The sequence below is a fragment of the Eulemur rufifrons genome, chromosome 5 (genome assembly GCF_041146395.1).
Source record: "Eulemur rufifrons isolate Redbay chromosome 5, OSU_ERuf_1, whole genome shotgun sequence".
NCBI classification, from domain to species: Eukaryota; Metazoa; Chordata; class Mammalia; order Primates; family Lemuridae; genus Eulemur; species Eulemur rufifrons.
In genome coordinates this window covers 34427697-34571875 of record NC_090987.1, presented here as the reverse complement: position 1 = coordinate 34571875, position 144179 = coordinate 34427697, and the positions used below count along the sequence as shown (strand labels likewise).

Genomic DNA, 144179 nt, shown 5'->3' with positions numbered 1-144179 from the left:
AATATTTAAATATACTTACATTTAACTCTGAGGCCAATTTTTTAAGCTGTACTGAAACATAATAGACATATAATAATTTCCTCATGGTTAAAAGGTAAAATTTCATAAATTTTGACATTTAGATGCACCCATGAAAAAACCATCACCATAATCAAAATAATGCACATATCAATCACTCAAACATTTCCTCATACCCCTTTATAATCTTTTCAACCTCTTGTCCCCAGACAATTTCTGATGACTTTGTTACTTAATATTAATTTGAATTTATGAGAACTTTATATATAATAAAAGGAATAATACAGTATGCAATTTCTTTCTGGCATTTTTTACTTTGCATAATTATTTTAAGGTATATCCATATAGTTGTGTATATCAAGTGTTCTCTGCTTTACATTGCTAAACAGTATTCTCTCATATGGATATATGGCAGATGTTTATCCAGAATTTATTGCTGAACATTTATGTTGTTTTCAGTTTGGGCCATTACAAATAAAGCTGGTATGAACATTTCAAGGTAAGTCTTTCAATGGATATTGCTTTCAATTCTTTTGGGTGAATACATAGGAGTGGAATATCTGGGCCATAGATTAGGTGTGTTTTCAATTTTTAAAGGGACTGCCAAACTGTTTTACAAGGTTCTTATACTGCTTTCCTTTGCATCCACACCAACACTTGGGAAGGTCAGGCTTGCCAATTTCAGATATTCAAGTGGGTAAATAGTTGAATCACACAGGTTTTAATTTGAAAACCCTTAGTGGCTAACAACGTGGAGTGAGCAGCCTTTCATGTGCTTATACGCCATTCATATATCTTCTTTGGTGAAGTAAAATGTTTGTTTGAATCTCGCTTATTTTTATTCTTTTTTTTTTGTATTATTGAGTTTTAAGGATTCTCTATATATTCTACCTAGAAATATTTTATCAGACATGTGATTCTCAAATATTTTCTCAAAGTCTGCAGTTTGTCTTTCATTTTCTTACAAGAACTTTTGGAGGGTAGAATTTTCTAGTTTTGATGAAGCCCAGTTTATTCTTTTCTTGTCTTTTATGCCTTGTTCATGCTTATGGTACTGTATCTAAGAAATCTTTACCTAAACAAAGGTCAGAAAGATTTTCTCCTATGTTTTTATTCAGAATTTTTATAGTTTTAGGCTTTACATTTAGATCTGTGATGTATTTTGGGTTACAATTTTGTTTATGGTGTGAGACACGGATCAACATTCTATTTTTCTTCCACAGGGATTTCTACTTGTTCCAGCATCATTTGCTGAAAATACTATCTATCCTTTATCCACTGAATGTCCTTTGTTGAAGGTCAATTGACCGTGTGTTTGGCTGGGGGCAGGGGTGTTTGTGTGTGAGTGAATTTCTCGATGCTGTTCTAATGCATTGATCTATTTGCCTATCTTCATGTGATTAACACACTTTTAATTACTGTAGTTTTATTTGTCCTTTTTCAAAATTATTTTGCTATTCTATGTTCTTCACATTTCCGTATGAATTTTAGAATCAGCTCCTCAATTTCTACAACAAAAGAAAAGCTGACAAATTTTGATTAGGATTGTGTGAAACTTATGAACCAATTTTAGGAGACTGGCAACCAGTAATATTTTGGCTTCTAACCTATGAACATGTAATATTTTATCATTTATATCTGATTGTTAGGACATAGATATTATTGATTTGTATATTGATTTTTATTTCTACATCCTTGCTAAATTAGTAGCTTTTTGCTACACTCTATAGGATTTTCTATATAGATGATCATTCCATTTGCAAATAAAACTGTTTTGTTTCTTCCTTTCCAGTTTGAATGTTTTTATTTATTTATTTATTTTGCCTTAATATGTGGTCTAGAACCTTGAATACAATGTTGAATAGAAGTAGTGAAAATGGATATATTTGTCTTGTTTTTGATCTTGGAGAGAAAAAAGGGAACATTCAGTATTCTACCACTAAGCATGATGTTACCAATAGGCTTTTCACATATTTCCTTTATCAGGTTAAAGAACTTTTAAAGGTTTTGAGAATTTTTTTCCTTATAGCAAATTGATGCTGCAATTTTTCCCATGTTTTTCCTTCATCTACTTATATAAACATATGATTTTTTTTTAGTCTGTGTGTTGAAATACATTGATTGTTTTTTTAAAATTAACCCAATTCTACATTCTTGGGATAAACACCACTAGTTCATGGTGTTATATCTTTTTTATATTGTTGAATTTATTTTGCTAACATTTTTTTTACAATGGTTGCATCTATTTTCATGGAGAATACTGGTCTGTAGTTTTCTTTTAATATTTTTTTCTGGTTTTGATATCAGAAAAATGATTGCTGTATTTCCCTAGCAGTAAGATGGGGCAATGATAGGGCTCACTTCATTAGTTTCCCATATTAGTGATCACTATCTTTCATTGTATGATGTTGAATATCTGGAGAGCCATTGTTTCCTATATATTTGCGCCAATTTTTAGTTGTTTTATGCAAAGGGGGCAAATGTGGTCTCTGTTACTCCATCTTGGGTAGAAGTGGAAGTCTTTCTGAGATGATTTTAAATATTTATATTAAAGCAATTTGAGCAATCCATTTGAGAAGGTGTAGCATTGCCATATGACAAGCAAATAATTTGAGGCAAAGCATATATATTTATTATGTGAATATAGTGGTTTTTGTTTTAACTTTAATAAAAGATCTTGGAATTTCTTTCTATATTAAAAAAAGTTTTCTGTTTCCGAACTTGTCATTCTTAAGGAAAGAAAAAACAAAATAAATCTTTCCCCTTATTATACTGACCATATATCATATATTTGTGGTAACTCTGTACCTTCAAAAATGATTAATTATTTTATTATACCTTACCAAATTTTTATCAATGGTATTACCACAAAAATATCTTAATGAAAGTAAAATATAGTCACCATGTTTATTAAAATATTTTAGAAAATTTAGATTTGTGTTCATTTTAATATTAGCAGTTATAATTTATGACTTACTTTCAGAGTCTGAGACTTTAGTTTCCACAGTAAACAGATACTTAATAAATGATTAATTATAATAAAATCTCCTGTGCTTTTTCAATAAGTAGGGAGAAAAATTGAAACAAGTGTTTGCATAATTCAAGTTAAAAATAAATAAGCAAAGACAATAAGACTATTATTTTAAATCCTTCTAAATAGAATAGAGCTTAAATTGTTGAGTCAATTCCCTATACAAATCAATTCACAAATAAATTATGGTTTCAAATATTTGGTATAATGTCCATGGTCTACTTTGCTTGCATCTCCACATGTTCGGGGGGAATCAGGGGATTAAGACAAGTATCTGGGTAATTCAGGAAAGAATTATAAGCCATGTTAACAATTGTTAGTCAAGCTTTACACACAGCATTTATCAAGCAAGGGGCCCACTACAGAGTAAGGTGGGAGTACAGAGCAATTATCTGATTTTTCATAATTAAGGAATGTTTTTATTATAAGCTTCTCCTTATAGAAAAACTGATGCATTTAAAGCCAACAAAGGGAAATTTCTTTATTAAGCTGGTAATGGACATATGCTACCTTATTGACTTAAGTATAGTATATACTTAAAATATTATGTTAAGTGCTTTTGATTATAATATTTCCACTTGTTTTTCTTGAATATCTATGTTAATCACCAGTATCATATGATTTTGATTGACATAAAGGATGTTACCCAGAACAGACATCTGGATCTTGTGGACCCATTTGCAGAGAGTGTGTTCAGCAAACAGTTTATAGCTATCACCCTCTTCAGGGATTGGTTCAACTATAGGAAAGTTGACTGTCCCAGGGTCACACCTTTCCAGGAAAACCCACATCCAATGACTGATCATTGCATAGGTATTGAGATCTAGACATTTGGGCCTGATATAAAACAATTCTGATGGGTGATTTCAGCCCAATAGCTTTCTGTGTGGTTAGCTGAGGCTGATCTCTATCCTGCATGATAGCTCTACTTATTCCTCTGCCCAATCTTTCTTCCTTCCTATTCCTTCCATAGGTGTTCACTCCTTAATAAGCACTGCCCACCAACCTCTGTGTTGGAGTATAGTAGCCAGAAAAAGTACTCTTGTATGTGGCCCAAGCAAATCAGTCTTAAGATAGAATTTCACAGCTGGATCAATCCCCAACCAGCTTTCAATGAGAGCACCATTGCTAGTGGGAATTGCAATCAAATTGTTAAAACTTTCACTGATGGTGAGTTGGTATCATATACTGCCGGAAGATTGCAATAGTAGGTTTGATATATCTGGTTTGAAAAGTATGAGGAAAATAGTAACTATAAAGATAATAGTATTATACAGCTATTGCTGAACTTCATTGACATTCTAGATAGAAAAAGATAACAAAAACCTAATAGCTTCTAGAAGACCACTGAAAACCTAGTATGAAATCCAGAAGCCCTCCATGCTAGCATAACTTTCACAAGGATAGCCAAGAAAACTGATTACCAGGACCAGAGCTTAAATGCAAGAATAACCAAATTCTAAGGAATTTTAAACTTCCAACCGAGGCAACTCAGATATGCCAAAGCCATGGCCCTGCTTGAGAAAGAATGAAAAGCTGACACTTGGGATGGAGTCGACTAGATTAATAACCCCCTGAAATTTGAATTCTAAGATTTCTCTGAACTCTCTGAGACTATGGAATTGACCCACCTGTCTCCTCCTTATTATGAGCTGGCTCAGCACATTTATTGAACGTTAATGTAGATCCACCCCACCCCCACTGCTATCCCCACTGCAACCACCACAGGAAAACATAATCACCCTTCAAAATCTGCCCACCACCCCTTCTGTTTACTAGGAATAGAGCTAATTAATTAAAATTAAGTTAGAGTATGAACCCAAGATGTGTTCAGCCTGGTAAGATAGGAAAAGGACTACCTCAAAGGAGCTTCAGGACCAAGCCAAGGTGTTCTAGCAGGCCATAATGGTATACAAGGGTGATTGGATTCAGACTGATTAATGAGGCAAAACAAAAGATTGGACAGGGAAGACTATTGGGAACATTCTCCTGATTTACGAGATGTAACTTCCTACAAGAATCCAAGTGTTTTATTTTTATTAGGATGGCTCCTAGAAGCAGGAGAAAAGAAAAGGCCCACGTGAAGTGTATTAGAACCACTATAGGGAGATTTATCACAGGAATTGGTTCACTTGATTATGGAGGCTGAGAAGTCCCATAATCTGCCATTTGCAAGCTGAAGAACCAGGGAAACTTGTGGAATAATTCAGTCCACGTCCACAGGTTCAAGAACCAGGAGCACTGATATCTGGAGGCAGGAGAAGATGAATGTTCCAGCTCAAAGAGAAGCAAATTTTTCCTTCCTCTACCATTTTGTTCTATTCACACCTTCAATGGATAGGATAATGTCTGCCCACATTGGTGAGAGTGGATCTTTACCTAACCTACTGATTCGAAGGATAATTTCTTCCTTCATAGACACACACTCACAGATATAGCCAGAAATAATATTTTACCAGCTACTGGGAAATTTCTTAGCCTAGTCAAATAAAATTAAATCACATAAAAATAACCATCATATGAAGTAAAGTAGAAATTTCAAAATTATCAAGGCAAACAGTGGATGAAGAGATCTAAACGCATACAGAAACTGTCTTTTCTATGTAGTCACTGAGGGTTCACAATGCAGGGTGTGAAAACCCAGTAAATAATTGTGCATCACAAGAAGGATGATAGGCTACACCATTTACCATAAAAAAGAAAGTCTTGTAAGGAGCACATTATGAAGAAGCTCAATATTGACTGTCTTTGATAGGCCAGGGCCAATGGTAAGAAGAGGCTGTTAGAAAACAGTTTTCCTGGATAGTAATGGGAATGATAGGATATTGAAATTGAGCAAGCCCAACAAAAAAATGTTTTATAAGATGAAAATGGTACACATACAAATGACCTTGAGTAGGACAGAGGGTACGAGCCAGTTACATATAGCTCAGGAACACATGTCTTCTATCCTTGCTGCAACTGTGCTCCTACCTCAGTTCAGCCTGTGGCCATCATATGGGTGATCCTTCACTACCCAGTAATGGAAGAGAAAAAAGCCCAAGTTTGGCTGACAAATACGTTGGCTTCTTATGTTAGTTCAAGTGAAAAGTGGACAGTAGTTATACTACAACTTCACACATGGGTGGACTTAAATTAAAGTAAAGAAGAAAATTCTCCCAAACAACAGAGCTTTACGAAATGTACCAGTTATCCATTTTGTATGGACAGAGAAGTGGCCTCTGAGGGCAGTGGGGAACTGGCTGGTCAGAAGTGTGAAGAAAGACAAATTAGAAGATTAAATACAAGAAGTCTGGGGTAGAAGTACATGAGGGGACATGTAGGAATGGGCACATGGTATGAAAGTCATTATACCACTGTTAATGCCCACCAGAAATCATTTGTCATGGAAGAAGCACTAAACAACTACATAGAAAAAAATGACTGTCATTTCCCAATAGCCAGCCTTTGCCATTGGCTACACTATTGCTGGAACAATGAACACATGAACAAAGTGGCCATGGTAGCAGAGATGGAGATTATGCATGGACCCATTGGCAAAGCTGATACAGCTACTGTGGCTGCCAAGATCCAACTTGCCACAACAGAGATGAATGCTGAGCCCTGATAAGGCAGATGAATTAATTGCTGGGAGGTAAGTTGCCTGTATTGGACTCCTTTTCATACTAGGTAGGCCAGTGATTCATTCTAAATGAGTAGACACATACTTCAGGCATAAATTTCCCTTTCCTGCTTGCAAAGCCTCAGAGAGCACCATTATTCAAGGGCCTGCAGAAATTTTAGTCCTTCTACATGGAATCGTCCATAACAGGATGGCAGACCATGGTCCCATTTTACAGTGAAAGAGAGTGGGAATGAGCTCATGACCATAGCATGCAATGTCATTCTACACACTATGCTACCTTGAATCTACTGGCCTGCCAGAACATTGCAACAGTGGCTAAACAAATAATAGAAACTCTAGTTCCAAGGTGATACTTATGATGACATCATTCAGAATATAGTATAGACCTTCAATTAAAGAGATTTGAACTCTTCTGTGTCTTCCACAGGAAGAATACATGGGTCACCAAGAGATGAAAGCAGGAACAGCAACACTTATCTTCATCCCTAGTGATATCCCTGGGGTTTGCTTGCCAACCTCATAACTCTGGATTAGAGACACTACTATCCCAAAGGGGAACAAATTCCAGAAGACCTGGTATGAGTCCTATAAGCTGTGGCTGCTGCCTGGGTACTTCAGGCTTCTTGTATTCATGGACCAAGGCAAGAGGAATAGTCACTATCTTAGGAGGGATAATGAACCCCAATAATCAGGCTGCTTTTACACAATGGGGGCAGGAAAGAATCTATATGGAAGCCTGTGATCCACTTGAGGTACCTCTTGGTACTTTCTTATTTAATTTTGATGGTTAAATAATGGACAACTACCTGAGAACAGCAAGGAGACCAGAGGCTCCGATTCCTCAGAAATGAGAGTCTAAGTCATGCCACTAAGTAAGGCATCAAGACAAGTAGAACAGCTGCTGTCCCCTACCTTTATGGCACAAGGGACTGGTTTCAAGGAAGACAATTTTCTCACGGATGGGGGTGGGAGTCTGGGTGGGGCCCGGGGGACAGAGTGGGAGGCAGAGCTCAGGCTGTAAGGCTGTGATGCAAGCGATGGGGAGCTGTGAAGTTTCACTGGCTTACCCGCTGCTCACTTCCTGCTGTGCGCCCCTCCCCTCACCCCACCTGTCCCTGGTTCCTAAGTTTCATGGAAGAGGTGGGGAGGAGAGGGCTGGCGGAGCTCTGTGGCCAGTCCCTGATAGGCCCTAGACCAGAAGGGGACCACAGAAGTAGAGTATCTACATTCTTACCATACATAAAGAAGTGGTGCTCCATAGCACAAGGGGTGGATTTTAGTGGACACAGATTTTTCATCCTGATTATCTTTCAAGGAAGTAGTTGTTTCCCCAGATGTGGCGAGTGCTGACAGAGTTACTCTTTAGCTGTCAACAAGTTCAGGGATCATCTCACTTGCAGAGACAACTTTCTCCATCTCCCCTCTCCCTGCCACTGCATGCACCAAATCCTTCTTCTGTCAGATCGCACTCTTTTCAAGTGACTCAGATCTAATGAACGTGGCTATAAAGGACCATCCATTTGTCCTAACTTGGGTTAACTCTGTCAGTTCATTTTAGCTCCAGACTTCCCTATGTGCTCAGTGAAAATTATTGTTGGGCTTGCAATACAGGGTGACTTCTCTATCTGTCCAATCCTGTTTCCATGTCATTCCTTCCACAAATGTTAATCCCAAAGACACTCCTTAACAAACATTTTGTTAACTAAACTTGATCTCAGAATCTGCTTTTGAGAAAACCCAACATGCTACCAGGGTGTCATGGAGACAGTATACAAGTTGTAGTCTTACCAATGGGTTTTTAATCTACTATCATAACCGTGGACAAGTTACTTAGCCTTTGCAGACTTTGGTTTCCACATACATCCTTCTCCTGCACATGGTTTTTCTTAACGCAAAGCAAAAGCTCTATTCTGTTCATTGTGGTTAGGAGGAACTGTCTGGATTATCTCAAATTTTGCATTAAATCTCAAGCACTCCACTAATATTCAAATATATAAAAGCACTATCTTGTTTAAATATGTTTGCACATATACAACTATGTAAGAGATTAATTTCTCACAATCTTTAGGAGATATTAATGTTACAACATTTTTAAAGCATTCATATGAAACGGCTATGCCTTGAGACTTCTTCTGTCATGGCTGTGTGGTGATATTCTAGTGCAGAGGAAACTCTTCTTTATCTTGACAGTAAATTGATATAAATAAGCTAAAATAGAAATTTTAAAAAATGAGTGAAAGTATTTAAAATTTAAATGCTGTCACCCAAATGCATATTAAAATAAATGACTTTTAGATAGTGCTAATATAAAAAAAGTAATTCAGTTAACACAACTTGGAAGACTGGAATATTTATACATCAATTATCGATGAGTTATACTTTTCAAACTAAGTTGTTTTTATTACCAGTTGCCAGGCAAAGGTTAGCATTATTTTTTAGCTAGAATAAATGTCCTTTCATTATTCTCAAAGTATCTAGACATGCAAACAACTTTTAGTTTCAGGGCATAGTCGTTCTTTAAAGAATTTTATTTTTAAGGCGTTCCTTCCTGTGAACTAATGCCAGTTTGTGTTTATATCACTCCCTTGTTGACTAATCAAATGACATTAACTGCTGTTGACTGGTATATTTTTAATCTATGTTGTTTAACTTTTCATGTATTTAGGTTTCATCTTCCCAAGAAAATTGTAAACTGAATGAAAACAAAAGCATTGTTTTATATTTCCTTGATTTTATCATAAACATTTAATGCTGTATACAATAACATATTTTTAAAACTTTTTTTTATCTTGCTTTTACTCGTAATTGATCATAATTGATTGAAAAATCAGTCTACAACTTTTGAAGTAAAACAGCCCTATAAGGTTCATCAGGTTTTATATCATAGAGGCAATAAATGAGCTCATAAATTCCCCATTAGGAATAATAAAATCAATTGGCCCTCTTCTGAGTAAGGATATATTTCAATTGTTCAAGCTAATTTAGGACAGTTCTTATTAGTGGGATTCTTCAATAATACAATTGAGACTCCATATACACTTGAGAAATTAATATGGAAATTGGGTGCTGAGGTAGGGCAATGAACCAAAAACAGCATATTGACACCCCCACAACAATGGAGGACACGTAAAACCCCACAAATACTGAAAAACAGTTATGATTTAAAAGCCCCAATTAAAGAGGTAATTTGCCTAATTTCAGATTTCCAAGCCACTGAGTAAAAACGAGGTGATCCTTAAAAGCAAAAATAAATAAAATGGATCCCCAAGTAAATTATAGTAATAAATTAATGCATCTGTTTTAAAAATACTAATTTAGCCTTTGAATTACCTTTAAAGTGAAAAATTCAATTCTGATTTTTCTTGAAAAAAGAATGTTTCCATGTGAAAAATATTATCTCTTTATTAAGCAAAACAAAAGATTGCAAAACAAACCTGATTCCTCAAAAATAAATGTGATTCTGAATACATCATTGATGAAATGATTATTTTACAGCATTAGTTTCAAAACTCGTATGTTAACCTTCCATTATAGCTCTTAGTATAGCATATTTATAGGTTAATGAGAACATACTTTCAGACACACTTCATTTACATTTTGATTATTAAAAACATAGGTTTCTGCTTATAGGTTTTCATTTCCATTTTCCCCCAAAATGGCTTATGTTGAATACATTTTAGTGTTAAAATGTCATAGCAATCACATCACTATATGGATCATAATTCAGTAGATTATAGAAAATAAATCAGTCAAATGAAGGCATTATGGCTACTACCTGGAAGGTAATTTTAGCATCAGGACATAAAGAATTTATTTCTACTTTTTTATGCTTTATTACTAATTATAGGCAGCAATGCCTCAAAGTGGAAAATTTTTGAAGGAAACTTCTATTGCCTTGGAAGCTATTATGTTATCTCAGGAACTATAAAAGATCTGATGGAAGAGAAAAAGAAGGTGCATTCTTGTGTAAAATATGCACTAGTGCAGTGATATGAGGCACGTGTACATTATACTCTACAGCAGATAAAGGCACAGTGAATTATTTTCAAAAGCTGGTTATATAACAAAGAACAGCCAGGTCATTAATGTGACTATTTTATATTCAGGTTTACACAGGTGGGATCTCATAAAGTATTCATCAAAAATTAAATGGGAATAGAGTTGGTTTATATAACCATGAAGAGGAGAGTTCTTCTCAGCCAATGATACATACATCCCTTTTGGGAAGTAGCTCTCCCATTAGCATTTAAAATGTGGGGAGTGGGTGGTCAGATTCAAAGTGATCTGAGGAAGGTAGAAATTTTGATTAACTTTATTTTTTAAAGCTTGCAACAAAAAAGAATAAGCATTAAGTATATAACTTCCAAAACGATAAGGCAAAAACATTGACCAGTTTTTTAAAAATGAAATAAAAGTAAGTTAAAAGAGGCAGAGAAAATATCAGGATAAACAGAAAGCAGAAAGTAAGCTATCATAATACCAAAGATATGGAATCAATCTAAGTGTCATCAGTGGATAAAGGGGTAAAGAAAATGTGCTATATGTACCCAACAGAATACTACTTGGCTATAAAAAAAGAATGAAATCCTGTCACTTGCAGCAATGCGGATGGAACTGGAGGTCATTGTGTTAAGTGACATAAGCCAAGCACAGAGAGACAAATACCATGTGTTCTCACTCATATGTGAGAGCTAAAAAAGTTGATCTCATGAATGTAGAAAGTAAAACAATGGATACCAGAGGCTGGGAAGGATGGGAAGAGTGTTGGAGAGTGTGAGGGGTAGGAGGAGAGGTTGAGTAACAGGTACGAATGTAAGTTAGAAGAAATAAATTATAATGTTCCATAGCAGAGTAGTTTGAACATAGTTAACAATGTACGGTACATTTCAAAGTAGCTAGAAGAGAGGACTTGAAATGTTCTCAACACACAGAAATGATAAATACTTGAGGCTGTCTAATTGCATTTTTGTATCTTTTTCCCCTATTTTTGTTGTGAGGTCAATAAAAGTGATATGAGATAATTTGCACAGCTTGATTTGTTTTTCTATACCCTAAAAAAAAAAATATTGACAGTGTTTGCCTTTAAAGATTAGTAAATCTGCAGAAACCAAATGATACAATTAAACTTTGTGTCTCTTGAGACTTGGTTTTGGAAGTGAAAGAGATAATAACTTATTTTTTGTTGTTTGAGGAAGGTCTCGCATGGGTCTAGAAGAAGTAACTTTTATGAATTTAATGGTTTGTGCTTAGTCTTGTGCTTTAGCCGGATTAATCAGATACTTTCTGATGGTCATTAGGTCAACCAGAATTTAAAACTCAGTTTTAGCCAGATCTTCCAAGTGACATATTAACATTATATCACCAATATAATTTTTAAAGCATATTTTTCAATCAAACAAAATCTAAGTCTCTTTTCTTCAAGTTATGACAATAAGGAGAATTTAAATACAGTTTTCCCATAGGAGCATAGTAAATGTCTGTTGGCGTTGGTTCTCCAGAAATAAAAATTTAAAAGAAAGCATTAGCCAAATCAATCACAGATTACTGATCTGTAACTTGCTGTACAACTTGAATTTTTAACACCCTATTGGGCATCAAGTGTTGGGCTATTACTTTATTAAGCCCTCTATAATCCCCAATCAATCTCCAGGATTCATTAGCTTTTCTCACAGGTCATACTAGATTGCTTAACAAATAATTTGTAGGTACTAACACATCTATGTCTAAAATATTCTTAATTAAACTTAAAATTTCTTGATGGCCCTTATGTATTTCACATTGCTTTAAATTCATTCTAATTAATCTTTAATTCTAATAGGATGAAGAGTGAGTTTGTATGAGTTTCTTTTGCTCAATATTTTGGATAAAGGTAGTCCCCTACTCTTGCATAATATCATCTCAGTAATGCACATTGGTAGCCTGAAGCAGCATCTATTGATCACTTTTCTTATTAAATTCTTATTGTGCAAAATACTTCACATGTAAGCCTTCTACAGTTGTGCAATCATAACTCCCTAATTTCGTTTTATTGCCCTTTAACTTTTCATCAGTACAATTAAGTTACTATAATATATTGTGCACAAGCATCCAGCAATCTTGATAAAGGTGTCTTCGCTACCCCAGGTCATTTTACCTATACCAGTGCAAACAGTCTTGATTTCCCCATTGGAGTGTGCATAAGAAACCACAGCCATTCTATTTCTCCAAATCATAATCCTTCCCTTTACTTCATATCTTTTTATCAGCACTGTCTCCATGGAGACTGCAAGTGTCTCTTTGGTTCAAGATCAGGTTTTTAATATTTATCAAACCCAAAATAATTTGAAAGACTCTGATATAGTCCTTATACAGCTTGAGGGGTTAATGGAGTAATCGGATCATCTATATACATTTATAATGATCCATTAAAATGTTAGTAGCTATTCCACCTATTGCCTCTTTTCTCAAACCAGTTTTAATTAAACACCTGAACATTTTAGCATTCTAATCATTTTCCCTTCTTTCAACTTCATGTGTAGGAGCTGAGTTAGTAGAGTCCCAACAGCCCCTCTCACATTATTGTGCTTGCAGTACCAACTACTGCAGTGACAGAGGGGGATAATAGAAACAACTTGCAAGACTCCACAGAGTATACTCTCGCAAGGCTTTTAATAAAAGTAACGGTACAACAGGAGGAAGAAAGCCCAGGTAAACACACAGAAGGCCAAGAACTTACAGGTGCAGCTCCAGGGTCTTTTCTCAGGTACACAGAATGCTTTATCTTCAGACTGTTAACCAACAAGACACATACAAAGATAATGTGGTCTCAAGGAAGCAAAGGCACAAATTTACTGTTGAGGTCTTCTGTACCCCGCTGGTCATAAAACCAGGCCAGGTAACCAGTTAAACCAAATGCAAACAATCAGTCTACGTATTTTCAGCAAATAATATAGACAAGCTGGTACAGAGTGAGAGTGATTCTAGGGAAGGTTTGGACTTTATACAACTCATTGAAAATCACTAGCTAGTACATTTTATTCTTGTCTTGGCCAAGGGTCATTGGCAGACTTCTAGTAATCCCTGGCTATAAGCCTTGTGGTGCCAGAGACCAGCCACAAGTTATTCTTATTCTTATGTACATTGTTTACAATTTCAGTTATCTTTCTGTTATTTCATTTAAGAAATAATTACAGCAGAATAACAGAATATGGGCCATATAATTGATTTTTTAATTTTTTTTTTTTAATTTTCAGAATCAATGTTTTGAAAAATTTTCTTCCATAACTATTACTTGGTCTTCTTTGCAAAAAAAAGAAAAAGGAAAAAGAAAGAATAAATGACAAACAAGAAAGAAAGAAATAAAGATTTTTCAGACTCACTTTAAGATATAGAGATTGTTTTACTTTCTCGTAAATGTTTCTTTTATGCTTGAGAAGGATATGAATTCTATAATTACTAGATATGGGTAATATATAGATATATCTTTTAAATCAGTTTTTCAATTAAGTTTAGCAAAACTTTCAAAGCCTTATTAATTATTTTGTTTACTTCACCAATTGATTAATATGATAGGCTTGTTAAAGGGATTTTATTTTGCTAGTTTTGACTACCTACACTTGTTATTCTGTCTTATATATTTAAGGATAAATTATTATGTTCATATAGATTTTAGATTTTTATGTCATCCTGGTAAATTTAAGTATTTGTCACTATACTGTTTTCATTTAAACCCTATTTTATATGATATTTCTCTCAGTACATTTTAAAGTTGTTTTTGTCCTTGTGCATTTCTCTAATTGTTTATCTACAATCTGTGTTTTTATATTTAAGTTTAAAGGAATACAAAATCATAGTTATTTGCAGACTTTGATTGTGTTTAAGAAAACCTAAGATAATCTGTAAATCATTAGAATTAATAAAAATGCTCAACAAATTTGTGGTATGCAAGACCAACAATTAGCAATAGCTTAAAAATATAGTAGGAAAAAAGACCTCATACACAATATCAACACCAACTAAAATATGTAGGAGCAAAACAACTGGCTTATCCATGCAAGTTCTTTATGAAATAAAAACATTACAAATTTGAAATACATAAAAGAATCCCCAAGCAAATGAAAGTATGTAGCAAGTTCTTAAATGGAAGAGTTGGTATCATAAAGAAGTCAATTTTTCCCAAATGTATTTATCAATGTAATCCAATTTCAATAAAAATTTCAAAAGAATTTCTCATGGATCTTGCACAAATTTAGTCTAAACTTCTTGAGTATAAGACAAAAATAGCCAAGAAAACTCTGGGAGAAAAATAAAAAATAATGATGAAATGTATGAAGAAAAAGATTATTTGCTTCATGATTCTTATGCTGGAAAGTTCAAGATTGTACATCTGCCTTTGATGGTCTCAGGCTGCTTCCACTCATGGCAGAAGGCTAAGTGGAGTCAGCATGTGCAGAGAACACATGGAAAGAGAGGAAGCAAGAGAGAGATGAGAGAGGTGCCAGACACTTTTTAATAGCCAGCTCTCTTGGGAACTAATAGGGTGAGGACCCATATATCCCAGAGGAAAGTTATTAATCCATTCATGAGGTATCAACCTTCATGGCCCAAACAACTCCCATTTAGCCCCACCTCCAACATTGGGGATCAAATTTCAACATGAAATTTGTGGGGGACAAACATTCAAACCATAGCACCTTCTTATATGCAACTTGTTTGCATTGACCAACAAAGTTTTACAGGTTAGAGCATATTGATTTCTGATATGCTGTGTGATTCCACTTCTTTTTCTTTCTACCATTGATCCAAACATATCAGTATTTATCATGACATAGCTGAGGAAATTCTGCCTTAGATATTTTTAAAATTTATGTTTGTGGAAAGAGAAATAGAATTTTTACCTTCTTTGCTCAGAGCGTTTGTTTAATGTAGTTTAAGTCTCACTGTTTTAATGATGAGTTGATATCTTTTGTGTTTGTTGAACACTTTGTTTCTAACCATCCATGTATTGACTAATTCAACCATGCGGTAGTGAATGAGATCTAATTGTAACCTGCTGACAGAAAATAAATTGTATGATTGATTATCTTCTTTTTTTGAGAAGAGAATAAACCATTTTAAGCTTTTGAATCTACAAATCCACAGTTATGAGAAAACAGCAGGCATTATATGGCTCCAAGCAGAGTTCGTGAACGATGAATCAGGAAAGTCTGTTCCATTTTCACACTCAGAAATGAGCCTTACTATTACACCCTATATAAAGGAAAAAAGATCAATTTGCTTTGATGGCACATAATAGTTTTAATTTGCCATATAAAAAACATAATTTTTCAAGGCTGAGTTAATGTGCATGCAATATCCCCTTTTCTTGTGCTTTTGGATATTTTTCTGGTATAAGTCATAAGGAAGAACTTGGTGAAGAAAATCCTTTCTATAATGGCCCTAATATTTTTTTTAAAAATTAGAGAATAATCTAAAAGTGAGTGCATTTCAGCTGCTTGAGATCATCTTGACAATTTTTTTTGTCATCTTTGTTGCTGTTTTCTGAAACACAACCATATTCTTGCTTCTTGGAAGTCATCTTAACAATTTTTCTACTTTGAGGAATTTTGATCTTTGAAGATCAAAGAATTTTCAGTGGGAATTTCTAATGGTCATAACTGGGCAATATTTACTTTTTCAGTTAGTTAATTTAAGATTAGAAGCCAGATTGCCAGATATTTCAATGTCTATGCAATAGTGATAAGTAAAAATATAGAGCAAAATATAAGCTTGAACATAGTAGCTGAAAATAAAACACTTTACCATTTTCATATCACTGCATTTAGGGTCTACATTAAAGACTTAGGAAAGGAAATCTGTAGAGAATAGTTTGTAGAGTTTATCATGCTAGCATTTACCTAAGAACTTATTAGAAGTGCAAATAATACAAAATAATTTATATGCAAAAATTACATAAATTGATCATTCACCAAATATTTGAAAATCTATAATATTGTCATATTTGTTGTGTTTTGCCATATTAAAAAATATAAAAGATATAATTTCTGGCCTTGAGGTCCAGGTGAGTTTTTGAAAACAAAGTTTTTCACTAAAAGAACAATGAGAGGGAATAAAATATTAATATAATTTTTAAAAGGTGCATGGTATAAGTAAATACAATAGAAATTTCATGAGGCTCAGGATTGTTGAAGAAACATCATGGAGAATTGCATTTTAAGCTTTTTTTTTTTGTAGTAAAGATAAGTTAGCCACAAGTAAAGGTAAGTTAGTCAAGAGGAGGTGTTTAGAAAGTTTAAAATGTGAAAATGCTACTGATAAACATTCACTGTCCACCCCCATCCCCAAAAGCCTTGAATTAGAAAAACATTGGAAAAATTGAAACACAGATTAAAGAGGTTGACAAAACAAAATAACAAAACACACACACACACACACACACACACACACATAGAAAAAACAGAAAAAAGTTATAGAGGTGTTAGTTATAGAAAAATTGTGTGTGTGCATGTGAGTGCGTGTGTGTGTGTGTGTGTGTGTGTGTGTGTTGGGTGATGATTATGAAGAATTCTAAAAAGCTTGTTACAGTGGTTTAACTTAGCTTATGTGTGGAGAGTGAGGAGTGATTGGCAGACAGAAAGGGAAAGAAGTAGAGACGGTAATGTTTAAATATCTGAAATGTGTTACTGTAAGGCAATAAAGAGAAGGTTGCCTCTGGGAACTGGCAAGACAAATGCTTTCAATTAAAGAAAGAAATTAATTCTGACCAATCCAGGGAAAATATAGGTGTGGGCTTAGGATTTTATCTGGTTATAACCTCTGATCTAGATAATTTAAGGAAGGTTGAATGCATTTAATTTCATTAATAAGGATGTATTCCTTGGCATGTTAGTCTGTAAGTGTCATAAAAGATGGATTTAAAAGAAAAGAAACATCATTTAAGGAAAATTTTATGCAGCAATCTAGATATGAGGCATCCTTACATATACCAAGACAATGGCAAAGTCCAAATAAACTCAGACTTTGTCATTTCTTATATAATCAAATTTATCAGCCCAAATTTCCTACAAGTATATTTAAGAACGATATCTGGAAATAGTCTGTCAGTACTATAAACTGGTGATCAGTTAAGACCATTAATAAATCCAGTTTTTCTCTATTTTGCATTTTTTTACCTTCCCCCTTTTTTCCTCATTGTGATTATTCAAAGTTTGTGTTGTTTTGAGGTCATTCAGTCCTGCAGGCAAACATTCAGTTCAATTATTTTGCTTTCTGTTGAAATTACCTTTTTCAGTAATGATGCTTTTCTAAGATGCTGCAATGATGAACATAATTTGAATACCTGAATAAACAAACTTGTCCGAGGGCTATCAATTTTTCTTTTTAAAGCTCCTTGAAACATTTCTTTATGTATCCCCCTTTGTTAGCAATTTCATCATGTTTCTAATTAATGTGTCCCCTTCTAGGCCAAGAAGTGTGCTAAGCATTTTCTTTTCTTTTCTTTTTTTTTTTTTTTTTTGTGGTTAAAGAAGGAAAAATAGAGAATTCTTCTGCATCTTTCTCTATTTTCTTGAGAACAGGAATAAAGAGCTGGAATACCCATCATGTCCCACCTGTTTCTTGTGTTTGGCACTGTGTTCTCCATCATTTGTGAAGGTTCCTTCTCGGCATTCAGCTCAATGCCTGGCATATAGCAGGTCTTCAATGACATTGTTTTTTATTAGTCTGTTTCTTTGATTTGTGAATCTTTTTGAACATTAATAGTCCTCTCTAGAAACTAGCCCCCCTCTCCTTCATGGCTAGATTCCTTGTTTTAACCAAGTTTCTAACTTCCTTAAACTTGACGTTTTAACATCTGCCATGTATGTATCTGCAGGACACCCCTTGTTCTGGATAACCTGAAAATATGCCTGAGTCACCTTACCTTGACCTCCTGCCCATTTGGCCATCTCCCTCCCTCTGGAGCAGTCCTCCTTCTGGGAGTGTGCTTTCAGCTTTTCCCTCTCCTTCTGCCTGGTGACCGACACAAGTGATTCCCTGTGTGCCCGCTCCCACATACACACAGCTGGACTATCCCCTCCTGTTGTTAGCTGTGAATAAGAAACCACCTTTTCAGTGGCAATAATCTCATGATCTGATGGCCTTATTATATCTCGAATTTTCTATTAATATACTACATTTTAAATTAGTCCTATATTTTACTCCTTTCCTTTTTTTTTTACTTTACTCCTTTATGTCTACTCAGTGTCATTTAAGCCTTCCCATAGTTGTGTATGCTTCTGTTGGCACCTTGGCTCTTGATCAAGTTTCCAAATTTATCCTGAGTTCATGCATTTGGCATATTGGTAAGTTGGCCCACCCAGTCCTGATGTCTTCACCATCAGACCTAATGTCTAACTGCCTATTGAATATATCCCTTGGATGGTCTATAGGAAACTCAATCGGTGTGTCCTTGAATGAATTTAAAATTTCACTTGAAGTCTTCTATCAGTAATTCCTATTTCAGGTAATGATACTTCCATAGCAGCCACAAGAGTGAAAGCCACTTGGATATGTGCATTCTACCAATATGCCATTACTCTAGTTCAAGTCCATCATATTTTATTTAGACTATGAAAATGAACTTTCAACATAGTTTTTTTTTTTTTTTGCCCTTATCATCAAATTATTTTTCACGTTGTCTGCTAATTGTTGGAACATAAATGCAGCCATGACCTTCAGGATAAAGTTCCCAGTCTATAACTTGACATTTCAGGCCCTTTATAACCTATCTGATCATTGCTTACTTCTCAGCTTTACCTGCCATTATTCCCTGTTTTTATTTTTTTTTCCACTAGCAACACTTAATTGTTTGTGACTTCCTATCAAAGATCCAGAATTTTGTGCTTCATGCCTTTGTGATTTTTTTTCCATCTATCTGCTACCTTCTAAAATCTAATTGTTGGATATATCCAATTCATTCTTTAAGACTCCATTCAGCTATCTTCTCTTCTTGGAAGACCCTCTCTGAATCCCCATGATCTTACGCTATTCTTTTGTGCTCTTATAATAGCTGTACCTTTAAAATCCTCTGCACAGTTTACACATTGTCTTGAAAATATAAATCTTCTCACCTTTATAGAACATATATTACTGAAGAATAGATCTTAACTTTGCATTTATAGTGCCTGTCAAAAGGCTTGGAATAGTGTATTTGTATAATACATATTGCTTCAATCTGCTAGATAAACACACCTGGTAGACAGCAGGTGGACTCTACCCCTCAATTCCCTGGTCCTTGGTACAAAATGATTAATCAGCATAGTAAGATTTAGTAGAAAATCTCCAATGAAGGACTCATTGTGAATGTCCTATCAGATTCACAAAAGCAGAAGCTAATCAAACCTATATTCATGATGAGGTAATACAATTGACAAAGGTAAAGTATTGATGAAAAATACTTGCAGCATGGAATAGCTTCCAGGTTTCCTTTTACATTTACACTCATCCTAACAATTTCACTCACTCAGCAACTTTTAAAAGTATGTTCTTGTTCTTGTCTCTTCACCCTTTGTCTTTAGAATTTGCTTGTCTTTATAACTGCCTTAGAAACTAATGACTGATGTCTGGCAAACAGCTATAACATTTGGAATGAATCTTAAATTCCAGGCTTATATCTTCTGATTTGTATGTTTTTTAGCTGTTGGAACTCCTCATTTTCCTCCCTAACCCAGCAAACATCAAGACCTGAGCCTTCCTCCAGATTCAGAGATAGGATTCAGATCCAGATTCAGAGTGATAAGATTTGGAAGACAGCCTTTTGACAGTGTAGCTGACAGCTCTTGTTAATGTATTAGAGTGGGATGTGAGAGAAAAAGAAGTATCAAAGGATGACTCCAAAATGTTCTGCAAAGCTTTAGTACTGAAGATCTGGGTGAATGGTATCACCTTTACAGAGGTGTGAGAGATTATGAGATCTGTAATTTGTGGAAGGAAATCCAGAGTTTTATATTGGACACATTGTTTGAGATGCACGCTATTGTCTCATGAGGAGATGTCAAGGAGCCAATTGGGTAAGTGAGTTTGGGGTCAGAGAAGACGCTCAGACAGATGAAATCCATCCAGGAGTCATCAGCATACTCTTAATTTCTTAAGAGATTAAACTTAAATTAATACATTTAGAAAATAAAATTAATCTTAATCCTGAACCCTAGTTTAATTCAATATTTAGAAATAGGAAAAAAAGAATAAGATCACGGAAAAGAGAATAAGCAATGGCCGGTGAGGTAGAAGAAAAACCAGAAGAACAAAGTACACAAGAAGCTGGGAAGAGAAGTTTCCATGACAAAGAGTGAGGCAATGTACTAAAATTGATACTAAATGTAGGAGAGACTTGGGAGTGACTAATGAACTTAAAACATGGGATCACTGGATCCCTTGATGAGAGAAATTATGGGTTGAATAAGAGTGAAGAGGATGAACTCTAATTAGTGAGTTCAGTAAAAATAGTTGAAGAATAGAGAACAATGCTTTCAGGTAGTTTTGCTACAAAGGAGTAGAGTAGCTGGAGGGCTTATGGTCATAGGAGTTGTAGTTAATTTGCTTCTTTCATGGTATAGATTACAGTACATTTATGTCCAGATGGGATTGATCTAATAGAGAGGAAAGTATCAATGACGCAAGAGAAAGAAGGTATAATTGTGGTAGCCAAGTCTAAGAATAGGAAAAAGAGAGATAGAATCCAGGGATAGAATTCAGTACAAAAGTGGAAAAAATAACCTTATCTAGAAACAAGAATACTTTGTCTATTGTGACAAAGGGAAAGCAGTCCATATAGGTATAAATAGAGCCATATTGGTACATTTTTAGTGAGAAAATACATAAATTCCCTTTTCATTGCTTCTATTTTTATTTATTCAATAAAATGAGAAGTAAATTAATTTCATCAGTTGATATTGGGCAGAGTCAGGGGTTATGGAGATTTGAGAAGTGCAATAACAAGGGAAATATAGTAGCATTGCCAGGCATGGCTGAAGGACCCACTAGAGGTTAGTGATCCAAAATCTAAAATGAGACCAATCCGAACCTTGTGTATCTTGCTCTACCATATATCAGAATATAACCACTCCATTCAAGAAGAGAATAGGAAGCACAGAAGATTCAAAGACAATAAAAATGTATTAGACTCAATAGGTTTAATTGTCAAACATTTTTATATTTCTTCAATTCCCATAGTCATATTTTCATCCTTTAATGCCAATTAACCAGACTGGTGAATGCTAAAGCAAAGAAGAAATAATGTCTTGTTTTGTTTTAGTACCTGTGATACCAGGTCTGGTGCTTCTAAGCAGAATATGCATCAAGATCTTTAATATTGGAGTAAAAGGTTAGTATTTTAAAGATAGGCACCCCTTTGAAAAAATGCAATGTTTTTGTTTAAAGAGATGAGAGACTACATCCCCTACACATTTTCCCAACTATATAGATGAAGTATTTAAAATGGCAATATATCACTTTGTTGTCAGCAGTAGTAAAGTAGAGCCATGAAAAAGATTGAAATTAAAACATGGTCAATATAGTTAATGTCTCTGTCTCTCTTTCTGCGTGTGTACATACATATACATATGTATATGTATATATAATCATGCATAAATATATATGCATACATATGCATACATACAAACATGCACACTTTTTCTAACATAAATTTTACATAATTAAATATAAAATTCATGGAGAGTATTGTCAAAGATGAGTGAGCTTTGGAACAGCTTTTTTAGTGAAAAAATTGACATTTTGAAAGTACGTGACTAGTATTTTTCACTATAGCAACATTTGTCTATTACTAAAGTAAACTCACCAACTGCAAGTCCCTGAGATTCTTCCTAAAAGAGTTAAATTTGCGAACAAGTAGTCTTCTCTCACTTTCTTTCTTTGAAATGATTGCTTGCACATGGCCAAATGTTTCTCAGTTTCACTGTACAGTTTCTTCAAACCCTTGGGTAGATACCATCTGGTCCTGGTGATTAATCTACATTTCCTTTGTCAATTTTGTGAAAACATCTGAGTATTGACCACTATTTGATCTTGTATATCCAACCTGCTCATTTCCTGAAACAATCTGGATTTGAGAATCTCCCTAATATCTTCCTAATTAACATGTAAGGCAAAGAATTAATTGAGTCTACCAGATCTCACATCTTTATCCTTGAGTATATCATTGACCCCAAAGTCACCAAAAGATCCCAGTGATGACACTCTAGCTGGATTTCTACATTAGCTAACACCTAAACACTTCTTATTGTTTTTTTTTTTTTATTATCTCATGAGGTATCTTTTGTCCAATTTACCTGTAGTTTACACTAGTGAACTCCTTTCTCCTCATTCTGTCCATTTTTGCATCTGTAACATATTTTCCAGGCAGTCTATTTTTTTGCAAGTACTTGGTATTCTTGATAATTGGCACATATTTTTGGACTTTACAATAAGCTGTGTATCAATAGTCTCCAAGAATTTTGGACATATGGATTCTGAGAAAGACTCCCTACATTATTTTTTTTTTTTGCATGTGGACATATTTTTACCCTTTCCCACTCAGGTGTTGACTTGAATTTTTATAACTATTACTTAAGAGGTTAGGAACTATTACAACTAATGAAGATTTTTTTTATTTCTTTATCTAAGTGCCTGAAATTCTGGACATTGTCATTTGTTTTGCTTAAATATACACTCTGTCTATAGAATATATTAGGGACAATTTGGGCTTCTTTGTATAATATTATAAGAATGACTAAAGAAACTTATATAGAAAGGAGACCTCATCTTTTTCCTGAAATTCCACTGATAAATGAAATATTATATTAAAGGTGACTATATATCTCTATTAATTTGCAAACTATAGGACTAATAACAATAAATTATACTTATCTTTCTCTGAAGAACTCAAAAGCACTTAACAACTTTATCATTTTAATTTCAAAGCAAAATCTGTGAGCTGGGGATGAGTAGAGAGAAAGAATGGTTGGAGCAGGACGACTGCCCCAGGATTGCTATTTTCTGTTGCTGTCTTTATTCTGCTTGAAAATAGATGTGCAAATACTTTCCACGTGATACCACAAAATACTTCAGTGCAGCCATAACCCACTAAAGCTCTTCACTTGTGCAAAATCCCAAAGTCATTTTAGTTGCAGTCATAGCCAAACATTTATAAGTATAGCAAACATAAAACTTTAGTAATTGAGCAATTTCAACTCAGTATTAATGTGTCTAGAAATTATTGCTTGCAGAGAGCCAACAACCAAATCTAATAAGTAATTGAAATTAGGAAACATTAATGAACACAAAGGGAAGTATTAGTTGTAGAGAAAATAGTGAAAAGTAAGATTTGCCATGGTATTCATTTCAGCTTTGTGAATAAGTGTTTATCATACTCTCCCTAAGGGATCAATTAAAAATGAGTCTCAGGTGATGAAATGTATTTTCAGCAATGAATACTGGCTCATTTTATCATTAATTCTATCTTGTTTGCACATATTCACCATTAATTAGCATAGTCATATTTTCAATATTATCTATATTAAGTACAATATAGAAAATCAAATGCATAAACACACACACATATAAATTATGCAAACGTGCACTTGTATACATTGTAACTTTGCAGAGTAGAACCACAGATGAATTTTCACCTTGGCTCTGTTGCTGACACAATGTGTAGCTTTAGGCAAATTGTTTTAATGCAAGAATTTTAGAATTTTTTGGAAGCAGTGAAGATAACTTACCTGAGATCATTGTTATTGAGCCAGTTACCAGATTGCACTTGCACATTGAGGCTTACAATGTGTAAAAATTGATTTGGGTTTCCAAAGTACATAGTTAATGACACTTGGCTATCTAGGAGGATAGACAGGACCATCTTTCTTTCTGCAGAATTGATAGCTGACTCCACCTCATTGCACCATTTCTATTCATCCTAGTCTCCTGATTTTATTTTGTTATTTTTTTTTATTTCAGCTTATTATGGGGGTACAAAAGTTCAGGTTATATATATTGCCCATGTCCCGCCCAAGCCTGTCCATTCCCCAGACAGTGCGCATTGCACTCATCATGTAGTTATACCCCCATCTCCTCCCCCCACCCCCCCATCTCCCCGAGTCAGCACATTCAAGCGTGACCTTTCCCCAGACGGTGCGCAACGCACTCATCATGTAGGTATACACCCATCCCCTCCCCCCACCCGCCACCTCAGTCTGATACCCAATTGGTGTCATTCCCAAATGTGCATTTAGGTGATGATCAGGGAAACCAATTTGCTGGTGAGTACATGTGGTGCTTGTTTTTCCATTCTTGGGATACTTCACTTAATAGAATGGGTTCCAACTCTCTCCAGGAGAACCAAAGAGATGCCATATCACCGTTATTTCTTATAGCTGAGTAATACTCCATGGTATACATATACCACAATTTACTAATCCATTCATGAATTGATAGGCATTTGGGCTGTTTCCACATCTTTGCAATTGTGAATTGTGCTGCTCTCTTGCTGATCAATTGCTACTTACTATGGCCCACTGACACCCCAAATCCTCCTCTATTTCCTAATTAAAACATTTGTTGTCACCTCCCTCCTTCCATTCTTCTCCATGACATCTGCATTTACACAGATAATTTTACACCCACAAAATAATTATAAGCATTTGACTTTGAGCCCAAAGGCATCCATTTTCCCAGGAATTATTTATTTTATTTATCATTTGCTCTACTGTTTCACAACTAATAAATAAGCTTTGCACTTCTTCTAGAGTTGCGGTACCCAAATCTCAGGCGGTGGACCAGTATTGGTCCGTGGCCTGTTAGGAACTGGGCGGCACAGCAGGTGAGCAGCTGGGGAAGCTTCATCAGTATTTACAGCTGCTCCTCATCGCTGGCATCACTCCCTGAGCTCCACCTCCTGTCAGATCAGCAGCTCTTAGTTGCAGGGAAACAAGCTCAGGGCTCCCACTGATTCTGCATTGTGGTGCATTTAAAAGGATTAGTAGATGACAACCCTGGAAAATGAGAAAGAGTTCTTTCAGCTTATTAGGAATTTGTGGGACTTTCTAGGGAGAAAAAAGTGGTTTTAAAAATGATGCTGGAAACACATCAGAGAAACCACAATTCAAAAACAAGTATAGGAGAGAACTGCTACATGTGTGAATGCTCTTCCTCCCTGCAGAAACTATAAACTCAGTGCCATCAGACACAAATAGTAGTAGTGGCCATGGAGACAATCAAAAAGTCAAAGAACAAAATATATATATGTACAAAATATTATTACATTTGCAATATATATGCAATTATGCTGTGTAAAAGAAAACATTTATGTGTTATACAAAATTAAGGAAAACATAAAGTTTAATTCTGGATTTGAATTGAAAGAGACAAAAATTTCAGTCTTAATGTATGCTATTTATTTGTCTTGCTTTTTTTTTCCCACAATGAGTATGTATTTGGCTAATACAGTTAGTTTTCGAATACCTTTTGGGATTTCTTTCCTGCTGATAAAATCCAGTGATCATCCATGTTGGTCTTAACCAATCAAATCTCTTCTGTTCTCCAATTTTCAACCCTCTCTGACAGCTAGAAGTCGGCCTATGGTTCCGTTCTAGCCAATGGAGAACACGCAGACCTTTACTATACAGGGACAGATGTGCTGGCTTAGCCCTGCTTGACCTTTGTCCTGCATTGAATGTGGACATATTGTCTGGAGATACAGCAACAATTCTCATACACAAAGAAACAAGCACGAGTACAAAAGATTACAACCATTAGTGAAGTGGAAATTTTGAGAGAACCAGGCTTCCTGATAACATCATTGTGCAGCACTATGGCTGGTTGTAAAATCCCTTATCTCGAGTCAGTCTTCTGGTTAGGTAAGAGAACTCAATCACCATTTGTTGAAATGAATGCTTTTTGGTTATCTGCTGGGTTTATTCCTAGTTAATAACTTAATTGTTTTTGAGAACTATAACACATTTGTAGTTCCTTAGTTTTTAAAGGCTAATTGGAAATATAAGACAATAATATGTGAAAGTGCCTATAGAAATACACAAATGTATATATTAGTATAAAAAAATATGACATCACATGGAGCTACCTTAAAAACCAAAGGGATCAAATAATTTTTCTGCTAATTTACTATGAATATTTTATTATTCAGAACTGCAAAATTAACATTACTTTAATGAAAAAATTTTGTCAACTATGACCTCATCCTGTCAAGGCCACTCAACTGAAGTCATGTTCACAGCCCTTCATTATCAAGTCACTAAAATCTCAAGTTTAAAAGAATGTGAAATTTTTATCCAGTCAGCCCCAGAAGAAGATTCTGTGATATTGAAATGTTGGCCCCTCCTAACCAACAGAAGTGCTTAAGTCAATTGGCACTGTTAGAACACAAAACACACCAGGTCCACGTGACTCAGGGTCTGCTCCTCTTTTTCTGACAAATGCTGGCACTATCAAAAAAAAGCTGTCAATTCTCTTAGATGTGTAATTTTATAAAGAGCTAATTTTTTCACACTGCCTAATGAGATTTTGCTAGCAAATAAGTGCCTAAAACATATGGATATAATGCTCATTAAATCCAAGGAAACTGTTATCTTTAGAACTGCCAGAGTTGAAATTTTAAGGGGATAAAACTGAGGGTTTTTTCCAAAATTAATTGCTTTTGTCTACTGTTAAACACATATGTTAAAGATAAAGACAGAATTTGTGCTAACATCTACAAGTGTTTGACAATTCATTAAACAGAATCATGTTTATGCTTTTACAGAAAACTAAAATTTTGCTTGCTTTATCCAAACCACCTGAATTTATGATTGGCAATGTTTTATATTAGGAAAATGCAATCAATCCTAAATTCCTATCATTCTTTGTGTCTGTGACACGTATTAGGCTCACAAATACTATTTGTAGAGTATTTACATATATATAGATATATATATATACACACTTTATCTCCCCAAATTGAGATTTTTGTCCCCCAAAACAGAGATCACAATAGCGTCAAAGAAAATTAAATATTTAGGAATATATTTAGCAAATTAATTTTATTTTTAAGTAAGAATATGTAATTGTTATACCATACTCAGAGAGAGAGTTCAATGTATATTTATGGTTGATGTTGATAATTATGGTCATGAAAATGATAGTTATAGTAAAAATAATAGGAACTTCGAATTAAAAGTATTCATGAATTGTACATATCATTCACATTTTGGTTGGGAGTTTGATTCAATCAATATATGCTATTCATAAATGTCATAACAGAATAGGAAATCTCAGGTAGGCATTGGTTCATGCCTAAACAAATAAATTATTATCATTTGCATACCCCGACAGAAACATGCCCACATAAAAAAGTAGCCTACGAGGGAAGAATGTTGGCATTGGTATTTTAGCAGTTGTCACAAGGGAAACTGATTGATTGGTTTATCATCAAGTAAAGGAAATAACTTCTTTGGATGAAAGTAAAGACTGCATACCTGACTTTTGTTTTCTTTCTCTTTCCTTCTTTCTTTCTTTCCTTTCTTTTTCTTTTTCTTTTTCTTTCTTTCTTTCTTTCTTTTTCCTTCTTTCTTTCTTTTCTTTTCTTTCTCCTTCCCTCCTTCCCTCCTTCCTTCCTTCCTCCTTTCTCTCTTTCCTTCTTTCTTTCTTTTTCTTTCTTTTGCCTTTGCAAGGACCAGATCTTGTCAGGTCCTTAGAGAAGCTCAACCTGGAGACCCTTCTCAAGAGTCTTTAATAGCCCGGTGGTCCCATCTAACCATTCCTAAAAGTATATGGCAATTCTGACATGTGCCAGTGGGCTAATCCAGAGCCAAAGGTGAGCTATATACAACACTAGACAGTATGATTACAGGCATAAGGGTTTCTAACCCCTGGAATATTCACTCCCATAATGCCTATCATCTATATAAATAAATCCTTCCAGTTTCAGCTGGTTTAATGTGATATAAATCTTAAGTGTCCCTGGGATGTAAGCTCAGCAGGTCTAGACTTCAGCCTCAGCCTTCAGGGCTGGATTTGTGCTTATATTTCCTGGTTCCTCTCCTTATTTACTATGTGATCTTGCACAGATCATTTCAAGTACATAATTGGGCCTTGCACCTATAAATAATGAGTGGGAAAATTCACCTGATCTGGTTACATATCAAATCTGTGATTACTTTCTAACAAACCCGGTAACCAAATTCAATATTGGCCAAGCTACAATTCATTTGTTTTCTTTAATGAAAGATGTGGAATTCATTTTTAACCCGAGTTTTTTATGTGTGTGAGACAAATATGAATCTAGTTTACAGCTTCACATTGTGTCTGATCTTTTAAAATCATCCAAACATATCTACATGGAAATAAAGCCAAAATTGATGGCATATTGATGAAAGTGATGTCAAGAAAACCTGACAAGAATATGAGAGAAATAGAGGACATAATAGAGAATAGTGAATTTTAAAAAAATTTCCTAAAAACATTAAGTAGTAAAAAAATTAAAAAAAAAAAAAGCACAGTAGCCAGAAGCAAGAGCATAGGAGGAAAAATATCACTTTAAACCCTTGCTAATTCTCACAGATCTGAGCTCTCTGTGGAAACTGAGATATGACGCTCCCTAGTCTTAGGCATATAAAAAACATCAGAAGTGAAAAAGGTCACACCAAGTTTCCAGAAAGCTTGATCTTTATGTTAAAAAAAAAAAAAAAAAAAAAAAGGAAAGCCTAATCTTTTGCTAGCTCAATATAAGATGAGAGATTTCCAGACAAATCACAGATGTCAAGAAATTACTTCTGAAAACAGGAATAATATTTTTGAAAGCATGAAACTAAATGTAACAAAATAAAATTTGGGGGGAACCAAGGATTACATAAAACCACACTACTAAAATAGTTACAATTTTTAACAATAGCATATTAATATTGACTGAAAAATAAAACAAATTTAAAGACAGTATTTGAAAATTTAGGTTTTAAAAATAGGTAAATGAATGAAATATAATTAGGTAAAAGTTTAATCATTTAGAATTTTACTTAGAAGTTTATTTAATATATAAATATGAATCACTTACAATAAAATATTTAAATATAAATTTAAACCAAGGCCATAAAACAAATTTATCATCAAAAAACATGATTTATGACAAAAATCAGAGTTTCCCCTTAATAGTAGCCAACTTATTATCACAGGCCTTAACCATAATTTACTACTTATTATATTCTTTTTATTTACAATATTACAATTCTAGGTTGAGATAGACATAGCTGGTAAGATATCAAATGACAGAATCCGTACTAAAATTGATTCATCATTGTTTTCCAATCACCTGGAAAACAGCAAAGTCATTTAGAAAATAGAAGCATCATGGAGATAGAACCACCATGAGTTTTGTTTTTTGATTATTATTTAAATTATTTTATTCCTACCATGTTAAAGAACAAATAGTAGCAGTCCTTGAAGAACTGAAGTTGATAGTCATCTATGACTTTAACAGGAAGTGCCACCTTAGATTTTATGGCAATATTTCTCAAATTGAATGCATTTAGAAATCACCTACTTTATGATAGAAGTTAAATCCTCAGATCATCTCTGAAGATACTGATTCAGTGGATCAGCTAGAGGCCTCGATCTATAATTATCACAAAGTTCTTCTTAGGAGGTTGGGTTACAGTGGGACAACAGCCTTCTATTTAAGAAAAAGTATTCTAGAGACTCAATTAAAAATTCAGTTCTCATATTTTCACTCCCTGGTGACAGAGAGAATCCTTGTACGTTTTTGAAATATGGAGAAAAGATTATTTCATTGGTAACTTCAGGAAAGTTATGTTAGGGAGGTTATTTGTCCACCAAAATCTATTCTTCTCTTTGCCTAGAGTAACTGTGGCTGCGACGGAATTGCCCAGTCAGCCTCATTTGCAGATGGGTGAGCCATGTGATTACACTCTCACCCATAGAACAAGACTGCATGTGATACACGCTATTTCTGCTCAGTGCATTGAGCAGAAAATAATGACAATCTCATGACGTGACACCTATTTTCCTCATTTTACCAGTAAGGCAACTGAAGCATAAAGAGATCACATAATTAGCTATAGGTTATTCATCTACCAAGTATTAATTAAAATTAGAATGTGCCAGAGACAGGATTCCAACCGAGGTGTATTTGATGATATTTTCGTTCTAAACCATTAAGAATTCAGGAAATTTTTAATATTTGCATTTTATTTCCATAGAAACTAAGTAATTTGTTGTATTCTTAATATTTGCCAGCATCGTATTTAAATTGATAAACCAAAGAAGAATGCCTCTTTCAGTGACAAGGAAACTAGTATTTCAGTGACAGGGAAAGAACTCTAACAGCAAAAAAGACCTGAAGTAGGATATCTTCAAGGAAACTGGTCAACAGTAAAGTTAAAATGGATAATACATTAGTAAAGCTTCCTAGAGCCATCCCAAATGGAAAACCTAATCCTTGCAAGAAGATCAAGTGATAACTGGAAATATCAGTGTTTTCTGGTCAGGGCAAGAAATAAAATGAAATCTGGTCTCTGGGAAAAATAATGTACTTGAAAAAAATATCTTTATTTCCTCTGGTTTCTTATTTTTTATGTGATTTTCATGATTCCATTTGTACTTGTCTATAATTTGTTCTTAGAAATAAATTGTGAAAATTATGACAAGGAAATAATTTTTCACTCTGTACCAGGCAATGTTGTAAAACACAAGAAATCCATTGGCCAATCTTATTGTTCCCAGCGGAATCCTATAGGGAAACCTGAAAAGCTTGCTGGAGCTAAGAGACCAAATAAGGTCAATACCACAAGAATTCAGAGTAGATTTCACCAATTAAAAAAAAAGAAGAAGAATTCAGAGTAGCAAAAGTTATGCTTTCTTTCTCACAAGGTCCTGGGCATGTACTGAGCCCTTCCCTTCACTTTTATTTTGGGCAATACAGAGGACAGACGCGACCCAAAACAGTTTCAGTTTTCTGATAGGACAATGAATTGGTGTCCCTTTAAACAGATATGTTTAAAATCATGATTCATGGATATTTTAAAAGAACAGCTGAGTGGTCTGGGATTGTATGGAGGAGGAAATGCTGTGGCAGTTTCTCAGTCCACACACTCTCTCTAATGCAGAAAAAGTTCTGTAGTTCACAGGACTCTTACCTCAGAGGGCAGTTTCCCGAGGCATTTTGGAAATAGGTGAGGATCTTTTTGGCTCATCAAAATGACTGAGGGGCATTGCTGGAACTGGTAAAGGAGCCAGCAATGGTTGGCATTTTGATGTAAGGGAGAGTTTTTCAATACAATGAGGAACTACCTCTTATCCTACTCACTTTTCTTTGGTATGTATTTAAGGTATACAACATGATATTTTGACATACTTATTCTGCTATACATACACACATACACACACACACACACACACAGTGAAGTGATTACTACAGTCAAGCAAATTAACATACCATCATCTCATGTAGTTACCTTTCTTTTTCTCTTCTTTTTTTTTTGAGACAGGTCTTGCTATACTGTCCAGGCTGGTCTCGCACTTCTGGGATCAAGTGATCCTCACTCGCTTTTTTAATTTTTTGTGGTAAGAATACCAATGATCTACTCTCTTGGCAAATTACCATTATTCAATACAATGTTATTAATTACAGTCTTCATAGTGTACATTAGAGCTTTAGACTTAGCATCCTGTATAACTCCAACTTTGTAACCTTTGACTGACATCTTTTCATTTCCCTCCTCCACTCCTCTATCTTTCCCCTGATAACCACCATTCTATTCTGCATTTATGTATTCAATTTTCTAAGATATTATTGGGATAACGCAGTACTTTACTTTCTACGTCTGGCTTATTTCACTGGGCATGATGTCTTTTAGGTTAAATGCATGTTGTAACAAATGGCAGGATCTCCTTCTTTATTAAGGCTGAATAATATTTCATAGCATGTATATACCACAAATCTTTTATCCATTCATTCAATGACACTTTGGTTATTTTCATATCTTAGCTATTGTGAATAATATTGCAATGAATGTGGAAGTATATTTTTGTAAGGTGGTGATTTCATTTTCTTTAGGTATATATACCCAGAAAAGGGATTGCTGGGTGATATGGTAGTTCTATTTTTAATTTCTTTAAGAATATCCATACTATGTTCCACAGTGGCTGCACCAATCTGCATGTACACCAAGAGTGTACAAGAGTCCCCTTTTCTCTGCTCCTGGTCAGAAATAACACTTGTTATATCTTGCCTTTTTGACAAATACCATCCTAACAAGTGTAAGATGATATCTCATTGTGGTTTGGATTTGCATTTCCCTGATCCTTAATGATATTGAGCATCTTTTCATATATTTGTTGGCCATTTTTATGTCTTCTTTAGAAAAATGTCTTTTCAGGCCCTTTGCCAATTTTTTATTGGGTTATTTATTTATTTTGCTATTGAGTTGTGGAATTTCCTTACATATTTTTAACACTAACCCTTTATCAGATATGTGGTTTACAAATATTTCCTCCCAGTCTGTAGGCTGTGTTTTCATTTTGTTGATTGTTCCCTTTGCTGTGCAGAAGCTTTTTAATTTAATGTAGTTCCATTTGTTTATATTTTCTTTTATTGCCTGTGTTTTTGGTGTGTTATTCAAAAAAATCATTGTCAAGACTAACAGAGAGGAGCTTTTATTCTATGTTTTCATCTAAAAGTTTTCTGGTCTCAGATTTTAAACCATTTTGAGTTGATTTTTGTGTATGGTTTAAGATAAGGGTTCAATTTCATTCTTTTGTGTGTGAATATCTAGTTTTCCCAACACCATTTATCAAAGACCCTGTCCTTTCCACATGGTGTCTTCTTAGTTCCCTTGTCAAAAATCGGTTGATCATGTATGCTCCACTGACTTTTATTTATTTATTTATTTATTTTGAGACAGAGTCTTGCTTTATTGTCTGGGCTAGAGTGAGTGCCATGGCTTCAGCCTACCTCATAGCAACCTCAAACTTCTGGGCTCAAGGGATCCTCCTGCCTCAACCTCCCAAGTAGTTGGGACTACATTTGTGAGCCACCATGCCTGGCTAATTTTTTGTTTCTATTTTTGGTTGACTGGCTAATTTTTTCTATTTTTAGTAGAGATGGGGTCTTGCTCTTGCTCAGGCTGGTCTCGAACTCCTGAGCTCAAGCAATCCTCCTGCCTCGGCCTTCCAGAGTGCTAGGATTATAGGCGTGAGCCACCACGCCCGGCCCATCCACTGACTTTTAAATGTCTTTTGGACCATTATGGGTCAAAAATGCATTTATAATTTTCTGAACATATTTTTGTGTGGTTTTAAAAAGCACTAAATTCTTTAGTTATCTGATGAGAAATTTAGGGAAGATTTAACACTTTTATTCAGAACATTACCAAAATTTGTTTAATATTTAGAAAAATTACATCACCAGAGGTGGTGCTTGAGTCACCATATAAACATATCTATGAATGTGAATTTGTGGCTGTTGTATTCATGATGATATATACATTTATATACACAAGACAATCATATACACACATATGTATGTGTGCATGTGTTTAATTAACTCTCAAATGTCAAATAAAGAAAAAGTGTTGACAATAACTCTTCCCACACTTTTTCATTTTCTAATTAAGCTATGGAATGGACAAGATTACATTTTACAAAGAAACACATCATTATATTTGACAAAATTGTACTTTACTTCCAGGATTTAAAGTAATGTTGAAAGCTATAATACTGTCCCTAGAATGCTTATAAATGTCCTAATCAGAATGATAAAACACTCACTTTTCAAAGAATGGAAAAATGATAACAAAATATAAAAGGCTACTAGATATTATAGAAAAAATAAATTATCAGTGCCACAAGTCATTAGTTCAAGGAAGGAAAATATTGAAACCAAGTAACTTTTTCAACTGAATTATACAGTAAACCTGATTGAAGAAGAATCCATGATATAGTGCAAGCTTAAAAAAAAACAGTTATTAATGAATAGCAGAGAAGCAGCTTTTCTTTAGAAGTGATTGAAATCACTCTGCATAAAGATAAAGTTCTGCTTGGAGATGTATGGTTTACCTTTAATTAAAAAGTCATAGAGGAAATCTGATTTTCAGAATTACTAATGTGGTAGTCATGGAAATGAGCTGCTCAAATCTCCTGCTGCAGGGGGCTTTGTTCACTGAAGTCCTCAGGTGTAACCACCTGCTATTTGATCTACCATTGTGTTCATAACAAGGTCATGCTTCATGCAGGCTGTTCTAGTCAGTAACTGAGCACAGTGGAGGTACTATTGTGGGTCCATTCCAACAGTTTGCAGGATTCTTCTAACGGATGACTTTAGCTTGAGGATCTCCTATTGGCCTGTTCAAATCTTTCTTAAAATGTCTCTATGGTCGAAGACTCTTCTTTCTCAGTGAACCTTCTTTCCCCCTCTCTTTGAACAGGTGTTAAATTTGATTGCATTTTGAAGACACTTCCTGTCTTCTGTTTCCTACCTTTTATTCTTTACAGATACTTCCTCCAATTAATATTTTGAATGTCTAATCCTGCTTTGGTTTCTGCTTCTCAAAGGATCCAAACTAATACACCAACAAGTAGGAAGGAAATGACAACTTTTATAAACTTTATATATTAGTTCATATGAAAAATGTCCTTTCTCTAATATCATTGTATATGTAACAGATGGAGCAATAGGTATAGTCAGTCAGTAACATGGGTTTAAAACTACATTTTAAAAATGGCATCAAATATTTTAGCATTTATTTCAATATTTATCAATCATGCTTAACCACCAAGAATTTTACTTCAAGACTTCACAAACCAAAAAATAATATCAGTGATATTTATATAATTAATCCAATCCACTGAATGATAAATTTTGTAAACTGAAAAGATAATAAAGAAGAAATGAAAAACTGATCCTAAAATGAACCTAATAGCATTTTTCTCACTAATTGATTCTATTGTAGAATTGTTTTAGTTGATCAAATAAAAATTGCATACCAAATTAAAATGCTATGAAATGATGTGACATATCTTTAATGTGTATTTGAAAAGATTAATGAGGTCCTTCTTGTGAGATAAAGAAAGTAAAGGGAGTGTCAGAAAATTTATCAACAATCTTATACTATTTAAAAATCCTTGCTTGCCAAGAATGTTCAGTTTCCATATTTGTAGCAGTTAAATAAGGATAAGCTCAGGCACACAGAAATGGAACTATATTGCTCTCATTTGTGAGCTATTTAAAAAGATATAATACTTAAATTTAAAAATCTGTATGAACATGCAATACTAGATTGGATGATTAATCCATTTGAAATGGATGTGAAACATGTAAGCCAATAATTCAGAAGAGTTAATTAAAAAATGATTTTGAAGCCAAAGTATGATTTAATATATCTAATTATAATAGGTTTTGGACCCAATTAAAACTTACATACCCTCTCCTTGGAAAGAAACTAAATTTATTATGACAGCATTTTCACCTACATATTTCAATTAAAACAGGTGTCTTTGTGCAGTAATACAGTTACTGAAAGGCAACAAAACCAACTGCAAATATATAGGAAAGAAATTTGAAGGGTTTTGTTTTTTAACAGTAGAAGAACCAAATTCTATTACATTAACAGAGACATGAAATGCAGGGATATCATTAAACTATTTTAGTAAAGGTGATTTAAACAGTGTATCATATCCACTTATTAATATTGGAATATTATACATCAAAATTATTTGTTAGAGGTATTCTGTTGTTTTTCAGTCCTATACTGACACTTTTTCAGGTCTACCCTATTCATTCTAAACCATTTTGTAGTATTGTTTTTTCTCCCAGCCTTCCTTTTAGTTTTATATGATCTTTAAGGTTTTTAAGCTACAGAAACTTCATTTTTGACTCAATGGGGAAGGTGAAATTTTGTATCAGAGATTGCTGCTTCTTCTTTTGAGTAATAGATCCCTAGATATTTTATCTGGTCACATAGTCACATTCCCACTCTCTTTTATATTTAGGTATGATTATGATCAAATTTGGATCAATGTCATAAGGGTAGGTAGGTAATGTCTGCAACTTCTGCATCAGCTCCTTAATGGTGGAATCCTTTACCCTGCACTTCCCTTCCCCACTTGCTGAGGGTGGGAAATGGTGACACAACTGCCACCTTGGAAGCCACATACTGGCATTGGCCAAGCCATCTGATTTTCCCTGGGCTGCTCATCTCTAGACTGTATCATGAGAATTAAAATCTGTTGTGCTTAAGCCACTAAATTTAAATCTCCTCGTTGTAGCAACTTAATCTGTTTCTTAACAAATACAGATTTTTCAGATGTGATTTGTTTTCTGTGATACTTTGTTACTACCCCATTCTATGTCACAACAAAGAAGTATTTTGACATTAACTTACATCTAAGGGCCAGTTTATTTGAGAGAATACCTTCTTCCTCATTTCCTCCACTTCAGCAATCTAATTTGTCTTGGCATAGTATTTCTATGCCAATTAAAGGCATTTCTCTTATCAAACACATAAACAAAGGAAAGCCAAAACTTGGCTTATTTTTATTTATTCTACCACTAAGTTTTATTCTGTATTTTTCTGTACTTTTTGTACAGATGGATTTTGATTTTTTTTTTCTTTTCTTACACCAACACTTGGTATTTATAAGTCAGTTCTACTATCAGGCTATTTCATTATGTCTTCTTGTTTATTCATGCCTGAGCAATCTACATTAAAATACAATATATTATTTTCAATTACTTTTTATTTGCCTTTGTATTACAGATAAGAATATATAAAATTGGGGGGAAATTTTGTCTTTAGTTAGGTTATGTTATCTTTGAATTTTATTTCAGGATAGTCAATGGGATGTGTCTTATAACTAACATTTTATAACAGTATGTGTTATTTAAAAAAAAAAAAAGAGTATTGGATCTGAAAGTTTTGGAACCCTAGCTCTGGCATCCCCAAGTGGCTTATGTAAGCGTATCTTACAAATGCATATATTACTTTTCCTGAGAGGAGATATGGTAAGTACAATACTCTGGGCCAACATATTGGTGCCTGATGGATTAGGACCCACCACTGGGGTGGCTAACCTACACCTTTAATTATTCAGCTTTGGCATCAGTGAAAAATGTTTTCAGGAATGTGCTTCCTGGACATAGTTAGATTTCAATCAAGTTAAAGTAGTGGAAAGAGTATTAGATGACATAGTGGATAATGTTTAAGAATCTGTTCTAAAAGAGAAGAGGTACTACAAGGGCAATGGGCATAGCCTTCAGTAGGTATAGGATGAGATTCTGGAGTCTCATACTTATAAGCATGAAAAAACTGGGAAAATGAAGAAAGGTAAAAATTTTCAGCTGGAGCATAGGAACATAGGAGAGATTTTTGCACACATAACTATTTAACACTTTTTGTGTTGGCTACATCTCTTCCACGGATTGGCATTAACATTAGAAAGAGAATGTGAAGCAAAAATGATTCATGATTCTTATATATCTTATAGACTACTGGTTGAAAATATGAACTGGATCGACATTGAGATAATAAGCAGCTAATATTAATAGAAAGAATATTATATGATTAGCAATAGGCTAGGCATCACCTATGTATGATCTCATTTAGACCTCATGAGTAAGGTATTAATAATCTCTTTTTACCTGAGAAAACTAAAGCCTAGTGATATGAAGTATCTTGTTCCAAATCACAGAGCTCATAAGTTAAACCTTGTTGCTCTGACTCTACAATCCATGCAACTCTCAAAACCCAGGATGCTACACAGTTGAGCTGATTTTAGTTACTAAAAAAAAAAAACTATGGGCCATCAAGAGCTGGGATCTTGTCAATTCTACTGGGAAAAAAGACAGGAAAAGAAATAAATCAAATTTTGAATTTGTGACTGATAACTCCGAACTCTCATGTTTGGTCTTCTGGAGCCTCACAAAAAGAACCTTATCACTTTTCTTTTCTCACAAGGAGGAGAAATCAAAATTTTTGAGTCCATACTATATGTTAGATGTTCAGAAATGTTGTAAAGGCTATGAAACATGCTTAAGATTGCAAAAATAGTAAGAGACTAGTTCAGTACCCATCTTCTTTTTTATTTTAAGATACTGTCTTTCAGCATCACTTCAAATGTGTGTGATAGTGACTTCACAGCCCGGAGATAAAGGGACTCTTTAGGAAGTCAGTTGCCAACTTGCAAAATAATTTAGGAAGCTGCAGGGCATTGGGTAGAAGAACACTAAAATTTCAAAATATATATTTAATATAATGGTAAAAGAGATGTTAGAGTCCGTGTGTTTGAAACCCCATGACCAAGTAACATAGAAGAGGGCACTGCAGGGGCAGGCTGTTGGCAGCCTTTCTAGAACATCAAGCAAGCCGCTTCACAATCCCTTCCAGGCTCTGCCTTGGATGTGACTTCTCCATGCTGGATGACAAATCTGAAGCACAGTCTGCTAAGTCCCAGTGGATTTTTATAGCATATATTATATTAGTCTCCTGTGACCACTTTGCAGGAAATATTTGCCTGTTCTAATCAATCTATTCTTTTGATGAATTTAAAGGTGTGGAGCAGCACAGGAAAACTGGTTTCCTCAGGAGCTCAAGAGCAGTGTGTTAAAAAGTTACTTACAAACAGTTAACTTAAAGTCCTTCAAAGTCTCAACTGATCCATGCAGCTTACTACTTTCTTCTTGGCTTATGTGCTCCCGCAAAAATGTTAGTAAAGGACGGGACATAGAAAGGCGTGTATTGATGCATTAATTCCCACAAAGAGCAATTAAAACTGCAGGGGGTGATTCAGCTTTGGCAGATAATGAGCAACAAACACTGAATTTACTTACTCTCCTGCTTCCTTTTCCATCCCATAGAAAAATAGACAAACTATATTAAAAGGCAGCTTTTAGACATTAAATGACAGGCAGCACAAATCCATGAACACGGAGAAGAAGGAAATAGCAAGGCAAGACTTAAAATTGAACCAACTTACTGCCTGGAGCCAGTTTCTAGCTTATGCCTCAGGAAGGGAAAACACAAACAGCCCAGAAGAGAGACAGAGATTGGAGTTCTTGGAGGAAGGGTGGGGCGTGGGGGGTAGTATATACTTGGCTAATACTGTGAGAGGGCCGATATACAAAGAGAGAACTCCAGAGAGCTGCAGAGTGCTCCCCTGGAGTCTTTGTCTCAATAATGATCTGGGCACATGTAAGAGAAAACTGCCTGAAGCTGAGAACAGAGCTCCCATAAAGGAATAAGTAGAATAGAATAATTCTATTTACACAAACCTGATATAACAAAGAGAGAAGCAAGCCTCAAATGGGTCAACTGATTCAAAAGAATCATAATTGCCTATCAGTATGAAATGCAACACCATTTCAAGGAATAAAACAAAATCCAACACTCAACAATGTCAATTCACAATATGAGTCTACCAATAAAACATGCATCAGACATGCAAAGGTGTAAGTAATTGTGATCCATGATCAGGAAGAAAACTAATACTAGAAACAGATGCAAAAAGAATAGGGATTTTAGAACTAGCACATACAAATATCAAAACAACAATTACAAATATAATGAATAGATTCAAGAAGGTAGAGAAAAGTATGAGCAAGATAATGTTTGGACTGGCAATTGGCCGTGGGTCCTGAATTTTCTGTCATGTTCTTTGCTGGATATGCCAAAGGAACCAATGTTACATATGCAGCAAGCAACACCGAGGGATGAGGTAACATCCCCCTTCAGACAACAAGCAGAGTTGTATATAGGCTTCTGTCAAGTGGTAAATTCTCCAAACTCAGTGCTTCTCTCCGACAAGGCACCCACTGCATATGGAGGTGGTTACCTAGGCCCAGGTTCATTGTCCTTGTTGTACTCAGAAGGTGTGGAAAGCCAGCATGAACATAAAGCCTATGCTGCCCACCATGCCATGAGTAATAAAGCCTTTTGTCTCTAACCCAAAAGTGTAGTGTCTCCTGCCAGCATCCAAGAAAACAGTAATTGTCTAGCTTGTTAGTTTACCATGGGATAAATGTGCAGACCCTACACTGTTTTTTAACGGTTATAGCAATTAAGATACTTTCACTTTCTGGAAACAGGCCAGGTTAGGGGATGGAAGCATATTCGTTGGCATCTGGTAGAAAAAATTCTCCCTCAAGCTGAGGGTAAGGCAAGAAGGATTAAGGATTCCCCCTGCCCTACCTGTTTGTGACTACCTAGAGACTCAACAGCATGAGATAAAATTGAACAAGCTGTCCAAATGGTGTTTAGATTTTTGTTCATTTTCCTCTGGGTACAAGTAGGAAGGGATGTTATCATGATATTTGTGCAGAAGTCTTGGGGCCCCAGGCCAAAGTCAGTATGGCTGTGGCCACTAAGTCAAGGGATCTTAGTGGCCACAGACACTTATATATGTATCTCATATATGTATCAAGGGACACATATATATTCATTTGATTTTCAATAAAAATGCCAAGGTATTCAATAGGAAAGGGATAGTCTTTGCAGCTATCAATGTCCTTAAACATCTATAATTGAACAACTTGGGTTTATTACTCACAGTCTTGAGAGAGAACATACACCTTGTGACATCTTAGTAAGTGAGTTTTAGAAAGATTTAATTGTAGGATTTGGGCCTGTGTTAGGTGATTTGGGGAAGGGTTTCAGGAAGTTGGGCTTTGCTCTGCTTTGGATGCTGTCAAGAATTAGGGGAGAATTCTATGAGTGGATATTGTAATAAATCATACTTAGAACACTATGACTAGACTGAGGATAAAGATGTAATTTGTCAAGAAGTAACAGTCATGAATATTAACCAGGATAGCAGGATATTTGGTCATTTTTTGCAGTTTGTATAATGTTTCTGCTTTGTGTTCAGACCACTCAGCATCATTGGTTGTTAGGTAATGCAAATTAAAACCAGAGTGAGATGTCACTACACAGCTACAGAATAGGTAAAATTAAACAGATTGACAATATGAAGTGGTGATAAGATTATGGAGCAACTCAATCTCTCATTCATGGCTGTTGGAAATGAATAATGGTGAACAATTTGGCAATTTCTCATAAAGTTAGACTTACATCTGCTTAAAGCCCCCCAAATCTTACTCTTATGTATTTATCCAAGAGAAATGAAACATATTTACACACAAAGACTTTAAATGTTTAAAGTTTAAGTTAATATTTAAGTTAAATGCTCAAATGTTCATAGCAGCTTTATTCATAATACCCCAAACCTTGAAGCAACCTGTTTATTGAGCAGTTAACAGATAAAAAAATTTTGGTATATCCATACAATGGAAGACTACTCAATAAAAAGGGAGAAACTACTCATACATACAACATGTATGTATCTCAAAAGCCTCATGCTAAAAGAATGAAGTCAGAAACCAAAATTATATACTGAATCATTTTAATTTATACAATTCTATTATTCCATGTACGCTATATCCACTATTCTAGAAAAGTGAAATCTATGGTGATAGAAAGCAGACCAATGGTTGTCAGGCACTGGGGACCATAGAAATAATTCTGACTGTAAAAGGGCATGAGGGAACTTTGTGAGGGTCATGGAAATGTTCTATATCATGACTGTTGTGGTGATTACACAACTTTATGCATTTGTCAACACTCATTCAACTGTATATTTCAGACTGTAAATTTTATTAATGTAAATTAGATCTCAATACAGTTGATTATGTATTTAAAAAATTCCCTGTGTACTAATTTAAGAGGACCTATCTTACCAGAATCAACTAGAACATATTCATTTTTCTGTTTCACTAATTCTTGTGCTGAGAAAGACACATGAGTTCATTCATTTGAAGGCAGAGTTGCAAAAGCCACGAGCCTTGATCTGGCTGCAAAGGATGGTGAAAGAAAAAAATTTATATGACACCTTTGGGTAGAAGAAAGGGTACCAAAAAGAGTAGGATATAGGTTAATTCCTTATACAATTTGCCTGAAGCTCTTCCTGAAAAGGCCATTCTGAATTATGAACATTAATTTTAATTCTATTGCCTGTAGACTGTATTTGCATATGTTTGTTATCTTACAGTGCATTTAAGTAAATCAGACTAATTACTATAAACAGACATACATGAGAAGCAATATTTGGACAGTGATGATCATCGTAAAATATGACTACATAAGGTGATTGGAATTTCATTAGAATTAAAAATAGAAGTCCCTGAGGAAGAAAACTTAAATATGAATAAAGTTGATTCTTCATCATATGAACAAACTGAGCATGTTATTATCATAGCACAGGAGGGATATGATTCTGCTACACAATCTTTCTGTCCATTAAATGTTCTTTCAGAGGAATAAAAAGACTAATACTAGATGCAATATGGTTTGAAAAGAATTTAGTAGTTGTACATTGTCTTGGCATTAAAAAATTATTCTTAAAATAGCATTATCACAATCCAGAAGACAGTATTACAAAAGTAAATAATTTTTCTCAACATATAATGTTAAAATTTCTTATTTTAAGCAAAGTGATATTAATAAATTTCAGGAATGCACATTATATGGAATGATGAAGTCATTAAATAAACATTTATTGAATTCCTTTTATGTTTTGAGTATTATATTACTGAATATTTCACATTTACCAATTAAAGGTAGTCATCTATGTATTAACCAAATATTACTGAGTACCTACTCTGTGCTATGCCTTGTTGCACCTTCTAGGAATTCAGCAGTAAACAAAACAGAAAAATGTCCTGGATTTAAAGAGCTTATATTCATGTGTGAGGTATTATAGAAGATAATAAAAATGGAAGCAAATAAATATTTATGCGTCAGGCAATGGTAAGTGCTATAAAGAAACAATACGACAGAACAAGAGCTAGATCCTGGCAGAATGAGGAATGTTGTATGAACGTGCTAATATATAGGGTGGTCAGAGAGGTGACCTGAGTGACTGGAGAGAATGACATCATGTGGCCGGTTGGGAAAATCACATTCTAGACAGAAGCAAAGGGAAGTACAAAGACGGGAGTGTGATTGGCATGTAAACAAAGGAGGACAGTGTGATGAACTGCAGAGGAAAGAGGGGATGGTAAGAAATGAGTTTTAAAAAATGGGACTTCAGTTATTTGTGCTATTATTCCATTCTCTTCTAGAATAATGAATAAATTCTTATAACTTTAATTCTTATAACACTGGAATAGTAAATCCATGTTAAGGTAGACTGTAAGATGAGAGAGTGTGTGTGTATGTGTGTGTGTGTGTGTGTGTGTGTAAAAAGCCATGGAGAAGATAGAAAAGTGGGTAAATTTGTAGATTCATGAAATGATGACTGATAAAAAGTAAAGACATAGTGAATCACATTGTTTTGAGGTGAAAGCCAAAGAAATTTACGGTCACATTACCCAGTGTCAGGAAAATGTTAAGCCCATCTCAGCTAGTGCTGGCTGGCTCTCACATTTCAAAAGGAGATATGGCATGAAAATGTTAAACTTGAAAGCGAGGCAAATTCTGAAGATCAGGAGGCCATGGAAGAATTTTTAAAATACCTGCTAAGTGTTATAAAGGCAAAAGATTATGTAGAAGAGCAGGTTTTCAACACTGATGAGACTGGCTTGCTTTACAAGGACATTGGCTAATGAACCTATATAATGCAAACGGCCTCTAATCTTCTGGTTTTAAATCATTCAAAACCATGTAATTAATCATTTGTAAAAAAGTAAATATTAAATATGAGGTCTTTAAACCAAAATACACATAAGACAAAACACTGTGACCTGAGGCTCTCAGGAATCTAACCTTGTATTTCTCCCAGGAGCAATGGTTGCATCCTTGCTATTACAGGGTTCCCAGTGAATTTATAAAACATAATGAGCACTAATAATGAGAAGAGTATATTACTATATCCTGTTTATGTTCCCCCAAAATTCGTATTTAAAAAATAAATCCCCAGTGTAATAATATTTGGAAGGGAGCATTTGGGAGATGATTAGGTCATGAGGGTAGAACCCTCATGTATGGTATCAGTGTCCTTACAAAAGAGACTCCACAGAGCTCTCTTACCAATTCTGTCTTGTATGTATTTTTACCTCAAGATATGTTTCAGAGGTTGGGAATGTTTTCTTCCATGATCCTACACTGTCGCCTGGGATTAGGAAACAGAGAAGGCCTAGATTGACAGAGTTAAGGAGGGGACAGGGAAATCCAGTCATGGGGAGCACCAGACAGCAGGTAGCAAAAAGGTCAAAGATTCCTATCAGGGGCTTAATTATTTGACAGTGTGCTTTTAGGTGCTGAGTGATTTATTTAGAGCTCTATTACTGACACCTTTGGATAATATATATATAATGTATGAATACTATAGTAATTACTATTTAGTGAGTGTCCACTTTCTACCAGGTATGCATATTACCTGATTTTGTCAATCTTTATGCTAATTCTCTAGGGTAATATTCTCAGTGACCAAGTGGCTCATCCAAAGATAGAAAGGTGGTACAGGGCAAAGGCAAAGCATGACGTAAGTCTGTGTAGCTCCTAGGCTCAAGCTTGAAGTCACTCCACAGCACAGCAAAGCAGAGAGACAGTGAGCAAGGTGTCTTCATTTCCTCCCATCGCCAGCTGTTGTAATCCAAAACCAAAGTCTCAGTTGTGACCCAAGTACAGCTAAACGCTGTACTTGATGAGGTTTTCAATGGATTTGAAATCCTTTTCTTTCCCTTTTTATTAGAATTTCACATTTTGATTTGTCTCAGGGAAAATGGGCTAGGTGAGTCCATTTTTGTGTATGATCAAAAGCCTTATATGATGGGGAGTGGGTGTAGGTGCAAACTGTATGTGAGATAAGTATGGCTGAAAAAGCCAGGTGCATTTTGGGGGCATAGATCGGACCTACAGAAAGCATGAAATGCTATATAAAATGTACCTGACAGTAGTTTAACACTCTCAAAAGTACCAAACGAAAGCACAGTTGCAGTTTGTTTTATAGTCTCTAAAAATAAACCTATTGTTCACCTTAAAAGAAAAATCTTCTTTGGTTTCTTTTCAGAGAGGGAATACTGAGATTCTTTCCCTCTATTGTATCAGTGTTCAGATGTTCATATCTTCCAAATCCCTTTTTAATGCTTCCTAATCAAAATTTCCCTTCTCCTGGAAGATTGGCCAGATATCTCTAGTTTTAAAGGTTCCTTTAGCTCAGGAGATTCTAAAGAACCAGGAATATTTGCAAATCTATCATTTATGGCATGACTGCCCAATGTGTTTTTATAGTTTGCTTTTTTGTGTTTTAAAAACTGCAGTCTAATCCTGTCTTTAGGTTCAAGTCCCTTGAACCTGCTTTTGCACATGCCACCATCTCTAAGTATCTGATGTATAGATAATCAGTGCAAAAAGACAATGGGAAAAGTTAGAATCACTTTTTCAGCTTTACATTAAACATTCTCTTGAGCTGTATCACCGCAAGTGATGAGTTCCATCTGTGTGTCACCATCTTTACCTGCAGAGAAATAGCATTCAAATGTTCTGAGTCTTGAACTCCCTTCAGAGAATTATAAAAATATGTAGCTAAAAAAATAAATAAATAAGGGGCTTATTTTTAAAGCCCAGCAGCATTCTCCATATTCTGTCAACTTACCTCATTCTCCACTAAACAAAGCCCTTCAGAGGGGCCAGTAGAGAAAGCCATTCAATGAAATACAGCGTCTCCCTTTAGCCAAGACTCCCAGTGCACTCCTGAAACCTTGGATAGTCTGGAACCCTATTTATACTAAGTTTCTTCCTATGCCTACATACCTATGATAAAGTTTAATTTATAAATTAGGTATGGTAAAATGTTAAAAATAATAACTAATAACAAAATAGAACAATTATAACGGTATACTGTAATAAATATTATGTGAATGTAACCTCTCTCTTTCTCTCAAAATATCTTACTGTACTGTACTCACCTTTCTTCTTCCTGAGACCTGTAGATCTGAAAATGGAGAGAACTACTAAGTGACTCATGGGCAGGTAGCATAGAAAGTGTGGCTATGACGCATGAAGGGATGATTCATGTCCCGGCTAGACGGAGTGGGAGGCTGTGAGATTTCATCATGCTACCCAGAATGGCATGCAACTTAAAACTTCTGAATTATTTCTGGAATTTTCTATTTAATATTTTCGTACCACAGTTGACCACGGATAACTAAAACTGTAGAAAGTGAAACCACGTATAATGGGTGAGTATTGCAGCTCATAATCAATACCCCAAATAAAGGTTCTTAATATGATTTTATTCAATTTACCTTTATTTAGTGTGCGACTGGATCAGAGAGCTTAATAATGAGGAAATTAAAGCCATTTAGAATTTTCACATGTACCCTTAGAATCATGGAATTTCAGAGCTGGAAGAGCAAAAGCTGATAAAATGGTTAAGATTAAGTCACTCTTTTAACGTGTAAATCCGGAGTAGTGGGCTTTGTTTGCCCTTCATAAATACCCCAGGTTCACTTAGTGGCTCACAACTTGAGGTAAAATTCAGGGAAAGTTACAGGATAAGATCACACAGACAAAAGATGGCTGTCATTAGAAAGCAAAACATTTGACCAAAACAGTGGGAAGGACCTTATGGCAGATAATCTGTGGCAAATAATTCTCCAGACCACAGTGCAGGAGGAAATTTGCTTAAATTACAAAAGATATTTGGATTAAATAGAAGAGCAACAAGAACTTGGCATTGTGATACGGTGTAAGAGGCTTCTACACTGTGAGTTTGAAGTTACTTTCGTATAGATTGCCTCATGTGTCCATTCAGTATTTTAATGAAGAAGCAGCAATTAATGTTGTTTTACAGATGGAGAAACTAAAGCACACGGAAGTGTTATGACTTCTCTGATATCAAAAAGAATTTCACAGAATCTCAGAACTAGCATCCGAGTATCCAGGTTTTTAGTTTAATACTTTTAGTCGTTAGATTACAATATTTCCTGACCTTAGCCCTTATGCAATACCTGAATATATTATTAAAGTGCTCTGAAAAATGTTCCCCAAGGAGCTTCAAGAACAATATACACTGCTGTTTTGCTTTTGGTACAATCCCCCTTAGAAAGTGGAGAAATAATTTTTTTCCTGTTTTTTTTTTTTTTTTTGGAGCTAAATCTTGCTATCTCAAAGTAGGTACACAAAGAGTATGCAATTCCCCAATATGGGAAGCATTTCAAATCCCTCACAAAGGATTTGAACTCTAAATTCTGGAATAACAGTTTTACATTGGCCAAGTTCAATTTTATTTTCTCAAAATGCTATAAGACCCATTGTCTAAAATTGGGTTTATATAGTGCCAAGATAAAAGGGTCTATAGCAAACAAAGCAATCTCTCTTTAATATGATTTTTTGGGCTCCAGGCAACTTTTAGAGCTGTGGTGATTTTGCATGTGTTGCATATTACTGGGAACGAAGCACAGTCAAGTTTTATAAGTGGAATTCAGAGATTCATGGAATCTCAATACCAAAAGAATGTTAGAGGTCATATATAGCAATGCTATCCCCAACTCTGGCTCTATAATAAAATCACCTAGGGAGTTTTTCAAAAACATAATTCCAGGGTCTCATCCTATACAAAGTGAATTTTGTCTGGGATAGAGGAGTCATATTAGTACTTTTAAAAAAAAATTCCCCAGGTGATTTGATATGCAGGCAGATTTGAAAGCCATATATCTTTAAGAATTCTACAAAGTTAAGAGAAAAAAAATGGAATGATCTAATTTCTAGAAGAAAACACCAGCATCCTATGGTCCAGGAAAGCACAAACTGGTTTTCTAACAACCCACCACTCCTAGAGGAAGAGACCTTGGAGGTCTCAGATCATTAGAGTCTAGAGATTATTTCCTCAATCCATGGATCCTACCTAGTATACACAAACTGAACAGTTTGCTTAAAATGAAAGTAGCTATAGTTCTGGTAGAAAACATTTTTATTGTTGTTTTTAACAACATTAGAGACCAGTGAAGCATTATATAAAATAGATTTATCAAAGAGTGCCAGAAAGGGCATAGAGAACATGCAGTTTTTGGACATCATCATATAGTCCTGGATGCCAGAAAAAAATTCTTATGTCAGTACAAACTGTTGTTTAACTTAATGCAAATGGTTACATATAGAAATATTTATAGGTAAATGCATATATACACACATATATCTTCTTGCTCTGTGAGCCAAGAGAGCCTAGAAGCAGTCACACCCCAGTTGTGATGAGCATACCTACCACCAAGATCTTGGTTCCTAATACCATTCTCCGATAAAAGGAACCATGACACCTTGGAGAAATGGCTGGTTCTAAGATTAAGGGGGCAAAATATACATGATGAGCCTAGATCATCTCGCAGTACCAGGAAATAAGTGCTAAAAACCAATAAACAAAAACCAAAATAAAACAATGCTGGAATATGTCAAAGCCAACTGAAAGGGCTCCCAATGGTCAAAGCTGGAATAATTTAAGGAACAAAATAAGTAAGATAGTGTTGGATTATAACCTAACGTACAAAATAGATGTCCATGAGTTCATCCATTACAAATAAATGATGGAGTAAATAAGTAGATAGAGGAGAAGACACTCTCCAATGCAGAAGAGTTTTAAATAATTGATGTAGACACGCCACCTTTAAGGAGATAGAGCATAAAAATCTCCATTCTTTAAGTGTGGGCTGCATATAGTGACTTTCTTTCAAAGAGTACAATATAGAATGGGAGGGAAAATAGTAACTTTATAGTGGAGAAAACTAACAAACACTACCTCAAGTAAAGTTATGGGCATGCATCAACAGTAATAAGTCATATTGACAGTATATACCCTTGCTACGATGTGAGGAGAAAGGCACTTTACCTCTGTAGTCTTCCCCCCAAAAAATATAACCTCGGTCTAATGAAGAGAAAAATACCAGAAAAATCCCAACTGAATGAGATTCTGCAAAATAACCGACCAGTGCTCCATAAAATTGTCAAGGTCATCAAAAATAAGGAAAGTCTGAGAAACTGTGACAACCAAGAGAAACCTAAGGAAACATGACAAACAAATGGCCTGTTGTACCCTGGATGGAATCCTGGGACAGAAAAAGAAAATTAGATAATAACTAAGCAAATATGAACAAATTATGAACACTAGCTAATAATAATGTATCAACTAATGGTTCTTTAATTGTGCCAAATATAATAATGTAAGATAGTCTTAATAGTAAAAACTGGGTGTGGGGTACATGGAAATTCTTTTTACTGTTTTCCCAATAATTCTGTAAATCTAAAACTGTTCTAAATTTAAAAGTTTGTTAAAAAAAAATAACAGTTCCTCCTCTTATAAGAAAGGATAGAGTAAATAACCTGTCCCTTGTTCTCACATACAGTATACACAATTCTTATCAATCGTAGAAAGGAAAGGACATCATCGTCTCTATTTGAAGTTACCTAGATATTCATAATTTCAAAACTCAATCATGGAGAAATTTTTCTACATGAAATCTGGAGCCAGCCATTATAAACATTATCAAGGCCATAATACTTTCCACATTACTGAGGACTAGTCTCATATTCCATGGAGCATAATTTAAGTTTTCGGGATAGAAGCTTCCATGTGTAAATCTCCTAATATTTTTCTCCCACTAGTAATGAAGCCTATATTTTGTCATGATCACTATGCCCTGCGAATCTATTTTTCTCTTGGATATTCTCATGGATTTTTTTTCCAACAGTGGCTGCTGTTCAAACTTACATAATAGAATTGTCACACTTTATAAACTGTGTTGAATATTCTGATGCCTTTCATTTGAAGAGGTCCTCTATTTCATGCCCAACTAGCTTTGAGGTCCTTCCGAGATAATCAAGTAGTCATTGGCACCTTTCATGTAATAGCCACTGCTGCGTGAAGAGTTCATAAATTCAATTCTTTGTGCAAAAGCCATGAAAAACAGAACCCTCCAGCTTAAATCACTTGCAAGCTACTCTATTAGATTGCTGAGGCTGACCCTGATAAACAAAATTTGGGAGGAAATCTTCTATTATTGATTATATAATATCAAGTGGCATAGATGTAAATTTCAACAACTGCATTCTCTACAGAGTAATATTATACACTAGTTTTTCAGGCTACTTTTTGTTATAGTGATGCTATTTTAGTGGTTCAGCTACCTCAATGATTTGTGATCCACAGTCCCTGCAGCCTTAGATAGACCATTGTCCTGATTCAGTGTGATAATATGATCTATCCTGAGAATTCAGTCCACACTGTTATTCTTGCTACACATCAGATGGTAAGTTGCTGTTGCACATCCTAAACTAGTTACAAGTTAAAACTCCATCCAACTAGTATAGATCACCGTTTATTTATGGCTGACCTGAGGCTGTTTCAGACACAGGTGATTCTCTTTAACTTGATCTAACTGAAGTCTTCCCATGTTCTCCTAGAAAGAAGTATTACAGACTCAAGTTTTCCATTACCATGAACATTTTATCTATAAATCTCACCCTGAAGCCTGTGGTGTTCCTCTAAAATGGTTCAGTTAGAAATATCTTTTTAAAATATATATTTCTACTTTATCAGAGCCACATATCTTCCTTTATCAGTATCAAAGCACAACAACAAGAAATAAAAGATGTAATCATTCTCATCTTCTCTATTTTAGAATGGAAAAAGATGTGGTATCACCAAACTAGCCTAAGTAGACAACAAACAAAAACAAAACAAGACAAAAACCTCAAAATGTCTGAGGAATAAATGAAAACAGAGTAGTTAATATCCATGTATGTGTGCATGTATATGTATACACACAACATATATACACACAGAGAAAGATATATATGTTTATAGCTAATACAGACACACACGTATATAAATCCCTGATCCACAGAGAACCCATATAATAAAGCAAGAACTTAATTTTTTACTTTCTATTTTCAACAGTCTCATTTAATCATAAAGATGAGGATGCATTTTAAATTAAAGGATGAATAGAAGAACGATTCCAAATGACAAAAAAAAAGTATTTATAAATCGATTCATTGCTTGTTATCAATGTTGGTTTTTCTCTAATAGCAGCAGAATTCCTAATCAATATTTTCTATTCTTTTATCAACCTCAAAGTTAGCCATTATTCCCCACATTCCCCATTATTACCACAAATAGAATAATGTAAATAAAAAGCAACTCTCCTTTAGACTTAATCAAGACCATTTTTATAGATTATTTCTGTTAGTTCAAATAACTTACAGTACATCTAATCTACATAAAGCATAGTAACTCATCTCAAATCACTCTAAACTTTCAATAAATTGTACTAATTATTTTCTTCCCATGGATAACCTCACTAAAACATCAATAAGAGCTACAACATTCAGATTTGTCAATGACCTAAATGGCAGTGATCAGTTTACAGTTCATCTGAATAAAGACCAATTATCTTTATGCCTCTCAAAATCTATTTTGCATTAAGTAAAAACCTCTAAGGTTTATTTTAAAACATCCTCCAGCTCCATTTTATATATATACATATATATATATGGATATAGTAAAAATAGCTCAGGTTTTGATATAAGGAAGGATAATTTCAGCATCAGGCTTTACCCATACTGACTACGGGGCTAAAACAAGTTATTGATCTTGCTGAACTCAGCTTTTTAAATTGGTGATATAAAGGCAAAAAGACTTATCCTTCAAATAAAGAGCTTACTTAAAGGATTAAATGAGAAGATAAATATAAAACACACCATGGTAGCTGCTCTCTAAGAAAAAAATGTATATTAAGTATTAAATATGTCTCTTCCTCATCACTTTGTAAAGAAAAAGCTTTGGACTTTTTAAACTTTCATTCAATCCTTGATTTGACAAAGACACATCAATCACCTTGACCATGTCAAGCACCGTGCTAGGCACTACTACAGTGGACAACAAAAAACAGACATAGACTTTACCTTCACGGAGCTTCCATTAGAATGAAGAACATTTCTCATCTGTGTGACCTTGAGCAAGTGTCTCGATGTTCTTTTGCTTCTATTTCTTCATCTGTTAATAAGGGATAATGACTTTAATATCATGAGGTTTACATTAAATGAGACACCAAATATAAAAATGACTTGGAAACTGTTAAATTATTTTTATTTATTATATGTTATTAATATTAAATATTATATGTGTTGGAAAGGAAGAAATATTTACAGATACTGTGCAATCATGATGAGAGGAAAAGGGAGAATATTTGGTATTTTCCAAAGAAGTTAAGGTTAGAAAAGAAATAAGTGACCAAAATTATACAATACTTTCCATCTAGTTAAATTATGTGCTGGAAACTTTATTTATGATGAGACTCAATAACCTGTTAGCATCCTAAATGTCAGGGTTGGTCTATTCTTTTCTTGACAGCTTCAGTTCCTGTCCCCATGCCTGGCACCTTGTGATCACTCTGTAAATCTTTCCTGCACGAAGGTCAGGAATTTAAGGTCATATATTTAAGGTCAAGGCACAAAGACACACAAAAACAGACAAACAAAAATACCATTTTAAGAACAAATTTTAAAACTCAGAAATGGCAAAATTTAAAAAAAAAAAAAAATCTACGTCCATCCCTTTAAAGTTTTGTAGGTTAAGAATAGAGATTTCCAGCCGTTATACTTTAGATCCACAGTTATCCAGTTAGCCTTGGTTGTTCATCTACTCAGAAAAAAATCCTGTAGATGATACTGTAGCACAAGAATCCTCAGATTGATCCAAGATTATAAAAAAGTGTCTACTTGTCAAGAGCATTTTAACCTCTTGTAGGTACATCGATATATAGGTTTAGGAAAATGGTAGTAATTAAACTCAAGGGTAAAGAGGCTTAAAAATACCAGAAAGAGTAAATATAGAATTAGGTAGTGAGAATTTTAAAATGCAGTCGTTTTTAATAAAATTAAGTAAACATTTGAAAAGTAATATTTAAATACAATTCTGGAAATGTGCCAGGGTGAAAAGCATCTATTATATTCTCTATAACTGTGGTCCCCAACCCCTGGGCCACGGACCAGTTAGGGACAGGGCTGCAGAGCTCCACCGCCACACCCCCTCCAGCTCCACCCCTCAACCCCTGCGTGAAAAAATTGTCTTCCATGAAACTTAGGAACCGGGAGGGGCAGACAAAGCAGAAAGAGAGTGGCGGGCAACCGAGCTAGCTAGCGAAGCGTCATCTATACAGCCACAGCCGCTCCCCATTGCTCGCATCACCATCACGCCTGAGCTCAGCCTTCCCGCCACACTCCCCAAGGAAAAATTGTTTTCCATGAAAACGGTCCCTGGTGCCAAAAAGGTTGGGGACCACTGCATCTATAACACATGATGCATGTCTGTTCCTTGTATTAGTAGTTTACTATGCATTATTATTAGCTTTTTTAGGTAGGCTACAAAATAAAAGAAAATTCTTTCTGTTCATAGACAACATGAAGAGTTATTTCTCATGTTCCATGAAGCTTGAGTAACTTACATTTTACAAGCTGTACATTTTTAATATCAGTTTATAATCTTAATAAATCCAATTTTTTTCAAGAGCTAGTTGCTAATTTATAAATTGCAGAAATTCCTCTTCAATCATAGTTAGAAAAAAAATTATGGAAGTAATTTCATCTCTATGAATACATGTTTCCAAAACAAATTATTTCTAGTATGTAAAGCTATCACCAAAGTGTTCTCTTTTATCCTTACTTCAAATAGTATTAAATTTTAAAGAGAATATCAATTAATTTCTAAGCTCTGTGCAACATCTCTTTAACCAAATCTGAATTTTCCAACCTGGTGGGACATCTTTACTAATGATAATAATATTAATAATAATCGTAGTGGTAGCAAAAGTGGTGGGGGTCGAGCAGGGGGTAGTTGCAATAGTACAAGTACATAGCACATATATGGATTTCACCATATGTCAGTCAAGTGCAAATGCTAATTCATTTATTTCTCCTAATAATCCTCTAAGTAAGTATTCTGATCCTAATTTCACAAAGAAATTGAGCTTATGGATATATCCACTATCACAAAGTTAGCAAGGGATGAATCAGCATTCAAACACGGTCTGACTACAAATCGGGTTTTTTAAACATTGCAGTAATGACTCTCTATGGGAAACAACAGTAGCCAAATAGTTGTTGTAAAGGATAGGCTGTGGATCCATCAACTTGAAGAATCAGTTGCTTCTGATTCCACGCTTCACAGAGCCCTGATTAGAATATACCTCCATTAGAGTTGAATAAAATAAAGCTGTGATTGGCTATTTCATTACAATAACATTATTAAGCCTATAGTGTTTATAGTATTTTATTACTTATTATAAATATAAGAATTATTAGACATTATGGACATTTTGCATGTGGTTAAAAACATCAACAATCCAATGCAGTTTACTTTCATTTTCCAAAGTAGAGCATAAAAAACATTTTTCTCAAGGACATACTGCCCAGATTAGATTATTGTCATACTTTTAAAACAAATTAAATTTATCTACATTCATTTACTATTAACGCAACAGAATGAGAATATGTCTCCTTATGTTACGGCAAGTGTTACAGTGAGTGGTCCCGAGGACAAACCGAGTGGCACACGGAGAGTCGGAGAATCAACGTTTATTCGCTGGTGGGCTCAGAGGGGTCTGGCCACCAAATTCTTAGCCCCCTATACCCAATTCTTCCCACTTTTACTAAGTTGGGGTGATCTAAGGGGAGGGGGGTCTCAGGTGACAATGCCCGCCAGGTAATGTTTAGTGTCTGCACTAGGCAATAGGATTATTGTTATGCTGATGTGCCAAATGTTAGGTCAGTGATATGTTAATGTACCATGTGTTAGGTTAGTGACATGCTAATGTGAGTCCTCTGTGAGGGGTGGGGGTCTCAGCGGCTGCTGTGCCAAGCAATAGATGGGAGTTTTCCTTATCACTTAAAACAATTCACATTTAATAAGGGCTGTCTGACCAAGTAGAACATCTTAATATCTAGAACTTGAGAGACCTCTGAGTTGTTTGGATGTAATTTAGGAAATCAAGGATGGAATTAACAGACCATAGGCACATTTAGTTTACACGATATCAAATATCCTGCTGATTGAAAGTTTTCATTTTTTTCATATTTCTTAGAAGTTCTTGATATCATCAAGACACTTAAAATAGAAAGATAGAATTTAAACAGACAAGGATTAACTGACAAGGAAGAAAAGCAATCAGTTCAATTATGTAAAAATTTTCTTCAGTCAACACTTAACTGCTTGGGTGCAAGCTTGATGCTGGATTTGGGGAGGTTGCAGTTGACAAGAGAGCAGATCAAACATGTAGCAGCGCTTCACCCTGTTGCTTTCACCCCTATCTCCAAATCAGCTAGGATAGCTCAGTCTGGAGTCTCTGCTTGTATTCTCTCCCCCAAAAGATAATTAATAGGTAATATGGACTTTACTGCAAGCAAATAAACAATTAATTTGTAAAGGAAAATCTTGAAACATCTGAGAACGAGCAGCTCTATAAAAGAAAAACAATAAACACAATCATCTATACCAGAGGAAAGAAGCAGAATCAATAGAGTGGCCAAAACAAGTCCTTAAAATATGGATATAAATATCTTTTAAAATATAAATTATATAGTAGAAACATGAACCGAGAACAAGCTACTATAAAAAAATAGAGAGAGAATAAAAATATAGTTAGTTAAGTTATAGTTAGAAAAGATTCAATAGCTGGTTAAATATTAGGAAAGTTATTGCTGAAGAAGCAATTAGTGATATAGAATAGTGATATAGTGATACAGAGGTTAAGAAAGTCTTCCACAAAGGAAGAAGATGGAATACGTATATGAAAAAATAAAATAGAAGTGAAGATATATGAAAGAAAGAGGCAAACAATAGAAAGGAGAAATGAAATATGAAATATTAGAAGATATAATGACTGAGTTTAATAAAAATTAAAAATACATAAGACTTGGATTGAAAAATATTATCAATAAAAATAAAATAAATACATTATGTTGAACTTTTCAGTCATTAAAGACAAGGAGAGAAGAAACAGATCACCTACCAAGAAATAATCAGATTATCACCAGAAATGTAAATCATAATATTGGATTTATGAGTACAGTGGAGTAATAAGACATTCACAATGACAAAGGAAAATGATCTTTATCCTAAAGGTTCATATTTATTTAAAATATTACTTGAGTTTGAAGGTGAAGTAAAAATATTCACAGACCATGGAAGAGCTCTTTAAAGAACACTTGGAGCATGCTATCAAGTAAGATGGAAAAGAAATACAGGAAAAAACAATGAGATGTAAATAATTTCATTATGTAAAAAATTTAGTAACATGTATTTTTATTTAAATAAATAACTTTTTAAAAGCATGCAATAGTCCCTGCTTATCTGTTGTTTTGCTTTCGTTGGTTTCAAATACCCATAGTCAACAGTAGCCCAAAATTATTAAATGGAAAATTCCAGAAATAAACAATTCTCAAGTTTTAAATTGCAAGCCATTCTGAGGAGCATGGTGAAATCTCACATCATCTTTCTCATCCCGCCTGTGGCATGAATCATCCCTTTGTCCAGCGAATACATGCTGGAATCCACTCTGTGGCACTAAGCAGCCATCTCGGTCACCATGTCAACAGCTGTCGTGGCACTGCAGTGCTTGTGTTCAAGCAAGGCATATTTTACTTACTAATGGCCCCAAAACAAGAAAGAGGAGTGTTGCAGGCAATTAGAGTATACCAAAGGGAAGCTGTAAAGTGCTTCCTTTAAGTGAAAATGTGAAAGTTTTTGACATAATAAGGAAAGAAAAAAATCATGTGCTGTGATTGCTAAAACTGATGGTAAGAATAAATCTTCTATTCAAAAATTGTGAAGAAGGAAAAAAGAAATTTCAAGCATAGAAAATACAGAGTTTGGTACTATTCAAGGTTTCAGCCATCCACCGGAGGCCTTAGAACGTATCCCCCATGGATAACGGGGTATTACTGTATTCATAAGAACTGGAAACGGCCGGGCGCGGTGGCTCACGCCTGTAATCCTAGCTCTCTGGGAGGCCGAGGCGGGTGGATCGCTCAAGCTCAGGAGTTCGAGACCAGCCTGAGCAAGAGCGAGACCCTGTCTCTACTAAAAATAGAAAGAAATTATATGGACAACTAAAAATCTATATAGAAAAAATTAGCCGGGCATAGTGGCGCATGCTTGTAGTCCCAGCTACTCGGGAGGCTGAGGCAGTAGGATCGCTTAAGCTGAGGAGTCTGAGGTTGCTGTGAGCTAAGCTGACACCACGGCACTCACTCTAGCCTGGGCAACAAAGTGAGACTCTGTCTCAACAACAACAAAAAAAAGAACTGGAAACGGATACTTCATTATATGCCAACAATGTGGAAGTAGAGTCAGGGAAGGATGAGGAACTGAAGAGACATGGTAGCATGTTAAATTTCTTACGTTGTTGGGGAAAGAGGCCAAAAAGTATGGAGAAGCCATATGTTTCATTTCTGGTTAGAATGGAGTAAATTGCACTGGACTAGTCCTGCCTATTACAAATTTTAACTCTGACAGGATATTAAAAAAACAAACTTTTTAAAGCATAGAAGAGTAATCAGAGCAGGCAGAAACTGAAGGGACTATGACTGTTGAGAGAAGAGAAGAACACTTGGTACGACCAGTTTTCAACCTCAGAGAACGCTCCAGTTGGCTGTCGGAAGACTGAATGGAAATTAACAGAGCAAACCCTGAAAAGAATGGAAACCCAAAACCTCCACTTCAATCCTTGATTGACTCCTAAATTGCACATGCCAGGGTAAGTCTCCCAGGCCCTAAGTGGAAAAGCTGCAAGAGTGTCTTTCCTAGTTCCAGAAAGCAAAAGTTATAATTCAATATTTAACTAGTTAGAGAAATCTCAGAGGGTCGCACCTTATCAGAAAGACAGTATCCCAGGAAAAGCAGCTCTGCTCCAAGGTAAAGGACATAACTAAAATGGACCTGCCCTGAAAAGCCTAAAACAAGTTTTTAAGGGAAGAGAAGATCTGAAGAAATGTAACAGCCTGAGCATCAGAGGAAAAGGAGAGAATTCAGAGTACTTAAAATGTATCCTCCACAACGACCAGTATATAATTTGAAAAATTGCTATTAATTTTTAAAATTACCACACACAAAACAAAGCAAGAAAATTTTACCATAAAAAGAGAAAAAAACAAAACAAAAAGTAGTGATTAGGAACACAGTAAATAAAATGGACTAAAATGGCTATGATAATTATTTTAAAGAATTTACCAAAAATGATATGGGTAGAAATGGTGCAGACAGCCAGTGCACACAACAGCTAGTACTATGGCACTGATTTTTGAGAAAAGAAAGGCTTTATTGCAAGATCAGCCAGCAAGGGAACAAGAGACAGGCTCAAATCTGTCTCCTTGGTTTGGGATCTAGGGCAAGTTTATAGGCTCAGAGGACAAGGAAAAGGATTTAGGAATGTTGATTTGGCAGTGTCTGATTAGAGGGCTTTAAATTTGACCATTTACAGTAAGATATGTTGAGACAGATTTTAGCCCCTGCTCTTCCAGGCCAATGGACCCTTTGCTTCTGAAAAAGTTCCCACATTCAGGTTTTGGTCATGTCCTGGTCTTCTTGGTTCTGAGGGGAGGAATCATTGGTTCTGGGTATTGTTAGAGGTCAAAGTTTTTTCTATTGTGCATGCCCAGGTTACCTGACTTGCAGCCTTTGGCTCTACGATATCTATTAGGTAACTCAACATTTTGTTATCAACAGAGTAGACCTAGTTTGGTCTGGTCCCATGGTTAAAGTAATTTGAAGGCACATACAGAAATTCAGAAAAACAGTGAGATAATATTCTGAAACTAACAAATAAATATCTGAAACAGAAGAGTCATTGAATAAAACTTCCACTTCTGACTATAAAGAAATAGCTGGTGCTACACTTACATTCCTACCAAACACACACACACACACACACACACACACACGTGCACATACACAAATTTTTTCAGACAGCACAGAAATGTGTCACAGAAAAGCATGGAAACAAATGAAGTGAGCCCTTAAATTTCCCCATCTTTTTGACCAGAGATAGTTTCTAGACCACACCTCAGCCACCGAATTCTCATGAGTTGAGTGAGGTATTTAAGAGTTGACTTTGGGACTTTTTGATAAAAGGAGATTTTCTTGCACCTGAATAGTTCTATTACAGGCTTCTCCATGCATGACATGACTCATTAGCATGTTAAATCTCCATCCCAGGGGTGATTTCTATGATTAAAATGAGATTTTAATGAGGGAAAAAGTCAGGGTAAGGTCAGTATGGGGGTCTTTTCTGGCTTGAGGTGGTTGGATCCAGATAGGTCGGGTTCTTTTGTAGCCAGGTGCCTTATCAACCTGTGTCAGAATCTTGCTCCAGTGTCTCTGAAAAACATTACTCATGAGGTTATGCCGTCCCACGTAGTCTCTCTTGATCAGAAGTGAGGCCTGAGTCCTGCCCCTATACTGTCTCATATGTACGACAGCTTAGGACTACGTTATACAACACAAAATAAAGTACAGAATCAAAGAAAAAATGCAACCGGTTTTAAAATGTTTTAGTAACCAAAGAAAGTAAAATGGTTACAATACTAATTATTACTTATTGAATTTCTACTATATGCCAGGTTACCAATCTATCTATCTATCTTCATTTAATTCCCACAATAGTCCTGTATTAGTTTCCTATGGCTGCTATTAAAAATTACCATAAAATTAGTGACTTAAACAACATAAGTTATTATCTATAGTTCTGTATAAGTATGATCTGAGTATCCTGGGACTACAATCAAGATGTTTTCAGGGCTACATTTCTTCTGGAAGCTCTAAGAAAAAATGTGTTTTCTAGCCCTTGCCCAGCTTCTAGAAGATACCCACAGTTCTTGGCCTGTGATTCCCTTCTTCCATCTTCAAAGCCTGCAACTTTATAGCTCTTAGACTATATTCATTGGATACTTTCAGTGTGCACAAATCTGAATCCTAAGAGCACTGAGAAACTAAATAGTTTGCCTATCATCCTGATGCAAAATACTAAAATATGGTCTCATTGCAAATTAGAATAATTGTATGCATCCTGTAATTCTCAAAGATGTACAAAGGTTCTTGGGCATATGTTAAAATAGCAAAAACAAAATATATATATATCATTTCACACTTTAGCTGCCAACAAAAGCCTATTTTACTGTCATATAAGAATAGTATTTGTTGTAATTCACCTGCCAAGTTTTGTAAAATTCAAAAAGATCAAACCATTAATTGCATTAGCCTTGACAGGCATCACATTCTTACTAGGTAAATCTGAAGTCCACTTTAATTGTCACACTAATTTTTCACAATGGAAAGAGCATGAAAGTTGGAGTTGACTAAACCTAGGCTTCATCTACCCCTTACCAGAAGAGCAACTTTGGGCATGTTATGCATAGTAACCTCATTAATGCAATGGAGGTAATAACTCCCTCCTGTAGCAATTTTGTGATGAATAAGATAGTATGTATATAAAGCATCCACAGCAATGATTGACACATAGTAATTACCTAGCCACACTCTGAACTTCACTCATTAGGTGCAACTTGACCAGTACCTTTAACTTGTGAATTTGCTGTTCATTAACCATGTATCCTGGAATAAGCCATTTTACCTCTTTGACTTTCATTTTCTTTATCTATAAAAAAAGGACTTTAAAAAATTTGATTCGTCCTGAGAATTAAATGAAATCCTGAATATGAAAGCATTTGTAAACTGTTAAAAACCTGAATTAATAAGTTATTCTTGGACCATTTACTGGTTTGAAGCTCAGGAATGCTTAAATCTTAACTTTTTATCAGCATTCCACATATCAGAATACCAAGGGTCAATAAGCTGTCTCATTTTCCATTCCAACATTGCAGAACTATTAAAGCAAAACCCAAGAAACATTTCTGAGCCAAAATTCAGAAGTTTTTCCCTAGGCTTCTAACACCAATTGTCCTCGTATGTAATACACTCTAACAAAAAAAATTCTAGGAACTGTTCTCCAAGAACATGTCTGCAATTTCAACCAGACTCACGCTGCCATCTGTTCCTTCTGATAAGAGACTCATCTGTCTGCTGAGGAGGTAGGGAAAAGGCTTGCTAAGAAAGAATAATGCAATTCTGCAACCCAAACAGCCTCTCTGGGTGGCTTATGGACATGCACCAACTAATTAGGGGTCAAACCAACATTTTTAGGATGTATTTGGATAGGATTTGAATTCATTGTGACTGCACTCTAAACCGCACTACATACAGCTACTGGTGTAATTTGGACAATGAGCCCAGCGTCTGCTACCTTTCAGCAGCAAGGCATAACGAGGGAAGTGTGATTAAGGGAATTCACCTATCTCAATGGTATTTATGATTTTAAAAAGCTGAAATAAGAATTGTTCCAACATAGACAAGGTAATATAAGTATGTGTGTTTGTGTGTATGATGTAAGAATAACAATGTAGCTTTCTCATAGTAAGGAAAATTCTAAAATTAGACTTAGTTGAAACAGTCCAAACAAAAAGTCTTTGCCAATTAAAAATATTTAGCAGGACTTTAATCATTAATAGGACTATTAAACTGCATACGTATGCAGTTCATATTATGTCAACACTGTGTTTATTGTTAGAAACTAAATTGAAGATATTAACACACATATATATGCCTACATATGCACAGAAAATTCCTGGAGGTATACATAAAAAAAATAATTGAAAACAGAACATAACTATGGGGGTTGGAACAAAATTTGGGTTGATAGGAAAAGTTGGACGGGAGAAATTTCAACTTTCACTTTTTACAAATTCCCTTCATGTACTCTGATTGTTTTAAAATCCTGAATCTATATTACTTTATATAATTAAAGAGCACTCACCTAATTAACAGAAGAGAATTGGAGATTAAATTCTAATTTAATTTAATCAATCTAATTTTAAAGTAATTTCAAACTTGTAATCAGGAAACCAAGTCAGTTCTCTCTCTTCTACTGATAGTACTACAATTGATATTGAGTCAGTTTATCTAAATGATCTTCCCTTCTCATCAATGAAATTGGAACAATATAATCATATCTAGTCCACCTTTCAGTGATGTGTTATGGGTAAAATTAAATTAACTATGTTATAAATTAACTGTATTATTACTGTCATTATGCTAATAAACCGGGGTCATAAATCTAGCTTCCAAGTGATGGAGGCAATTTTGTATATATTCAGATGAAAATTCCCATTTGCTTGGATAATTCAGACAATGCTACCAACAAAATCAGCTATTCATTCAAAATACAAAAATAATATTTTTAAATGAATGCTATATGCTGACAATGCCATATAATATTTATACTTTATAATAGCTATTTAATAAGTTTTTAGGACAAAAATTCCGTGATGTTTGATATTATTATTCACAATTCCATACTTGATATTTCTTCTACTTAGCACTTATTTTAAACTCATTAGAAAAGACTAACAAAGAGAGAGGACAAGAATATGCACTAGGTATTTGACTTTTACCTCTATTATTTTCTAGCTTTTTTTTCCCAAAATATTACATTCAAAATATTTTTGATTACATGTATTGATTTTGTTATGCTCGAGTCAGGGTTATAAGTGTGCTGATCACCCAGACAGTGTTCATTGTATCCATTAGGTAGGTTTTCCCCCATCCCCTTCTTCCCCTCCCCCCTACTTGATTTCCATTGAGTTTTACTTCCCTCTGTGCACATGTGTGCTCATTGGTTAGTTCCAGCTTAATAGCAAGTACAGGTGGTGTTTATTTTCCCATTCTTTAGGTACTTCACTTAGGATAATGGTCTCCAGTTTCATCAAAATTGTTGCAAAAGGTCTTAATTCATCCCTCTTAATGGCTGAGTAGTATTCCATAGTATAGATATACCACATTTTGTTAATCCACTCACAAATTGATGAGTACTTTGATTGATTACACATCTTTGCAATTATGATTTGTGCCACAATAAACATTTGAGTGCAGGTATCTTTTTGACAAAAGGACTTCCCTTCCTTTGGGTAAATATCCATGATAAAACCCTCAACAAATTAGGCATACAAGGAACATATCTGAAGATTACAAAAGCTATATATGACAAACCCACAGCCAACATCCTGCTGAATGGGGAAAGTTGAAAGCATTCCCACTAAGAACTTGAACAAGACAAGGGTGTCCACTGTCACCACTTCTATTCAACATGGTGCTGGAAGTCCTAGCCAGAGCAATCAGGCAAGAGAAAGAAATAAATGATATCCAAATTGAGAAAGAGGGGGTCAAACCATCACTTTTTGCTGATGATATGATCTTATATCTAGAAAACCTCAAAGGCTCCACCAAAAAATTCCTGGAATTAATTGCTAAATAAATTCAACAAAGTCTCAGTTTACAAAATCAATGTACAAATATCAGTAGCATTCCTATGCACCAATAACAGTCAAGCTGAGAGTCAAATCAAAGACTCAATACCATTCACAATAGCTACAAAGAAAATAAAATACCTACGAATATAGGAGGTGAAAGATGTCTACAAAGAGAATTACAAAATACTGAGGAAAGAAATTGCGGACAACACATACAAATGAAAAAACATATCATGCTCATGGATTGGTAGAATTAACATTGTTAAAATGTCCATACTACCTAAAGTGATTTACAGATTAAACATAACCAAAATACCAATGTCATCCTTCACATATCTAGAAAAAATAATTCTATGCTTCATTTGGAACCAGAAAAGAACCCAAATAGCCAAAGCAATCTTAAAGAAAAAGAAAAAATCTGGACTTCAAGACTTCAAAGTATACTACAAGGCTAAAGTAACCAAAACAGCATGATATTAGCATAATAATAGAGATATAGACCAATGGAACAGGACAGAGAATTCAGATGTAAAACCATCCACATACAGCCAACTGATCTTTGACAGAGCAGACAACAATATACACTTGGGAAAAGAAGCCCTATTCAACAAATGGTGTTGGGACAATTGGATAGCCACATGCAGCAGATTTATCCATTCAAGATGGATAAAAGACTTAAATGTAGGGCATGAAACCATAAGAATTCTAGAGGAAAATGTTGGAAAAACTCTTCTATTAATAGATATCAGTGTAGGCAAAGAATTTATGAAGAAGATCTCAATGGCAATCATAGAAACAACAAAAATAAATAAATGGGACTTGATTAAATTAGAAAGCTTCTGTACAGCTACGGAAATAGTCAACAGAGCAAATAAGCAACCTAAAGGGCTAGTAATCACAATCTACAAAGAACTCAAGCAAATTGACAAGGAAAAAACAAACAACCCCATTAAAAAGTAGGCAAAAGACATGAACAGAAGCTTTTCAAAAGAAGATAGACAAATGGCCAATAAACATATGAAAAAATGCTCAAGGTCATTAATTAACAGGGAAATACAAATTAAAACCACAATGAACTATTGCCTTACCCAGTCAGAATGGCTTTTTTATAAAGTCCAAAAACAATAGATGTGGCCTGGATACAGAGAGAAAGGAATGCTTATACACTGTTGGTGGGACTGCAAATTAGACTTTTACCTATATTTTAATCTGTTTTTCTTCTTAGTAGAAAAAAAATCCCAGTTCTTGATTTGTATTTATGAAAGTGCTCCAATATGCCCTCCCAGATTAAATGGGAAAGTAGTTGGTAAACCGCAGAGTTAAAGAAGGCTATACTTACCCATTTTGTCCTTTTCTTTCCCCTTAATTCTTTTCTCCAGCTAATTTTGAATTTATCATGAAAGTAAAAATCAGTACAAATGAATCAATAAAGAAATCAAAGACTCAACCAATCCTGACAGCCTTGGCTTCATAGCTTCAGTTACAGATAAAAAATGAAAGAGATATCTATTTGTTTCAAGGTAGAGAAAGACAAAGTAAATGTAGCCAACAGAGAAAATCCTCACAAAGTTTACAGATCTATGATCATCTGAGGTTCTATGAATGCTTAAATCATATTGATCCCACAATAACCGTGTTTTTGTTTCAGCAAGTGACATATATACATGTGTGTGTACCTATCCGCATACACACACTTTTTTTAGGTTCTTAAGTTCTACACTATAGTAGGTGTGTTGTGAACATAAAAGAGAGTCATCACATTTCTAGCTGATTGTATGTTTACTATAATTGGATTGTTGTATGCTTTGGTAAAAAATGTCAAAATGGAGTAATGGAAATAGTAATAGCAAAAATGCCTCATGCAGGGGCTCTTTTGCACAGGTTTCTAGAGACTTAAAGAGAACACTCAATACTTCCTTCCCAATAGTACGTTCTTTCCTTACAGCCAATGACAATCTAATAACAATATGATACCTAATATATTTCTAGTGTCTCTCTCTAAATGAGTTCATAGCATTTTGTAGCCATTTTCTCATAAATCTCCTGATTTCTGTGAGCTTTGGAGGAACTATGTATTATTACATTCATTTTCTTAGCAGAATAAAGGCACAAAGAGGGAGTGTACACTCCAAGAACAACAGCAAGATGGCTAGAGGGCTTAAACTTCACATCATGAAATCAGTGATTTTTGTTTGCTAGTTTGGGACTTTCACATAATGAGTAGATTGACTACTGTTTTGTGCTTGAGATCTGTGGCCCAACAACATCAGCATCACCTAGGAATGTACTAGAAATCAGATCCTGACCCAGACTTACTGAATCATAACGTGCATTTTAGCAAGATAGCTAAATGATTTGTATGCTCACTGAAGTCTGAGATATAAGAGACTATTATATTTAAAAGGCCTACCAACTTAAAAAAAAATTATTCTTACACATACGTGTGGCAGACACTGGGTAGCTATTTACCAAACTCACTTCTCTTTGTTTCTGAGCACATTGAGAGATTGCAGTTAGTTATGGCCATGTGATTGAGTTTGGTCAAGTACCCAGGGTACAAGTGATAAACGCTCCTTTTAATCTTAGCCCACATGACTCCGTGCTCTTTTCTCTCCCTTATTTTTAACTCAAGGTACAGAATAACTGGGAAAGGAAAACACTGAAGTTAGAGAGACTTCAAAGATTGGATCCGTAAATGACCATGTGGAGCGGAGGCCCTCACCATCCCAACATCCAGCAGCCTTAAGACTACGTATGAAGGAGAGTGAAAATTCTCTTGCATTAAGCCATCAAGTTTCACAGCTAATCTATTAGAGGAGCTAGTACTATTGTAACATTTTAGACATTTTGACAGACAATTATTAAATTTTAAATATAGTGGGTTGAGGTATTATATGGTTAAAGAATGCTAGATAAATATTACTAGGCTAGCTTTGGTCCAAAATTTTAGCTCAATGAGTGAGTATAGACTTCTTAATTCCTCTGGACTCATTTTCTGTCATGTTTCTCTTTCTTCATAGCTTCCTTACTCATCTCTCCTTAAAATCTATTATTCATATCCTCTTAGATTCTAAAATTCTTTATATTACTTAATTATTTTCATTTTAAAATCATGGAAAATTGAGAGGGGGAAAAAATCACTCATTATTGTTCTGGTTTTGTAGAGGCACAATGACCCCTGGTCTGTGTTATTACTTATGAATGGCGCTGGGAAAACTATGGCAATTTATAAGCCTATTAGTATCCCTTCCTCATTTTTCTTTCTCAAACTATGTTTAATAATTCATGTATCTATTCGGAATGTTTGTTTATTTAGTATTTATTATAAGTAAGCTTTTTCTCCTCGTGGAAAAAGGAGAAATCCCCACTGGTAGAAAAACTACCTCTTCTGATTGACAGCATTTTAATAAATTATTTATAATTAGCTCTCTGATTTCTTGTTATGACTGGTCTCTTCAAACACACCACACTTACAGACATAGATACAAAATATACAGTTTCTATGTCTGATAGAACTCTGCATTCACATGGAGAAAATGATCTAAAATGGAGGATCATGATTCACCTTTTTACAAATATTTCTCTGTAGAATAAAGCCATCAAGCCAGCAATGTCTGATTATGCACTAGACAGCTCAAGCCATTTATTTGCCAGCCATTGTCTAGCAGTGACATTGCATTTGCAGATTTAGGGACTTAATACAAAGAAAGGAAATTAGACATTAATAGAAAAAAAAATTAAGAGTTTTCAAAGAATTAGGGTTTTTTGAAGAAAAGAAGAAAATTGAATGCTAGATTCTTTCTCTTATCATTTTTGCTTATTAAATATTCACAAATTAAAACCTAAAACAACCAGTACAGTACCAGTTATAATTAGTGCAAAGTGATTAGCTTATTCTATTTAAGCTAAATTAATTTGGGACTAATAAGAAAATAAAAGCATGGTGAAAGTTTTGAGGTGATTTTTTTTAATGCTATGGAAGATGCCCATGTTTTCCCTCTTTGAATTATTAATGTAATTTTAATCCCTGTTCCAAGCTTTTAATCCCATGCTTACTTTGACTTTCCTCATTACACAATTACATAAAAATTTATAATAATAAATGAGATCTTTCTATCATCTCACACTGAGGTTACTAGAAATATTGCAAATGTTGGTCAGTCATTATGGAATATTTCTCAAAAAGCTTCATTTGTTGATGAATAAAGGGCTAGGTACTCCACAGCTCAGGTCTTTCCTGTAAAAAGTAAAATCCTAGTTGTGATCACTCATTTTAGACTTTTGCTGTAAAAATAAATTCACTGAATATATTGTGCCTTGGTGTTCCAGGGTATGAGTTATTTTGGATTAAGTTTGAAATTTTAGGGCTTTTTGTGTTTTTTGGTTACTTACAGGGTTAACTCCACCTGAAACTGTGGCAGAAAATATACTAGGATTTATCTTTTAAATAATTGTCCAAGAATAGTAAGGGCATTATTTTCATAATATTTAAGTTCTTCATTTGCATCTTTTAATTTATATTCATCTAATTTATTGCTTCCTCTTATATCTTAGGATATCTAAACAAATTATATAGCATTTAGCTTCTTTCTTTTTTTCCTTTCTGCATACCTTTCAAAGTTTTAAAAAACTCAGACATAATTCAAGCCATCACTTTCAGATACCAACCCCAGAATCATCTTCTTCAGAACCATTACTAGTTCTTCCTGGAAATCCACTGCTGTGGGTCAGCTCTTTGTGATTTCAAGACCCTCCTGCTCAGGGTCATTTTGGATGATGTGCTCTGCACCAGGATTTTTTTTGTAACATCTCACATTCCCCTTTTTCCCCATACCCTCCCCACTCCCCCTACCCAAACATATTACTCCTACCCCATTCAGAAGTCATTCTTAAAGTTTTGATTCATGAGAACTTTATGATCTCTATGAATGCTCCCACTAGGGAACTGAAAATTTTGTCCAAACATACAATTCTACTTATAATTTTATTAAGTCCACAGACTATGTAAGGTATTTTTATTGGGCTCTAGCTAAAAAAAACCCTCTATTTTAAATGATTTGACATGATTGCTTAGTTAAGTCTTGGTTTTTAGCTTCCTCCCTAGGTTGGAATGAACACTCACTGTTCTGCCTGCCCTTCTCCAACATCTCTACTCAGATGATCAGGCAGGGCCTGGAGCATGCCACCTGACAATGAAACAGGATTGAGAATTGCTTCTCCCTCTAAACCTCATGAGAAATAGCCACATTGTCTACTCAGAGCCTGTCACTACACAAATCTGATGAGACTTACCCAGTCTTCTACTGGAACATTTTTCCTTTCCTAACATTGAGCTAACCAAAACTATTGGAAGCTATTCAGGGTGCTTTCCTCCTTCCTATATGTTTTTATTCTCTGGTAAATTATAAGATAAAAGAAAACAGGGAAAAAGAAGTAAACACCTTTAAGAAGAGTAATGCAACTCTGCCTAGGTTGTGTTTATCCTTCAATGGTCCTGGAACAAAATAGTCTGCTTGAAAAGAAATGTAAGAAAATCTAATCAGGGTTTTGGAATTTAAACTCAATGCTGCCACAGTTATTGATGGTATGCCATTGAAGACTTGAATTTGTTGTTGTTTTTCTTCTTTAGCAACATATTACAAGTAAATCCCTTTGCTCATTCTTAAAATGTAGAGACATATCAGTGAAAAATTAAAGAGGAAAGTATCATTTCTCTCTTCTCAGGGAAACTAAATAGACATTTGTGGTTGTAGTGTCTGGGATTTGGCAACGCTATACCCTACAAAGAAAAATAAGTATTTGTGAGCTTGCAAGGGAGAACCATTTTATAGCGGGCAATCAAACTCATTTGTCTGAGATAAAGCTATTAATCAATGGAATACATTTTTTTTGTGTGTGAATGAGAGCCAAAAAAGAAGGGGATTGGGGTCCTGGAAAGAGAATTTTGGAATAAGATGGAATAAATCTGAATCTAGATACAGCCAGATTTCTGAGACCTATCCCAATATAGCTTACAGGTGTAGTTTGTAACCCAGAAGGGATCAGAGGCAGTAGACCACTTTGAGGAGCACCATTTGGTTGTCCACACTAGAGGACCCATCCAAGATGGCCCCACCATGTAAGGAAGCTTATCAATATTTCTTCATTTTATGGTTACCACTCAGTCATTTTATCACCATGTTAGAATAATTCCAGAAAATTGTTTTATTATGATTTGAAGACCTAGAGAACTCTCAGCCATATAATGGTTTAGAAGAGATGACTGATTAAGTATCATAAATTTGTGGGCATAATTTAATAAACTAATACATCTTAGTTTGGCAATCAAGAGGAATAGGTACACTTATTTTATATATATATACACACACACAGTATATTTTAAGCAATATCCTAGTGTAATTTCTACTAGTATTTCCAATTCAAACAATTGTATGGAATAAGTACTATGTGTTAGGCATGTTTTATGTGATGGACATGTCCTATTTCTAATTCTGACAACAACTCAGAGATGGATACTATTAGCCTCCTTCAATAATTGAGGAACTTGTGATTCCTAGGGTTAATGAATTTGTCTGAGGTCAAACAGCTATTAAGCTGAAGAACTGTGATTTAAATCAAGGTGCATGTTAAATGCATATTTTTACAGAGAGATGCTTATATGTTGTCTTAATTTTTCATCTCCAGGTGAAGTATCTACTCAAGTTGCTTAAGATAAGATTATCAATTTTGATGGCTTACACACTTTAAACCTCAGCAGGTATTCATCCTTAATACCAACTAATTTGAGTAACCTGCTCATTATCTGGCTATGCTTTTCTTGCTCACCCCAGCAGACTGGATACATAAATATAATCCAGCTTTATTTCATGTTTAGGAATCAGACTCTTTGCCTTCACTATTCCTTGTGAGGACTTTTAGAAAAGACCATCAGGGTATTCTCAGAAAGGTACCATCATATAACTGGAGTTGAGGCAGTCTCATTAAGCAGAATTATACAATAGGTGGCTTATGGCCATCTTCTATGAAGCAGCATCTTCCAAACATCATATGTCTAAATTCCAAAGTCTTGATCTTTTTAACTTAATGTTAAACTTCCAGTCCTTAGCCACCCACCCGTCCCCCCAGTACTCATGACCATGCCTTTTATCTTGTCAATGCCCAGAACTCATGCATTTCAGAAATCTTAAACTCTAATATCCTATTCTCTCACTATACCGCCAGCTGCACAACTATATCATTCTCAATAAACTAGCTCATCAAACTCATAAATTTCCAGCTTCTAAATTGCCAGGTTTTCATTCAAGTCTAATATACTCACTTAGCTCTTCTTTCTCTTTTCTCTATATTGGAATCTGTGACTTAGCATCTGAAGGAATCTGTCAACAATATTTTGCATTTTCTTGCAGCTTTATTTTTTATTAGCACCTCTTCTGCAAAACTCCAGCCATGGGTCCTTTGGATCAACAATACAATCCCATCTTTTTCACTAACTGTCCCCAAGTTGCTAAATGCTACTATATAGATTAGAACTAAACTAACATTTAGATTAGCACCAGTAAAATTACAATGTGTTTCAATTACAATCTTAGCTGGATCCATCAGTCATTTTACTTATTCTTATTTATCTCACTCTTTCATTCCTTTTAATTATTCCAGAATTTCACCTCTCCTCTCAAGACATTTTAATGTCCAGTCTTATTTTAAGCAGACAACCTTAAAATCATAATCTCTGTAATTTTCTTTCATGTTTAACAAAAAATAAATCTACAGTTGACCCTTGAACAATGCAGGGGTACCAACTCCCCCAGTCCCCCATGCAGCTGAAAATCCCCAAAAACTTAACTACTAATTAACTATTATTAACTTAACTACTATTAACTACTAATAGTCTACTGTTGACCAGAAACCTTAGATATGTTAAAATGTTACAAATAACATAAACAGTTGGTTAAGATGTTTATAATTAGTTGAAGGGGCTTCAAGATGGTTGACTAGATGCATCTGGTAATCATGTCTTTCACAGAGAGGACCCCGAAAAAGCAAGGATATAAACACACTTTGAGTAGATCATCTAATAGAGAACACTAGAATTTAATAGAGAAGTGATAGGAAGCACAGAAAGCAAGGAAGAAGAGGAGAGGGAAGCAAGGCAGCCTGCTTGTCTGGAATCTACTGGGAGACCGGAGAGGTTCCCTAATGTGGGAAAAAGCTAAGTGAGAGATCCCCTAATGGTCTACATCCTGCCAGAGACTCCTAGAATCCTGGCCATGGAAGAGCCCCTTGATACTTGCAGGCCCTGAAACGAACATAGGGAGCTGCCTGGAGCCCACGTGATGGCATTGGTCCGGAGAGGAGTCTTAAGCAGCTGCAGCACAGTGCCATTTTGAGATCCCAGCCCCCACCAGGCTGCATCCTGCCCTGGAGCCCAGCAGCCCCTGCATCTCTGCATCCCTGGACCCCCATTGACATTCTCCACCTGCAGCCACTACCACTGGGGCTGAGGCAGGAGCCACTAGTAGTAACCCCATCCCCCTCCAGCAGAGAGGCAGCCATGCATTTTCATGTACCCCAAGGACAAATTCCACCCAGCAACAGGGCCACAAAGCACAGCCACTCCTTTCCCCACCTGAGCAGTCTGCTGGTGGCCTAGGAATCATCCTGCCCCTGCCTATCATGGCCAGGACCTGCATGCACCACCAGGAACTCTGAGGCAGGTCTAACCAGCTTGGCTCCACCCCACCCCAGTAGCCAAGCATGCCATCTAGGGACTCTATTAAATTAAAAAGCTTCTTTACAGTGAAGGAAACAATCAACAAAGTAAAAAGACAACCTATTGAATGGAAAAAAATTGCAAACTATTCATCCAGCTTGGGAATAATATCCAGAATATACAAGGAACTTGACAACTCAACAGTAAACATAATAATAGTAATAATCCCCTTCCAAATCGGGCAAAGGACAAGAATGGATATTTTCCCAAAGAAGACATACAAATGGCCAAGTATATGAAAAAATGCTCAACCTTACTAATCATCAGGGAAATGCAATCAAACCACAATGAGATATCATCTTACCCCAGTTAAAGTGGCTATTCTTAAAATTTTTTAAATTAACAGTTGTTGGTGAGGATTCAGAGAAAAGGGAACTCTTATACACTGTTGATGGGAATGTAAATTAGTACAGCTAACACATAAAACAGTATGGAGATTTCTCTTCTCAACCCAATTTTTGTCTGTCTCCTTTTATTTATTTTACAAACTTATCCTTCTCTATATCTGGTTATCAATATCATTATATCTCAAAAATTTTCCTGGACCTTCTGTTCTCATTCTATACTCTCTTTTCAGTAAATTCCATCCCAAGGCACAACTTTAATCACTTAATGCAGACATTTTCCAAATTTCCCTTTTCAACCCATTCTATTCTTCTCAACACCAGATTTATATGTCCACCTTCCTCATTGACATAGTGATTTAGATATCTTGAATGTATCTTAGGCTTCTATATTAATATGGTTCTTCCTATAGTCTCCTTGTCACTGACTGGTACCAACATTTATCAATTTCCCCAAGATGGATACTTGTGCACCATTCTTGACCACTACAACTTCCCTAAAATCTAATCTATTATGAACTGTCATATTTTTTCCTATTAAATACTAAATATTTCTTGAATCTGTCTATTTCTCTCCATTTTCATCACTGTCATTATAGACCAAGGTGCCATCTTTCCTCAACCAGACCACTGGATAGCTTTCTAAAAGATTCCCTGTGTTCACTCTTTCTCTTTTCCAATCCATTCTTCATAGTGAGATGCCTAAAGTCAGGGTTACCTGAAGCTAGAAATATTTAAACCTAATGATGACTCTAAAAACCCAACTATTGTCAGTTTTTTTCTCTTATTTATAATTCTTCAATGGCTTGATATTAGTATTAGGATAAAGAACAAAATTTTCAATATGTTGTCTATTATCTTCGTCACTCTTAAGCCTCATTTTGCCTCTAGCCACATTTGATTCTGCTGACCACCTCACTTTCTGTATTATAGCCTTACTAATCCTTTTTGCCAGACCTTAGTTGTATCATGTTCTCTCGACCATAGATACTTCACATTGGACACGTCATGTCGGCACCATTTGTGCCCCACTTCACTCCTCATAGCATCCACTGCAGTGGCCAGGTCAATACACACCTTGATGAACTTCCCACAGGTGTGCCTGACAGAACCTAGCTCTTACTCCTTGTCTAGGGCCTTGTCTGATGCCAGTGTTTGAATACTCATAGGGAAAATGCTAAGATCATTTTAGAAGGTCATGGCAATGTCGCATACTTGTGCCTCCAATGGAATCAACAGGATAATGTAACTTTTTATTGAACTTTTCTCCTTCTTTGTCTCACGCCCCTAGTCCCTCACTTCTGCTTCTAGGAATCAATTCCTAAATAAAATACCTGCATGCAAGACACTTGCCTCGGGCTTTCCTTTGGGTGAAATTCTGGCTAAGACACATATTCCCTATGCTTGGAATCTTTTCTCTACCACCTTCACTAATTAACACTCAATAATGGTTTGAATCTTGCCAAGAAGATCTTCACCACTTCAATAATCCCCTTTCCCCTTCCCTTGCTGTCACAACTCAACTGTCATTGAGTATATAACACAAAATGATTTTTAAAAATGGATATGACTGTGTTCTATGAAGATTTATTTATAAAAACAAGTGTCTAGTAGTTTTCTAGACCTCCATAACAAAGTGTCAAAATTTGGCATTTTGAAGCAACAGAAATTTATTGTCTCACAGTTCTAGGGGCTAAAGGTTTGACATCAAGGTGTCAGCAGGACCATGCTCTCTCTGAGAGAGCTAGAGTAGAATCCTTCTTTGTGTCTTCTAGCTTCTGGTGTTTGCCAGAAATCCTCAGCATTCTTTGGCTTGTAGACACATTGCTCCAATCACATAGCAGCCTTTACCTTGTGTGTCTTCACTTGTCTTCCCTCTCTGCCTGTTTCTGTGTTCAAATTTTCCTTTTTTATGAGGATATTGGTCATTTTGCATAGGGCACACCCTAATGACCTCATTTTAACTTGATTACCTTTGTAAGGACCCTTTTTCTAAATAACGTCACATTCTGAGGTACTGGAGATTAGGACTTCAATATACCTTTTTTGGAGGACACAACTTAATCCATAACAAAACCACAGGCCAAATTTGGCCTGAGAAATGTAGTTTGCTAATTCCTAATGTAATCCTATATGATTACTTTGTTGAAATCTGTCTCCCTCACTGTATTTTAAGAATCATGAGAATAGGGAATGTGTCTGGTTTTGCATAACTTTTTATTCTCAGGAATTAGGCCATTGCCTGATAAAAAGAAAGTGCTCAAAAAATTTAACTTTAAAAATGCCACAATTCAATCTCCCCAAAACTCACACTAGATTATTGGTGAGATGCTCTGAGTGTGCTCCTTGCCTGCATTTCAATTTCTCTAAAATCTATCCTCCACGTAAGTGCCAGATAAACAAATCTTGAGTGCCAAATAAACAAATTCTCTCCTGTACTTAAAATTTCAACCGGTTCTTATTTGTATGGATAAATTCTAAAATTCTTAAGATGACATACAAAGTTCTCCATTGTATGACTCTCGGCTACCTGGCTAGCCTTATCATTCATCATTCTCTGGCTGACGTTTCATGATGCAATAACATCATAAGACTTGAAGTTACTGAAATACAGCAAGCTGTTTTAATTTCTGGTTCTGGATTTAGGTTGTCTTCTAGGTCTGGAATTCCTGGACTACTCTCTTTGTCTAATCACCAGTTAACACTAAAAAGTCGACTCTGATATTATATATCCTAAAAGATTTTTCCTAGTTTTCCAATGATGTATGAAGTGCTCATCTTTATTGTCCCCATAAATGCTTAATACATATTCGTACTTCCACAATATTTTTTAAATCATTTGTTTCTAATTTGTTTCTAGTCGTCTACTAGCAGACTACTAATGCCTTAAGAGGTATAGGTTTTATTTATGTATCTTCCCAGTGCTTTCTACAATTCTTGGCACAAGGTAGGTATGTTTGGTAAATGTTTGCTGAGTAAATAAATAACTTAATGAATGAAGACGGAGTGTTGGTTTTAAGTCTTTAAACACTTTCAGAATCTCCCACAATGTGCACCTGACAGCTCAAAATGAAGTGGGACAGAGAGCACTAAGGTAGAAAACATCTGTTTTGACTTTCTTCCTCTTTACATGTTCAAAACCACTTCTTCCAACAAATCCCTTTTTATATGGTTGCTCAATGGTGGCAATTAGATAAAGTAACTTATCAAACATAGAGAGACTAAATGTTTACATTTTGGTTTGTATAGAGGAATATTTCTGACAATTTCAAAGTTATAGGCAGACCACTTACCAAATATTATCCATATGTGAAGAAGCAATCATGAAAGGACATTCTCTTGTATAGAGCCAGCACAAACTAGGAAATCACAGATGACATTCAGTCTTACACAGAGCAGAAAGAAAGATGCTGAAAGGCCATATTTTGAAGTTTGTATATAGTCCTGAAAGGAAGAATATAAAAGCAGAGATCCTCCAAAAGAAGTAAATCTATCAGGGGGAAAAAAATGCATCGCCTATGATATAAATACAGTGTCATCCAACCAATAAAAATACTTTGGATAGACAGAGGGAAAACAAATCCCGGAGGCATTTTTTTCTTTTTAGAAATTCCATTTTTGTTCAATAATGAAGGAGTCAAAGATCAAGTTTAAATGTCCAATTCTGTATAAAGTATATAATTTTATAAGCCAAAAATAAGGCTTTTATAAAATACTTTCTTTGTACTTATTTGACTATTTCCACAAAGGAAATTCATCTTTGATTCTTTATTTTCTTTTATAATAACTTCTGGAAATGATAAAAGATAAAAGTATGAAAGCTACTAAAGCTTTAGAAACATTATTTTTAAATAGTTTTTGCATCAACTTCCACATAGCCATGCATATGGCCTTTGCCAAAATAATTTATTACCTATATGCATTGAATTACTATAGAAATCCTCATGATCATTCCTCGAAATTGAGAATTCATTTATAAATATGTATATATACTTGGATACATTAGATTTTTTAAAAATTGTCTACAGAGTTTGATTAGAATGTCATGTCATTTTGGTCACAATAGTAAAATTAAACAGAGTGCTGATTTTCAATTTTCCATGGTTATGTTTATTATTTATTTTGATATGGTTGCACTTCAACCAGTTCCTAAATTGCTATGTGTTGGATGAAGTCAAAAGATATTAACGAGGGCATGAGTATGTGTCTGAGCTTTTGTCTCTGCCTATATTCTCCGAAGCAAATATTAATCAACTTTTTAAATAATTTTTTAAAAATTATATGTAGCACTCATTAATTCCATAAGTTTACTTAAATGGTAATTAACTATTTAATATATATAAGTTGGAAATGTAGATATTATAAATATATATCCATACATATTTCTCAATCGTGATTTTCATCAGAGCATGAGATGAACAAGGACATATGGATGACACAATCCCTAATAGATGTGTGGCATGGTGGGCAAGAGACCTAACGTGACATTAGATTGGAAGGTAGAGCCAAGGCCAACACAAGAGAGATGATAGACCTTGACTGCTATATACAGAAGTTTTATATGTTCTATTCCAGATAACATCTATAAGAGAAAAATAGAGAAAATGGAGTACACTAAGAGGGGAATTATCAGAGTGAAAAGGAGAGTCACAATCCTGCCATTTCAGAAAGAATAAAAGTATTAATCTGGAAAATGAGATGTATGACTGTCCTCAAATGTTTGAAAAATTTTGATATGGAGTAAAAATTAGATATATTCGTTATAGTTCAATGAGGTGGAACCAGCACTCAAATATAAAAATGACAGGGTGACATAGTTTAGCTCATCCATTTTTGAATACCTTCTAATATAAATCAGAGGGGCTGCTGATAGGGATAATGGGGTAATTTAAGGATCAAATGAATTGCCATATTGGATTATCCTTCAGAGGAACTCTCTCATATAGTTAGAAGAATTAAATCAAATTATGCAGGCAAAGTTGTCGAACGTAGTACTTTACATATAGAAATGTGAAAATAAATATTTTCCAGCAGTACTATTAATACTAATAGTAGTAGCAGTAGCAGCAACAGCAGTAAAAATAAATTATTTTTAACCCAGAAATTCCATGATTTATGTATTGACAAAAGGGAGTGAATATATTTTAACATTGTGACACTATCTAAACATGGTAAACAGACTTGATTTTGTTATTTACTGCCCTGTCAAGTTTTTAAAAAATGTTTTTGTTTTTTTCTGCCCTAATACAACTGGTTAGAATTTATAATTTTTATGACTCAGGGATATATATATATATATATATATATGTAAAATGAACACCTGAGTATTTAGTTTATGAAGCTACATAATGTCATAAATCATGAAATTAGTGGAAAGGACTTTGTCATTTATCCAAACATACTTAAAAGTAAGTATGATTCCATAGTAACTCACATTCCTAATGTGATTTTCAAAAGTCTTGAAATTCTTTTTTCAAAGGCCTGAAACAGTGAATTTTTGACAGGAGATATTGATATGTCCACATCTCTTAGGCTAAGGAGTAGAGAATAAAGCTTGGAAATGCTCTGCAGTTGATTTTGACACATACCCATTCCCTCTACTAACTGGTGAGAACAATTGATTTAAATACTAATAAAGTCAGAAAATATTACCCACTCCCAGTAGAAAGCTGGAATCAAGGACCAAATTGCTTACATGCTGAGTTATGTGAATTTATGATTCAGGTCAATTAAACCTTTTGCTTGTAAAATTTATATTGTTAAGAACTTTTCTATCTTTTGTGTCTCTTTGACTATGGAAAGAAAACCAACACTGATTGATTACCTGCAGTATGTCAGGCCCTGGTGTTAGGTTGGGACAAGGAGGAAGGGGAACGGATGGTTTGTCTGGGAGGGGGGCATTCCATTGAGAAATAGATGATATTAGGAGATGCTTTGTCTATTAGAAGGAACAAATTGACCAGAAGGAGGGCTTCCAGGGAACAGATGATGTGTCAAGGCATCCCCAAGGACTGACCAAATATTTGGTCTACAATAGGGGTTCTCCAATGACTGACCAAACAGAAAGAGGTACAAAGTCCACATAGTAGAGATATGATCAAGGCCACAAATGAGGGTCTCTGGAGCATGTGTACAAGTAAGGTGGCAGTATCCTTAAATAAACTACCCTCATTTACATAGTAAAAATTACACCCACCAGCACCATGATAGTTTACAAATACGTGGCAATCACTGGAAATTGCCACACAAGTTTAAAAATGGGGAGGGTTCCCAGTTCCAGGAATTCTCCACCCCTTTCCAAGAAAAACTGTGAATATTCCACCCCCAACTTAACATAAAATTAGGGAATCAGCATAAAAGGGAAAATCTTGTTAAACTCAGGATCTCCTCTACTCCTGAGTGTTGACCCATTCCTTCTCTGGAATGTACTTTGGCACTTCGCTTGCTTGCATTTGCTTGGTCTGCTCATTTGCTTTATCGACTCAGTACCAGTAACCATTATTCGGTACTGGGAACCAAGAACCAGGGGACACAAACCTGACATCTGGTCCCCACATCCGACACTGGGCACTGCATTTCATATGCACAGCTAAGCCAATCTTATGTGCAGATTCCATTCTTTAGGAGGTAGGTGTCATTATCCCATTTTAGGGATGAATACAGAGTCCCAGAGTGATTGACTCTCCTAAGATCATATACCTAATACATGGTAGACTTGGTATTCAAGCCTCAGTCTGCCTGATGACTAATGTAGCTTCACAGCACCTACGTGCACAGTACACATGGAATTCAAAAGAGATAGGTTTTGCAGCATGAAATTTTAATAAGATCACAGAACTCATAAGAAACAACATTGGAACAAAATTCACTGGCACCAATGTTATACTGCACTGAATTCCTCCAAAAAAAGTAATGTGTTTCTTAAGATATTCCTTAATAGTAAATTTTTACTGAGAAGGTTATTCCTTTTATTGTTGAGTGTATAACATAAGCTCTTTCATTGTTTTGAAGACTGGAGTCCATGTCAGGTCACCCAAGAAATTCAGCAAACGACAAATAATCATAAAGTCAACATTGTGATAGATTTTTCACAGAAAGTGTAATAATCTTAATCCAGGGAAAGGTAGTAATTAACAGATAAGAGGATCACTAAATGAATATGGAGTGTCATGACATTGGAATTGGGCATTGATCACTGTTAGCTCTATAGGTTCTCTCCTTGCCTGGAAATTCTGACACCACATTTATCACTTGCTCTATTTTTAGAATTTTAATGAGTGGATCACCAAGCCTTACCTCATTAATTTAGGTTCTGAGAAAACATTATTTACAGAGATAATAGTAGGTTAAAATAGTCACCACTGCTAAATTTATTAGGAAAAAATACATGCAGATCACGCTAACATATTTACTTTGTAATGGGCAGGTTTGACATCATTTAGCAGGTAAGTTTTTTTACATTTGTTTTCCTAGAATTAATCCATCTTAATCCATTTTAAATATACATATTTTTTCAAGGACAAATGAAATATTTATCTAACTATTTAACACATCTCTATCATGTCTGTCATTTTAAAATTTACAAGATGCACAGTTTCAATAAATCTTACCAAAGATTTATTTAATATCATGTGTCCTTAATTTTACTGTTTAAATAATAATTTAATGTCTCTTCACTTAATATCTTTTTTCATTTATTCATTTGTTCTATATGTTCTGCCTGGTGAGATAGTAATTACATGTTTAATAGTAGGACTTTTGTCCTTGTTCCCTGACTGCCTGAATCAAAATTATTCCATTTATTTCTGGGACTGAAAAAGAGTTTCAAAAAGACTAGAACGTGATATTAGTACCTCAGGCAGGAAGGTAATTTAGAGCTCTTTCAAACTGATGCTCTTTTAAGTATTGGTTCAACAACTATATAGTAAAATATGGCCAGCCAGAAACATTATATTTGCTTTTTAAAGTTCTACTTAAGGGCATCATCTACTACAGGAAGAAAAGAACCTCTTTACATTTCAACAGCGATGTTAGGAGTTACATATGGATATAAGAACTGGTGTCTTTTCTGATTCATTTCAATGATATTTCATGCTTCTTGTAAATAGATGCCCCAAGCCACTTCCTGGCTGGCCCACCTTATATAGAGCTCTGGTCTCAAAGATCACTACACACCAACCTATCTACAGTTGGTGTGTGGTGGGCAGCAAATGTCAACATAGTTCCTTCTTTCTTGCCCTGACTTCGGTTTTCCATGATCACAGTTTAAAAAGCTTTTTGAATATTCCATTACTCTCCTTGCTTTTCCAAGAGTGATGATATATAACATGCTAACATGATCACAGACTGTGCTCTCCCCCAACTAGCCAAAGAGAAACCAGGCATTTCCAGCTTAATCAGCCACCCTGCTCACCTCTCACCATCACTTTCTCAAGACAGACATTTGATCTGAGTCTAAACATTAGGAACATTTTTTCCAAGCAGAATCAGTGAGGAGATGAAAAGGATGGTAAGGGCTGGAAGGAAGAGAGGAAAGGCTCAGCCCAGAGCAGATTAAATCAATCTACATAAAAAAGAGCAAGGGGTGGGTGTCTAGGGGTAAGCAGAGAGTTGGGGCACTGGAGAAGAGTGCTAGAAAGAGAGTTTTGTGAGGTGGTTTGCTGACCAAGGTGGTCTGCAGAATGTGGATATGTCAAAAAATGGGGAAGAAAAAAAAAGGACAGGCTTACGAATGGCATTTTCTTTAATTTAGGCATTCCTATTTAATTATGTTAACCTCTCTGAACTGTGTTTCTTTAAAAGCTTTTGGCTCCAGAATTGAGCACCACGATTACACTTAATAGAGTCATGATGGGAACATCCCTGTCCTTGCCAGGCTTTGTTTCCTGATGCCCCCAAAGTAACTACACTGAAAGAGAAAGAGTGGATGGGAAAAGGGCCGACTTCTTAGATTTTGTCACACTTTGTCACCAGGACACCAAGCTGCTTTGCTTGTACCCAAGGTCTCACAAGTTCTATCCTAAACTATTCTACTTTTGGTCTGTACTCCACAAAAAGGAATGTCAAGTGCACCAAGAATAACCAAGAACAGACAAAATATCCACTTTTGCCATCCTCCCCAAATCCTCTAACCCCTCCTCAGTTACCTAAAATAAAAAATAAAATCTCAAGCAAGAGGCAAAGAAAAAATATCTATGGCTGCTATGAGAACTGTCACCTTCTAGGAGCAGTTGGAAAAATGATCGCTGATATATCAGTATCCCTGAGGGCTATGATTAAAGAAGGTTGGGGTATCTTAAGTGGGCAACTTTTTCCTCAACAGATATCAGAGCTGAGATTAGATATCAGAAAGACAGGAATAAATCCATATAATGATTTAAAATAGGCTATAGGTTTAAGGAGAAGTCTGAATTTGAATTCTTTCATGGTCACTTATTAGCTGTTTGCTCTTAAGCAAATTATTGAACGGTTCTGAGTCTCATTTTCCCTATGTGTAATAGAAAGAGTTACATATGCAGAATTGTTTAAATTGCCAAGAAATAAAGCAATCAACAGGCAAAAAAAAAAAAACCAAAACCAGGAAAAACAAATGCACAGCTCTTCATGCATTTAACAAATATTTACATAGTAGGTATCCCATGCAAGGCTATTGATGTTAAAAGGATAAATTAAATATAGCCCTGATCCTAAAGCAACTAACACTCTAGTAGAAGAGATAAGGCAAATACTCACATGCTCAAATACATGGAGAAATGTCACTAGTGTCATAATAGAAAAATACAAGTTACTGTACCTTGCTAGAGAAGCTCAGTGAAAGAATAGATACTAGTAAGATGCAGGTAAAGAGATGGAAAGAAGGTTGCATTTCTGGAGGAAAAAAGAGAAGGAAACGGGATTTAAATCACCTTCCAGATGTTAACACTGGAAAGGCAAAATCTCTTCTTTTGAGACCAGTAAGATTAGAGAAAGATTCAGAAAATATTTTTCAAATGTTGAGATGGAAAGAAAACAAGTTGTAAATATTTGTCAATTGATGGAAAGAATTCAGAATCTTCTTAATAAAGTCAGCGGTAAGTCATTATTTAAGTGGAAGAAAAGATAAACAGAAAAGAATCAATAGAAGTCGGTGAAATAATGAATGTACTTGCTGGCCAGGATTGCTGTCTAGCCTGCCTCCTCTCTAACAAATTAAAGCCTAAATAGCCTTCAGTGATAAATCTGTCTTGCCTCCTTGAAGAAATCTGTTCCTGTCTTTTCTCTCCTTTCTGTGATTTCTATTCTTATATATTCTTACTTTGTATAGTCTATGCTGATAATATAAAATTTTATTATATACTTATGTGACATTTTCTTCTAAATATTTTATGGATATGTTTTGCCCTTAAAAGATTACAAGCTTCTCAATGCTAGAGCCACATGTTATCGTATCTTTCATTATACCTATTTCAGGGAATACTCAAAATTACTTCCTTGTGCAACTTACACAAAGACTCAAGAAAGGAAAGCTGTGAAGAGGTAGAGAAGAAAGACTAAGTTCCCTTTACTATTCCAGAAGCTGTTTTATTTTTGTGGGAGTACAATGAATAAAAATTATTAAATCAGTCATATATGTGTGTGGGTGCATGTGTGTGTGCATGTGTGTGTGTGTGTGTGTATATATATATATATATAAATATATGACCATAAGAGAATAGATGATTCGGTTTTATATAATGGCTCTGCATATAAATATAATCTCACTGAAATACTGAAAAGGATTTTGAAAATATTCTCAGTGAGGCAGAAAATAAGCCAAGTCTAATTAGGTTGTTAATGTAGGGGCCAAGGGAAAATTTCCCCTTCACCCTTTGAAAGTTCCCTGAAAAATCAACTCACAAAAGGCAGATTCATAAAAGATGTTGACCTAAAGGAAGAAGCTGAGGCACAAAAATATAATTTTAAAGAGTTTACTTGTGCTAAAGTGAGGACAGCGGTCCGGGACATACTTCCAAGTGGCCTGGTGAGGACTCAGTTCAGCCTTTGTTACAAGCATGTTTTTAAAGGCAAAAGGGACCGAGGAGTGGAGCTGATAAAAAGATGTTTGGCAAGAATTTTCATTGGTTTACAGAGATAACGATTAGTTATTGACTACACATCGTTGCACTACAGGGTATGAGTTATGATGTCCAGCGTGTGGCATTTTATGGCTACTTGGTATTAGTCTAGAGTACACATAGCTGGTGGCTTCAAGGGGTGATTATTTAGCTGTAGGGTGTGGGGGAAAAGTGGTGAAAAGTGAGGGCTATCACATTTTAAATACCTCTCTGGACCTGATCATTTAAAGAGGCTCACATTCCTCAGATAAAACATTTCTCTTCTTCCTCAGAGAGAAGCCCACACATTTATTAATATGCATCGAGGAGATCAACAGAGCAATTACCACCACCCCCAATGGGGTACACAAGCTTACCATCCTGAGGTAATAGAAAAAATGGGGGTTCGGAGCACAGCCAAAAACCAGTTATGATGACAAGAAACCTCGCAGGTAGTAGCCCTCAGAGAGTAGATGGGAAATGTTTCTTTCAGACCTTTAAATATGTCAGACTCTCAGTTTTTCCTAGATGGGATAAGCCCTCAGAGGGAGACTGGCTCCATCCGTGCAGATTTTCTCTACAGATGCAAATCTCTCCCACAAAAGACTGCTTTTCAGCTATTATTTTATTTCCAGCCCTTCTGAATAGCCATCTTAAAATATGTCAAAGAAGAATATTGTGAGGTGAAAATTTTTAGTTTTTTCATTAATGTCAAGAGAAGTCGAGTGGTCTGTTACATAACAATGCTAAATTCTGTATCCACCCTTAAATGAGCATAATCACTGAGACTACAGAAAAGGCAAGTAGAAAGTTAAATAAAGCAATGAATCTAATACTCATGAAAGGCAGAGACTGATTTGATAAAGTTCCTTTTGTAAACCAACTGGTACAGTCATGATGATCATTTATATATTTGTTTAAAAAATTACTATAACATACCTTTTATAATATCAAAATCAATACATAAGTGTATAAATTTGAAAAATGCAGAAAAGTACAAATAAACAATTATAACTATCCATAAATGTTCCATTCAGAATTACCCGGTATTAACAGTTTGGCATATAATATTCCAATGTTTCAATGCACATAAAAATTTCACCTGTTATCTTGCAGGAAATTTAAAAAATCTAAAGTAAAAGATGAATTAAAGGCTCCCTGGGAGATATAACATTTCCTGCCACACCATGATTTAATCTAATAGCATGGAAATAATACATGCTATAAAAAAACTCATTGGTAAATATTCTGTCCCTGTTCTTAGAGAATCATAATCTGCTTACAAAAATAATATAGAGAAACAGATGAAAACTTAAACATTAATAAAATATTTAAATAATAGTTCAAGACAACAACCAGTGAGCGAAAGATCAGATTACATATGCTTAATTACCAAATGAAGTCCACAGGCAATAACTATTTGACTTCACAAGCACTTGAATGTGATTTATGACAAGACACATTTAAACAAAAACTCTGTTATATCCCCTAAACCTGCTAAGAGAACTCCGTGTGTAAATAACAAGGTATATTTCCAAATGTGTACCAACAAATTGAAGTTATTCTATTCTAGCCGATTAGTCATTTTTTTCCATTTTTATGCATCTTAAAGGGTATCATGACTGAGAAATCATATATATAGTACATAAATAAAATATGCTATATATTATATATAACATAATGTGTGTGTGCGTGTGTATATATAGTGTTAATAAGAGATACTGTTTGGCCAAAGAAGCAGAGTCCTAAGCACTGAAATTCACACCCTTGTCTAACCACTTACAATGGTTTTAACCATCTTCTACAACAAAAATCTATGTGCAAAGGACCAATCCAGGTACAAACAGTCTTATTATTGTGTGGTTTTCCCCACATGCATCACCCGAGGTCATATGGAAGTCTCTTTTCCTAAGCTAGCAGAAATCCTAAGTGACCTCCTTTTCTTGTAAGAAAGACCACTGTTTCTTACCAATGTAGTATCGATCAAGGGAAAAAAAAAAAAATGAATGACGGGAAAACGTCCTGAAGATCAGAAATCCTAAAAGGAGACAGTGTTTCTTTCTAAGGGTTCCTGGAACCTTTGCCCAGTACATCTCTCCAAGCCTGACATGCAGAGGGCCACTCATAAGGAGAAGCACGCCACAGCCGTTTTTCCACAAGGTTTGAGGAAGAGATGAATGTAGAGTCCCAGACTGCCTTGAAGGGTTTCTCCCTCCATTTCACAGAACTCAAATCACATTCTTGAGCATGAGATGGTGCTGAAGATTCACACTCATGTAGCAAAGATGTCCTGAAGCTCTGGAACCCAGAGAGAGATGATACCCACTCTATGCCCAATTGCATTCTCGGACTCAATCTGTCTGCATAAACACTTCCTAATCCTGTGGATGGAGTAATAATGGGTAAAGGATTGGAAGTAGATAAAGATGAAGCTTTTAGTTTCCCTCAGAAACCAACAACGTGGGCTGGCAGAAAACAGTGTAAAAACGTTACCCCACGATTCTCAGAATTCTGTCATTGTTCTTTTTAGTAACTAGACCCCAGAGGAAATAGTTAAAGGCAGTTAATTAGTTGATTTCTATTGTTTCAAAAAAATGACAGTGAGCAGATATTGTATAATTGGCTCACCGAACACCTTCCATCTTCTAACTTGTGTTCAGATAATGTGAAGACTAGAAAGGTAAAATGACATTTTCCAGACTCTTCTCTGCCTGAGTTCATCTGTTTAATCTAGTGTTCTATTACCCAGGTTTAATCCTCAATGCACTACGTTGGATTTTTGGCCTCTGAACACTGGTGCTTCAGCCAGGGCAAATTTTTCATGTGTTTGGGCATTTTTCCTGGCTGAGTTATCCCTGACTTCATTATTCTTATATAAGTAGCATCCAGGGTGGACTGAAGAATGCTAACCAATTTGGGGAAAGTTTGTTATAAATTAATAGAAGTTTATCTGGTCATCCTGAAAAAAGATTTTTAACTAAAAGGCATAGATCAAAAAATATTATTCTACAATGGAAACGCATCCCACCATTCAGTGTCATTTAATGAGCACCTAGTATGTGTCCGGTGCTGTGCTAAATACTGAGAGTACAAAGATGAATAGGACATAGTCCTCATTTTAAGAAACTCATTGGTGAGGGAAACAAACACTACTCTGTAATGAGGGCAAATACCAGATACATTATACCATAGGAAAAGTAAATGATTCAGAGAAAGGCAAGGGTCTCAGGTAGACTGCCTTGAGGGAAAAAAGTATACCTGAAGCTTGGAGTAGGTTATATGGAGCCTTTTCAGCAGATCAGAGAATATGGAGGAAGCATGAAGAAAGCAAGAAGAAGTCATATGTTCAACTGCTAAATGAAGAGTTGGGTAGGAAGGCTACAAGATGAAAGAGAGAGAGAGAGGAAGACAGAAGTCAGATGCCAGAGATCATTGTAGGCCATACTAAGAAGCTCACATTATATTTATGGGCTCTGTATGGAAAATAATTACAAGGTTTCAAAATGGTGCTACAACATAGGTAAATTTTAAGTAGGTCACTTAATGGCACTGTGAAGAAGTAGGGATAGCTATGTGAAAGGCTCTTGGGGCAGCCTATATGTGAAAAAACAAAGCAAAACAGAGAAAATGCACGACATGTTTGAAAAATATTTCAGAGATAAATGATTCAGGACTTGGTTATAAAAACACAAGGAGATTCTTCCATGACTCCCACGTTTCTTTCTTGAGTGTGTGGGTAGAAGATTAGCGGCAGAGTACATCACACCCGGATGCTAGACACCCGATAGGAGGAACATGGTCCAGTTATCCTTCCCTAGAGTTCAAGGGTATGGCAGCCTTACTAGCAGATTCCAGAGACAGTTTAAAGTTCTAGAAACAGTACCTAATAGGATAATTGAATGCTGTAATGTACGGTTTATAGAAGCTGTTTTCCTCAATATTGTTTTTGTTTTTTTTAACATTCTTGAAACTTTGTTCATTAGTAACCTACTGACTGATAGATGCTGCTAATTATACAATTGGACATGCACAGAAAAATAAAAATACCACACCCCCTTTCATGGGAGACAAGAAAACATAGTAGAAAATGATTAATAAATATTCCATGTTACCTTCAGAGTAAATCTTTGCTTCAAAATAAATTACCCATATTACTGATATGAGTATGAGGTGAGTTTCACACCTCATTGGTAGATGGAAGTTGCTATTATATTGCATTGATAGAGAATTGTGAAATTATCACTCTAATAAATCAGTCTCATGCTTCCTACATACTGCTCAAATTTAAAAAGATTGCCTCTCACAAAATTCACGCTTAAGTAACTTTAATGTAATTTAGTGATTCTGTCAAGTGAATTCAACAATGAAAATATTAGAATAATCCCAATTACTATGACAGAATGGCAAGACAAGCAGCTAGTTGAACAGTATTTTCACCTCTGGATGTTGTCTTCAATTAAAGCTCCTATCAAATGAAAGAATTGATTAGTCTCTTCAAGCAAGAAATCTTGCTTCCTACAAGTAAACAGAATCATTTCCATTAAAGCTTTCAGTCCCTTTAAGAGGTTGTCATCTCAGGCTGGAGAAACAGTTTATGGCATCCCAGCAACTGTTTTCATTACATGCACTTATTTGGCAATCAGAGGCACGCTGCAGGTTCAGGAGTGTAATCTGGAAGGTCATAGTTGGACTGCTGAGAAAGATACTGCAAGGTCAGTTAGTAATTGCTGAATTTCATGATGTTTATTTTTATATTTTGATATGTAGTTGTATATACACAATCTAATTAGTGCTGATACTAGCTTTATAATGAAACAATCCATTTCCTTACTTGATACCTAATTTTTTCATTTGCGACATCTTTGATTAAAAAGAGCACACCACACCGTCTTGTTGATTGCAGCAAGGATAATGCTCATTATTGGATTATTAAGGCAATACACTGGGTGATAAAATACATTCGGCCAGGGGGAAAAAATCATGTTTAAAATAATTATGGTGAAGTGGTTTTAATGGAGATAATCACATATTAATTCAAAAAATACACATGAGCTTCTAAAGCCTTCAGTAAACTTAAGCTAAGAGATCTTGGATATTCAATTTGTAAAAAGGCATGAAATCTAGCAAAGATGAATTTGGTAGCTTCCATTCAACATTAGATCTAAATATGATTCAATTCATGCCTTGACTATCCATGCACCTTAGTCATCAATTATTTTTCAGCAGTTAAACAATTGTGCCACTGTAATCATTCAAGCTGCCTTTGATTACTTATGTTAACTTTCTGATGTTTAGTTAGGGTACAGTACTTCTCATATTTACACAGGCATCTAAATAGAAGGTACATACTTTTATAGTTTTCAATGAACATCTTTATAGCTTATAATGAAACTCTATAGTGAAGAACATTATGCTTCCAAGATTTCCTGAGTTGTTTATGTATCATTATAAGAAATGCAATTTTATATAGTCTACTGTCAGAGATATTGGGGCAATCAGATGACTTTATAAATATACTCGCTACTATTATTGAAGAGGAGTCTCATTTACAACTAGTATGCACATTTCTGCAGCTATGAAAGCAACAGAAGATATGGAATGTGAACACACATTTTAAAATAAACGATATTATATTCTTAAAATTTTACATAAATATAATGTTAAGACATAAAGAAAGATAGCATTTTTTGTTTTGGAAACTCATAGCAGGTACCATTCAATGTAGTGCCCAGGATGAGTACACACACACTTTTCACATAGGTGTAATTTAGGTTGAGAAGGATACTTACAAAGAGAATTCTTATGTAAGCCTGAAACTGTCTCAAAAACTGAAGGTTATTCTATGAGGTAACTATTAAATATAGGCATTAGCTGCAAATATAACTGTGCTTTGATTTTATTCTTACTTTGATTTTATTTTGATGACTTTGCCAGTGTTGAATGTTCCTTTAACCATGTTTTATCAAAGGAACACTGCCAGGTCTCTGCTCTGTACATCCCTGCATCTACAACAAATGCACCTCTTAGTTCTTTGATCTACAAAACATCTCCTTGCCTTTCTTTTCTTTTTGTTATAAAATCATTACACATCATTAAAGAAAATTGACAAACAGATAACTTTTGGGGAAAAAATCACCATAGTCACACCACCTAAACACAGCTCTTTTGTTGTGTTCCTTTTTTTCCCCCTAAAATGTGTTTTTGATTTTAGATTGTTATCATACTGGATATATAATTGTTATGTCCTGCGTGTTTTCCTATTATATTATCCTATTTTCATGGATACATTTTTTTTAATAACTCACTTTACATTTTAGAATAATTTAAGATTTTCAGAAAAGTTGTAAAGATAGTACCCAAAGTACAGTTTCCCCAATAATGAACATCTTACATTAGTATGTTACATTTGTCACAATTAATAAAATTATATTGATACATTATTATTAACTAAAGCCAATACTTTGTTCCGATTTCCTTAGTTTTCCCTATTGTCCTTTTTCTGTCTCAGGACCCCATCCAGAATACCACATTATATTTAGTTGTCATGTCTCCCTGGGCTTCTCTTGGAAGGGACGTTTTTCTCAGAATTTCCTTGTTTCTGATGACCTTGACAATTTTGAAGACTACAATCAGATGTTTTGGAGGATGCCCCTTTATTGGAATTTGCCTGATGTTTTTCTCATGATTAGACTAGAGTCATGGCAGAAAGACCGCAGAGGTTAAGTGTCGTTGTCATTACATCATATTAGGGATATCAACGTGACATATTACTGTCGACATTGACCTTGAGCACTTGGATGAGGTAGTGATTGTCAGTTTTTCCACTGTAAAGTTACTTCTTTGTCCCTTTTATGATACTGTATGCTTTGGAAGAAAGTCACTTGAGCAGGGCATGCTTAAGGACTGGAAAGCGCTACTCTTGAGAACTTCCTTGAGACTAGAATATCTAAATAAATTAATTGAAATAATTCTCATAGGAGGCTTGTCTGTGTTCTCTGTTTATTTATGTAGTCAATAGTTTATATCAGTATGGACTCATGGGTATCTATTTTATGTATTGGTTTATAATCCAATACTACTTTCCTTATTTTCTTGCTCAGATAGTTCTAGGTGTGACTTTCGGGAGCTCTTTCAGTTGACTCTTATGCCTCTATGAAATACTCCTATCAGTGTGGTGGGTTTTTTTTTTCTGAGACACAGTCTCACTCTGTTGCCCGGGCTAGAGTGACGTGGCGTCCTCCTAGCTCACAGCAACCTCAAACTCCTGGGCTCAAGCAATCCTTCTGCCTCAGCCTCCCAAGTAGCTGGGACTACAGGTATGCACCACCATGGCTAATTTTTTTCTATATATATTTTTATCTGTCCAGATCATTTCTTTCTATTTTTAGTAGAGACGGGGTCTCGTTCTTGCTCAGGCTGGTCTCGAACTCCTGAGCTCAAACGATCCACCCACCTCGGCCTCCCAGAATGCTAGGAGCCACTATGCCTGGCCAGTGTGGTGGGTTTTTTTTCAACACTTTCTTTCCAGCACAACAGTGAGTCACCATTTCATCTGTTTCTCTGTATCATCCATTATCTAATATAATACTTGTTTTCTCAGACTGCAACAGCAGGGGGTTCCAGAGAGTCATAATAACTGTTAGCAAAAATACAAGCTCTCACACACATCATCCTGAATCAGAATCACTGGTGTACTGATTGCAGTTCCTCTCTTATGGCTCCGGGATATGGCAGAGGGCTCCTCAAGTGACTGTGAACAGCCGCGACTGATGCATCTTCCATCTCATATTGCAATAATTTTTTTTTAGGATAGCACTTTATTCACTCTTAGTGAATAGTGCAGTTCATGTCATCATGCTTTATGCCATGAATGCTCACAAAAGATGAGCAAATTAATTCTTTTACTAAAGCTCTGTTTCCTCTTCTGCCGATGGAGAGAAAAAAGATCTTTAACTGGTAGAACTAACAGGAAAATTAAATATTGTGTGCATGACACAGATATATATCACATAATGTACATAAATCAAAAATATAAAATGTATTCTTTACACACACAGGTATACGTTAGATATTTATAGATATTTAATACATATTAGTCCCCCTAGGTTTTGCTCTCAGATTTAGTGCATCTCTATGATGATGTTGCAGCTTCACTGGATAGCTTCTTTACTTAGCTCTTCTCATCCAACAAGCTGGTGCATAGTTTTAAGGTCTGAGGCAGAGAAAAACTGAATATCACTTAGTGATTGGGCTTTTTCTAAGCCCATTCGTTGTCTCTGAACCAAGTTTATGTAGCTTTCTCACTTTCTGTCATGCTCTTTAATTTGAGTTCGTGACTGGGGCGACCAGGGAAAGATAATACTCTTGCTTTCCCCGCTACAGTTTCTGGTGCTCAGCATGGGGCAGCTGAGATGCCACACTCACACTAGTACCTGCGGATGAGATCCTGGGACAACGAACAAAAAGGGAAGAATTGTTTACTAAGATCACCTCTCTCAGATCTCCACCTGTAGTGCCCAGTTGAGAGTGAAAGGTAAAAATTTCTTCTCGTCCCTGACTCTCCAAATTCTGTTTAGCAGGAGAAAATCATCTGTTCTGATTGTGACTCCTGTGTTTTTGTTCTGAGTCATTTGGTAGGAATCTTTGTTTTATGTTTTTCTCTTGTTAATCTGTCTTCTGTTTTAGGGGTACCAACCATGAACCTTGCAATGGGTGAGGAAAAGATAGTGTTTTTCCTCTACAGTTTCATGGGACATCTCCCTGGATAGATGGGATAATTGTGATGTTTCCTTCTCAAAATCCACTTTAGTCTTTCTCATAAATACATCCCCGATGCACATGTGTTCTCTGTGCAGCCACACGGGTGTGTATCCACAGTGGCACACAGATCCCTCACTCTGGGTTCCTCACTCTATTTAGCCTTTGATCATTTTCCTTTTCCATATCTGTAACACCACCCCCATGCTATTCTTGAAATATTATTTAACCCTTTGCTCCTCTATAAATAAGTTCTTGTCAAAGTGGAGCAAGGTGAGAAAATGCCGGCAATTCCTAGACAAGCCACCAGTTCTCAGCTGCAGTTGCACGGCCTAGAGGACATAAGTGAGGAGGAAAATGACTGGGCAAGGTAGAACAGAGGAGAAGAAACACATTTGAATTTATTGGATTAATACCTTTGTCTTGATATCATAAAAAGTTATATAGAATGTTAAAATGTTTCATATTCTATATTTTGGGTTGAGGTACACCTCACAACATGATCGGTAAATCAGTGGAAGTATTTCATCAAAATTCCTCTGTGGGAGCAGCAGGGAAGAGAAAATACAGTGAGCTCCGAAAGGAATGCCCCAAGGAAGGTATCAGGGACTTATGATACCTTGCTTTGGAACTGTGATAACAGCTCAGCCAATGTGAGAGATTTACCTTTTCCATTCAGTCCCAGTGGTATAATGATGTTTGCTGCTCTACACCCTGGAAATAATACAGATTCAGCTAATGTGGAATATTCTCTGTGGCAGCATCTTTTGCCAACTACGTACTATAGGTATATATGAATTATTTGGGGCTACTTACACAAGACAGTTAAGGCATTTTGAAAAGCTAAATTCAATTTAACTTGTTTTTAAAACTCATGGATATGTTTTCATTGTTAACTAGTTGCTATCAAGTTTCCTTTTGTTTTCCCCAGGAATTTTCCATTGAGGATAAAGTTGTAGGGGGTGGTCCTGGTTTTAATCTAGGTTGTTCACTCTCAGTTCCTCTTGCTAGAAATCTCACTCTAGCAGCCTTCTTCACATTCCTGTTGTCTCATACCTGGTACCAGGCTTGCTTAGACATATACATGCAAGTACAGCCACGCATCATTTAACGATGGGGATATAGTTGGAAAAATGCATTGTTAACTGATATCTTCACTGTGTGAACATCATAGAGTCTACTGACATAAACCTAGATGGTACAGCCCACTACATACCTATGCTGTATGGTATAACTTATTGCTCCTAGGCCAGCGGTTCCCAACCTTTTGGCACCAGGGACCAGTTTCATGGAAGACAGTTTTTCCAGGGTGGGGATGGGGGTGGGGCCTCATGATTCTAATTAGAAATTTAAGGAAGCTGTATTATCTCTGTGAGGTCAATTTTCGTCTCCATTATTCTAAGGGAAAGGGGCAGTAGGGGGTGGGAGAAACTTTGGCAGCCTTAAATCATACCAACTGGCCTCCTCTTCCTGAATGAAAGCCTTAGTCCTACATAGGTCAGAAATCCTTCACAGTCATTAATCAGTGTCATTTATTATATATTTTATTCTTATTTTATTCTATGCTCTTTTGCTTTTCAACATGTAGTTACGTATGCTGTGTGAGATCATTTTATTCTTTGCAAATAAATTATATAACTTCTGAGTTTGTCAAGAAAGCCAAGGTAGAAAAATGTGAAATACGAATTGAGAAAAGTTCAGCTCACTGAGTTCCATTAATTCTCAGGAATGATGAGTAAAGGTCAGTCAAAGGGAAAAGAATGAAAAATATCACAAAGTGTTTGTTCTTTTTTTTTAAGTGGAGGAAAAATAAGCCTTCGGAGTGTGTTCACCTTAGTTCCTTTGAAAATATTTTATAGCCTATAAATAAGATATAGGAGTTTATAAAACAAAGCCCACAAAGTCAATACTTTGGAGAAATAAAAAATTTGACAATTTGATATATTTTGACTGTATTTAACATTGTTTAATATAAAATCATTATATTATCTTTCCATGACATCAAATCTTTCTAAAAAAAAAAAAAAAAAGGCTAAAAAAATCAGTCACTTATTTTATGTTAACTTCTAGATTTCAATAAATATTCACATGTTTGACATGATTTAAGAAATCATTGAGCTGATAACATATATGTATTTTTTTAATCCAAATGTCTTAGCAACACATAAATAAATCAGTGCCAGGAACAAGGCCAGAGTAATAAAAGCACAAAATTCCCCCAGCTAAATTTTATGAAGTATTGTCACCAAACTATTTAACCTTTTTTTTTCCTTATTCAGGGCCCCAGATATCTCAATAAATAAAGCAAAAGATTATACTTATTGGCCCCATACCAACAATATTTTTTTAGAATTTGACATTTCTGATTTCACTGAGACGAGATGGCTGACCAGAGACATCAGCTGCCAGATTGTCTCAGAAATAAGGAAAATTTTTAGATGTGAAAGAAAAAAAAAATAGATCAGGAATAATTCTAAGGGAAAAGTGCCATAACCTACCAGAGATTCCACTGGAAGAAGTTGCAGAGCAGAACAAGAAGGAGCAAGATATCAGCAGGGCTCAACCTCCGAAAGTATTGGAGCCTGGCAAAAGGGGAGGTGGTGGGGAGTTGTTTCTCCCTCCCTCACATGTCTGGCAGTCAGTCAGGCTCCTGAGCTACTGGAGAACCTTTCTACCTTCACAAGCCCAAAAGTTGCTGCTGCCAGTGAACTGGGAGCTTCCTGAGGACAAAGCACCAAGTTGCCAGCCCCCCTGGTGTTGCTTCCCATCACTGCAAACCCGAGCTCAGATAGCAGGCACCATATTGCTTCTCCACCCACCATGAACCTTTGTCCTCCCCAGGGAGCTTCAGACCCTCAGTGTCCATCTCACTCATTCCCCCACAAACATTTCCCAACTCCAGCCTACACTGTGGAAGCCACAGGAGCTGGTGGGTCCCAGGATATCTGTGTGACCCCAGAGACTGGATATTCCAGGTTGGGCTTCCTTCCAGAGAGAGGGACAGAGAGGACAAGAGTGCTAGGTTTCCTCCATTCAGATTCTATTCTTCCCCTGCCCCTCCTCTGCCCACTGCTGCCAAGAGAGATGATGAGCTGGAGCTCACAGAAGTGGCTGTTTCCCCTCTTTTGGTACATCCACCACGCTGAGGCTTCCACACAGAGTGGGGCTCAAATCCTTCCTCTTAAAAACCTTCAGTTGACTAAGAAGTGCTCAGACAGTGAACTCCCTTCTAACCAGCCCTCCCCAGTGCTGCTCTCCCAGCTGCTCCATCAGAGCAGGGCACACCCTGAAGCAGAGAGACATCAAACCTGCTGGAGCACTGCATAGGAAAGTCAGGACCAGCAAGCTTCTCCCTAGCATGGTCAGGGACTGATCTTCAGGGATCCAGGGCCAGGGCCTCAGGCCATATCCTATACCCCCAGGACTCAATCATGTTGCTTGGGAACTAATCTCAGGATGCAAGAAAGCCCACGTGGACAGAACTGAAGAGAGCAGTGTGGGTCCCAGCGGAGTACTCCTCTCCCCAAAGTAAGGCCATGCTCCCAGCTCAGGATAGGATCACAGACATGGAAGCTGCCAGCCTTCAGAGTCATTGCTGGGGAGCTCAGCTAGTTTGAGCTCCTGCCTGCTGGCACATGTCAGAGAAAGATTGTGGAGCAGGGGAGGGAGGAGAAGAGCAAAACCCACTCCTGACAGCCAGATGTGAATCTCAGATGGCCTCATCCCCACAAGCAGAGACTCTGCCTGGGTGGGGCCACCTCAGACCCTCCCTGGTGGCTTTTTCCCTAGCAGCCTGGGAGCAGACCTTTGACTGTTGCCAAGACAGCAACCTTACCAGCTTTTATGGCGCCTGAGAGCAGTTTCACCAACCCAGCCCCATCAAGCATCACTCCCCTACCCACCTCTGCTGTAGTGGAGAATAAGGCTCACTTGGAAGTTCCAGGGCCACACTCACTGCCTGAGGCATTTGAGTGCTTCTCTTGAGGGGCTAGAGCCAGTCCCAGGTCCCCAAAACAATACTTCAGCTAGTTCTTTCTGGCAAGGGCCACCTACTGGCAGGGAGGTCAATTTGTACAGCCCTCTACAACATTTACTGACTCAATCATATAGGATGTGGTTGATTCTTACCCACAAGCACCAACCAATGTCTCAAGAGATTAAACTGGTCATGTCAATATAATTTACACTGCTAAGAAGACCAAAGGGCTGGGAAAAGAGAAAGGATTTCAAAGACCTCCATCCTCCCACATCAACAGGAGACAGGAAATCTGCCCACACACATAGCTTACCCCCGCTACACCCTACAAAAAAACTAGAACCTGAGAAAACCTCCATACTAAGAATATCTATAACCAAGGCATCCATCCAAAACCTGCACCACCATCTAAGCACCCACAAACAAAACCAAATGTTCATACCCAACTTTGCTACAAACACACACATACAAGTGAAGGGGAAGAAAAAAACCTCATCTAAACAAAACAAAAAAAAGCAACAGCTGTTTCAGATGAGAAGGGATCAGTGAAAGAACTCCAGAGGTATGAAAAATCAGAGTGAAAGGACACCCCCAAAGTGGCACACCAGCTCCCTAGCAATGGATCCCAATCAAAATGAAAATATCAAAATGACAAATAAAGAATTCCAAAGATGGACTATAAGGAAGCTCAATGAAATCCAAGAGAAAATAGAAAACCAACTCAAAGAAAACAGAACAGTTAAGATAATGAATAAAAAATTACTAAAGAGACTGATATATTACAAAAAAAACCCAAATGTAACATTTAAAAATGAAAAATTCGGGCAGGGCGCGGTGGCTCACGCCTGTAATCCTAGCACTCTGGGAGGCCGAGGCGGGTGGATCGCTCAAGGTCAGGAGTTCAAGACCAGCCTGAGCAAGAGCGAGACCCCGTCTCTACTAAAAATAGAAAGAAATTATCTGGCCAATTAAAATATATATAGAAAAAATTAGCCGGGCATGGTGGCGCATGTCTGTAGTCCCAGCTACTCGGGAGGCTGAGGCAGTAGGATTGCTTTAAGCCCAGGAGTTTGAGGTTGCTGTGAGCTAGGCTGACACCATGGCACTCACTCTAGCCAGGGCAATAAAGCGACACTCTGTCTCAAAAAAAAAAAAAAAAAATGAAAAATTCATTCAAGGAACTACAAAACACAGTGGAAAGCTTTAAGAGTAGATTAGACCAGGCAGAAGAAAGAATTTCAGAGCTTGAAGATAACTCTTTCAAGTTAACTCAGTGAAAAATAAAGAACAAAGAATCAAGAACAATCAAAGCCTGCAAGAAATACAAGATTATGTAAAATGTCAAAATATAATAATCATAGGCATCCATGAGGATGAAGAAGAAAACACACCAGGGCTGGAAAACCTATTTGAGGGAATAATTGAGGAAAACTTCCCTCGTCTTACTAGAGATTTAGACATCCAGGTAGAGGAAGCACAGTGAACACCTGGGAGATTCATTGTAAAGAGGCAATCACCAAGACATATAGTCATCAGATTGGCCAAAGTCAATACAAAGGAGGCACTCCTTCAAGCTGTGAGGTGAAAGTACCAATTAAATAACAAAGTAAAACCCATAAGGCTAACTGCAGACCTCTCAAGAGGGACATTACAAGCCATTTGGTCCATTTGGCATCTTCAATCTATATTTCCATTTACTTGCCTAGATTTGAGAAAATTTTTTGGCCATTTTTTTAAAATAAGCTCTCTTCACCTTTATCTCTCTCTTCTTCTTCTAAAATTCCCATATATGTATATTGGCCTGCTTGATGTTTTCCCATATTCCCTTAGGCTTACCTCACTATTTTTCCTTCTTTTTCCTTTTTGCTCCCCTGAATAAATAATTTCAAATGACTTTCTTCAAGTTCAATAACCGGTTCTTTTGCTTAATCAAGTCTGCTGTTAAATCTTTCTTGTGAGCCTTTTAGTCTGGTTACTATATTATTTAACTTCAAAATTCTATTTAATTCTTTTTTTCTATCTTCTTTTTGTTGAAATTCTAATTTTGTTCAATTATCATTTTGCTGAACTCATTAAACATTGTTGATACAAAATATTTTTAAATTCTTTGTCAGATCATTTATATGCATTGATTTCTTTGGACCTTCTTTCTGGAGATTTATTTTGGCCTTTTGATTGGATCATTTTCCCTGTTCCCTGTTTTTTTTTTTTTTGTATGCCTTTAACTTTGTGTTGTTATCTTCACATTTTAATAAACAGGCACCTCTCCTAGTCTTTATGGGCTGGCTTCATACAGTGAAAGGTCTTTGCCAATGAGCCTGACTATAGATTCTGGGAGACTTGTCAGCCTCTTCTGTAGATGTACTTCTTCTGGCCTTGTGCATATACATTTCTAATTAGAGGAATTTGGGGTTTCTTTTTTTCAGGAGCTCATATTCCTTTGCTCCCTCTGGTATCTATCTCATATACTATCAATCCTCTAAAGCAGCAACATATCTCATTGTCCCCTAGGCATCTAGAGTTTGCCAGATTTTGTGCACACTCCCAGACAAGCAAGAAAGAAATTTAGTTTCTTGGGAAGCCCCTGAAAAGTCATAATATTGGAAACACATTCCACTTTTATTTCATTTCCTGATGGAGAGGCGCCAAACTGTATTGGCCTCTGTCTGCTGGACTGTATGTCTTCTAGAGCAACAGAACACCCTTCAGTTCTTTTTTTTCTCAGTGGCCTCCAAGCATATGGAGTACACCGGTTTCATTAGGTCTCCAAGACAGAGGAGCCAGAAGCCAGACCCTTGAACAGCCCCAGAAAACTCAGAACATTAAGCATATAATCCAGTCTTCTTTTTCTCTCCTCAGGGAGAAGCCAGAACCTTGGAGTTTCCTCCTGATCATGTGGCACTGTTCTGGAGGAGACACCATGGTGACAGGATACCACAAATTTTACTAGCAACTTTAAGGCAGCTGTTTTTTGCATCACTGAGGTGTAGAAGCCTCTTAACTGTTTTCTGAACATCTCAAAATAGGAATTGGTCTATGCATTATTGTTGAATCAATGTCTCCATGGGAGAAAGGAGGTCTAGGGCTTCCTATTTTGTGACCTTGCTGACTTCACTCCTCTAAATCATTTGTTTTTAAAAATACTATCGATGGTTTGTTAAGTCAGAAATTTATGTTTTCTTTGAAATACCTAAATCATCTCCTTCACTGAAACTATTGATTATTCAGGATTCATCTTCAGTTAATCATATAAAAATTCTGCAAATTTTTAAGCAAAATAGACAAATTATTTCTAATACGAGATAGCAGTGATCTAATGTAATTAGCAGGAGCCCATTCCAACTGGTGCCTTGTGTTAAAATTGTTTCTAGCATGTGGTGTTAATTCTATGGCGATTGGTGAATTGCTACCCTAAACACTGGGCTCAAGTTCATTTTTGTTCTATATTATGAATAGGTTATTGTCAGAGTGCAATAAAAATTACTCTCAAGGTTCACAAAATGTCTGAATAGTAAATTACCCCCAAACAGCCTTATCTTGAACTTATGATTTTTCAGGCTTTATCTCTCATAGTGATTAATATTCTACTACCATGTAAGGCTTAGGTAATTCAGCAAGCCACCATACTTCAGAAGTCAGACAGTAGAAAAGCACTTACTATGTTATGAAAATAACACCCTCTGACATCTTGATTAATGAATACTTTTTTTACATAGAATAAAGATGCAGACAATAAGTACTAGAAGTTAATCCTAGTACTTAAACACACATACACACGCACACACACACACACACCCTTCTTTCTAGGAAAAAAAAGGCAATTGTAAAAGACATTTTGGCAATAAAAAAGCAATAACTTATGAAGTGGATCCATTTTAATTAATGGAAATCCCAAGAGATTAAAGGGAAACATTCTATCAATGAAAGGGTCAAGGGGTGAAGTAGGACTATGTAAAATATGAGCTTGGGGTCTAGAATTCAGCCTTATTGGGTGAAAGGTGGCTAGCTTTGGATGGAGAGCCCTTAGTTTCAATAAAGGAACATGTTACCAAGCAAAGTGCCTTAAAAGGACCTAGAAAAATTAATAGCTATGAGCTTAAAAATAAACTCCAGGAAGCCAACACTTTATCAAGGTTTCATAAATAAAGCAAATATTACCACAAAAAAAGTTTTGTAATAGGTTTTAGTTAGTTTATATTTTTAATTTTTTTCTTTGACTTGGAGTCTAATTTCTGTTTTTCTACACATTGTAACAAATACTGTTAAAAAAAACATAATAGGTCACCTTGGACCTTCTTAAACTTAAACTGAGAGCCCCTCTCCCCTTGTCAACAACTCTTTTGAGTCAATATTGCACCTTGTATTTAATATTTAATGTAATTGAATTTAATGCGCCATGGACTACAGGCTAACATTTTGGTGCTGAGGACACAAAAACAATTAAAATCTTGTCTCTGTCCTAAGAGAGAGACATTCTAGGAGGATAGAAACAACTTTAAACAAATAAGTCCAATAAAGTGTTATATAGTAGCCAGGAAAAGAAGACAATGGCCAACCAACCTATGGAGGGGCCAGTTCACCTCCGAGACAAGTGATCTCTGAGCTGCATCTTAAAATACTGAAGTGTCTCTTTTCAAAAAAAGCAGAGGTTGGGTCAAGTATATTTCAGACCACAGAAGCACTGTCAATTAAGGCAAAACGATCATAATACAGCCTAAATATGGAAGCTATAGAATGTAGGTTTATTATTTTACCTTAATTTATTCTTTCATTTATTTTGATAGGTAGAATGGAAGTTCAGGGAGAAGAATGACAGAAAGAAAGTCAGAGAGCTACACAGGAATTTGATTATGTTAGGTCTTCTGTCTTTAATAATGAGTTGGGACTTTGTTCAACAAGCAATGGAGAATTTCAGAAGAATTTAGAAGTTTCCTCTCTGTGTTACAAAATGGAGACATTAAAAAAAAAAAAATGTACCCAGAAGAGTGGAGAACCTGCGGTCTTGGGGCCACATGTGGCCTTCTGGATCAGTGACTGTGGCCTTTTGACTGAATCCAAATTTTACAGAAGGAATCCCTTTAATAAAGGGAAGTTTGGATTCAGTCGAGGGGCTGTACTTGGGGATCTGGAGGGCCATGTGTGGCCTTGAGGCCGCAGGTTCCCCACCTCTTATTAATTTTACAATGTGTATGATAAGTCCCAAATTATAAAAATTAAATGTTCAATACTTTCATGGCTATTTGAAAATCTCATAACAGTTCTATATATCATATTTACTGGTTAACATTTAGTTTCTATAGAAATTCTAAATTTAATAATGAAATAGTTCAGTACATTTTCTAAAACTTCAAGTACTAATTCCTGTACAAATGGTAGAGTGATATGATGATTATTTTCTAAGAGGATAGGCATGACAGTGTTCAATAAATATTTACTCAGTTAATAATGTTTTTTTCTGATACTTTTGAGAGTGGTGTAAATCACATATTGTCTTAAAGCTAGAAGTCAGACTCTCATAATACTGAAAAGATTAATTTTTATCAAGTTCACTACTGATAAAACTACAAAATTGTTGTGAATCTACTGCTACCTGTCAAATAGAATGTGAAATAAATTATTTTGAGTGAGATCCACAAAATGACGATATCAGCACAGACTAGACTAATGGCCACCTTCTTGTCCAATTTATTTAATCCATTTGGTCACGACAATATGAGATACTCAAGCCTACAGCTGGCAACATTTTGAGCACGTTCCAGGTTCACAGCTCAGTCAGGTGCTGTATAGAATCCTGTTGTTCTGGATCTATATGAGATAAGGGTGCTGTAGCTTTCAATGTTTGTGTAAAAAGGGACACAAAAAATAACTACCTGTAAAACTCATTTCATGATTTTACCAGGAAAAGTTTTCCATAGTTCATTGGTCTTCTACCACTCATTAGCAAAATTGTTTTCTCAGGTCAGCATGACATGGATCAGTAGTAGAGTGCATTGCTCCTACAGCACATGTCTACTATCATGCATGGAATGATAAACAGTAAGAAATTAGCTTTTATTCGAGGAAGTGAGCTTACTATTATTTGCCAAGAGTTGAGATTAAATAAGTACTGTTGCTGCCATCCAAATAAATTAAAGAAAATTCCATTTGTGATTTATAAGAGAAGGAAAGAAGAGAGTGTCAAAGAGTTATATTTATGTGTTTTGTTCTAAGAGATTTTTGGGTAAAATTTTGTCCTCAGATTTGCGTAAAAGCTTTATGGACTCCACGTACATATAAAAGCAGAAAATTAGTTCTTATTTAGTGACACTGGGTTCTTAAAATGGCATTTTCACCTACAATTCATTTATCTTATATTTTTAAAGTCATCTGGGCCTTAGTTATCCCAAGATATCTCAAAGCATTTTTCATCAAATACCAAATGATATTTCTCAGTGTAAGTGGGCTCTTCTTGTACTTCCTGTCACAATGCAAATGGGGAAAAAATAACACTTCTTAACTATCCAAATTAGAAAAATTTGGAAGGTGGGTTTCAACTATAAATCCTGTTACTGCCTTAATTAGGAAACAGGTGTACCAGACTTTCCTTTTCTTATCTGAAAAATGAAGATTAAGAAGGAGCCCAGCATCTACACAGTAAACACTCACCAAATACTTGTATTATTCTCAAAAATTGAATGGTCTCTTTTTCATAATTAGATTTGCCTTATATTTTTATATTTTGCCATATTTGAATTCCCTAGCCAATAAAAATATGTAATAATTCCATGTGCTATTTATGGAAATGAAAATGTTTCTGCTATTTTCTGCTTGGTGTATTGAACTATTTGACTTTAACAAGCTTTTATTAAATATGAAAGTGAAGCATATAATCAAATAATAAACACAAAGAAAAGCTGAAATGTAATCAGATCTTATTATACATTGTGCCCTAGCCTAATAGTTTAGTAATAGTATTAATTTTAAATATATATGTGTTTTTATATTTATTCACAATATGTACACAGTATGCATGTGTATTTACATACACAATATATATTGTTCATTTCATTTCAATTCCACACTGTGTCTCTAGTTTAAGCCACCGTTTCCTCCCCTACACATGATTATAATGGTCTCCAAATTCATCTCCCTGCATTCACTCCTGGGTTCCTCCAATCCATTGTCTACACAAAAGCTAGAAAAATACTGTTAAAACACAAAAATGTTTGTGCCATTCACTTTCATAAAACCCTCAATGCCTGACCATTGTACTTACTATAAAATCCAGAAGCCCCAATTAAGATATCAGGCTTTGCAGGTTTTGCAGCCTCATCTCAAGATATATATGTTCCCTTCCATTCACTATTCTCCTTCATTGGCCTTCATCTATTTCCTTGAACCTACCATACTCAGATCATTCAGAACTCTTTGCAAGGTTGTGTCTGCCTAGTTATTTGTTTCATGAGTATCTGTCTGTCTCTCCCACCAATCTAATAGCTCTAGAAGGGAAGTGTTGCATTTATTTGTCCACTGCTGTGCCCTCCACAATTTGCCCAGTGCCTGGCACAAATAAATGATGTGCAATAAATATTTGTTCAAGAAATAAATGAATACCGGTTAAGCACTTACGAAGTGTCAGGCATAGAGCTAGATAATTGAAAAATAAATGAATACAAAAGAGTGTCTCTCTTCAATGACACTCCAGTCTGGTGGAGGGGGGTAAGAGCTGAGTAAACACTTAGAACACCTAAAAGTCTCCCACCAGAGCAAATCACAGGGTACTATGTGAGCAGAAGAAGGTCAGGAAACTCTTAAGAAGTAGATTCCTGAGATGCATCTTGAGGGATGTTAGGCAAAGAAGTGGAGGGAAAGATAGAATAGGTAAAGGAACCTGTTGGGTAAAGGCGTGGAGTCATGCCAGTGAAAGGTAAGTGCAAGGTGGTTTGGAAATATGGACAGGGAGGATAAAGTGAAACATACATCAGTGTTAATTTTGATCTCCTCATAAATAAGAAAACACAATCTTATTATACTTAATATACTAATACATTATAATTTCAATTTTATATTATTTTGTATTTATAATTTATAATTATTGCCAGAACAGTTAAACATTTGTCCAAGTTCCACATCTAAGCAACATGTCCAGGATAAGAAGAGATATGTGCATATACATACATATATATGTGTATATATAAATTACTCCAAAGCCAATGGAAGTAAATATTTTTCAATTAAAATATTAATATTAATAGTATAGTTATATAAACCTTTACTACCACTCATTGCATTAAAATTACAAATCAATCTGATTCTTCATCCAATTAGCTAAGAATGCTTTCAAGTAGGAACACAGATTCATTTGTGAAATATATCTTTGCCTTATAAGACCATATAATTTTTTTGCCAGATTTTTCCCAGAATATATTCTATTTCTTCATTGGCTCTCATTTACTATCACTCTCATAAACCATAAGTCATAATCAATTTGTGTCTTTGGCTACTTTCAAGTCTTCCTCCCTAATTGAATAAGCTAGAAGGCCTTTAAATCCTCTATAATAGAAAAGTTTTCCAATGATGTATCATTTCAGCCTTGATAGCTGTATTAGACAGGGTTCTCCAGAGACATAAAACTGATAGGATACATATATAGATAAATTTTATTATATATAATAATATAATTTTATTGTATTGAAATCAATTATATTATAAATCAATGTGTATGTATATAATATAGGAAATATATATTAATATATACATCCTATTGGTTCTGTTTCTCTGAAGAATTATAAAAATGTACATATGCATAAAATTAGTGACATATATGTATATAGAAAGAGATTTATTATAAGGTATGTGTTCAAGAGATTATAAAGGCCGAGAAGTTCCACAATCAGCTGTCTGCAACCTGGAGACTCAGGAAAGCCAATGTTGTAGTTCAAAAGCCTGAGAGCCAGAGGGCCAGTGATGTAGATTCCAGTCTGAGTTTGAAGGCCTGAGAACCACAAACACCAAGTGCTGGAGAAGACTGATAGCCCATCTCACATAATCAGGCAGAGAGAAAGTGAATTCAACATTTCTTAGCCTTTTTTTCCATTCAGGCCCTCAAGGAATTAGAGGATGTCATCTGCTTTACTCGGTCCACCAATGTAAATGCTAATCTCTTCCAAAAATGTCTTCCTCAACACACTCAGAAATAATGTTTAATTTGATATCTGAGCATCCTGTGGCCCAGTCAAACTGATGCATAAAATTAACCATCAGAGTAGCCCACAAATATGGATAGTATTAATGATGCAGTTATTGTGGAAACAAATGATTCCACAATTTATCAGATTAACAAGCATATTCTCTCTTTCTCTGAGTGTCTTCATTCTCACATTTCACAAAAATGGAAGACTGTATCCTGGAATGTAGCAGAGTGACAAAAGCAAAGCAAAGATCAAAATCTTCTAACCTTTTCAACTGATGCTAATATAATCTGTCTAAAAATGACTCCAGACCCATCCTACTCACTAAATCATTCAGGATGTTGCCTTATCCTCAAACCTGGTATTTGCTTAATTCTTTGAAATTTTGTTTTCCTAATTTTTGTTAACCTCAGAGAGAGCCAACTCAACATTAATAAGTAAGACTAATTTGGTATGAACTACACACATGCACATGCATGTATAGTCACATACACAAACAGCTAAACAAAACCAACAAAATTCCCCCACCAACTCTTGGATATGCACATCTAACCATATAGGTTTTTTCTTGTTTTGTTTTGTTTCTCAGGTGAGCATAAACATGGTGATCAAAGTTCAAGCTACAAACCTAAAAAATGTACAAATCCTTTGTCTTTGAGAAAGTTCAAATAAATTCCATCATGGTCTCATACTAATGAGATTTTGTATACGAAAACCTCTAGCAGTACACCAGATGGTCACTTAGTAACACTTCCTGAGTATCTATCAGACGGGATCATAATTTGGGGTGATTTGAAAATCAAAGTAAACTAATGCACAGAAAATCTGGACGAAAACAGTTATTTCTCAAGAAGTCATTACTTCAGAGATAATTCGAATTAGAAAACAAATGAACCACCTGATTAAATCAATGAAAACGTGGGTTCATTAATCTGAAGTCTCTGTAAAGGAGAACCGCCCTTAATTGATGACAATTATTTGCTATCTTCAGCCCATTATTGCTAATCATCTTCCTAAAGGAAAACTTCAAAGTCCTGTGAAAAAAATTATAATTTCCTTTGAAATATAAACGAGTTTTTAATACCAGTTACCCACAATCTGACTTGATACAATTTAAAAAGATGAAGAGAATAAAATAAATATAAAATTTAAACATTTATTAATGTTCTAAATTTTTTATTGTCAAAAAATCTAAAGTAAATTATTTATACTGTATTCAGCATTATACATTCAATTGGACCATGTTGTAGTTGGAACAACCAAGCCTTAATTACTCATGACCTTTCAAAAAGAGAAAAGTAGAAATTTTGTAACTTGGTTGAAAAAATTTTAATATAATATCATGATGAAATGCACTTGAAATTGTCAGAATCCCAGGTTTTGTCATCACAGATGTCAGGGTGGGAGTCTGCCCTGGGTTCTTGGTGTGCTCTTGGGCAGGAATGACCAGACACACCAAAGTGTCAAGTCCAGACTATTATCCCTGTCCGCTGACTCTTGTCTTGGAAAAATCACCAGCAAGGCCAATACAACAGAGTTACCTCAGGCAGGAAGCAGTTTCACAAGAGCAGCTCTTCATTGTAGAACAATAGGGGTCTGTCTCCATCAGAGACAGACCAATTCACTCTCTGACCGACCCACTCACTTCCTCTAACTTCTCTGATTGTTTCCTTTTATTAGCCCAGTCTGGAGGAGGGCTCTTAGGAAATGTAGGATGTTAGTAAATGATCAACAGGTGTACTCAAAATTCCATCTGTGTATACAAGTTCCCTCTAATAAAGCCCACCTGGGGGTATGAACCACAATGCAGATTCCAGCTAATGATATATTAATTACTCTTAGGTTACTCTAGATCATTTTCTAAATCTTATTAGGCCTGGGCTGGGGAATTCCTAGACTGACAAAGCATTCCCTCCTTCCCCAGGTATAGCAGTTGCTCAGGATAGGTAGGATTAAGGGTGGGGCAACACCAAAATGGAGTGCCCGCCCTTATCCTTCTTCCCAGGTGGAGCAATTGCTGGAAACTGCACCAAAACAGGGAACCCTTGTCCTGAGAAGAGCCAGAGATCCTAACTATCCACATAACAAAATCACTGAAAAAAATTGCATATTCTTTTCACGTTCATCTGAAGCCTTAAGACCTGCATTAGCCTTCTAATTTTTTAATGGGTAAGGGCCTTAGTAACACATTCAGTTTATAATTGAAAGGGGAACCTAACAATTTGTATTTGTTATGGTCAAGGAAGACTTTATTGTCCAAACTGGGACACTTTTGAGAATAAGCAGGACCTATTTATAATATAATATTCCACAACAACTAGTGTAAATGAGGTTTATCCTAGATCAGAAAGAATGATCACTTTAGAACAAGAAATGCAATTTAATTTTATCTTTGATTTTATATGTTTTATATGTATGTGTATTTGTGTTTGTGTGTGTATTCCATAAAAGTGTAAATGTAAAGAAGAGAATTAAAACATGTAAAGTATAGATACTTTTTGTACTTCTTTTATCTTTTACCTGAATTATATTCCACTGGTTCAGATTTGTAGTTTCATAAATTATATTCTAATGGATTATGCACCACTCAGAATAGTTACTTTCTAATGGTGGGAATGTGGAAGCTAGAGATATCCATAATCTCTTTCAATCCCTGGGCTGCCTTTTAGAACATATGACTCCAGGGAATTAGAGTGAGTTTAATTATACCCTAGGTACCGAAGCCAAAATTTCTCTCTAACACTTGAATTTAGTCTCCTTAAGTGATAGGTGAGGCCTTCATGACATAAAAAAGAACAAGACAATTGAACTTAATCTATCATCAGCCCATTCATTTTTGTTGTTATTTTTTATTCAAAATTTTGCTTTGCCTACACTCAATGGTACAATGAATACATTGATAATCTAAGCAAGCCATTTTAGACATGGAACAGAAACCTAATTTATTAGAGAATACTTGGCGTATTTTGCTTGGTTTTTGACATTTTACTGTCCTCATCTTTTTATTGATAGAGAACACAACAATAAGAAGTTAAGTACTTTGGATATTAACTTTCCTCCTAGTAAGGTACTTGAGAGCATTATTGTAGTTGCTTAAAAAACATGATATGCTTCTCAAACTTTCTAATTAATCAGATATCCAAATAATACAGTATATTAAATTGCAGAGCCATAGAATCTTAGATCCTGTGATAATTCAAGGAGTAATCTATTTCAACTTCCCGCCAGATGAAATAAATGGAAGCAATGGCTTGTTCTCAGAATGATTAACTTGCTCGTTAGCTCTGTAATTACTTCACATACCTCATCTTGTTTTTTGCTGTATTAATCCATCCTCTTTAACCATGTTCTTGTCACTTCCTTTAACAATACAGTTTAAACATCTAGGTTTTTAATTGATTTGTGTATAAATATTTTCAGGTAATTAGAATAAATCAAAATACTATTATTATTTCAATGCCAAAGAGTACCTTCTAATTTTTTTGTTAGTAGCTGATTTCTGAGTCTAGGACCATAAAATGTGGGAAACATGGAAGTAGAGAGACCCTGCGATTCTGACACACACAAATGATTCATTCTGTTCTTAAAGAAAATGTACAGTTAGCACTTTGCACCATTATGGGAATGTTTTTATTTCACCCCTTCCTTCAATATTGATTTACCTTAGCTTTTAGATTATTATAGATTGAATCACATTGAACTAAAGGTAATATTTTTGCTAGGAATTTTATGTCAAGTTTTACATCAAAGCATGAACTATAATTGATAATGAGGTCATAAATTAATGACATAAATATAATTACTCTTCTAATTATTATTTTAATCAATTGTAATATCCACAGTAATATATACAACAAATACCACATCCTATATTTGAAAATTATTTATAATGATTTAAGAAATGACTCATTATTATCATTGATCACAGTGGTACCATCTATCAAGATGGAAATAAAATTACAATTCATAATCGTAAAAATATTTTATTGCCATGCTTACATGGAATAGTATATTCACCAAACATTTCAATTCAATGATGTCATTTTTATTGGTCAAAAAGCAAGGACATTTATTAAATTACTATACACACACACTTGAATAACAGAAATAAATGTGTAAATGAACTTTCTTTAAAAGAGTGCTGCGGCCCGATTACAGAACGGGGAATGAACACATAAACATACATATAGATGCACAAATAAACACGCAGACACACGAAGATGGGACAAGACTGCGGTAGGAAAGCAGCAGTCGCTTTATTTTTGTACACCTTTTGTCCAGCAGCTACTTCCTGGTAGGTGCCTATCTTTAGAGCCCTGAGGCGACATGTTCCATTTCTTATGGAAATTGCTCAAGGGATGGCAAACGTTTGCATCTTAACCTTTGCATCTCATTACCCACGTGTAGGACAACAGGACCATGAGACACACCTTGACTATTTGCCACAGGAAACAGTTTGTCTATTTCAATAGGCCATTGACCTTTAGCTCCAAGAAGCATTCAGCAGTCAATGGGCCCTGTCCGGACCCATTGACTTCTGGCCTCAAGGAGTGTTCTGGACCCATTGACCTTTGGACCCAAGAAGCATGTCCAGCTTCGCTGACTCTGAGCTCAAGCCAATTCTTGTTCAGGGACGATCCCTACAGAGAGATGGTCACCAGATCATTTAAAAATTCTCCTTGTGTAGAGCAGGAAGGAAAACAGGAGTAACTCCATGACAGACTGGACCTCTTAGGAAAGGCCTAAGTTTTGGTTTCCCCAACGCAGGCCCTCCCCCTCCCCGGAATGCCGCTGGTAACAACTGAGGGCCCTGGCTTGGAAACTGGCCAATTAGGAGCCAAAGCCCTGGCTTGGAAACTGGCCAATCAGGAGCCAAAGCTATCGGCCACTTTTGAGGGAACAAATGAACTAAAAGGGGGGTGGGGGGGGTGTGCCCGATACATGTAACCTATCCATAAGTATAAAAGCTTTGTTTCCACCCCTGGGCGGGGTCCGGGCTCGTGGAGAGACCACTGCGCTGGTGCTCTGAGCCTTGGACCCTAGCCTAGGCTAGAAAATAAACTCCTTTGTCTGTTGCAGCCTTGGTGACTCTGCCTATCTGTTCCTGGGACTGAGGGTAACCGGTTCTTACACTTGGGGACTTAACATGCCTCTCTTTAGAGAATTAATCTGGAACTGAAAAATAAAAGACAAGGGCATTGCTACACACTGCCCATGAACTCATCTACAAGGCCTTCTTTACTATCAAGCCAATGATCAGCAACATGTGTTACAAAATAAGTGAAATTTTAGCCGAAAAAATGATTAGCACTTAAATCATTAAAAGATTCATTAAACAGCAAAGCTTTACAAAGTAAGATCATACAGATATAAAACACTATACAGCAAGTGTGTGTCTAGCCCAATCACCTTAATAAAATCCTTTTAACATCCTATGAACTATAGCAATAAAAAGAATCAGATCACAGACTGTGTCAAAGCACTAAATATTTTATTTCTCCTCCCTTTGAATAACATTTTTCTAGTGCCATAGGTGATATTTTCCGTTATTTTATCACTCTAAATCTGAGAAGTGAGAAAATTAAAAGAGGGAGGAAGATATATAGAGGGCAGAGAAGGTTAGAAGAGGTAAAGAAAGGACACTTATTAAATATTGTTTTCTCTTTCTTACCTTTCCTCTTTTTCTCCAAGATACCATATCTGCAGCTGAATGATAATTTCTTAATAGAAAAATCAGATCCAAAAGTTTTTGTTTTGTTTTATTTTATTTTTCAGAAACATGAGAAAGAGGAAGAGAAAAAAGAATGACAGAGAGAAACAGAGGAAGAGAGAATTGGTTGAACAAGAGTCAAAGAAGGAATTGGTTTGTCACCACATAGATCATCTTACAATGCACACCACTTAATTGATTTTTTATGGTACACCGAAGGTTAAATCAACTGAAAAAAGGAAGGTTCTATATGCAGTGAATCCTTAGAACTATTTGCAAGGCAGTTAACTTTTTTTAGTAACATAATTTTATTACAGGTTATAATTATTTTACTCTATACTTTGTAAAACTAAAAGATGGACTTGTCACATATTTCCTATTTAATCTTTTAGCGTCTGTTTTTCATCTGTAAAATGAGTTATTACACTTGATCTTAGCCACAGGGCCAAGAAGTAATATAAAATGAGTTATTAATATCTTCCCAGACTATTTGATAGTATAAAATGAGATAGCAGATGAGAAATTATTTTCAAATTTAGGGGTTTTAATGAGTGTTTAGTTTTTTTTTTTTTTGTTGTTGAGACAGAGTCTCACTTTGTTGCCCAGGCTAGAGTGAGTGCCGTGGCGTCAGCTTAGCTCACAGCAACCTCAGACTCCTCGGCTTAAGCGATCCTACTGCCTCAGCCTCCCGAGTAGCTGGGACTACAGGCATGCGCCACTATGCCCGGCTAATTTTTTCTATATAGATTTTTTGTTGTCCATATAATTTCTTTCTATTTTTAGTAGAGACGGGGTCTCGCTCAGGCTGGTCTCGAACTCCTGACCTTGAGCAATCCACCCGCCTCGGCCTCCCAGAGTGCTAGGATTACAGGCGTGAGCCACCGCGCCCGGCCTTAATGAGTGTTTAGTGATGTATCCATCCTTTAAAAGCCAAAATGTGAACTTAGAATAGAAAATTGCTATAAAACTATTGGCTATGTATTGAAATTGAACCAAATATATATTTATCTGAAATTTATGTGATAACTATTCTTTGTTTTTGTTTATTAAAATGCCCAAATACCAAAATAACTACTTGTTTACCTGTGTGACTAATGGACTAACACAATTTTACTTGAGTACCTAAAAATTATATTTCTTAACATTGAGGATTTCTAGAAATTATAATTTGGAAGAATTCTGTATGCATATATTAACACCACAACATACCAGAGAAGTATATCTTGAAATGATGTTTGAAAGCCTAATTTGTATTTAGTTATTTAAATGATTCATATATAGATATGTAATAATCCAATTTTAAAGTAAAAAAATAATTCACTAAAAGAAAACTATTTTGAAAATAAAGACATTTATAAATATTTTCTCACCAAGCTATTATCAGGATGTCTTAGTCCGTTTTGTATTGCACTAACAGAATACCTAAAAGTGAATAATTAATAAAGAGAAAATGTTTATCTGGCTTATGCTTCTGGTGTCTGAAAAGTCAAGACTGGGCGGCTGCATCTGATGAGGACCTCAGACTGCTTCTACCCAAGCAGGAAAGCAAAAGGCAAGCGGTGTGTGCAAAGAGAGCATCTGGGAGAGAGGAAGCAAGAGATCAAAACCAAGGAAGCCAGACTCTTTTTAACAACCCACTCTCTGGGAAACTAATCTATTCTTGAGGGAGTGAGAACTCAGTGTGGGAGGGCTTTATTCTCTTCCTAAGGGATCCATCCCTGTGACCAAAACACATCCCACTAGGCCTCACCTTCCAATACTTCCCCACTGGGGATCAAATTTCAGATTATGGCAGGGCTGGACAAACCATATCCAAACTGTAGCAAAGGATGAATCTAATTTTCAACTTTGGAGAAACAGGGTTCAATTTCTCTTCACTCACACTCCCTCATGCCTACTCTATGGACAGATTCCGTGGAGACTGTCCTTAAAGAAAGAATTTCTGCCTTCAAACAGAAATTGATGCTAAGCCTCACAAGGTTGCATACTTGGAGGCAACGAAAGAGCAGAGAAAATCATCACAAATGATTAATGAGTCTGTCATTCATAGCAGCCATCAGTATTTTTTCTGTCAGGAATACCCTGCTGCAATTTCTGAGTCAGCATTATAAGTTTTTACTTTACTTTTATATAAGAAATAGTTGCATTATTTTATCTACATGTACCAGACATCTCAACTGGGCTGTACTATGCATTTCTGAAACTCCACACTTTCATAACTGTATTCACTTTTTTTCCCCTCAAATTGGCTCATTCCTTTGTTTTTCGTATTCCTAGTAATGTTTTCTCATCCACCCTAGTATCAAATCTAGGAGCCACGAAATTATTCTAAACTGCTCCCATCCTCCAGAGTACCTTATCACATTGAATTAATTCCATTCCTGAATTTTCTCTTGCATTTCTTCTTTCCTCTCCTTTCACATAACTATTTTATTTAAGGCCCATTTATTGCCTGCCAACATTTCCAACAACTCTAACAAATCTCCCTATATAGTCTCTTCCTACTCCAATCTACACTTCACAATTGCCAGATCCCTTTAGAGTAGAGCTGACTTTGGCACCTCGCTGCTTAAAAATCATTTGGCCTGTCTCCATCATATAAAATCTAAACTCTTTAATGTGGTTTAAGCAGAATGTTCTCGACCCGACTCCCACACACCTGTCCAGGCTCATTCTCTTTCTGTCCATTCCATACTCCACGCTTAGAAACCTAATAACCTCAGACTGCCCACCTTTCTCAGGCATTCACTCAATACTCTTGCTAATCCTATTTCCTCTGTTTGTAATCATCTTCCTTAGCTTCTCCTAATAAATGACACATCACCCTCCAAGGCTCAGTAGAATGTCTGCCTCTATGCAGGTTTTCCTTGGATTTTCTCTTTCCTATTTTGATATAAAGTTAATCGCTTCACTTATCCACATGCTACCATAACCTTTTATATATACCTCTATGATAACGTGTGTTCCATTTTAACAACGTAATTGTTATGAGCTTGGGCTTTGAAATCAAAAAGCCCGGGTTGGAGTACTTGCTCTGCTTTGGACTTGCTAGGAGACTTGGAGAAAGTTATTAATAGCTTCCTAAATCTGTTTCTTAATCTGACCAATAGCATTATAGTATCTACCTCATGAGATTGTAGTGACAATTAAATGAGATTATTTATGTAAAGGTATGAAAAGTACAGTGCCTGATGCATAGCAAGCACTCCACAGATGAAAACTATTACTGTGTTTTTCTTCGTTTGTTATCAATAGTTAATGCACTGGTCTCCTCTGCTGGACAATAAGCTACTTGGAAAAAAAATTATATTTTTATCATTGCATCTCCAGTTCTCGATCACACAGTGTTTGGTGTATAGAAGTCAATTTATAAACATTTATCAAGTTAATAAAGTGAGATAAAAATTTAAAATAAAATTTTACACTCCTTGGGTTTATCACATCCAGTTTTGTAGCATGATATGTAGAACTAAGTATTTTACACGAGCATTAAGAAATAAATGATGGTCTTGAGTTTCAAAAGACAAGATAAGAGACTATGTCTTTAAGCAACAATAAACATTTTCCTTTTGTTATCTCCTCCAGTTCAGATTGAGCAACTTTTGGATCCATGAATTGAGCCAATTGAGACATGGGAAGGTGAGGCATTTTTATTTCCAAGGTGAAAGGATTGATTATAATTGGAATGAAACGGTAATGAATAGGATGACATTTTGCAAAATCATGTGTTTAGAAGCATAGTATTTCAGTTCCAGACTCAGTCACAGTGTCAATTATCAAAGCCCAAATGCAAGATAAATTTTATTATCATCCTATCCAGTCTTTCTTTTTATTTCTTTACATTACTCATGCTCCATTTAATAATTTGTTCTAAAATGTATACTTTGTTCTAAAATGTATACTTTGTCACTTTTAGAACATTGATAATTATTTTGTTTTTCATAAGGAGGCTAGAAAAATATTTGAAAAGTTAGAATGGAAAACGTGATAGTATTTGAGGAAGACTTATTTATTGTAAAATATCCAGTTGTGCTAAACTGTATTCATCAATTAAATGCATAGACAACAATGGCCATTTTTCATTAACCTGACATCAGGGGAACATCTGGGTATCAGGGGTGATTTATTAATTGCATGGTTTTATATTCAAGAACAAACATATACATCAACTTGCTATAAAATAATCACTGATAGTTCTTTATTTAGGTGGATTATTGAAGCATAGTACATGGTTAAAGTAAAATTTATAAGTCCCATTATACTGTTTCAAATACCTTTATGAACAGGTAGAAGCACCAGACTTATCCTATCTATTCCCATAGTTAATACATGAGAAAATCAAGACCCTGACATATATTAAGTTTCTACATTTAAAGTCAGGTTGATGTAGGAAATGAGTAAGAGTAGAACTTGCATTAGCACATTTCTTCCTTTATTCATTATGCCTTCCTTTAAATTTATACTTTAAGTTTATACTTTCTTACTGTGCAAAAATTTCATTGTCTTTGCACAGGAGGGTAGAGTACTAGCATTTTTCCAGATGCTACTGAGTTAGAGATGCCAAACAGAGTCAATGGCAAGTCCCCATCTTTATGTTGATTACATTAGTGTAGGGTTATGAAGAGTTAAACAATTAATTTATCAAATAGCAGCAGAAGAAAGTAATGGGCAGTGTACTGGTTCCTGTTCACTTACACTTAAGATTATTCACAGACCCTGTAATATGCTGAAATAAAAAAAATTTTTTTTAAAAGATTATTCACAGAGTGGTTTACCAAAGATTTGAAAGGTGAGCCTCATTCCAGAGGCTCTCTGCTGAGCAGAGTTCTACATAATCCCACGTTGGGAAAGTCCAAATGAGCACTCACAGCTTTTCTTGTCCACAGTTGCCAATAACATCTCATTGTAATTCTAATTACGGCCTCTTGGCCACCTGCAGTGGTAGTTCCTAACACATTCTAACAAGACTCCTCGCAATGTGTTACTTTTATTTACCCATGAATATCAAAGAGCTACAGGTGAAATTTTTAATTAGTTTTACTTTGTGTCCAATTATCACTTAAATTAGAATTTCTTGTATAGCTCCAATCACCAAATAGCCCTTCTGTCAGGTCCTTAAGCCAGTGTGAAATTCTACTGAACGTTTACTTCACACATAATAATTCAAAGTTAGCAATGCTCAAATGAGTAAATGAATGAATAAATTCTGAGCTTTTGAGATCTCTGAGATATAAAGTAGGGTTACAATAGTAGAAATGTGTCAACATTATTTTAGTAGGAAATATAACTTTAATGCCTGCAAAATACATAAATTCATGCTGGTTTCCATGACATCCAAGTAGTATGAGCACCCATATACTCATAGGAGGTAACTTTTTATCACATCCGATCTTCTTTAAACAAGGTTCAAACCTACCATAAAGAAAAATTATTTCCTAGCTCCTCATATTCAGTAAAAGTCCTATAAAATAATCATAACATTAAGTACATAGGTAATATTAGTGCCTTACATTTATATAACGCTTTGTAATTTACAGAATTCTTTCCTAAAATGATCTCATTTGATCTTAAGAACTGCCTTTTGTTGTACAGAAGACAAGTATAGGTATATGATCCTCCATCTGTTATTTCAAAAGCCAAAAAGCAATGGAGAGCAAAAGTTTTATAATTTTAAAGTTTGCTGCCAAAACCCATTTAAAGGCAAAACTATTCTGAACTTTTGTGCAGCTTTTAATAGAGCTTACTTTTCCCACTTAGTGTAAATATTCATGAATCACTGCTTATATATTAACGTGTTCCTCTGTGGGGTGCTGGCCCAGACCCTACTTGGTATTAAATAATATATGATATATGCACTACATGATTTTTCTTAATTTGAATTTAAACACAACTGCATCCATAACTTTCAGATAATGTATTTGCGGGACATTATTGATATGGCCAACTTAGTGATGAGGAAAGTTAAAGTAGTTCACCTAAGGACACGCTTCAAGGTAATTCTCATTTCAGATCCAGTGCTTTGATGACCTTCTTCAAACACATATTTGCTAGATAAAGGAGAATATTTTCATTCGGTGCAATAAATAGTTAAGATTTTATATCAGAGTAGCTCTTTTTCAAATATACTACTTGCCTGGAATGAGTTGGGGCAAAATACAGTTTTTCATTCTTGTGTAAATTGGCACATGATCAACTCTGAGAAAAAAAGAAATATAGATATGTCTCTCAATCTATAATGTATTAGAGTGACAGCCCCTCAAAAGTCTAAGTGGATATTTACCCAGCATGAAAGTCAATTTTTTAAAAAACATGGTGCTTCTGCCAATAAATATTCAACTAATAGTGGATACTCACTGATATTTTCCAAATAAGCATGTCTACTGAAAAGGGATATTTCTTTTCTGATCCATGTATACTATTTCTTCTACCCTCCATGAACTTATAATTCTCTTTAAAGATATGCAAGTTTACATACCAAAATAAATTAAAGAACTTTTTAGGGAGCTACACACTATTCTAAGTGCTTCCTGCATAGTAACATTTAATTTTCATAATAATCCTATGAGCTAATTACTATTAATATTTCCATTTTATAAAAGAGGAATCTGAAGCACAGAGAGATTAATTGACTTCTTCATTGTCATACAGTCAGTGGCCAAGCTGGAGTATGGTCAGGCTGGCTCCACAGTGTGTGTTTATTCTCTATGTCATACTATTGAACACCCAGAGGACTAAAGGAGCAAACAGGACTCCCAAGTACTAAGCAAATTATCCACCAATAACCCAAATACAGGAAGGCAAAGAGAAGGAATGGAACAAGAAACAAAGTCAGCACATACAAGCTAACACGTTTGAGCTAATACAGCCACCAATTAAAGAGTTGATTGAAGTAAGATGTTTTTCTTATAGGAGAGATAATGTGGTCTCGGAATTGTATTATTAAGGAGAAAAGGAACTCAAAAATATCTAAAAATGGTCTTCAATTTCATCTTAAGTGAAATATCAATAATCCTTCTTTAAAAATGATAAAAATAAAAGCAATGTTACTCTCTACCACTGTTTCACTTTACATAAGACACAAACATTTCTTACATAAATCATTTTTGTAACACTACTATATGCTAGGTACTGTTGGGATACCATAATAAAAGACACCATCCCTGTCTTTAAATCATGCCTAGGGTAGTGAAGGAATCAGAGAAGTAAATCATAAATTACAACCCAGTGTAAGTCGTAGAATAGAGGTAACCACAGCTTTTGTGGGAACAGAGATAGTTTAGGTTACCTTGACAGAAAGGAGGGACTCATTGCACTGAGTCTTAAAGAATCGTTTAAGTTAACCATGAAATAAATGGGAAGAAATGAGCCTCTGAACAGAATAAATATATGTTCAAAACCTACAAGTTAAGAGAAAACATCAAGCATTGGGAAAATTCAAAACAATTTGTTCCAGCTGGAGGTTGACATCTACCTAGACTGATCGGTAGTAGATGAGTCTGCCAAAATGTATAGGGACCAGATAACCCAAGATCTAAATGCTTGATGTTTTCTCTTTCCTTTTGTAATGAGTAATTATCTTGTGGAGTGATACTTTGGTTCTATGTAAGTATTCTGTTTCTTCTCATGCATTTGCTCACCACTTTAACATCCAGTAATGGTTTTTGCCTGTAAAAGTTATTACCATGTTGTACTTCATGATGATTTCCTAGTTCCATGATTTCTTCTACATTTATTACTTGGAATTCTACTGTAAGGAAGAGCTATTCATTTATTAAGGAAACAAATAATTTCCTTAATTATTATAAATAAATTATTTCTATCAGTACATAGTCGTAGACATTTGGTTTATTCTATGGGTTTTATTCCATTGCTATCATTATTTATTTTATTTTTAAATTGTCCCAGACTTGAACACTGGGAGCATCTTTAAGTTCACTCCTATGTCCCTTTAATGACTTATCCTTTATGCTTTTTTGAGCACTTCATTACTTTCTGGCATCACAAGATATTCTAGCTCCGTCCTAAATATTCTCTGGCCAATCCCTAGAATCATCCACTTCACCAAGGAGCTTTATAGCCTTTTATTGGAGAATGTTGTTTGGAAGCTAAAACCCAGAGAAATTTTAATTTATTGAAGAGCATTTCTGACAGAATTGTAGAGTATTGATTAGTTATGCAGTGAAAATAAAAATAAGGGAAATTAAGAAATTATAATTCAGTGTGAGTCAAGGAGTGTTTAAGAAATAGAATAGGCATGATTTTATTAAATGTATCAAAACAAATCGAATAATGCTACTTAAAAATATTTTTCTTAGCATGAAAGATTATTTCACTGTCCTGTCATGTTATACTAATGACCAGGCTGTGTCTGCTTGCTCACTAAAAGATTTTCAATCCAAGTTAATACTGAAAAAAAAAACAAACGTATATTTAGATCATTTTGTGCTCATTTGTTTTCAGGAACAAGAAACTTTAAATATCTATGTATCTGTTCATTTTCTAACAATGTGGCAGGGAAACCCTTCCACACAAGACAGTTAATTATGTTAGATAATATACATAAAAATTTCCTTTGAAATGGCAAGTTAAGCCCTAGAAATACAATCAAAATCCTTGCGGCCAAAAATAAAGAGAGAAATGTACATCAGAGGAGACAATTTGTTGGCTGACAATGGTAATAAATTTGTATTTGTGTCTAGCATTTGGTGCTGTGTGTGGAAGTTACAATGGATGAAAGGAAGTAATAGATAAATCCTTTCCATTATCTCCTCCCAGGTGGATATTCCAGGGGCACATTTATTATGATAACAACTAATCTCTCATAATTGCAGGCAACTAAATAATGCATCTTTGCCTTGGCTCTCTCTCCTTGCTTGCTTCACTCATACAACCCTATACATAGTTTTCTGGATTGCACTCCCCAACAAAGTACTTACACTAAACCATTGTCTCAGATTCTGTTTTGGAGGCATCCAGGCTAAGATAAGGCACCAATACTTAATATTAGAAATGGAAAAGACATAACTACCAAAAAAGGGAGAAATTAAAAAAATAATAGGATTTTATATTTTGATAAATTTGAAAAATAATAGATTAAAAACACTATTTTCTTTAAAAATAAGTTACCAAAATTGATTTTAAAATACATACCTTAATGTATCTCTATCCATTTATCTGTATCTGTAAATTAAATTAACATAATTAGAAGTTAAAGAAAACTACATACACACACACACTTACACACACATAAAAGGACTGACAATTTCAGATAGTTTTAGAGGTGAGAGCCACAAAAATCACAAAATACTCAAGAACCAGACCATTGTAATATTATGCAACTTATTTAGAGACTAGATAAAAAGAAAATGCTGAGTTACGTTTCTAAGGAAGGTGGACAAATAGGCATCATATTTACCCTCTTACCTTGAAGGACCAAGGAAACTGACAAAATATACTAAACAAATTTTTCAAGACACTGGATATCAATCAATGATGGAAAGTGATCTCTGAGAGAAAGAGAAAAGCAATTTGATCCCTACAGTTGTCACTGAGTTGAAAGTATTTCCAGGCCATGGAACAGGCAAGGAGAATCTGGTAAAATACTTGAGTTGAGGAGGTGAGAGTCAGGGGTGACCAAAGAGGCTAAAATCGATAGGTTACAGTACTAGTGAGCATAGTGCTGCTCTGAGAGCGCACTATGGAGATACCTATAGAGACACGTAGGCAGTCCCTCTCAATAGTTCACTTGAGTACTGACCAGCACACACATATGAGGAAACTACCTAAGGGCAAAAACTACTGCCCAAAAGGATTAAGGGAAATAGTGCTGATGCTTACATGTGGTGGAGAATAGTGCCCGTTCCCACTTGCTAGACTGGAAGACTTCATGAGTCATTTGGCATTGGCTAGAGTACTCAAAACAGTCTCATCTCATTAATGAAAAATTATTAGCTCTACACTGAGTCCTGAACTGGTTCCATGTAACACATCTTGAAAGCAAGACTTGAAAGGATAATAGTGTTGCCAGGTATCCGCCTGCATCTCCAACAGAGCTCAAGAATATTGACAAGAACACAAATATATCCAAGAGAAGCAAATTAAAATTAATAATGCCTGACATTCAATAAAAAAATCACCAGGTACACACAGGTCAGAACAATACATTCCATGATAAAGAGTAAATCAATCAACCCAAACCTACCCATAACTGTAACAATTGTTAAAATTAAGAGATTAGAACATAAATGTAGTTACTATAATGATATCATATGTGTTCCAAAAGTTAAGTGAAGACATAGAAGATATACTAAAGGGCAAAATTGAAAAGAAAGCTATAATAGCTGAGATGAAAAATATACCAGATAGGATTAATGGCAGATTAGATTTTGTAGAATGTCTAGAAAAGACTAACAAATTTGAAGACAGTAATAGAAACTATCTGAAATGCAACACAGAGATAAAATAGAATTTCAAATATTAACAGAGCATCAGTGATTTAGGGGGTAAGTACAAGTGGCCTAATATTAGAATCTCTGAAGAAGAGAAAAGAAAGAGGAATACAGAAATAAAATTGAAGAAATAATGGCTGAAATTTTTTCAAATATGATGAAAACTGTAAAACCAAGACTTTGATAAACCTTAATCACAAGAAACAGGAGAGTAATTATACCATGAAACATTATAACAAAATTTCTCTAGGCCAGGGATAAAGAGAAAATATTAAAATTATGCAAAGAGAAAAGACATATTACAGACAAAGAAACAAAGATAAGGATGTCACATTTATTGTGTGAAACAATACAAGAAAGAATACGACAGAACAACATTTTTAAGTATAAAAGGACAAAAAATACCTGTCATCTTAGAATTATATTAATATAAGCAGAAATAATGACTTCCAAACTAATGGTAAAACATAGACTTTTTAAGACCGATACGGCCAAAAAATTGATAATTGGTAGTCTCAAATTATAAAAAATGTGAAAAGAATCCCTTTGGGTCAGAATGAAAATGATGCCACACGGAAATCTGAATATACAGGAAAGAATGAAGTATACTGAAATGGTAACAACATGAGAAAATGTATAATTCTTGCTTATTATTTTAATCTTCTAAAAATATTTGTTTTCAAACAAAATCAACATTGATGTTTCTTGGATTTTATTATATATTTAATATAAAATGCATGACAACAACAATAAAAACTAGGATGGGAGAAATGCAAGTATACTATGTAAAATTCTTATACTGTGTGTATAGTGTTATAATGTCATCTAAAGATAAACTGTGACAACTTAAAGATGTTTACTATAAACCCTAACAAATCCACAACAATAATAAAGCAAAGAGTTACCACCAATAAAAAAAGAAGCTCAAACCAAATCATAAAAATAATTACTCCAAAGGAAGTCCACAAGAGAGAAAAAAGGAAACAAAGAACATCTGGGACAAATAGAAAAAAATAGAAAGAGCATAGACTTGAAACCAATCTTACCAATAATTACATTAAATATAAATTGCTTAAGCATCCATTTCAATGATGGAAAGTGTCAGATTGGATAATAAACACTGCACTCTACTATATGCTGATCATAAGAAACACTTTAAAATGTGTGCAAAGACCAACATAAATTACAATTTAAAGTATGGAAAAGATATTCCATGCTAACACTAACCTAAAAGAAAGTTGGAGTAGTCATGCGAATATTAGATAAATCGGACTACAGAGCAAAGAATATTGCTAGGAATAAATAGGACAATTTCATAATAATAAAGAAGTCAATTAATTAAAAGGATATAACAATACTCAAAGTTTATGCCTAAATCTGAGATTTAAAATATTAATAACAACTTTATGGGAAATATATTTTCAAAACTTCTATAAAGAATTATCAAATTATATGGATTTCTATAAATAACATAAAATATAAACTTATAGCATTTCAGGAGAAGCCTATTAGCAGCATATTTGCAGAAAAAAGATATCCAAATCACCAATAAATAAGTGAAAAACATGACCTTCTCTCCAGGAATCAGCAAAAGACAGAACCAAAATAATATTTCATAATCATTTGTTACAAAAAGATCATATAATACCAAGTGCTGGTAAAAATATGGAGTAATTTGAACTCTCGAGCACTTTCAGTAAAGTATAAATGAATAAAACTTTGGAAAGCAACTTATCAATAGCTAGTGTAGTTGAAAATATATAACATATGACCAAACAATGCCACAGAGCCACATGGGCATGAAAAGATGATACAAAAATGTAAATTGCAGAATTACTTACACGGACACATAAAAACACAGCCTAAATTTCCACTGATATGACTGGAAGAGTATGGTCTTTATACATTATGGCATATTTATACAGAATATTATTATACAGCAGTTCAAATACTATGCACACTAGTAACTATAACACATACCATGCTATGAGATCTTTAAATACTTCTACATTTCATCATTTTCTGTTTTCTAATTGTGTAGACTTGTCAAGCCTGACCTTTTTAATGCATTCTAATTCTTTGGGACTAGAGATCTACCAGTATAAAGCCTTAGGAAGTCATATTTTCTTCTTCAGACATCTAAATAACAACTTCTACAATAGTGTTATTCTATCTATAATGTGGCATATTAGGCCAAGTAATTCAGACTACATCTATTGGAGCAAAAAAATAAAATAAAGCATAATCATTTTTCTAAATGCACTAGACTTTTCAAAATAAATAGAGAATAATGCATATGTCGTCTACATTTATCTGAATATAACACTAAGTCGTGACATTTGAAAACAATTGTGATTTTTAAGAAGGTAGCACAGTTGAGGTAATACATAATTTAAAATCTCTGATTTCAATTACCATACGGAAAAATAGGCATGATATACTTCCAAACTATGATACTGATTGGAGTCCCTGTTTATATTCATACATGACTAACCAGCCAATAATGAAAAAAATTATATTACTGTAAATATGAACACTATACCAATCTAATTTATTTTATCATAGGATCCCTTCTTTGCTTTCTTAGGCATTAATATATGCTGCTTGAATTATTGCAAGTGGATTTTCTATTGTTGTGGTGGAAAAACTTACAAAGACATAGATTAAAAAGGACAGAAAATCTAATAACATATACCACCAGCTCACAATTACAAATTTATTGTCAACAGAGGAAACAATGTTTTAAAGCCATAAAAGTCAATAAAATTATGAAGAAATTAAAATAGAAATTATAAGCTTCTAAAGAGTACACAATTATTTATTCTCTTGGCCCCTAGTGACAGTTAACCATTTTAATTGAATATTCCTACTACCAGAAATTTTAGCAAAGATGCTTAATAAGATACATAAAGTTCTACTTGTTAAAATTAAAATAAAAGACATATGGAAAGGGAGGCTTCAAGAAAGCTGACTAGAGGTGCCTGGCACTTACCTCTTCCACAAAGAGGAACCAAAAGAGCAAATGAATGACACATGATGAATAAAGTGTCTAAGAGAGAATACTGTAATTCAGCAGGGAAGTGACAGGGAACCTCTGAGGCATGGAAAGATAGGAAAGCAAAGCAACCATTCCAGCAGGTACGAACTCAGAGCTAGGAGTAACTACCTACTGCAAGGAAAAGGTGAACAAGAGATCTCCAGAAATCCACATTTCCACCATAGGCTCCTGCAATCCCAGCCATTGAAGAGCCCCTCGGCCTTTGTGGTCCCTGAAACTAGCAAAAAGAGCTGCTTGGAGTCCACATGATGGCATTGTTCTAGAGAGGGAGTTCACACTAGGTCTTATGCACACTCTAAGACTGAAGCTGCTGTAGCCAGGTGTCATTTTGACAATGTAACCCCCACCTCCCGCCCTGAGGTTTAAACATCTCCACATCCCTGGAGTCCTACTGACATCCTACCACATCAAAAAAAGGACTGCAGTGTCACAACACCAGCTAGACCCAGCAGTGCAGCAAAGTCCCCAGAACTCTATCCCATGCAGTGTTCTACACACAAAAAATGGGGAAGGCATCCAATGCTCATGGATTGGAGGAATTAATATTGGCAAAATGACCACACTATCCAAAGACATCTACAGATTCTATGCAATCCCTATCAAAATACCAATGACGTTTTACACAAGAATAGAAAAAAAAATCCTAAAATTCATATGCAACCCCCAAAATTTCCAAATAGTCAAATAGTCAAAGCAATACTGGGTAAAAAGAACAAAGCTGCATTCATCAGAGTACCTGACTTTAAAATATACTACAAAGCTATAGTAATCAAAAGAGCATGGTATTGGTATAAAACCAGACACATAGACCACTGGAACAGAATAGAGAATTCAGAAATTAATCCACAAATTTACAACCAACTGATTTTGAACCAAGAACATAAATTAGAAAAAGAATACTCTCTTTAATGAAGTTTGTGGAAAAAATTGGATATTCATATGTAGAAGAACCAAACTAGACCCTTTTCTCTCACCACATATAAAAATCAACTCTAGTTGTATTAAGGACTTAAAAGTAAGACCCAAAACTATAAAACTATTAGAAGAAAACATAGGGAAAACAATTCAGGACATTAGTGTAGGCAAATATTTTGTGGCTAAAACTTCAAAAGCATAGGAAACAAAAAGAAAAATAGACAAATAGGATAAAAGAGCTTCTGCACAGCAAAAGAAACAATCAAAAGAGTGAGATGACAATATGTAGAATGGTAGAAAATATTTGCAAACTATTGATTCAACAAGGGACTGATATCTGGAATATACAAGGAACCCAAATCAATAGAAAAAAAAAATCTCATTAAAAAGTAAACAAGGATCTGAACAGAAAGACATATCTTCTTGTCAAAAGAAGATATAAAAATGGCAAACAGGCATATGAAAAAATGATTAGCATCCTAACATCACTGATATTCCAGGAAATGTAACGGCAAATTTGATATTGTTCATCAAAGTATCCACAATGAGATATTATCTCACTCCAATTAGAATGACTATGATCAAAGACAAAAAAATAACAAATGCTGGTGAAGATGCAGAGAAAAAAAGAATTCTGCTATACCACTGGTGGGAATGTAAGTTAGTATAGTCCTTATGGAAAACAGTATGGAGATTTCTCAAAAACCTAAAATAGAACCACCATACTGTCCAACAAGCTCATTACTGGGTATTTATCCAAATGAAAGAAAAATTAATATATGAAAGGGATACCTGCATTGCCATGTTTTTTGCCACGCTATTCACAAAGCCAGAATACAGAATCAATCTGTGTCCATAGACAGATGAATGAATAAAGAAAACATGGTATATATATATATACATGATGGAATACTATTCAGTCATAAAGAAGAATTTTTTAAAAACATGAAATCCTGCCATTTTCAGCAACATGGATGGAACTGGAAGAACTTATGTTGAGTGAAATAAACCAGGTAAGAAAGATAGATATTACATGATCTTGCTCATACATGGGAACTAAAAAGTTGATCTCATGGAAGTAGGACAAAATAATGCCTACCCAAAACTGGTATTGGTTGGATGAGGGGATGAAGAAAGGTTGGTTAATGGGTTCAGACATACAGTTAGATAGTAGGAGTAAGTTCTAATATTCAATAGCACAGTAGGGTGAATACAGTTAACAACAATTTATTGTATATTAAAAAGTAGGTAGAGAGGATTTTAAATGTTCCCAACACAAAGAAATGATAAATATTTGAGGTGATGGACATCCTCATCACCCTATTTGATCTTTACACATGCGTATATCAAAATATCACATGTATCCCACCAATGTGAATATATGCATCATTTTTTAAAATTACACAAAATACTACTTTGCATTCAGTAGAATTACAAGCAAACAAATAAATATCCCTGACAAATTCTAATGGTGAGGATGTCGAAGATTCCATCACTGCTGCTGGGATTATAAAACTACTTTACAAAAACACAGACATATACATGCTTAGACTCTGAACCAGAATTCTCTCTCCTAGACATTTTCCTAAGGAAAGTAAAATCACATATTAATGATAAGAACTTTACTCACAATAGCCAAAAACTGGATACAATGCAAGGGTACATTAACAGACAAATGGGAGAACAAATAATAAAATAAAAAAGACATGTGGCTCATTTCATACAAAGACAACACTGGCAGATGTACTCCACCCTGCAAGTACCACCCATCTCTCTTTGCCACCACCTAATTCACGGGACCATTATCTGGCTTTGTGCTCTCACAAGCTTTCCTTTAACTAGAGAGAAGTGTAAAACCCTAGCATGATCTATTTGAAATTTAGATTTAAATTTGATATGGTCAATCATATTCTGATCTTGAGTAAATAAACTTTTTTGACAATGTTAAATTGAACATCTTATGTATTAAGAAGGAAGAAGAGAAGGATGAGGAGGAAGGGGAGGAGAACAAGAGGGAGGGAAAGTCATTACTATAGGTGAGGTCGGCAGGCACAGGTCACTTAAATCTAATTTTTACGGAAGAAAAGTTGAGTCTCCACATATTCATGATATACTCAAGTTGTAAAGTTTGCTTTAATTACAAGGTATTCTTCTAAATGTTATTTCTTGTTTGCAAAGACAGTCACATTCTCTGATGTTGGATGCTATGTCAAGCTAGGCAGCACTCATTGAATCTGGTACTGTGAAAAAGTCTAAACATTCCTTGTTTTATTGGAAAGAAATTGCATTCGTCAGTGAAATGAATCATAAAGATATGTATATCCACCTCAGCTGTGTTATCATGAAGGCTAGGGCTGAAAGCTAAAAGGAAAACCCAATCCCATCCTTTTATTATTTTTATCCTCTCACCAGCAGCACAATATCCCAGGTCCCCATTCTTCTGTCTTCTGGGAATTGAGAAGTTCACAGATTGTTTTATTTGCGTTTATATTTCACAAGGAGAGAATGTGATTGAGTTACACATAAAGTCACTCAGTAGGGAAAGTCCTGGTCAGCAACTTTTACCTTCCTAACAAACTTTTCTGTTCAAGGTTTGCTCAAGAGATGGCAGCTAAAGAGGGCAAAACACTGATTGGAGCCACTTTTCTCAATAGGTAACTGTATTTGATGGGCTTTTTGTACATTCTGGATTCTTGATTCCTCATCTGTTAAGTGAGCATAACACTTCTCACTTGTAGTTTTATTATAAAGATTAACTAAGATAAAGCATAGCATCTACCAACATCAGAACCTATACAAGGTGAGTGCTCAGTAGATACTACCTGGAGAGGCAGTCTAGTATAATAAAAAGAACATGGGCTTTAAAGTCAGATCTGCATTTTAATACAGGGTCTGCTACTTGAGAATTTAAATGTTCTGATCTGTAGATAAAAGAGAACATCAGCTTTGTGGGTTGTAGTAAGGAGTATTTTTATTATGGTGGGACCTAATGTCTAGAAGCTTCAATTTCTCTGTAAAAAAAAGAAAAAGAAAGAAAGAAACAGGGTCACCTGATGAGGGTGGGGTGTGGGATTAAGTAGAGTACTGAAGGTGCAAAATAGCTGCCATGGTGATTAGAAGAGGGAATGAACCAGGAACCCATAAGGGTCACATGTTGTTAGTGAGGGCTTGGCTGAAGTTGGAGACCTTGAATATTTAGAGCATTCATTACATAACTGTTTTTCTCTAGCAGTTTTAATGAAGGAATACAAAAGATAAAAAAAAAATTGAATGATATAAAACTGGACATGGGTCTTTTTGTAGTCAACTCTTTCAGAATTGATTATATTTGCTATGTAAATTTTCATTAGTAATTCTAAAGGCAATTAATTCCTTCTATGATTTTTTTCTTTAATTTTCATTGAGTTTACAAGTTATGGGGAAAATAGCTTGATTTTTTAAAAAATTATTTGATCATGTTATTTTCTTTTGCTTTATGAAGTATGGATCCTACTGGGATTTTGAAATCTGTTGCAGCTTCCAATATGTTTCCTACTTGAGGCTAAATTGAGGAATTGTTTAAAATTATGTCAACATGAAATGCTGTAAAAACACCATAAAAATAAGAGTTTCAATTCATCAAGAATATGTTTTGAGGTATATAATGATGTTCTTGGTGAGATATATAAACATCTAAGGTATGAAAATATAGATACACTTTCTTCTAAGTTTTTGGACAGCTTTGAAATAACTGGTCAAGTATTTCATCATACTACAGTCACTCTTCCTTAAACAGAATGTGAGAAAAAAACAAGACCCCAAAATTTACTTCAAAACATGGTGATATGTAATGAGAATGTCCTTTGCCTGTACAACATTTCACTACTTACATTTTATTTTTATGTTCCCAGTTTCTTGCTCCACATTGCATCGTACACTGTGCTATTTATTTAATAATATACTTTAGAAAGGGTGGGGATTCTGAAAGTGTCCTTGGGGACATTTGTTACATTTTCTGCATGCTCTATCCACATATGAGAATTATTTATCAAAATATGGTTTATAAATCTGAATGATTATAATCAACTTTACACAGGCAGCTCTTAACATGCAAATGAGATCCATCCCCAGCACCCATTTCGCACTATCTTGGCTGCCATGTACACATTAAAGCTTCCTCTAAGCCATCTGTCCTAGGCCATTACTGCTTCCCAAAGACACAGTTTCATGTGTCTTTCCTTTATATTCTCCATATTACCAAAGGTTCAAGTAAGGTATTGGGTCAAGATTTGTTGCCCTGGAAGATTTGTATCTGTTCTTTCCTTCATTTTCTCTTTCTCATCATCCCTTTCAATATGAGACTATGGATGAAACTTTTCTCTTTCTTAATCTGTCCTTGTTTCATATTGCAAAAATCTGCAGTTACTGGCCATATCTTATTCAACTCATGTTCCTTGGGAGAAATTCTTCTTTTTCCCAGGTGACTTCTTTTCGGCTTGCCCCTCTGATTAGATGGCTAATTGAATGGAGAACAAGACTAGAAGATGGCTGATGAATTGATGCTCTCCACTCCATTCTTTTGCAATGCCAAAATCTCTCTCTCTATTTGCCTTAATTGGGATGGACATTATTTTAAATTTTCTCATAAGAAAAGGGTAAAATAGAGGGAAGGCAGAGCTAGATGGTCAAATAGAATCTTCCAGTGATTGTCTCCTCATAGGAAAAACAAATTGAACAACTATCCACACAAGAAAACACCTTTATAAGAATCAAAAAAATTGGTGAGCAATCACAGTAATTGGTTTTAACATATATTAAGGAAAGAGGAATTGAACAGGAAAGGAAAGACAGTCTTATATTGCCTATATCACCTCTCCCACACCCCCAGGAAGTGCACAGAGAGAGAATCTGTGCACTTGGGGAAGGGAGAGCAAAGTGAGTCTGGGACTTTACATTGAAACTACTGCTGCCCTATCACAGTGGAGCACAACCAGGGCAGAATACTGCCAGCACCAATGGAGGGAGCATTTAGACCAGTCCTGGGCCAGAGAGGAATCAACATCCAGTTGGGGGAACCCAGTTCTCAAATGACTTCACCACCAACCGTATAAAGTGGTCTGGAGCCCAGAATAAATTTGACTGGCAGTCAGGCCACAAGCACAACAGTCCTTAGGCAAAATCTGGTGCTGTCTTGGTCTTGGAGGCAGTGGACCTAGGGTGTGTATGACGCAGAGCAAAACCAGCTGTGGTAACCAAGGGAGTGCTTAAATCACCCCTTCCCCAATGCCAGGCAGTGCAGCTCTGGGAGAGACTTCTTCCACTTGGAAAGGAGAAGGAAAAGTACAGAGGACTTTGTCTTACAAGTTGGATACCAGCTCAGTCACAGGAAATTAAAGTGCCAGGCAGAATCCTAAGGCTCCCAATTCTAGGCCTTTGCTCCTGATAACATTTCTAGACCTATCGTGGGCCAGAAGGAAATATGCTGTCCTGGTGGGATGAACCTATTCTTGGCAGGATTCACTGCCTGTTGAAGAAAGCATTTTGGGCCTCAAATAAACATCAGTGGTAGTAAGGCAGTAGTGGCCCTAGGCCAAGGGTGAGGCCCCGTGTTGTGCCAGTCTGTAAGACTTCAGGTATAACCTGGGACAGTGCCAGCTGTAGTAGCCACATGAATATTCTCATCACCCCTCCCCAACTCCAAGTAGCCCAAAGTAGAAAGAGATTCCTTCTGATTGGGGGAAAGAGAGGGAAAAGAGTGTAAGACCTTGCCTGGTAACCGAGGGAATTCTCCCTTATCTTACCCAAGGCCACCAGTGCATCTAGGAGTGTTCAAGAGTCACAGAGTTCCTGGGTTTAGGGTACTCCCAAGTGCAGACATGGCTGCAACAGCCACGGGGTTAGGTCATGATACTAAATCCCCTTTGAAGACATGGAAAGGCTGCTCAAGAAGGACAGGTATAAACAGGCTAAGGCTGCAAAGATTGGAATAAATACTTAACTGCCTCTTCAATACCCAGACATAAATGAAAGAATATCCATAAACATCAAGAACATCCAGAAAACATGACCTCACCAAATGGACTAAATAAGGTGCCAGTGACCAATCCTGGAGTGACAGAGATCTGTGACCTTTCAGAAAGGGAATGCAAAATAGCTGTCTTGAAGAAGCTCAATGAACTTCAAAATAACACAGAGAAGGAATTCAAAATTCTTTCAGAAAAAATTAAAAAGGAGATTGAAATAATAGTTTTTAAAAGTCAAACAGGAATTCTGGAGCTGAATAATTCAATTGACAAACTGAAAAATGTATCAGAATCTCTCACAGAATAATTGATCAAACAGAAGAAAGAATTAGTGAGCATTAAGAAATGTTATATAAAAAGACACAGAGGAGAAAAAATGAAAAAGAATAAAAATTATGCAGGCATAGAATATATAAAAAAATGACCTCAAAACGGCAAATCTAAGGGTTATTAGCCTTAAAGAGAATGTAAAGAGAGAGAGATTAGAGTAGAAAGTTCATTCAAAGAAATAATAAGGAAGACCTTTCCAAATTTAGAGAAAGATATGATTATCAAGGTATAAGAAGGTCATAGAATACCAAATACCAGATTCAATCCAAATAAGACTATCTCAAGGCATATTATTATCAAATTTTCAAAGGGCAAGAATAAAGAAAGGGTCCTAAAAGCAGCAACATATAAATGAGTTCTGATATGTCTAGTGGCATACTTCTCTGTGGAAAATTTATAGTCCAGGAGACAGTGGGATGACATATTAAAAATGTTGAAAGAAATAAACATTTATTTCAAACCTAGAATTTTCATGGATTGGAAGAATCAATACTATTAAAATTCTCATGCTACCCAAAGCAATCTACAGATTTAATGCAATCCCTATCAAAAATACCAATAACATTTTTCATGGAGATAGAAAAAATAATTCTAAAATTTATATGGAACCATAAAAAACCCAGACTACCATAATAAAAAAAACAAAGCTAGAATCACATTACATGATTTCAAAATATACTGCAAAGCTATAGTACCCAAAACAGCATGGTACTGGCATAAAAGCAGATATATAGACCAATGGAACAGAATAGAGAACCCATAAATACATCTATGCATTTACAGTCAACTCATTTTTGACAAAGGTGCCAAACACATAGATTGGGGAAAGGTCAGTCTCTTCAATAAATGGGGCTGGGAAACCTGTATATCCACATGCAGAAGAACGTTATTTGACCCTTGTCTCTTGCCATATACAGATACCAAATCAAAATGGATTAAACACAAATCAAAGATATGGAACTATAAAACTACTAGAAAAATACTTTTGGGAAAGGCTCCAGGAATTTAATCTGGGCTAAGATTTCCTGAATAAGACCTCAAGAGTTCAGGCAACCAAAGCATAAATGGACAAATGTGATCACATCAAACCAAAAAGCACAGCAAAGGAAACAATCAACAAAATGAATAGACAACTCACATAATGGGAGAAAATATTTGCAAACTTTCCATCTAATAAGAAATTAACAACCAGAATATATAAGGAGCTCCAATAACTCAATAGAAAAAAAAATAATAATAATCCAATTAAAAATGGGCAAAAAAATGTAAATAGACATTTCTCAAAAGAAAACATAAAAATGGCCAACAGGTAGATGAAGAAATGCTCAACATTACTAATTACTAGAGAATTGACAAGTCAGGAATTATCCTTACTTAGATTTTTAACCAGTCAGTAGTTGTCTTATCAACTCTCAATTTCAAAGAAAATAAAAGACCTGAGGTTTTTTGGCATAAGAGACTATCTTGCCCTTAGAATACTCTAACTATGATTCTGTTGACACTAAGAAGCTCATGACAATATAATGTCATGGTTTTATTCTTTCATTGCACATCTTGGTTTTCTTTCTGTGTACAACTTACTGCCCAGAAGTTCCTTGGGAACAGATCCTACAACACTGTAGCTCTGCTATATAATTCTGTTATGATCTGAAAATAATATCTAAGAATTACTTATCCCTGAACACTAAAAGCTTACTTTACCACCTTCTTTATAAAAAAAGAATAAAAGCACAAAGATTTTGTGTAGTCACTAGGCTACTATGATCGATTTTAAATTTTGTGTGGTCTGGCTTGTTTTATAGAATCTGTTTTAATTCTTCACTAAAGGGGATCAAAACTAAACTTTGGCTGCATTACAGGAAGGACTTTCAGGAAAGGTTGAGTTGACTTACCTTAGAGCTTTAGCAGAATAGTGAAGAGCTAAGAAATGTAATTTAATTATGTATGAGGAAGAAAGTACCAGAATTCACAGGAGGCTTTCAGGTCAAGGAAACAGTACGTTAGCCCTAGCTGAAACTTTCAGGGCCAACTGTATATAGACATGTTTTCCTTGGACTTTTTCCTTTTGAGTTTTTATGAGTTTGTGCAAAGTTCTTCAACTGCTAAAGTACCATTCACATTTAGAGAAGAACTTAAATGTACCTATTTTTAGGGAATTATCTTCTATTTGCTTCTAAACAACAAAATCTCTTATAGGAAGAGACCACTGTATAGTAGGGGTGGGACATTGGGACAGGCATTTTGATAGGCACATTCAGAGTCTGTAACTGACTTCCGGCCCTGGGGCTATCTCTGAGAAAGTTGGAAGCAGTCTTTTTCTTTGTTCCAAGAGAAGAGCAGATGTTCACAGGAAATTCAAAAGGGATGATGGGTAGAGACGTTTGAGGGATATTAAAATTTATTTTTCATGTGACCTAAATTCTCCTTTGTCCCTCTCAGAATTCCTTAGTAAAATCTGTATTATTCACTAGTACTTTGCAAATCAGCTTTTTTTTAACTTGATAAAAATATTGTTTCAATGTTGGCCCAGTATAAAAATAGAGGCTATCTCCAAAACAGTGAACCATAACTGGGTTAAAGGTAGCACAAAATACAGAGATTGGTAAAAAGCAGCAAGGATAAATCTTGAGTCTCAAATTCTGTTTGCCTGGATTTGTAGAAAAACTCTGAGCAGGAAAAATCTCTTAGCTTGAACAAGGTCATTAGGAGCTTCTTTTTCAGGACTGTGGCTGACACAATACGGTGTGGGTCACCAAAACTGCTAGGAACCCTCCTGAGAAAGCTGCAGATACATCCAAAAACATCAGGGTGATAGTGATCAAGATGGCCTTAATGCTCCCCTCAGCTTGACTAAACTTTACACAGGTTTCTTCCCTGGCCTCCCTTTTCCTAGATCATTTGCTTTAGAAAACTTGTTGTAAATTCTCACTCTGCCCCTTTGACATGAATGTAAATCTCCCAGCCCTACCAGTTTTATAGCCCAGGAAAAGTCTTTCTCAAGGACTTGGAAACAATCTTTTTGAAATGTAAATATTGAAGGAGATGACACCTCTATCTCCCAGTCTCTGTAGGAGGGTGGGAGACTAACTTGAATGGGCACTAATTAGCAAACACAGATGGCCTAATCACAGAGAAACACATTTGCACTCTCAGGAATAACTCAACGTGCTCCACAACTCCCATTGGTCAACCTCCCCACTAAATGTCCTCTAGCCCTTTTCCACCACAGCACGTAAAAACCCTTTGCCTTTTGCTTCAGTGGAATTCAGTATCCAGACTTATCTCTGTTCCTTCTGCTATTACTGGTAATAATATCAGAATAAAATCAACTTCTGTCTACTCATCTCTAATATAATTTTTTTAACAATGGGTGATTAGCCCTGGAAAGATACCAAAAGCATACTTAAGAGAAATGTGCTTAAGAAAAAAGAATTTAGCCCCACCGACTCTTGAGTCCTGTCCTCTCGCTCTCTTCCGCCGACAGCATGAGTTTCAGCACTCGCTCCACCACCTTCTCCACCAACTACCGGTCCCTGGGCTCCGTCCAGGTGCCCAGCCGTAGCGTCCGTCCCGTCAGCCGCGCGGCCAGCGTCTATGCAGGCGCCGGGGGCTCGGGCTCCCAGATCTCCATGTCCCGCTCCACCAGCACGCGGAGCGGCTGGGGGTCCGGGAGCCTGGCCGCGGGGATGGCCGGGGGTCTGGCAGGAATAGGGGGCATCCAGACCGAGAAGGAGACCATGCAAGAGCTCAACGACCGCCTGGCCTCCTACCTGGACAGAGTGAGGAGCCTGGAGATCGATAATCGGAGGCTGGAAAGCAAAATCCGGGAATACCTGGAGAAGAAGGGGCCTCAGGTCCGAGACTGGGCGCACTACTTCAAAATCAGCGAGGACCTGAGGGCTCAGATCTTTGCAAATTCTGTGAACAATGCCCGCGTTGTTCTGCAGATTGACAATGCCCGTCTTGCTGCTGCTGACTTTAGAGTCAAGTATGAGATAGAGCCGGCCATGCGCCAGTCTGTGGAGAGTGACATCCACGGGCTCCGCAAGGTCACTGATGACACCAATATCACTCGGCTGCAGCTGGAGACAGAGATCGAGGCTCTCAAGGAGGAACTGGTCTTCATGAAGAAGAACCAGGGGGAGGAAGTAAAAGGCCTACAAGCCCAGATTGCCCGCTCTGGGTTGACCGTGGAGGTAGACCCCCCCAAATCCCAGACCTCAGCAAACTCATGGTGGACATCCGGGCCCAGTATGATGAGCTGGCTCGGAAGAACCGAGAGGAGCTGGACAAGTACCGGTCCCAGCAGATTGAGGAGAGAACCACAGCGGTCACCTCACAGTCCGCCGAGGTCGACGCTGCCGAGATGACACTCACGGAGCTGAGACGTACCGTCCAGTCCTTGGAGATCGACCTGGACTCCATGAGAAATGTGAAGGCCGACTTAGAGAACAGCCTGAGAGAGGTGGAGGCCCGCTACGCCATGCAGACGGAGCAGCTCAACGGGGTCCTGCTGCACCTGGAGTCGGAGCTGGCACAGACCCGGGCAGAGGGGCAGCGCCAGGCCCAGGAGTACGAGGCCCTGCTGAACATCAAGGTCAAGCTGAAGGCTGAGATTGCCACCTACCGCCGCCTGCTGGAAGACGGGGAAGACTTCAATCTTGGTGATGCCCTGGACAGCAGCAACTCCATGCAAACCATCCAAAAGACCACGATTCGCAGGATAATGGACGGCAAAGTGGTTTCTGAGACCAACGACACCAAAGTTCTGAGGCATTGAGGCAGTAGGACCAGAGTGCCCTTATACCAATAAAAAGTTCACAGGTCATTGAAAAAAACAAAAGAAAAGAAAAAAGAATTTAGAAAATAACCATTTACAACGAAGCTTTCTTGTTTTTAAATACATCCTATAATGCAAACTGTTATATATTTTATACCTTTTCTATAGGTTATCATTGAAGAATTGTTTAGTTCTATCAAGAGCTTTAATACTATAGGGAAAAAAAGTGGATGTGTTTCCATCCAACAAATGTCAGAAAAGTTTAGTCCATATCCCAATGTATCCACTTGGCAACACATCTGAATTGTAACTCTGAGCTTCAAATATATTATACAAACAAATTTTTAAGAAAATATATCTAGATACATTCAATATAGCTCAAGTCTCATAAGTCATTATTTTAAATAGTAGCCTAAGGATTAAATTTAAGCACAGTGCTTGGAACCTAAAATACGGTGAAATCTTAAGCAAGTCTTTGGTCTCCTATGAGCCTCAGTTCTTCATCTGTCTAAAAGAGATAATAACTGTACCTATTTCATGAGGCGGTTGTGAGGAATAAAGTAGATGGCATGTATAAAGCACTTCCTAGATTGCTAAGGCACATACTAAAGTTTAGTGAGTGCTTTGTTTTGGTGTTTTTATTACTATGAACCTAGGATCATAATAGAACCAAGTTTATCACACTCACTTAGATGTAGAGATTGCTACTCTACTCTCCCTCTTGTAAGAAGCCCTCAGTTGCTAGATTTAATCCCCTATCTCTATCCATCAGTGCCATCAATACTTTAAGAAGTTCTTTCATGAACCTGAGGTCCTAGGGGACTTTAAGCTGCAATCTTCTTCCTTTACAACTTATTCAAGTCAAATTCCAAAGAGTGAAGCTCGTTGTCATAAGCAAGACAGTCTGGGCCTTGGAAACACCATATTGTGCAATATGTGTTGGGTGTTTGCTTAAAAACTTTTTTTCAAGAATTTAATCAGGTAGACCTAATTCAACCCATCCAAAAACCTTCTTCCAGCACCTTCTAATATTAGCCTTCCTCAAGCTCCCAGGCTCTGGGATGTTCATGCAAATGGCCAAAGGACCAATCATCAGAACCTCTCTAAGCTATTTCCTCTTAAAAGACAGGGACATTCATTCATTTACTAGAGAGTTCTTCCAGTTTCCTAGGCCTTACTTGTATATACACATGGAGTCATAACAAGAGGAATAACTCCATTTTTCTCAATCATTGCCTTCGTATCTCTGACAAAATGTCACTAGCCCAAGGCAAATTTTCTTGTGACTGTTTCTATGATACTTTGATTCTTCATATGGCTTAGAAATGCATCTGTGTGATCCAGCACCACGTTGCCCAGACAGGGTGGCAGCCCCTACTGGGCACTACAGGGTTTCCCAGTGTGGCACCAAATACTTCTGTGTTTTCAGCCACTTACAGTCCTCTGAGAATACCATGTGGAAAAACGATGTGGGTAGGACACGTTTGGTTTTTGCTTTATTAATAGAGTCTCACAGTAGTGTTGATTCTGCTAGTTCTCATGCCAAACAATTCAATGATATCAAAGAAGATGAACTTGAACAGTCTATTCTTCTCAGAAAATTATATGGCATGCCCATGGCTGCTGCTTCCTTCTGGTTGAATGAATTTTCCTCAGAGACTCTCCCTTCCTCATGTGGCTGGAATGCTGGTAATGACTCAAGCTTCTGTTCCTCTCCATTTTGCTAGACACATCCAGACACATCTGATTCCAACTTGGTCACAAGATGGGGTCCCTGACATTACAATTTAAATGGAATTTTTACCAGCTACATTTAAATGTGAAACATCAATAACTTGTTTTCAAACTTTATTCCATGACATTACTTTATGTCTTAGTTTAAATTATTCTAACCTAGTTGATTTAACTATTTAACCAATTTTTCTTTCTTATTAATCATTTTCTTACTCACATTTCACTACTGAACTTGATTATTTTAATTTCACCTTAGAAAAATACTGTTAGAATTCAATCCAGACTCAAAAATACTAAAATTACAACTCATACATGTGCTAAATAATAATAATATTGTGGTAGCAAAATAGAGATGGGCTTTTCAAAAATGGAAAAATATTGATAAAGGCCCCTTTTAAGACACTTTGGGTTTGTTTTTTAATGAGGTACTATGAAGGAACTTAAGTGTATTTGCTGTTGGCAAATAACTTTTTAATACTTAATCAGCTGACTTTTAATCAAAATATTCTTCATGTAAATATCCATAATAATGGCTATACTCCTAGATTTTACAGCTATGTCAGATATTTCTAGGAAAAAATAGGTAAAAATAGAATTTATGGATTTAAAAATAGCTTTATTATATAAGCACAACTTGGATATATGCTTTGCTTACCTCTCTCCCAGACAGCATGTACCTGACATCTTCCAGGGCAAGTGTTCTAATTTGCTTGGGTATCTAAGCATGTGTCCTAATGCTCAAGAGACTACATTCTATAGAATGTAGAAAGTCTTCCTTTTCCCTAAGAGAAAAGTAATGCTAACATCCTCCAGTATGTGTTTAGAAGTGAAATTGATATTGTATGTGATGTTTCCCAGTTTCACAGAGCAAAAGTCGATCCAGCAATCCCATTACTGGGCATCTACCCAGAAGAACAAAAGTCATTCTATAAAAAAGACACCTGCACCTGAATGTTTATAGTAGCACAATTCACAATCGCAAAGATATGGAAACAACCCAAATGCCCATCGATTCATGAATGGATTAGCAAAATGTGGTATATGTATACCATGGAATATTACTCAGCTATCAGAAATGATGGCGATATGGCATCTCTTTGGTTCTCCTGGAGTGAGCTGGAACCCATTCTATTAAGTGAAGTATCCCAAGAATGGAAAAACAAGCACCACATGTACTCACCAGCAAACTGGTTTCCCTGAGAGCACATTTGGGATTCACACCAATTGGGTATTGGACAGAGGTCGGGGATGGGTGGAAGGGATGGGTGTATACCTACTTGATGAGTGCGATGCGCACTGCCTGGGGAATGGACACGTTTGAAGTTCTCTCTGGGGGGGATGGGGTGGGGGGAGGGGAGGAGTGCACACCTACATGATGAGAGTGATGTGCACTGTCTAGGAAATGGACACAACTAAAGCTCAGACTCGGGGGGATGGGGAGGCATGGGCAATGTATATAGCCTGATCTTTTGTACCCCCTTGATGAGCTGAAAAACAAACAAAAAATAAAAAATAAAAAAAAAATAAAAAAAATAATATTGTATCTTCAAATATCATTTTGTTTCTTAGCCAGGTAAAATCAAATTTTTGGACTATTGTCCCAATTAAAGAAAAACCTCTAAAGAACGATATCTTTTAGTAATTCTAAATCAAATACATTTTATCACCAAGGAGATATCAAGCTTTCAACTTGTTTTTCATACCAGATGTCTATTTAGGCCCATTTCCCATTTCCAATTTTAAATAAATCTCAGAGACATCAACGGATACCAATTAATCTGGTTCCACTCACAAAGGTTAATATCCATGTGGTATAAAATTTAAAAACCCAACAAATGAAATTGAAGGGTAAATACTTAAGATGAATGAAAAGGACTGTGGAAATGAAAGGAAGTAAATCTGCAATATTATTCTAAATCCTAAATCAGCAGAGTATAAAATGCTAAGTCTTAGAAAGGCTCTGAAAACATATTTAACCCAACAACATTCCTTGAGCTTCATTCAGATTCAGATCTACTTTTGCTTTATAGTTTACACTGTGCTCACCACATAATTTCATTTAGTCTTTACAGTACCCCATGGAAGTAGATATTATAGTTACCTAGCAAGTTGGTACATGGGAAAGCTGGTATACATAACTATAACTATAACCTCCAGTTGCATCCTATGCATGCCTTCCATTATATAATATAAGCAAGAATTTATGCTGACTTTATTTAGCTCCAGTGACTGAATTTCAATTATCAAGAAGTATTAAGTGGCTATACACTATCCATTATAATAATGTGAACAAATTTAGGCAAGGGAGAAAGTTAACCAAACCTGAGAAACATTTGTTGAAGCTTTATTATCAAATAACAACTGAGCTCATTGAAGAATAAATAAAATATGATCGAATGTGGGGAAAAAGCCTAATAAAATTTGGGACTGAAAACTTGACCCAATTCTATGTATTTCCTGTTGCTTCATCCTACCTTATTTGCTCATGGTGTGTTCAGAATAAATGAAGGAAAAAGAATAGATGAGTACCTCTGGAAAAAAAAAATTCTTCCCTTGTTAGAAAATAAAAGCTGCATTTTATTATGTAACCATTATTTTCTATGATGGAGAATTCTAAGATTTTCTTCCTCTAATTCAATAGTATCTAACCTGTTAAAGTCTACAGTACATTTTGGGATTTTATAATTTATGTTTCCCAATGGTGACAAGAATGTAGTCCTTAACTCATATAGATATTAATGGTATATTGCTTGTGTGTTGGGAATGGTAAAAGGTGAATTCCTCAATGTTGTAATTAAGGTTCTGATATTTGCACTCCTTCTCTACCCTGCTACTATTAAAATCAGGAGCAATTTGGACTATGCTGATGTAAGGACAAATGAAAATAAGAGACTTAATTTTCCCTGTTAAGGGAAGAGATGCTTTCCCCCTTTCTTAGCGCATTCACTTTAGAAAATTTAAAATTTCTTACTATGTTTCCTTGAAAAATATGTAAATCCTTTTAAAAGCTAAGTGAGCCTTATCTCAGTTTTAGGACCCTGAAATGTCTTTCTCAAAGAACTGGGAGCCATCTCATTGAAATGTAGACATCAAGATAGATAGCATCCCTGTTTCCCAGTTTCTGTAAGCGAATAAGAGCCTAACTTCTTTGGGAACCTTGCTCCAAGTTACAAAACTACTTGCTGTTATAAAGACATGAGAAATTTGTTTTTCCTTTGTATAAAATCAGTTAACTAACACAAATAGTCATCCCAATTATGGGGAGAATTTAGTGTAAGAAACGGTGCTGTCAAAGTCTCTTCTTTGAAAATATGTTATCGTTTATCTCGAGAACACCTATATAATGGGTATATACGTAATGCATTGGTTATCTTAAGAACACATATGTAATGTATATAAAAGTGTGATATTTATTTCTGTCTTTGCAATCCTTTAGAGAATTGTCTGGGATACACATCACGTTCTAATTTAATACTTATTCAGTAATAACACTATTTTCTTTCTTGACTTGAAAACATTGTGAAGAGGTTTTCTCGACTGGGAGAAGATTTTGTATTCAATTTTATTTTCCCAACACTTACTACAATGCCATTTAAGATAAATGAAAATTATACCATCTTTACTATTAATATAATGAATTAGAAAAAAGCATTTATTTATAAATTCATCTTTATTTTTTATTGTCCCTGAAAAATAAAACCTCAAACAACCACCCAAAGTTTAAATTTAGAAAAATACATGAGATATAACAATTTTATGGAATCTAAATTCTGATTTTGTGGAAATATGTAGAGGAAAAAAATTCCATTTGGGAGCATTTTAGAGCAAAAAAATGAATATATTTAAGTGCTACCTGACTACCATCACTTCAACTAAGATAAAGTAATTTTCCATAAAGAGCTATCTATCATAGAAGAAAATGCAACTGATGAGTTATTTTCTTAACTGCCATTATTTCTACTGTTAAGATTTCTTGCCAAGAAACCAATTTTAGGAAAACTCAAACTTCAATCAAATTAAGTTGTTTCTTTAGTTCACTTACTTCAGATTATCTTTAACTCGTGGATGTGTTATCTATTGCCTCAGTTTGCTCCCTATAATGATTTGGATTTTTTTGCGGTAATTCCAACACGTTGGTGACTAAGGCTGGACACTAACTGGGAGTCTAATTAATAAGCTCCAATACTGATTAAAATGTAGGAGAATGATGAGAACACTAGGCAACAAAGTACTAGCTAATTATTCTGCCACGAATTGCCAATCTAATGAGTTTTAAAAAATTTATTTAGATGACTTGTTTCTTAAGAAAAAATACTAAATCAGCAAGATAATTAATTGTGCATATGTGGGGATTCAATTTGGGGAAAGGCATTTTTTTTTTTTTTTTTGCAAACAAAAGTAAAAAAATAATCTCAGTCTTTTGAGATTCACAGCCAGCATACACACAGAAATAAAATGTATACAACATACTAGATGTTAAAATCTAACTAGGTAAAATCAAGGAGAGCTTCAGTCATTTAAGAAGGCTTCATAGAGGAAGTAGGACCTTACGTGATGAAGAAGGAGCAGGAGAAACTATTGTAAATATCAGAGTGTATAGCAATGCTGATAAAATGTGAAAGCACAAGTAAATATGCTCAATGTAGAAAAGTGATGGTTGATATTTTAAGAGCTGAGTTGGAATTATGCATAAAATGCTTAGAAATTTAATATAGATTGTAGGAATGCAAAACTTTGGAATTTTTTTTCTTTTTAGTTATGGAATGAATTTAAAAGATAAACATTTGCTATGGGTCATAAAAGTGACATATCCATAATAATACATGACCAAAACTCATTTATTTTTTCTACTTCTAGATATTCTAAGACCATATGGTAGCTGTACACTTTGACTATTTGTGGGATTGTCATTTCATGATGTAACTGGCTGAGTGGGCTAGGTCAAATTCTAGTTTTTGTGGTATCAAAATCGTTAGGATAGTTAGATTATATTTTGGGTTTAGCCACAGGCTGAGAACATGGGTGTCCTGCACATATGTATATCAGCTCTGCTTGGGGAATTCAGTTGTCCACTCCAGCTATCAGAGAG

At 35.5% G+C, this 144179-nt stretch overlaps 1 pseudogene; it reads left to right on the top strand.

Moving 5' to 3' along the window:
- The first annotated feature begins 136061 nt into the window (after nucleotides 1-136061).
- LOC138383347 (keratin, type I cytoskeletal 18 pseudogene) lies at nucleotides 136062-137402 on the top strand (annotated as a pseudogene).
- Nucleotides 137403-144179: the final 6777 nt, after the last annotated feature.